The sequence below is a fragment of the Perognathus longimembris genome, chromosome 3 (assembly GCF_023159225.1).
Source record: "Perognathus longimembris pacificus isolate PPM17 chromosome 3, ASM2315922v1, whole genome shotgun sequence".
Taxonomy (NCBI): domain Eukaryota; kingdom Metazoa; phylum Chordata; class Mammalia; order Rodentia; family Heteromyidae; genus Perognathus; species Perognathus longimembris.
The window spans coordinates 55,389,247-55,533,425 of NC_063163.1; the positions used below are offsets into that span (position 1 = coordinate 55,389,247).

Consider the following 144,179-nt stretch of genomic DNA (forward strand, 5'->3'; position numbering starts at 1 on the left):
TGGGAAGAAGTAGGATTGTTGAGGTGTGCGCTTGAAAGGGATGTTGGGACTCTGGCCTCTTCCTGTCTCTGATTTCTTGCCTCCATAAGGTGAACAAGCATCTATCATGACACATTCTCACCAGGATGTCCTGTGTCCAAAGGAATGAGGCCAAGCAACCATGAACCAATAATTTCCATAAACGTGTCTTCTTTTTAAGTTGATGGTGACAAGTATTTTGTCATGGTATTGGAAAGTTGACTGATACAGGAGAAATGTTTCCTGTGTAAGAGTGTAGTTTTAGGATCATTGTGGTTCAAATTCAAGATCAAACTCCTGCATCTCTTTCCCAAGTGAACTCAGGACTATCTGACTTATGTACATTCATCTGTATAATAATGGATAGATTCTTTCAGAACTATCAGTTGCTTGTGTCCATGAAGACTCACGCATAATCTCAATAGCAAGAGTTCCTGGCCTTAGTTGAATATAAGAACAACTTCGTAAACTCTAAAGTAAAAATACTGAAAATACTGATACTAAGTTCCTCCTGTCACCAGAATTATGTGAAGTCAGAATTGCTCATGTGGGGCCTAGATGACTGTATGTTTTGATCTCCTCAAGTGGCTCCATTGTCTTCAGGCTGACAATCCCTACTTTAAGGTCATACTGAGAAGAAAGAGGACCTTTCCCTTTACTGCCAAACTACAGGAGCTTTAGAGATGGTAGCCACAGGGGAAGTTTTCTTTAGTGTTTGTGTGGTACTGGGGTTTGAACTCAAAGCCTTGAACTTGATCAGCTTAATTGACTGGCTGGAACTCTACCACTTGAGCTATACTTCCAGTCTTGCTTTTTGCTGGATATTTTGGAGTGACTTTTCTGCTCAGACTGGTTTCAAACTGCAGTCTTCTGGATCTCAACCTCCTGAGTAGCTAGGATGACAGGTGGACCATCAGCACTCAGCCACAAGGTTGGTTTACTGAATGGGGGCAATGAAAGAGTGAAAAAAATTAAAAGATTCCAGAAAAAAATGCTGTGATTATGTTGCTAGAAAAGAGTGTTAATAATAGCCAACATCTGGATTACCAGCTCAGGTATAAAGCACTTTCACACTCACCACCTGTATTGTCCTTATAAACTCCCTGGGAGGCAGCTAGTAATGCTATCATTAGGTACATCTCTTCATAAAGGAAGTTCTGGACAGCTTAAAGATAAGTCCAAGTCCATGGATTTGTAGCTAGCAGCTTTGGGATTAGAGCCCAGGTTTCTACTTGTTATCTTGCTGCTGTTTATTTTTTCTATTGCTAAATTAGAATTTCAAACAGGCATCAGTGACTCACACTTGTAATCCTAGCTACTCAGGAGGTGAGACCTGATAATCATAATTCAAAGTTAGCCTGCACAGGAAACTTCATGCAACTCTTATCTCCAATTAAACAGCAAAAGCATGATGAAGTAGAGCTGTGGCTTAAGTGTAGAGCAGCAGCCTTAAACAAAAAAGCTAGAGGGCAGTGCTCTGGTCCTGAGTTGGCACACCCAAAATAATAAAATAAAGTAACAGAACTCTGGTTCTAGTGACTTACTGGCTGTGTGACCCAGGCACAATTGTTTAACTTTTCTGGACTTCAATTTCCTCATCTACAAAATGGGGTAGTTACTTGTACCTGCCTCACAGGACTTTGGGGAGAATGAAGTGAGATCAAGCACATTATGGACTACAAAACTCAGCACACACACACACACACACACACACACACACACACACACACACACACCACTGCTGCTAATATTAACTAGAGTAAGAAAGCAGTAGTTTGAGAGAGGTCAGGCTATTTATAATGTTGCTGTTCTGCTCTTGGGATTTTAAATGAAGCTTTTGGTGTGAGCTGTTACTTTACAGTATCTTCTTTTTAATATGGCCTGTTCGGGATATGGTCTACTCTTATTTCACCAGACAGAGTTGCAGAAATGACCTCAGTTGACTTGGCTACCTGGGGCCAAAGAGGTTCTACGGTTGAGACACTGAGTCCATTTTGGCTTCACTCTCCCTTCTCTGAGGCCTTCCAGAATTTTCTGGCTCCTAATGGCATCTGAAGCAACTGGAGGACATGTCCTTAACTCCCCTCAAAGTCCACAATGCACACCAGGGTGCTGGTGGCTCACCCATGTAGTCCTAGCTACACCTGATCTGAAGACTAAGGTTTAAAGCCAGCCTGAACTGCAAAGCCCATGAAGCTCTTATCTCCAATTAACCACCCAAAAGCTGGAAGTGGAGCTGTGGCTAGAGTTGTTGGGTACTAGCCTTGAACAAAAAAAGCTTAGGGACAGTACACAGCCTTGAGTTCAAGCCATAAGTCTTTCTTTCTCTCTCTCTCTCTCTCTCTCTCTCTCTCTCTCTCTCTCTCACACACACACACACACACACACACACACACACACACACTCTCACTCTACAACAAGCCATGCTACCTCATTTTGCCCCCCACCCAGGCTATTTTGGAGGGCCTGGCTTAATCACGTGGTGTACTTGCTTGGCCATCACTTCAACAGCAGTTCCTGTATTCCACATTGGGCTTCACTGTCTGAGTGTCGACCTGGGTTAGCAGAGCAATGTCTGAGGCATGTCTGAGGTTTCTCTCATAAGAGAGAAAAATTAGAAAAACAGACAAGGGATGAAAGAAATGGGTGCTTTCAATCCACTGTCTGTGAGACATCTGATCCTGCTGAGTTGTAGACATAGAAATACTGTAATGCTTTCTTATAAATGCAGGCTATTTTATTTGTCACAGTCAAGTTTCCCTTCCTTTTTCTTAATCCTTTCCAGCACAATGCTCTACATGGAATAGATTTTCAATAAGTTTAGACAGAATCATCTTTGTTTGTGCCATCCATGGCACAAAGTATCTGTTTATTTTAAAAAGTATCACAGACACTTATTTTTGTGCCAGTCCTAGGGCTTGAACTCAGGGCCCAGATGCTGTCCCTTAGCTTTTTTGCTAGCACTCTACCATTTGAGTCACTTCTGGCTTTTTGCTCGTGAAAGTTAAATGGTCTTCCCTGCTTTGGCTGCCTTTTAAATGTAATCCCCAGATCTCAGCCTCCTGAGTAGCTGGGATTACAGGTGTGAGCCAGTGGTGCCTGGCACATTTATTGTTTTGACTTTCTGTCAGACACTACACTAAGGCTGGAAGTATGAAGCTGTGAAGATGTGGTCCCCATCATTAAGGGACATATTGCGGAGTGGGAAACAGAAAATAAAGTACAAATAATATAATGGTGGTGGTGGGGACATGGAATCCCACAGGACACAAGAAAGAGAAGGGGGCTCAGGAAATAGCAGTATGTGAACTGATTGCTGCAGGGCAAAAAGGACCTGTGTGGCGGGGGGGACGGTACAGTTGAGGGAAAGCATGTCTAGGCAGAAGGAGATGTGTTATTGGCATGCATGACAGGTTAGAGCATAGGAAACAAAAGCAAGCAGGACCAAGTTCCTAAATATTCTGCACTGGGTCTAGGTTGTATCCTTCCACCTCCATGGATTAAGAATAAATGAATTGAATGCAAATGTTCATGGGTCAAATGTAAATTAAATGGAAGAGAGAATATTAGAGCTCATGATACTGTTCAGGTCAATGTTGTTTTGTAGAATTTGTTAGTATTTTAAATGTTCAGGGACATTTTACCTTTGGGTTCCTCCCCTAAGGGGATCCTCCTTTAGTCTGACTGTTAGTATGTGAATGCCTGGAGTCCTATATAGCTTATCAGTGTTCCTGTACTAGAGTTTGAAGTCCTGGCCTGGGCCTATCCTGTAGCTTTTTTGCTCAAGGCTAGTGCTCTACCACTTGAGCCATGCCTCCACTTTGGATTTTTGCTTGTTAATTGGAGATAAAAGTCTCATGGACTTTTCTGCTCAGGCTGGCTTTGAGCCATCATTTTCAGATATCAGTCTCCTGAGTAGCCAGGATTACAGGTATGAGCCACTACCAGCATCTGGCTACTTTGTTTCATCTTAACTTTGTGAGACTCAAAACCAGTAGAAAGCAAACCCAGAAGTTACCCATGGAGGAGTGATTTATAGATGCCAAGAACTGTATCATATATGTATACAAATCATGAAGAATAACTAAAGTGCCCTGGAGAAACAAGCAGTAGGGAAGCAAGAGGAATTTCCCTCTCAAAGCTATCACTGTATGTTCTTTATAGCTAAAGTAGAGAAGGACACAAGACAAGGACACAAAAGATATCAGAGGTGTAGTGTTTTCTTATAAATGCAGGCTATTTTATTTGTCACTGTCAAGTTTCCCTTCTTCTTTCTTAATTCTTGATACAGATTTCAGAGTGAAGATGTCTTCTATATGGGAGAAAGGTACCTTGAGGTACTGTTCTTTTTTTCTCATTGGGATTTGAAATGTGTTTGTGACTGCGGTTGCTTGGCACAATGCTACCTTGTATGTATAGAAAACTCGATCACATATCAACTTTATGATAACAATAAAGTAAATTAAAAAAAAAAGAAATCCTAGCTGCTCAGGAGGCTAAGACCTGAGGATGATGATTCAAAGCCAGCCTGGGCAGGAAAGTCCGTGAGACTCTAATCTCCAATTAACCACCAGAATACCAGAAGTGGTGCTGTGGCTCAGGTGGTAGAGCGCTAGCCTTAAGCTAAAGAGTTCAGGGATGATAGCATGCAGGCCCAGAGTTCACACCCCAGGCTGGCTTTGAACCACTATCTCTGCTCTCAGCATCCTGAGTAGCTAGGATTACAGGTGTGACCCACTGTGCTAGTTCCTAGCTACCATATTTTAAAAAGATTAGCTTCTCAGGCTGGGAATGTGGTTTAGCAGTAGAGTGCTTGCCTAGCATGCATGAAGCCCTAGGTTCAATTCCTCATACCACATGAACAGAAGAAGCCACAAGTGGTTCTGTGGCTCAAGAGATAGAGTGCTAGCCTTGAGCAAAAAGAAACCATGGACAGTGCTCAGGTCCTGAGTCCAAGCCCCAGGATTGGCAAAAAATAAAAAATTTAAATTTAAATTAAAAAAAAATTAGCTTCTCAGTCATCATCTGGTTTCCCACACCCCCCTACTTACTTTGTCTGGAACCAGAATTTGAACTTGCTATATGACACTTTATACTTGTTGGCATGTACCCTACCAATGGAGTCATGCCTCAACCACCCTCAATTATCATCTAGAAAGAAAATATTCTTGAGCAACATTATGAAAAACAGCTCTGATAAAGCAACCACTAAGCCAGGGGGCTGGTGCCTCACACCTATAATCATAATTAATCAGGAGGCTGAGATCTGAGGATCAAGGTTCAAAGCCAGCCCAGGCAGGAAAGTCTGTGAGACTCTTATCTCCAACTAACCACCAAAAAGCTGGAAGTTGACTCAAATGGTAGAGCAATAGCTTTGAGCGCAAAAGCTGAGGCACAGTAACCAGGCTCTGAGGTCAAACCCCAGGGTTGGCACACATTCACACACAAAAAGAAGCAGTCACTACTGCATATCTTTTTTTTTTTTTTTTTTTTTTGGCCAGTCCTGGGTCTTGGACTCAGGGCCTGAGCACTGTCCCTGGCTTCTTCCCGCTCAAGGCTAGCACTCTGCCGCTTGAGCCACAGCGCCGCTTCTGGCCGTTTTCTGTATATGTGGTGCTGGGGAATCGAACCTAGGGCCTCGTGTTTCCGAGGCAGGCACTCTTGCCACTAGGCCATATCCCCAGCCCCACTACTGCATATCTTAAAGCATATACAAAATACTTTACATTCAACAGTATGATTTTTCCTTTTCTGTTTTTTTCCTGTTTATATATTTTAAATTTAGCATATAGAATAGAAATGCAAACTCATAAATAGCAAGAGGTTTGGGACTTATTTTGTGTACTTAAGAAATATTTTGAATTCCTCAACTGGAAAGCAGATGTACGGAGGGGATATTGTTTCATAAATCAGGTAATGAGTACATTTCTTTTTGGACAATGCCACCCCTTTCTTCACTGTCTCCCAATTTTTCCCTTCACTTCCCACCCACAAATTGTATATAGTTCTTTTCAACATAGAGTCTAGCCTTAGGAATATATGATCCAGTGAATCTAGCTGCTAATGGAAGAAGAAAACATAAGGTCATGAACAGAGTAGAGCAAAAATTCTCTTTTCTTTTCTTATGTCTATATTGGGGCTTGAACTCAGGGCCTTGTACTCTCACTTGGCTTTCTCACTCAAGGCTGACACTCAAGGCTGACCACTTGACCCCCACCCCCACCTCTGACTTTTTTGCTGGTTAATTGGAGATAGGAGTTTCATGGACTTTTCTTTCTGGGCTGGTTTTAAATTGCAATCCTAGCTACTCCAGGCATGAGCCACCAGTATCAGAAAATTATTATTATTATTATTATTATTATTATTATTATTTTGCCAGTCCTGGGGCTTAGCCTCAGAGCCTGAGCACTGTCCCTGGCTTCTTTTTGCTCAAGGCTAGCACTCTGCCACTTGAGCCACAGAACCACTTCCCACTTTTTCTATATATATGATGCTGAGGAATTGAACCCAGAGCTTCATGTTTATGAGGTGAGCACTTTACCATAGTCCCAGCCTCAGAAAATTATTTTCTGACGGGATAAGGCAGAAATACAGGAATAAGGTAAAAGCTTCTTCATTTCTTTCTCTTGTCTCTTATCTCCTTATACTACTTGCCAGAAATGACAGTGAGTCACAACTATACTACCACCATGAAAATTTACCCTTTTACCTTGTGGGCCACCCCTCCATAAATTTATTCCACTTCGCAGGAGGTCTTTGGTACCCCTTCCAGCTCCTTTCATCATAAACTTTTGGTTTTTAAGTCTTTTTTTTTTTTTGGCCAGTCCTGGGGCTTGGACTCAGGGCCTGAGCACTGTCCCTGGCTTCTTTTTGCTCAAGGGTAGCACTCTGCCACTTGAGCCACAGCTCCACTTCTGGCCATTTTCTGTATATGTGGTGCTGGGGAATTGAACCCAGGGCCTCATGTATACAAGGCAAGCACTCTTGCCACTAGGCCATATCCCCAGCCCTCATCATAAACTTTTGGTTTCCTCATATTTGCTGATAAGGAGTAAAGTTGTATAGCAGGGCAGGTCAAAAATACATTTCTCCATGTCTGAGGGAGTTCGGATTTCACAGGAAGCCTGTGGTTCAGACCAAACTCTGGTGGACAAATGCAGGCTCTTTGGCAGTAGTCTAGGCTGGGCACACAAAAAATGGCACCTGCCATCATACAATTGGGTTTCTGCAATTCATGAGCCTGAAATTCAGAGTGATTTTACCTGTTATCACAGGCCTCTAGGTACTTACTCTTTAAGAAGTCCCTAGCCTTACTCCTCTCATGTAATGCCCATTTGGTTTATGCAACAGGAAATAGTTTACTTCAAAATGCTTATTAGAAAAAAAGAAACCAGAGTACTTTCACAGAGAGAATTTAGTGTAGGGAATTAATTGTACAGATGTTGGAGGATGAAAAATGTATGAAGTGACATGTATATAATAACGGCAAGAGACAGTGATGACCTCTAGGGTTGGAAATCCAACAGAGTAAAGCAAGTTCGAAGGATTAGAACCCAGAAGCATAGAGGAGGGATTCCCCAGAACTGGAACGCAGATGAGTAAGAAGGAGTACTGCCTGACTGAACTGATAAGACTGGATGGGGCCAAGCACAAGCGAGAGGAAAGCTGATGCAGCTGGTTCTAGGAGCACAGTGCACAGCTAGAGTTGGAAAAGCTGCTTCTGGGCTGGGGTGAGGCTGACAAGCATATTAGGCCCAACAGCGGGAACTAGTTTCTCTCCTTCAGCCTGTACTCCTTTTCTTATTACCCCCACTAGCCAGATGACAGGGGGGGAAATGCAGTTCACCAAGTTTCAGCCTCACCAACACAAAGTAGAGGAGAGAGAGAGTAGGGTAGGGTTGAGGCTGAAAGATAACACCTCAATAACTGCCATACTTTACCCTAACTGTCAATGTATAGCCTGAATTTTTATTGTGTTATTTTTTATTTTAAGTTACCTGGCACTACCTTACTCACCACATTTGGAAAAGCTGGGAGAGTGCTATCACGCTGATTTCAGGACCTGCAAGGGGTGGCCATGAGTCAGTGAGGAAAATTCTATTCCAGTAGCTCTTCAAGGGTAGTGGACTGAGAACTGGAGTTCAACGTGCTCAGTTCCTCCTGACTCCTTTTAAAGCAACAGTGACCTGAAGGAATAGCCTTGCAAGGGATGTTTCTACTGAATTCACACATGGCCCACATTCCCACAGGCTTCAGGAACACTTAAATTAAGAAGTTGCAAATACTCAGTCTACACTAGTGTTCCTTTATTTCTGATTAGGTTTCCCACAGTTTTGGTTACTCTTGGTCAGAAAGGATTTGAAAGTATTAAATGGAAAATTCCAGAAACAATAAATTTTAAATTACTGATTACAATAATTTCACCTTATTTTTAGTTATTGTTTATCACTTACTGTGCTGGGTTTTTTTTGTTTGTTTTGGTGCTGATCCTAAAGCTTGAACTCAGGCCCTAGGTGCTGTCCCTGAGCCTTGTCCCTTGAGGTTAGCACTCTAACACTTAAGCCACAGCTCCACTTTCAGCTTTTTTTTGGGTGCTTAATTGGAGATAGTAGTGTCACTGATTTTCCTGCTGGAGCTGGCTCTAAATCACGATGCTCACATCTCAGCCTCTGAGTAGTTAGGTTACAGGCACAAGCCGCTGGTGCCTGGCTACTATGCCTAATAGATCAATCAAACTGTATTGTAAGTATAGATAGGGAAAATAGCATGTAATATTTAGTACTGCCCTGAGTGCCTTTAATGTATCTCCCACAAATAAGAGGGGATTAATTTAATAGTTTTTGTTATAGGCAATTTTTAGAATAACCACAAATGCACATTAGAAGTAAATGGGAAAAGATAAAAAGATAAGAAATATAAAAATATAAAAAGATAAAAAGATAAATTAGCAGTAGATGAGTTGCCACAAGGATTAGTAATCCAGAAAGTGCAGGAATTACTGGGAGGGTAGAGCAGAGTGATTATGATTATTAGCAGGAATGACTAGGAAAGATTCCATGTAAAGACCTGGAATAATTTTTGCAACATAGGTAGAATTTAGATGGGGTGAAGGAATGGCATCACAGATGAAGACCACAACAGAAGCAATAGAACCAGGTAATGATGCACAAGGATCACTTTGGTGCAGTACTAGAACTTGGGGAGAAAAACCAAGCAGAGAAGTCTTACCATCAACCAGAGTTTTGAAAGGTGAAGAGGTACAAACTCAGAAATGGAGATGTTGAGCTGCAACACTGGAACATATCCTCACATTTAAGGAGTTGGTAGCAGTGCTGAATAATACTGTAAAAATGGGTGGAAAATGGAAGAGACAAGGTCATGGATCAGCAGTGTCAAATGCTTATAGAAGCCAAGAATACAGGAGGAGCTGGGAAAATGTCTTAGGTTAGACCAGACACTAGTCTCTTTAACAAGAATGGTGTCTCAACCACATGGCTGTGGGAATTGATGCTGATACTTTCAGCTCTGTATTTTTGGGTTTCCATAATGTGTTTATCACTTCAATGGGTCCAAAGTATCTGGTGAAAATAATAAACCAATGTTTCCTATTGGTCTTTTCTCCTTGCCAGCTGTCCCACTGCAAGGCGTTTTAAGGCTCTGCTTCAGTGACTCACCGTCTCTCTTCACGTGACTGCCTACCCCCAGCTCACTCAGAGCAGCTGTCTGTTGTCACCCATTCTCAAGTGACTTCTCTGGGATCCTGTCACCAAAAAAACAAAACAAAACAAAACAAAACCCAAGGAAAGTTAGGCCCTTGGATCTTGCCTTTGGAGACCTCTTCATGGCTACAGACTGTACTATGACCCTGGCCAGCTGCTTTGCAGAGATAAGGGAAACCCGATGAGGGATGGATGGATCAGATGATCCTCATCCCTACTACAAAAACATGTGTTCAGCTGGTACCATTATCAGTATCAGCTTTGCTAAGAGTAAAGGGAGATCTATTTATAGGCTAATTATACATGCAGAGTGGTGACCAGAGTGACAGGTGACAAGTCCAGGTGTTGCTTCTTTAAGGATGTCATTATGATTTCATGTTCAGATTTTGTTCTGCATTTAATGACATACATGCTATCATTTCTTCTGTACAATATAATCTAAGCTTATATAGACCTTGGTTGCCTTTCTCTTCCTAAATAACAATTCCAGCTATTACTATCTTCTTCCCCCACTTATTCTAAGTAGAATAAACCACCACCATCCTTGAAATAAAATTATTTCATAATTTTGGTGGGGGGATGGTTTTGGTTGGTACTGGGGATTGAACTCAGTGTTAGGAAAATGGAGAACAGAAAAGGAATAGGCCAGACTCAATTGTCAACAGGTAAGGACTGTTTATTGCCAGTGAGGGGCACAGACCTTTCTGCAGGTTTGGTGGTTGTGTGTGTTGGGGGTGGGGGGGTTGGGCCAGGCTTATATGAAAGCTGAGCAAGGAAGCAGAGGTTAATGAAAAAGCCATTAGGTTTGGAGAGTAGGGGGCCCACATGGAATGCTTGCAGCCCTGTCTGCATGTCAAGCACATCCGCGCTTCCCTGGGGTTTTACCTGTAGGCAACTGGGATAATAGGGTAGGGGTCAATCCTTCACTCAGGGCCTTCCACTTGCCTAGCAAGCACTTGAACAATGCCCCAGTCCTTTTGCTTTTAGTTTGCTTCTCAGATAGGGTCTTGTGCTTTTGTCTGGTTTGGGCTTGGACTGTGAGCCTCCCACCTTTACTTCCCAAGTAGCTCGGACCATAGGCAGGAACCATCATGCCTAACTTGTACAGAACATCTTGATATTTATTGAATAACTACTCTGTGAACTGAATAAAATATAGTCAGCTCATCTTATTTGCAAAGTTGTGCTTATTATTTAATTGTGATTTTTTAAAAGATTTAAAAAAAGCCAGGAGCTGGTGGCTCACTCCTGTAATCCTTGCTATTCAGGAGACTGAGATATGAGGACCCTGGTAAAAGCCAGCTTGGGCAGTAAAGTCTGTGAAACTCTTACCTACAATTAACTAGCAAAAGGCCAGAAATGGACCGTGGCTCCAAGTTTTAGCGGACTAGCCCTGAGTACAAAAGCTCAGGGACAGTGCTCAGGCTCTGAGTTCAAGCCTTAGAACATGCACCAAAAACAAAGATTTTAAAAAACATAAAATTTCACAACCAAAAATCTTAAATTCCTGCCTAGTCCCATTAGGTAGCTCAGTGACAAGGAGAAGTTCTCTGTCAGTCCCATGTTATAGTTACCTGAGCTTAAATTGTATGACAGGTTGTCGTTCTCTGCCCTTCATTTTATGAAAATCTGCCTCTTTGGAAAACCAATTTTGCTCCACATCATTATAAAAGATAATATGCTGAATTTAAGTGATCAAGTGAAAAGTTGTTCGAAAGGCTGGCATATTTTTAGTGGAAGTTGGTAGTTTATGGGAAAACTGAATGAAAACATCCATCTTGCTGTAGAATATGAAGATATATAATTTGGTAAAAATGACTTTCATAGCTGACATCAGAATTCTTCTTGGGATGTTTTCTTTGCGTAGGGAAATACTTGGGCAAAAATGTTTTAAAAATGGTAGATAATCCTAAAGGCATAAATTAGGAAATAGAAATAACTATAAATACTGCCTAAAAAGTGAAAAGAGGCTGAGCACTGGTGGCTTATGCCTATAATCCCAGCAACTCGGGAGGTTGAGATGGATAGTGGGAGGTGATGGCTTATGGTAAAGGGCTGGAATAAAAATGCTATCAGGGAATGGAAGGGAATGGAGGAGGTAATTCTAGAGACTTATTTTCACATAAAACCTCTCTCAGCTACTTCAGATCTTTAGATGAGTGTGTTATATAAACATCCAAAGAAAAGGAGTTGCTTTTCACATGAAATGCCAGCAGCAGAGATGTGAGTTGCAGATAAAATGTGTTCAACGAAACCAAGAACTCAGAGCCAGAAGTGACTCTGAAACTGAATGTCCCCCAGGACTGTGCTGTCTTAGAGAGGACTTGGGGCTTTTCCCTAAGAGGTGGATAAGAGACAAGAGCTAATGTCAACAAAATCTGTGACAGGGTGACCCTAAGCAACAACACAGTGGCTTGCTATTTTGAACCATGTATTATTAGAAAATGACAAGGTCAGTAATTTACTTTCTACCCCTGTCCTTTTTTTTTTTCCTATTAAATCTCTACATGTCACTTCCTTTACTCTGGAGATTAGGCCTAAGAATATCTCAATGGATACTATTAGAACTTAAATTACAACTAATATACCAAGTTCCTTTTGAGGTAAATCTACATACAATGCAATGTACAAATCTTCTTTTATTAGCATACAATACAATGAATTTCATTTTGACATACAGTGTACAATGTATCTGGACCAAACTCACCTTCTTGATCACTGTCCCATACTACAATTCTTGTTCTATTTTGTTTATACGAAAAAACGACTTCTACCATATTCATCTTCCTTCCTCCTCCCCCTCCTTCCTCTTCTTTTTGCCTATCCTGGGGCTTGAATTCAGGGCCTGGACACTGTCCCTTAGTTTTTTTTCACTCAAAGCTGGCACACTTGAGCCACAGTTCCAATTCTGGCTTTTTGGTGGTTAATTGGAGATGAGTCTCATGGACTTTCCTGCCATGGCTGGCTTTCAACAGTGATCCTCAGATCTCAACTTCCTGAGTAGGATTACTGGTGTGATTCTGCAGCCTGTGGCTCACTTCTTTTTTTTTTTTTTGGCCAGTCGTGGGCCTTGGACTCGGGACCTGAGCACTGTCCCTGGCTTCTTCCCGCTCAAGGCTAGCACTCTGCCATTTGAGCCACAGCGCCGCTTCTGGCCGTTTTCTGCATATGTGGTGCTGGGGAATCGAACCTAGGGCCTAGTGTATCCGAGGCAGGCACTCTTGCCACTAGGCTATATCCCCAGCCCCTGTGGCTCACTTCTTTAGCACTCCCCATTCTGGCTGGTACCCACTCTCCCAACAAAGCCTGTTTCACTTTCTTTTCTTTCTTTTTGGTACAGTTTTGGTACAAAACCAAAGGTTTTGTCGGGGTATCACCTCTTTTTTAGGTAAATTTACATACAGTGCTATGTTCAAATCCTAATGATACTAGTCCATAGGTTTTGAACTCAGTAGACACTTTTGTAACCTAGACCCTTTCCGAGAGAGGGATTTTTACATCACTACATAACATTCCCTCCTCCGACAGTGCTCTCCCAACAAGGCCAGCCAGATAGTGTTCTTCGGACCGGGGTCAGGACCGATCAACGAGTTAAAAATTGGATAGCTATTGTTGTTTTTTACCCTTCTCCTGCTTCATCAGTATCGGGCCGTTTGTTTCTCAGAGGGTATCTTCATTTTGCAGATTAAAACGTTAAGGATTAGGCCAGGGAAAGAAGGTAAGCAGGTTTACAAGTCCACATTCATTAGTGAACCCCAGTTTACAGTACAGGGACGAGCGAGGGGTGGCCACAGATGACTGCTCAAGAAATGACAGCTCCGGACTCAATCCAGACCCCTGCCACTTGCACGTTCTAAAACCTGAATAATCCCGAAGGCCTGTGCGTGCACTCCATCTTCTGGAAGGATTCGTTTCTCTCCCACTCTCCCAGCGGGGGAGTAGAGGGAAGAGAGAGGCCGCGCATTGCATCCGCTGTGGAAACGCCAGGGCCTGCACAGACGCCACGCATCCCACCCCCGGCAGGGCCAGCGAGGGCGGGGAGCTGCATCGCCCCAAGCTAGGTGCTCCTTCTCCAGTGCACTGGGACGGGGCGCCTAGGCACGCCCGCAGCAGCACCCAGGCGACCTCGCCCCAGCGACGCCACCGTACCCTTCCGCGCCCGCACGAGCCTCGGACTCGCCCGTCCTCCCCACTCCAGCGGGCCGCTCAGGCTCTGTCCAGAGCTGACTCAGAGCGCCGCGCGCGCGTGCCCAGTTGTCGTGACAACCGTACGCCGCGGCGGCCGCCGCCGCCTTTTCACGCACGTCGCGAACTAACGGACTCTGCGGCGGCAGCGGCGGCGGTTTAAGCGCCGTCCCCCACCCCCACCCCACCTGGAGATCACGTCGCCGAAGGTCCAGCGACCAGTGAGACACCTTAGGTAATGGAGCTGAGGGACTCGCGCGAACTGGAGGTCAGGGAAGTGGGGGTTGTTCAAATTGACAACTCCGCCCATTCCCCCCCTGCCGGGAACGTAAAGGCCCAGCGCAGCGGAGTTCCGGGGGAGGGGCAGGGATGCTGAGTGAGGCTGGGGAACGGGAGAGCGGGCTCTGGGTCGCGCGGCATCTTGGGAATTGTAGTTCGGCGGCTCGCGGCGCTCGCGGCCTTGGCGGGGTGACTCCGCATCGGGGAACTACAAAGCCCAAGAGCTGAGCGGTCGGAGCCTGATAAACTTTGAGCGGACCGAAAGACTGCGAATGTCTCCTCTGCCTTTGTCTGGAGGGGGCTCCTGGGTGGTCGTGAAACTGGGTTGTGTACGCTGGGAGAGGGACGCGGAGGTGAGACACTGCCTCCGCCACGCGGACCGGCCTTCCGAACTGCTGCGCTCCCGGCCCCACCCCTGCCGGCCACCGCCCTGCGCGGGTCTGGTCGGGGAGGAGCCGCCGCCCAGCTGTGGGACCTGGGCCTTCCCAGGGTGCCGCCTCTCGGTGCAGAACCGTATGTATGGGCACACTTTTGATGCGAGACCCAGAAACCGTGATTGAACCGGCCTTTCTGCTTTCCCCGATAGGTTCACTTCTAGGTATTTAAACAGTGTTAAAGTAGCTCAGAGGTATTGACAGATTAAACCCATCCCTTAATAATTACTCATAGGGCTGTAAAGGCTAAGTGTTGAAGTGTATCAAAGATACTGTTGTTATTTGGTGCTATGTGGATATATAATATTACATATTACCGTTTTGCATTTTTGCATTTTATCTATTGAGATTCAACTTTCCAGTCTGACCACTGTCTACACACATTCTGATTCTATTTGGAAGACTAACAGCTTTAAATGGCTATTCACTTTTAAAGTACAGACTCTCTCTGTATGTGTATATATACATATATATGCAGAGCATAGTATTACTTATATTCTTTGCTTAGTCTAGTGTTTTTCGCAATTTAAAAATGCTATTCTCGATTTTTTTCTTCAAAAAAGAAATGACTTGAAGTTATGTTGACTCAAGGATTGGTGATAAAAACACGAACAAGGCGTCATTTACAGATTTTCAATAACGAGTCTAAAATTTGGTATTTTTATGGAATAAGTTGGGATGTTGTTTGTAGTATTGTGAGTTTTGGTATATGTATATTTTTAAATATGAACACAAAAAGACCAAGAGCGCTGTAAAATAATTTTTCTACCACTTAAAATGACGCTGACCTCTGTATATTTTAAAGTAAAGTTTTATTGTTTGTTTAGTGCTGGTACTGGGGCTTGAGGTCAGAGCCTGGGTGCTGTCCCTTAGCTTTTTCACTTGAGCCTAATGCTGTACTGCTTGAGACACAGCTCCTCTCCTCTCCTCTCCTCTCCTCTCCTCTCCTCTTCTCTCTCTCTTCTCTCTCTCTCTCTTCTCTCTCTCTTCTCTCTTCTCTCTCTCTTCTCTTCTCTTCTCTTCTCTTCTCTTCTCTTCTCTCTCTCTCTTCCTCCCCTTCCCCCCCCCCCCTTGCTCACTCTATTCTTTTTTTGCTGGTTAATTGGAGGTAAGAGTCTCATGGACCTTACTGCCTGGGCTGGCTTCAAACCAGGATCCTCACATCTCTGCCTTGTGAGAATCTAGGGTTACTGGGGTGAGCCACCAACACCCTGCTAAGGTACAGATTTGCATGAGGAGACACTGTACATTTAGTAAGACTGTTTTGGAAAAAAGAATACACTGAAAGTAGTGTAGCAATTTCAAGTATTTTATTTTTTCACTTAGTCTGTACTTCTGGCAAGCTATTATGTCATGTAGTGGTCTTATCCTATGGTGAGAAGGTAGTCGTCCTACATGTGACCACAATAGTGTGATGTGTGTAAGGACTAGCTATGTGTGATCCTGCTAGTGGACCAATAATACTTTTAGTGGAAGTGGATAACCATATGACATTACTTAGTCTCTGAGGATGGTACAGAGTGTTTTGAATGAAAGCCTTTATTTAGTTCTCCCAGTGAAAATGAGAAGAGTTCTGAGATCTTGCCAAATGTCATATTGTGAAGCCAAGTGCTGGTGTCTCACACCTGTAATTCTAGTAGCTACTCAAGAGGTTGAGATCTGAGGATCGTGGTTCCAGATTATTCTAGGTAGGAAAGTCTGTGAGACTTTTCTTAAATTAGCCACCAAAAAGCTGGAAGTAGAGCTGTGGCTCAAGTGGCAGAGTGCTAGCCATGAGCAGAAAGGCTCAGAGACAGTGTCCAGACCCTGAGTTCAAGCCCCAGTCTCTGTCTGTGGTCAGGGGACATCTTTGGAATGGTAACTTTTGACTTGTGTTAAGAAAGTTGAATAAACTTACATTGAAGAATGGATGAGGAATGTTATGGGCAAGTAGCACAAGCAAAGAGTAGATGTAGGAACGAGTGTTTTGCATTTGGGTAATCTTTTAGGTAGTTTTGAATGATAGAACTTAGGATAATTTGCAATGTAGAAAGAGATTAGAATTTAGAATAATTGAATTTAGAAGTTTTCTTTTTTTTCTTGGCTAAGATTTGAACTCAGGGCCTCACATTTATTTGGCTTGCTTGCTAGGCTAGTGTTCTACCACTTGAGTCCTGAGCCATGCCTCAGCTCTACTTTTTTGCTAGTTATTTTGAAGAGTATGGAGTATTTTTCTGTCCAGGCTGACTTTGAACCTTGGTCCAGATCTCAGCCTCAGGTTCATTCAAGTTAAAGCTGATGGTCTAAGCTGTCATCTTGGGACAATGTAGCAGAGATACTTTTTTTTTTTTTTAACCATATGCTATATTTTAAAGATATCATGAGATTTAGAGCATAAACAGAAATTCTTGTCATGATAATTTCTGAGAAACATTTACGGTTTTAACACCATACAACTAGATTTGTTTTTATTTCCATAGCTAAAGTACTTGAGGCATGATATCAAGTAAGGAAATAAATGAAAAAAAAAAAAACCACTAATCTTGCCAGAACCTGCTCTTACTTGTGAGCTGTGATTAAGTTATGTTTTTGTTCCCATTATTTATAGCAAGTTCTTCAGAGTATTGTTCCATGTAAAGAGATGAAAGATATGTGATTTTTCAGTTTCCTATTTTGATAAGTACTCATAAAATAGATTCATTTATTGCTATTAAAACATACACCAGGTGCCAGCAGCTTATATCTTTAGACTAGCTACTCAGGAGGCCGAGACACAGAAGATCATGAGACTCCAGCAAAAACCAGGGCTGAAAGTGTAGCATACGTGGTAGAACACAGCTGATGACCTTGAGGCCCCAAATCCTTGTGCCACAAAATAACCCAAACCAGACATTCACATGCATTGAGATGTTGTTAACTATTTTCTTAATTGGTTATATTTATAATATACATTGTATAAACTAAATTGGACTTGGGCATTGGGAGAAACATTTTAAATATGTGAAACAGACCTACTGGTAGATCTCAGTATAGAATAAAAGGCTGAAAATAAGCTGGGCACTGGTGGCTCACACCTGTAATCCTAGCTACTCAAGAGTGGGAGATCTGAAGATCACGGTTCAGAGCTAGCCAGGTCTGTGAGACTCTTATTTCTAGTTAACCATTAGAAAACTGGAAATGGTGGTGTGGCCCAGAGTGGTAGAGCACTAGCTTTGACAGTGCCCAGGCCCTGAGATGAAGCCCCTCAAATAAATGATTTGTTATTTTGTTTCTACTGTTTCAGGTAGTATTGTTCAGTTCACATTGCTACAGTTGATGTTGCTTCATTGTTTTAAATCAAAAGTTAAAAATTCAAAGAAATGAGAAATATGGAAATGTCAGAATGAAACAGTTTAAAGTAGAACCTTTTTCTTAGCCTCATGTATTGGAAGTATAACTGAACTAGATGGACATCACTCATATGAAGTCAGTTTGGAAAAACATTTTTCTTCTTTTTTTTTTTTAAAGAAATATCTAGGAAATTCTGTTATGTTTATATTCTTTATTTTCCAGTGTTGAGCACTAAATCTAGGGCCTTTTGCATATTAACCAGATATTTTGCCATTGACATATTTCCAACCCTTTTTTTTTGTGCCAGTCCTGAGGCTTGAACTCAGGGCCTGGTCACTGTCCCTGAGCTTTTGTGCTCAAAGACCAACACTCTACCACTTGGGCCACAGTTCCACTTCCCTGAAAAAAAAAAAAAATGATAGAAACCCAATTGTACTTGGATTCTAGTTTTTTCTTTTGTATGTTTCCTAATGGTATATTTAGGCTTAGCATCAGATAATTCCAGGATGTTGGGAGAAAACACTTGTATTTTTGTGTATATTGTGTTGTGTTGTGGGGGGGTAGTGGATTTAAAGACAGGTAGGACCAGGTATTGGTGGTTTTCACTATAATTCCATCTACTGAAGAGTTTACTGCAAGGATTGAGGTTTGACACCAGTCCAGGCAGACAAATCTGAGAAATTCTCACCTCCATTTGACCTGCAAAAAGCCAGAAGTGGAGACATGGCTCAAGTGGTAGAGTGCCAGCTATGAATGAAACAGCTGAGAGAGTGAGGCTGTGGGAAGACAGGGAGGTAGGCAAGAAGGAGGTAGCTGGGGGGACAGGTTGGAACCAGAGTTAGAGAAGAGTGAAACATGATTATCAGGAGCCAGATGGAGGCAGCACCTTTCCTTCTTCTTGGTCTGACCATAAATGTGAGCTAAGCTCTGCTTACTTGGAGCATAGAACTTCCCTGGAAGATATACAACTCAGGTCATTCTATATAGGGCAATATTCTTAGATCATGTCAGCAGCAAATATTACAAGAAGACGCTAAATTCATTTATTGAATACATGATAAACTCAAAGTAAGAGAACTATTATTAAGTATTAGAAATTAATATAAGATTTCATATCTACTTTAGATTTAATCTGACCTTTTAAAAGTCCCACAGAACCTTCTAATTTATATTAAAGGAGGTTTAAAAATAGTGTAAATTTTAAGGCTATGGTTAAAATAGATTATAGCTTCTAGGAACTTAAAATGAAAATTAAGTGAGTTAATTTTTGTTTATGAAGAAACATTAGCTATTTCACTTCTCTATATTGACACTGAATATGTATCAGGAGTGATGCTAATGTTATCTGTATATAATTTATATATAAGTATATACTTAAACTTTCAAAAACCTTGCAATATTATTTTCTTTCTTCCATAGACAGAATTCAGGATTAGTGAAATTATATCATTTATGTGAGGTCACAATTAAAAAATTGTGGTCTCCTGGTTTTTTTTTTTGCGTATTTATATTGCCTTTATAAAGCATAAACTCCAATAGTATGGTTTAGTGAATAATTCTAGGTTGAAAACCCCTTCTCCTTCACCAGATTAACCACATTCACTTGATGTTGCTTTCCAGTGTTTCTTTTAGTTGTCAACATACTTATTTTTCTTTTGTAAATAATCATTTTTCTTGGTTACTTTAAAAATTATTTGAAAGTGAGAAGTATGACCTTTTGTAAGTTTTGGAGTGTCCCAGCCATGATATTCTTAAATATTGTCTCTTTCTTACTTTTTTCTTCTGGATTACTAATGGACTTTATTGGGGTTTGAACTAAGGCTTCACTTGAGCCATACATAGCCCTCATAGTAGATTCGGGCCTACTGTATTTATTTCTTAATCTTCCTTACTTATCCTTGTGTTTTATGTTGCATACTGGGCAATTTCTATAGCTCTCTTTTATGGTTTATTCATTCTCTTTTCATTTATGTCTAGCATTCTGCCAGTCCATTGCATTTTATTTCAGAATATATTTTAACATCAGAAGTTACTTTAGATGGCTTTAAGTGCACTTACTCATTTTAAATTCCTTGTCTATATAGTTTTGCATGTACTTTAGATGTAATCTAATCAATTTTAAGTGCTTTAGATAATGTCATAATTCTGATGTGTGTTGTTTCATGTGACTGTCTCATGGTGGATTATTTTCATTGTATCTTGCAATTTTAGATGTTACCTCAGTAAAAAATACTGTGTCTTGTACTTTTGTGTATATTCCTGCAAAGTGTCTCATAGGGAAATGAGTACATAAGCAAATTTTATCTACATCCCTTTTCAACAATAAAAAGGCAACAAATTATCAATACACAGAAAAACATTAGATGAAAAAAGCCAAACACCAGAATATGCAGAAAACTATAGTGATAAGTGAGGGTTGGGGATGAACTGAGAAATGTCAAGAGGGAGTTGACAGGATGATGGAAATGTTCTTTCCCTCCCTTGTGGTGGTAGTTATGTGTTTTATACATTGCTTAAAACTCATCAACTTGTATATTAAAAGTTAATTTATGAATTCATTGTATGAATCCTCAACAAAGGATATTCAAAAGGTAGAATAACAATTACTGTAAGGAGAAGTATTTACTGAGAGGGGACATGGGGGACTCATTAAGGAGCTGGTATGTTCTCTGCTTTGATGTGGCTATTACTGGACAGTTGTGTCAGGCAATTTTTCGATTACTGTGACAAAGTAACTGAGATAACGTAAAGAATGGAAAGATTTATTTTGGCTCACAGTCTTGAAATAATCCGTCCATGAGTGATTAGCTCATTGCTTTGGGCTTTTGGCAGCATAGTATATTATGGCAAGTGAGGAATCCTGTTCACTCACTTCTAGGAATGGAGAGAGCAAGAGACTGGTATCCCACAGATCCCTTCAAGGGCATGCCCCAGTGACCGACGGTCTCCCGCTAGGCCCCACTTCTTAAACATTCTCCACCTCCTATTAGTGCCAAGCGGAGGCATTACGCTTTACACATGGGTCTTTGGGGGATATGCAAAATCTTAATTAAATGTATTTACACAATGTAAAATTTAGCTAAGCTGTATGTACACTTAAGACTTGTGTACTTTATGTAAATTATATACCTCAATAAAATAAAAAGGGAGTGAGGCACTGGTGGCTCATGCCTGCAATCCTAGCAATTCAGGATATCCGAGGATAGTTAAGTTCAAAGCCATGCTGGCCAGGAAAGTCCATGAGACATTTATTTCCAATTAACCACCAAAAAAGCCAGAAGTGGAGCTGTGGCTAAAGTGGTAGAGTACTAACTTTGAACAAAACCCCCCCCAAAATCTCAGAAACAGTGCCCAGACCCTGAGTTCTGCACACACAAATAAGGGAAAAAAAATCCAGAGAAGGAGTATAATATCAACTTGAGAAAATTTCCAAACAAACGGAGCAAAACAAACAACAACAACAAAAATCCAAAAGCCAAATAGAAAAAAAAGAAAGAAATTTATCAGCGATGTATTTCAGAAAATTTCCTAAAATTTACAAGACATTAATTTGTACTTTCTTTTGTGTGTTCTGGTCCTGGGTGTAATTAGCTTCCACCCCCCTACCCTCCCCCCAAGGCTAGTGCTCTCCCACTTGAGCCACAGCTCCAATTCTAGCTTTTTAGTGGTTAACTGAGGGTAAAAGTCTCGTGGACTTTCCTGCCTGGGCTGACTTTGAAATATGATCCTCAGATCTCAGCCTCCTGAGTAGGTAGGATTACAGGAGTGAACTACTGGTCCTGGTTTTAGAATTTCCTTTTATTGGAAACGGTTGTCCTTTATTGAATTGTTTTGGCAACTTTATTGAAAACCAATTGGCTGTATATGTGTAGGTGTATTTGTGGACTCTAAAGATGTTCCATTGGTTTATATGTGTATATGTCATTCCCACACTGTCTTAATTACTGTAACTTTATAGTAAAATTTGAAATTAGATCGTGAAAGTCCTCCTGCTTTGCTCTTCTTTCTCAAAACTAATCTACTGTGTGCTTTTTATGTTTCTATATACATTTTAGGATCAACTTGTCAGCTTTTTACAAAACAGGTTTCTAGGATTTTGGTAGAATTACATTGAGCCTGAGGCTCCCTTTGAGAATCGATATCTTACTCAATTCAGTGTTTCAATTCACAAAAATACACACATGTGTATCTATTAACTTTGAGTAGCTTTTTCTTAGTATTTGGTATTTTCAGGTTACAGATTGTGTACATATTTTTAAAATTTATTTCTGAGTGTGTAATCCTTTTGAATGGTTTTAGTGTTGGGAATTTAATTCCCAGTTGTTATAGTAGGTACAAATACAGTTGATTTGTATAATTCTTTTGAATGATTTTAGTGTTGTGAATTTAATTCCCAGTTGTTAGTAGGTACAAGTATAGTTGATTTTTGTGTATTAACCTTGTATCCTGTGGCCTTCAGAGTTCACTTATTAGTATGAGATATGTAGATTCCCTGGGATTTTGTCCTTAACCATCATGTTATCTGTGAGTAAAAGTATTTCTACTTCCTTTCCAATCTGTATGCTCTTTATTTTTTGTGTTGTCTCACTGATTAGTGTCTTGAGTTCCAATACTGACTCAAATGGGTGGGACCACATGTCATGGCTTTGCTCTTGGTCTTGGGAGAATAGCGTTCACTCTTTCACAATACATACAATGCTAGGTTAGTCCATTCATGTTCCCCCCCCCCCCCCCACTCACACACTTTTTTGTGTGTGTATTAGCTTTTCCTGTGGCTTTAACTTAGGGCACTGTTCCTGAGCTTTTTTGCTCAAGACTGACACTCTACTACTTGAGCCCCAGCTCCACTTCCAGCTTTGTGGTGATTAATTGGGGATAGGTGTCTCAGTGCCCAGGCTGCCTTTGAATGGGTAATCCTTAGATCTCAGTCTCCTGAGTAGCTAGGATTAGAGGCCTGACCAGCACCGGCTTGCTAAGCATTCTTTTTTTTTTTGGCCAGTCCTGGGCCTTGGACTCAGGGCCTGAGCACTGTCCCTGGCTTCTTCCTGCTCAAGGCTAGCACTCTGCCACCTGAGCCACAGCGCCCCTTCTTGCCGTTTTCCATATATGTGGTGCTGGGGAATCAAACTGAGAGCTTCATGTGTAGGAGGCAAGCACACTTGCCACTAGGCCATATTCCCAGCCCGCTAAGCATTCTCTCTTTTTTTTTTTTTGGCCAGTCCTGGGCCTTGGACTCAGGGCCTGAGCACTGTCCCTGGCCTCTTCTTGCTCAAGGCTAGCACTCTGCCACATGAGCCACAGCGCCCCCTCTGGCCATTTTCCATATATGTGGTGCTGGGGAATCGAACTGAGAGCTTCATGTGTAGGAGGCAAGCACTCTTGCCACTAGCCCATACTCCCAGCCCCCCCCCCCCCCCCCCCGCTAAGCATTCTTAACCTAACTTGTGTTGAACTTTTAAAATCCTTTTTCTGTATTTGTTGAGATGTTTGCATGATATACATTTTCTTAATATAATGCTTGATTTAAAATATAAACAATCTTGAATGTTTTATTTTATTAGCATCAATTTGTTGTGCAAAGGGGTTTCATTTTAGCACGTCCATTTATATACATACAATACATCTTGATCTGAATCCATCATTATTCTTCTCCTTCACCATCTTGAATTTTTTCCATAAACCTGGGCCTTAATGGATTATCCTTTTTATGTATTGCTGACTCATCTAAAATGTAAAGGGTTTATAATGTCTTTGGTTTTGACTCTTGTTTTCTGAGACACTTTCCTAAGAATCTATTTTATGTCTTTCAAACACTAAGTTCTTGGTAGAATTCACTAACCAAGCCATTTGGGCCTGAAATATTTTGGGAATATATGTGTATGTGAGTTTTAAATTACAAATGCAATTTCATTGATATAGGGCTTATCAGATTCTCATTTCTTTCCCAGCAAGTCTGATGTGTTATGACCATTGTAGAACTTGTCCAATTCATTAAGCTGTCTTATGTTTTGTGATGTTTCTAAGATTGGTAGTGCTATAGCCCTACTTAATTTCTAAATTTGATAATATTTTTTTCCTCCCTTTTCCTGGCCAAACTTACTAGAAGTTTACTCATCTTACTGAACTGCCTCAAGAATCTTACTTTTGGAGACATTGAAAAATTTTGTGTTTTTCTGTTATTTCATTGGTATTTTAAAAATTATATTTTTCCTTTCATCAGTGACTGCAACTCAGGGGCCAAATTCAGCATGCTCTTCTTGAATGATTCATGAACTAGGAATGATTGGTACAGTGTTAAAATGATTCAGGACATGAAAAGGCTATTTGTGATATATGATAATTAAAGGAAATTGACCATTCAGTGTTGATAAGTGAAGTTGTATTGGAATACTTGTATATTGCCGGTGCCTGCTTTATGCTGGCATAGTAGAGTTAAGTAGCAATGTCCAAGACTACATGGCCTCCTCATGGCTTTGTACTGTTGCATCATAGAATGAGCAGTGTCTCAAATGCTGTACTTTACACTGTAAATGTTACTTTATTTTCAAGGTAGTACTTGTCATGTCAAAACAGAAAAGATGATAAGATACATTTAGAATACTATACTCTTGAAGTCCACTTAGGTATGGGTTATTAAATTAGATAAGAAGCCCTTAAATTGTGTGCAAAAGAAATTCAGAGGCAGGCACTAATAGCGCATGTCTATAATGGTAGCTGTTTAGGAAGCTGAGATCTGAGGATCACAATTTGAAGCCAGCCTTGAAAAGAAAGTCTTTGAGACTCTTATCTCTAATTAAGCACCAAAGTGCTGGAAGAGGAGCTGTAGTTCAAATGGTAGAGAATTAGCCTTGAGCCCAAAAGCCCAGGGACTGTGCTCAAGCCTGAGCACTGTCAACATACATTGACATTACAACTAGGCACTGCATCACGGGATTCCTAAATCATAAGAAAAAAAGTAATGGTTAGAAAAATTAGAAAACCTAAAAAGAAATAAAGTCTACTAGAATTTTTCCCCCAACAAAATTTACAAAAAGAAAACGACCTAGCTCCTAGTATTAATTTCTGAGTGGGTCATTTGTTAGGCAAGCCAAGAAGTAATTTACTTCTGGTGTGAGTTAACTAAATTATAGATTGTAGCAGGCACAGAACTATGTCTGGAGAAAATAAACTTGTTTAGAACTATTAGCCTGTTGGCATGAACAGTTGCTGGAAAAATTGAGAACATTATTAATCAATTAAGAAAGAAAGTAATTTTGAATGGGTTTCCTTGGCTCTTGATGAGTTGGCAGACATTAGAAGTACTACTCAGTTGTTTATTTAAAAAGTCAATGCTGGTTTTGAAGTTATTGAAGAATTAGTCTGAATGACTAGTGTGTCTGGAACAGCTACAGACAATATTTTCCAGAAAACACTAATGGAGGAGAATGGTGGAAGAGGGGACATTGAACAGGATGCATTGTACTCATAAGCTGACTTATGGAATTGAAATCTCTGTGTAAAACTGCATCATCAACATCATCATTCTCATCATCATAATAAAGCCACTAATTCCATACCACCTTGAATGAGTATAATCTGCTAAGATTGGTCAGAACTGATTGTTATAAAATTTTGTGAATGGAAATAAGCTTAGCTGGACATGGTAGCATGCTGTGGAAATGTAGGTTACTGAAAGTCTGTGGTTTCGTTGTATTCTTAGAATATTTGTAGAATATTTGAATCTCTTTAGTGATAGAAGCTACTGGTGTTCAGAACTTGCTCTATGGAACCAGCCATTATCAATTCCTCAATGTATGTGTGTGTGTGTGTGTGTGTGTGTATGTGTTTGCTGGTAGTGGGGCTCAAACTCAGGACCTCACACTCTTGCTTAGCTTTTTTGCTCAAAGCTGGTGTATTACTCCCCAAGCCATACCTCCACTTCTGGCTTATTGCTGGTTAGTTGGAGATGAATCGCTCAGATTTGTGTGCCCAGGTGGCATTGAACTGTGATCCTCAGCCTCCTGAGCAGCTAGGATTATAGCTATGAAGTACTTCTACCCAGTCAGTTCCTTGAATTTTTGTCAGAAATTGAAACTGAGTATCCTCACTTGCTTTAAGCACACCGAAATGTGATGGTTTAGTAGTAGGATGGTTTAGTAGTAGGAAGGCTTTACTGCAGACTTTTGAGTTTAGATTAAAATTTTTCTGAACAAGAGGAATTGCTTGTTGCTATTATTGAATATTGAATAGATCTAGACATTAATTTTGCGGCAGATTTACTGTTTATTAATGATTCAGCCTAAAATAGCAACACCAACCAGTGCCTATATCAAAACTGATACTTTAGTGGTTATTAGGTATTTTAATAATTTTTAATTTTCCTATAGCCAACTGTTTCACACTTCCTATCAAACCATTTAATATAGCTTTTTATATACTCGAAAGGTAAGACAGGTGAGCTCTCCATTCCTGCTCAGTTGCCATCCATGTGTTTTCTGAGCTCAGTGTAGTTTCAGCAACATTTTTCGTGCTTGTATACAAATGCAAAGATAATTTCTATGTTACAAAATCCTACATTTAGCTGTGCAGTTGAAGTACTTCCATCCAACCTTTGATTGGATGTAATTAATTCACAAAATAATAGCATGGTAAAGAGAACACTAAGAGAAAAATGAATGTTCTAAATGTCTTCCCAACAATGAATATGCTGAAAGAAATGCTTGTGATTTCATATCTGTTTGTGGCAGTATTTCACTGGTACTTTTTTGAAAAAAGACATTTCTCAGATGAAATTGTTATGGGGTTCGAGGGAGGAGATAAACTATATTCCACATCCCTCCAAGAGTCCACCGCTCAGAGACAGTGTCAAGCAAAAAAATGCATTTATTGGGGAAGCAAAAAGCGAACTGACCGGCCAGGGATGCAACATAGACATGGGAGCTGAAACTATGCCAGTGAAAAGCAAGCTGACTGGCTTGGGACACAGTGCAGACTCTGGAGCTGCCACCGTGACCCCGAGCAGTCCTCAAATTGGAGTTTATAAAGGTAAAAGCATAGCATAGCTGTATGGGGTTGACACGGGGTAGAGCACCCAACAAACAAGTTAAGCAAGTGTGGCACAGATGTAGGAAGTTGATGCAGGGAGTAGATAGAGCAAGCAACAAGTTAAGTAAGCCAATTACAGAAGCAGAATTTTTTGGACCTAATTACTCCCCCCAACATTTCCTACCATGTTTCCCTAATCAACATGGCATCAGCTGTATTCCCTACAATGAAATTTATAAAGCTTGTATTATAGATCAGCACTAATAACATATGGATATTTGTGATTAATTTTGATAATGGAAACTCTTAATACAATATTAGCTTGAAAATATTTTTTTTTTGTGTGTCTGTTCTGGGGCTTGAACTCAGGGCCTGGGCATGGTCCCTGAGCTTGTTTTGCTCAAGGCTAGTACTCTCCCAGTTGAGCCACAGTGCCACTACTAGTGTATGCAGAAGTGAACTTTATCTTGTGGGGAGGAGGTCTCAGACTTTCTTGCCCTATCTGGCTTCCAACCATGATTCTTATATCTCTCCTTCCTGAATAGCTAGGATTATGAGTGTGAGTCTCTTGTGTCTGGCTTTGAAAAAGAGTTTATTCTCATTAGGATATGTGTTGTATGGAAGGTGATTACTACTATAATAAAAATTTCTTTTTTCTTTTTCTTTATTTTTTGCCAGCCCCAGGCCTTGGACTCAGGGCCTGAGCACTGTCCCTGGCTTCTTTTTGCTTAAGGCTAGCCCTCTGCCACTTGAGCCACAGCGCCACTTCTGGCCGTTTTCTATATATGTGGTGCTGGGGAATTGAACCCAGGGCTTCCATGTATACGAGGAAAGCACTCTTGCCACTAGGCCGTATTCCCAGCCAATATAATAAAAATTGCATCAATAAAAATTATTTTTTTTCCTAACTCTGTAAGTACTTTCATGATATCCTCTATTTTCCTTATTAATCATCAAAAGTTTTACATATTTATTGTCTGGCATTTTGCAGAAAAAGTTCATTGATCTGTTAGTACATAAGAATATTTTTATTCTGCATGGTTGTGTGCTTGGGCTTCTTAGCAAAATTGAGGCTAATTTTTCCTACAGTGACTTTAGAAGAATATAACTTATGGCACAGCTTTATTTCTACTGAATTTGTTCATTTTAGCTTAGTCACCATAACAAAACCTTGTGTGTTAGCAGAGAAGAAAAACAAGTTAGAGCAAGGAGGACTTAATTTGGCCCACACTTTTAAGAGGTTTCAGTCTAGGATGGGGTGCTTCCATGATTTGGGCCTGTAGTCATGTGGTCCAAACAAATTCATGGCAGAGCAGAGCTATTCATCTTACAGCAGCCAGGAAACAGAAGGCTGGGATAACTGCCCTCGTGGATTTTCTCCCTTTTCTCCACTGCTTCCATTTTAGGTGTCCACCCTGTGGGATGGTGCCCCCCACATGCAGGACAGGGCTTTCTGCCTTAGTTCGTCCTATTTGGAAACCCCCTCAGAGACACATCTAGCAGTATGCTTTACTAACCTCCTAGGTACGTCTCACTCTAGTCAGGTTGATGGTATTAATCATCACACCTTATTATTTTGTGTTGATGTTCTCTACTTGAAAAAAAAGATTTTTATAATTGTCTTGTATCCTGTGGCTAGATCTATTGAAATACTGAAATTTCTTATTGTATAAAAGTAGTATACTTTCAAGGAACTTGTCCTTGAAATAAGGAGCAAATATATGCTAATACACAAAAGGAAGCAACATTATTTTTGAGAATGTGCTTGAATCAATTGAAATGCTTAGAACTAGTTATGGTTAATTTTGAGGAAACCTTTTTGAGCCCCCTAAAGCTGTATGTATGTGTATGTGTAGGTGTATGTACATACACTCAGAGTTAGGAAGAATCACACTATTAAACCAAATTGAATTCCTTCAGGAAGGTATAGAGAAATATTTTTATTTTTTCCACTAAGTGTACTTATTACTGTACTGGGAAATAAGAAAAGGGTAGTTTGGATTCTTTCCTAGGAGATCATCATCTGTTTCTCTGGACTTCTTATGCTTCCTAGTCTTGGGAGGACAGTACCTTTGTATAGCAGTCTTAGATAATGTTGGAATATTTTTGGGAAATTGTAGTAAAGTCAGAATTACTGGGCTGGGGGACTTTGGTGGAAACCAGAGGTTCATAGAATATAGTTTTTAGCATCTTATAGAAAAGAAAAATTGATGATGGTTATTGGTACAACCCCAAAGCTGTAGAGGACAGGATTGTAGAAGATGTAAGTTGGGAGGTAGAGAAAGGTTTACATAGTTTAATTCAAAGTTTTTTGCATAGACTTCAGTTGTAGGTCAATTCAATACATGTAGACACCACATAGATTGCCATTGACTGCTCTTCAGTATGTGTCCTTAAATTTGATTTTCCACTGACAACAGAAATGTTCATGTTTATATGATATTCATATACTTATGTCAGTGTTGTCAAGAGTAAATTAAATGAAGCAAAGCAGAGTCATCAAACTATACCTTAATATGGCTTGTGGTAATTATAAATGAGCAAGAACATTTGTGTCTAATCCATGTAGCTATAATGAAATTGGTAGTCCAGTGCTGTTTTACCTCTCTCTGTGTTATCTTCTTGTATATTTTTGACTTTACTTGTATTTCCAAAATTGCAAATTTTCCTTATTAATCAACATTATTGTAAGGTCTACCCCCAGGAGGGCTCTATGCAGGTATCCACCACCTGTTTAAGTCTGCACTTAGTACCTGCATTACCCAGGTAACTGGCACACCTGGAAGCAGTTACTTCCCTCTTCTCTGAGCTCGCATCCAATCCACCTGGCCATGCCGCCTGCCTTTCCTATATACTACAGCTCAACATGAGTCCCCATTCTCTTTCCTTTTCTCTCTTACTCTCTCTTGCTCTTTTCTCTCTTTTTTTCCCTCTTCCTTCTCCTCTATCTCCCCACATGTGGGCTGGCAGTTTGCTTTCCCCCCAATAAACTCCTTTCTGCCTGAACCATGTGGTGGGTTTCCTTTCCAGCAAACCTTACAATATAAGATGGTTTTTGATAACCTTGAAAAGTAGAAGGTAACTATTTTGACATTAAAAGTAGTTTTGAACAGATATTTTAAAGAATGATAGTGTTTTAAAGTTACTGCCAAAACTTTTTAGAAGTCAATTGTATTTTATTGTGTAGGTCTCTGAAAGAAGATGAATTTGGCTGAGATTTGTGACAATGCAAAGAAGGGAAGAGAATATGCACTTCTTGGAAATTATGATTCATCAATGGTCTATTACCAGGGGGTGATACAGCAGATTCAGAGACATTGCCAGTCAGTCAGAGACCCTGCTATCAAAGGCAAATGGCATCAGGTAAGATCATATTAAAGTATTCAGTGAATGAGTACCACAACAGTCTTTTATGCTTGAGAGATTAGAGTTGGAATATACTGACCATATTTCAAATATAGCTCTGAATAATACCCTGATATGTAACCTGGCTAGTATTTTATATTATTTTGATCATATGTTTCATGAGGTATATCTTAAATAATTTTAATTCTGATTGGATCTATTTTTATTTAAAAGTTTTATGATCAGTTATCTAGTTATATTTGACAATGGAGTTTTGAAATGTCTTTCTACTTGTCCTTTCATTTTTTTCATGTGATTTTTTTTTTTTCCAGTCCTGGGCCTTGGACTCAGGGCCTGAGCACTGTCCCTGGCTTCTTTTTGCTCAAGGCTAGCACTCTGCCACTTGAGCCACAGTGCCACTTCTGGCCGATTTCTATATATGTGTTGCTTGGGAATCAAACCCAGGGCTTCATGTATATGAGGCAAGCACTCTTGCCACTAGGCCATATTCCCAGCCTCTTTTCATGTAATTTTTACCCATTTCATAAAACTTTTCCTTGAAAGTCTCCTTCCAAATACAAATGAGTCAGTAATCTAATGAAAGCATTAATACATTTTGTCTTTTGAATGTACAACTTGATTATGTAATGTTACAGTTAATAAAAATTTGAATTATATTTTCCCCAGTTAAAACTTAAAATCCTTTAAAATTAAAAGTACAAAGTAAAAAATTTCTTTGAAGTTTCCATTTTATGTGCTAATGCCTCTCAAGCATTTCTCCTAATTTTTCCACTACTAAGTTTCAAGGGTAAATTTGGCTCCTTTTCCAACTTAAACATTACCAAATTATGTTGGCTTAGAATACCATATTGTCTCTAAGGCTGAAACTTTTAGTTTCCCTATTCTTTGTAATACTCACAGGTAGGGTAGTTTGTGTATATTCAGTAGTAAGCATTTATATTTCTATTGCATTTCTTTCATTTGGGTTCTGAAATTTTATATAATTGAAAATAGTAGCAGTTGAATTTACCTTGATTTTTCTTTGGTTTTGTAGATTTTCATGTTTTCTTTTCAATAGACTGTTCAAGTTAAATACAAGGGAAATTTTCTTCTGTTCTGCTTTAAAATGAAATATGCTTCCTAGTTAAAAAATAGACTTTTTAATATATCTGTTATACTTTTGAAATTTGTGTGAGATTAGACCTTGAAACATAGCAATTTCTACATGGTAGGCTTAGTTAAGTTTTTATCCTACAAATCTTGATTCAAAGTAAACCTTACACAGGACTTGAAAAAACTTAAGGTTCCTCAAATCAGATTTTAGATGGAGAAGAATTTAAATGAAAAAAGAGTTTAATACACAGTATTGTAGTGCCTCAGGTTTAGACATTCATGATAAGTACTTCATGTTTAGGCATTGCTGGTGACAATTTTGGGGTAAGTTTTTTGAATCTGTAAGTTTCTTAAAAGGGTTTAGCATAATATTAGGTTTCCAGGAGTGGTTAACTTTCTGCTGACGGAGTTGCTTGTTTTAAGTTGTATTATTGATCATCATATTCTTTGATGTGATAGAAATAGAATTACATTTTGAAAGCCATATCATGATTTCCCTAATGAAAAAGCAAACAAGTATGTCTTTTGTAAAAACCACTTTATGCCCTTCTGTGTATGTTAGTTTCTTTTGTATTTTTGAGTATGTTTTAATTACTTGGAATGACATTAATACAAGCAATTTATTATTTTCATTTCATGTAAGCATTAACTGTTTCTAGCATAAAAGCTATTTGTTTTAAGGTCCGGCAGGAATTACTGGAAGAATATGAACAAGTCAAAAGTATCGTCAGCACTTTAGAAAGTTTTAAAATGGACAAGCCACCAGATTTCCCCGTGTCATGTCAAGATGAATCATTTAGAGATCCTGTGGTCTGGCCACCTCCTGTTCCTGCAGAACACAGGTAAAGAAGACTTTTTTCCCTAGTAAGGAACTTCTAGATAATTTATATTCATAGTGAGGCTTTATTTGAACAAAGTATTAAAAAAATTTTGGAGGGAGTCCACATTTAATACATGTTAATAATTTTCACACCCTATAGGTTTACAGAGTTTGTATTTGATAAAATACAAGCAGAAGTAAATCATCCTTCATATGTTTTGCTTTTAGAATGTTTTACTATAATAGTAATTATAATAATAATACATCTACAATTTTATCAGTTACGAGAGATTGCAGCCAGGCACCAGTGGATCATACCTGTAATCCTAGCTATTCAGGAGGCTGAGATCTGAGGATTGTGCTTTGAAGCCAGCCTGGGCAAAAAAGTCTACATGAGACTCTTATGTCCAACTAACCACCCAGAAATTGGTAGTGGCTCAAAGTGGTAGAGCACTAGCTTTGAGCAAAAGAGCTTAGGGGAGTGCCCAAGCCTTGAGTTCAAGCCACATGACTGACAAAAAAAGGGGGAAAAAACAGACTGCATCAAAACAGGGATAATTGGTAGCTTTGTTTGAAAAGACTAACAGCTTGAAATGAAAAGGTAGAGAAATTGGAGTCCTCTCATTAGGCCCATCGCCAATCCCCAGAGTCTTAGTGAAGAAGGGACTTTATCCATATGTTTAAGTGACATACTTTTTTTTGGTTGGTCATGGGACTTGAACTCTGGGCCTGGGTGTTGTCCCTGAGCTCTTCAGCTCAAGACTAGCTAGTGCTCTATCACTTGAGCCACAGCTCCACTTCCTATCCATATGTTTAAATGACTTGTTCCTTAAAGGTCAGATTTCTAAGTGTGGTGCTATAGGCCTTTCCTCCCACTCGTTTTGTCTGATATCCTTTGCATGCATTATCTGCTTTATATCTGTCTTCTCTTTCTCATTTTTTGTTGTCTTGTTTATGAAGTCTGTTCTATAAGCAGTAACTACTCTACTCTGTATAACAACTCATTTTTTCTTTTATGAGAGCTTTGCCCAACTGACACTTCTGCAGCATTTTTTACTTTGCTGAGAGTGAAAGTTTATTCAGAGCAGTTGTAATGCTGATTTGGTCTCTTCATTAGATTAGGAATTTTGCAAGGGCAAGGTCAAAGGCTTTATTTACTTAAAGCATGCAACAAGCTTTTGTTGCCAACATAGATTTTGGCATATAGCATGAATTCAACATTGAATGAATAACCCCATCAGTTTTACAAGTGGGGAAAATGAGGCCTGAGAGATCATGACTTGTAAGTTTTCTCATTTTACAAGATCTGAAATTAGGTTTTTCTGGTTTTATGTGTGCTTTGTTTATTGGTTTATATTGTTATTCTAAAGGTGATATATAGAGGGGCTATACTACATTAAGTCATTTAATAAATACATTTCTTTTTGGACAATGTCACCCTTTCCCTCATGCTTTCCTAGTTTCTGTATACTTTATTATGAAGTGGTATTGTGCCCAGAGTGTTGCACCATAGAAAATAAGTTTTCTTTGGTCATAGTTGTGATCATTTCCTTAACTAACTGATTTCTTGAAGTTTTCTAAGAACAGTTAAAAGACAGTGAGAAGTGGTTAATTTATTCTTTGAGAATTTTTCCCTCTAAGTTAGGAATACTTTTGTGATTCTCTCAAAAGGTTGAGATTCTTTTTAAAGGACAATGTAGTTTTTCTTCTGCTGTAACCACCTCCAGGTGTTTGGATTAAGGTAACCCTGATCCCTCAAAAGATCTCAGTCACTGAGTTGTTACCATGGCAGTTCCAAAGTAAATATTGAATAAAGAACATAAGGACATTGTGGTCTATTGGAGCTTGAAAATTTTTGTATATGCATATAATAGAATATCTTATTCTTCCTGAAACTCATTAATTCTGAAATGCATTTGTAGTTTAAAGCTAAAAACTATTATTAAGTTTAAACTATAGGAATACATGTTCTGAATTGTTATAATACACTGATTCATTTCAGCAAGCGGGATCCACAGATAACAACTCTTAATGTTCAAACTGAATAAAAAACTATGGATAACATTTTCTCATTGGTGAATAACAATCTAGAAATTTCTCCTCATTAGAACATTAGCCCAGTTGCTTCCTTTTATTTATACTTCTTTACCTGCCCATATGTATGTTTGACTTAGTTTTGTATTTATTTTAATCCTTTTCTTGCAGTGGAAGTGAAAGATGAATGTGCCAGCATATATTTTTCCAAATCTTCCTCCATTAATTTTCCTTATGTATAGACTGTGTGTGTGTGTGTGTGTTTGTGTTTCCTTTATGGATCAGAAAAATTCAATGAAAACAAAGACTATAAACACTTAGTAAAAACATACTGTTACCTGGAAAAATCTTATTTCCATATTGTTAGTTACTTTTGCATCATTGTGACAAACACCTGAGAAAAACAACTTAAGCAAAGATTTAAGACAAAGATAGAAAAGTTTCTGTCCATGGTTTCTTGGTCCCATTCCCTTGGGCTTTTCCTCTCAGCCATCTTGTTGCTGGGAGCATGGAGTAGAGGGGAGCTCTTTACCTCATGGTAAACAGGAAGCAGGGAAGGAGGTGGAGGGAAAGAGAAAAAGAGAGACAGACACAGACTTAGAAAAATATCTAACAACTCTTTAAGAGGTTCTGCTAGAGAAGCAATTAGGTTTCAAACAATAGCATGGGATTTGTAGTTTTTAAATTTATGAACAAAATCTGTGTGTGTGTGTGTGTGTGTGTGTGTGTGTGTGTGTGTGAACTCAGGGCCTGAGCACTGTCCCTGAGCTTCTTTTGCTCAAGGCTAGCACTCTACCACTTGAGCCACAGTGCCACGTCTGGCTTTTTCTGTTTATGTGGTACTGAGAAATCGAACCCAGGGCTTCATGCATGCTAGGCAAGCACTCTACTACTAAACCACATTCCCAGCCCTAAACAAAATCTTTATGAAAGCAAAACAACACATCTTTAATCAGTTTATCATGTTTTAGGGAACATATGTGTAATGGAACAAACCTTACACAGGCTGTGCTCAGAACATGTGTGGTGAGGGTTAATTAACTATTACATTTCTAAGGTTAGGGTCAATATGGGAGGGAAAAATTACCTAATATTTTTCTCATTTTACAAATTTTGTTTCTTCTTCAAGTCACTTAAAGAAATGTAATGAATTTTTCCCTCTGTATATACCACTCTGTATAAAGGGAAGGACATTGGCTTTTTAGTTCATGAGATCTAAGTTTAAAATGCACTTCTTATGCCTACTTGTTCTATGACCTTAAGTATTTAAAATTCTCAAAATGTTGATTTCACGGTCTGTAAAATACAAATTTCTAATCTATGGAATTAAGATAATCTAATGCCTAATAGGGCAGATAATGTAGGTTAGGTCTCTAGTGATGACAAACAAAATTAACACAAATACAACCCTACAAGATTACTTCTTTCCCCGGGAAGGAGGGAGAAAAATGAGGGAGGAGGTAACAAGTTTGATAACAAATGTACTCACTGCCTTATGTATGAAACTGTAACCCCTCTGTACATCACTTTGACAATAAATTAATTAAATAAAAAAAGATTACTTCTTTTATAAAATTTCTCAAGTAATTTTTCTCCCTGCAAATTCTACATAAGTCTTTAGGGTTTTTTAATTTTAATTTTTTAATTATCTGTAAGTAGTTGTGCAAAGAACCTTTAGTTTTCTGAAAAATTTTCAATCACTCTAGCAGAAAGGCTATCACTTTATAATTCATTGTCCAAGTCTCAATAAGTTGGTCATTTTTAGGGAAAGGATGATAGCTAATAATTATTGGTTAGCTTCTGTTTATTTTACAAGCTTAGTCCTGTTTAAACCTCCAGTGATTTCCAGTGATGAAGTGAGTACCATTACTGTATCCCCATGTTATCATTGCTAGATTGTTATTGTAAATTTGATATACAGATGAGGAAATTGAGCTTGATACCGTGGCTCATGCCTGTAAGTACTAGCTATTCAAGAGGTTGGGATCTGGGGATCTGTTGGAAGCCAGCCAGGGCAGGAAAAGCCTGTGAGATTCTTATCTCCAATTAACCACAAAATGCTGGAAGTGGAGCTGTTATTCAAGTGGTAGAGCACTAGCCTTAAGCAAAAGAGCTCAGGGACACCACTCAGGCCCAGAATTCAAACCCCATTACTGGCACCAAGAAAATAAAAATGAAATTGAAGCTTATCAAGTTTGTTATTTTTCAAAAGTCATCTGAACAGGAAGTGGCACATCCACAATTTGAACCTAAATCTTCAATAGTTTTAACTGTATTCACTCTACTCAGTTATTTTGACATAAATTCTTAGTTGTTTCTGTAGCTGTATTTTGACATATCTCCTAATATATATTATCTAGTTGTTAAATTCTTACTCTAGTGGTAGGGGAAAATAATGAAATTGAAAATGCTTAATAAATAGATTGATAATTAATTGATAATTATCTGTTGGTGATTGATAATTGATAAAATAGATCAATACTTTAAAATTTTCCCTTTGGGGACACTATACTAGACTTATTATTTAAGTCACTAGAAGTATATAATTGACCTTTTTCTATGCAAAGCAATTTCAGGGGTACACTTGGTATATTTGTCATTCATTATTAATTTGGTAGCTCTGTTTGTTGTTCTGTCCTCTTTACTTCATGGACTTCATAGTAGAAAACATCCACTTGTCCCTACTGCTGTTTGCCAAGGTAATGGGTTTACTGTGGTTTCCATGAGTGGTTTCCTTACATTGTTTGAAGCTATACTTTGTATCATGGATCTGCTGAGTTTAATCATACTAATATTTTAAATCACCAGCAGCTGCTTGGATAAATCAAAACAGTCTTTTAAAACAAATTAGATTCATTGCCTTGAATGTGAGGAAATTGAGCAGTAATAGTGGGATCATTATGGGAAGTAGTGGCATTATTAAAATTAAACTACAAAGAGATAAAGCCTTCAGATAAGTTTTAGTGTCTTAAGTTAATAGGTTTTCTGTATTAATGAAATGATTTTTATAATGTTTTACAAGTAGATTTAGTATTATATGCTCTTTAATGAGACCTGAAGGTCTAAAACTAAGATGTTTTGTATTTGATGTGCTATATATTAAATAAATAGTTATTTATTCTGCTTAAAAATAGATCTCCCCCTGGCAAGTTTGAGGTCTAGTTGATAAAAAATTTATACTCTTTAAGTTGTACAACTTAATGATGTCATACTGCTAGCTATTGTAAAAAAAACCACAAACTAATTAACATACCCATTACTCAGATACTTTGCCAGTTTTCTTTTGTGGTGAAAATACTTAAGATCTACCAGCTTAGTAAATTTCAAATACACAACATTTTCAGCAGTAGTCACCTTGCTTTCTTTAGAACTTTTCACTTCTTGTACAACTGAAACTTCATACAGATTCTAATACCAGTCCATGCTTTGGTTTGAACATGTCTTCCACCAACGCTCATGTGTTGGGAACTTAATCCCAGTGTAACAGTGTGGAGCATTGGGAATGGAACCTTTAAGATGCAATTGGGGGGCTGGGGATATAGCCTAGTGGCAAGAGTGCCTGCCTCGGATACACGAGGCCCTAGGTTCGATTCCCCAGCACCACATATACAGAAAACGGCCAGAAGCGGCGCTGTGGCTCAAGTGGCAGAGTGCTAGCCTTGAGCGGGAAGAAGCCAGGGACAGTGCTCAGGCCCAGGACTGGCCAAAAAAAAAAAAAAAAAAAAGATGCAATTAGGTCATGAGAGATAGGTGAATGTTACTATTGTGGGAGTCAGTCTGTTATGTGAAAGCCAGTTGTTCAGTCATGCCCATTTATCCTTCTGCTTTTTGTCATGAGACATGCAGCGAAAAGGACCTTGTCAAATAATGGTCTCTGCAGTCAGATTTTGTAGCCTCTAGACATGTAAGAAATAAATCTTATTCATTATGAACTTCTCAGGTCTCCGGTGAATGTCTCAGGTAATCTGTTACAGTAGTATCAAGTGGAGTAAGAAATTTCATTTCCCTTTCACTTCGTTCCCTGGTAACCATCACTCCTATCTGTTTCTGAGTTTGACTATTTTAGATTGCACATAGATGTAAGATCACACAGAATTTGTCTTAATGCAGTTTGATTTCACTTAACATAGTTTTTTAGGTTCATCCATGTTATAGTAAATGGCTTGATTTCCTTCTTTTTTTAATATTAACATTCTTCTGCATATATACACACACCATATTTTAAAAATCTATATATTTTTAAATGAATGTTTAGGTTTCCCCACTGTTGTGAATGGTGCTGAAATGATATGAGAGTGCAAATGTCTCTTCAGCATACTGATTTTATTTTCTTTGGAAATACAGGTGGGATTACTGGATCATATGATAGTTCTATTTTTGATTTTTTGAGGACTTCCATAGTTGTCTCCATAATGACTACACCAATTTGCATTCCCATATCATGGACTTTAAAAATCATACCTTTTGGAAGAGGAGGAATGAGAATAGAGTATACAAGTCTAAAATTAATTATTTGGCTTATTTTAGTTAGACTAGAATGTTAATAGACCTGATGTTATTTCATCAAGACCTAGGGAAAGGGGTAGATGTTTCTGTGTACATACAAATGGGAAGATTTTATTATTATTATTATTATTTTTTTACTAACTAGTGCTGTTGTGCAAAATTTTAGCAGAGACTTGTCTTAATTTGATAGTGAAGTTTAAGTAACTGGTAGAATTTTAAAACACAGTTTTTAAACAAATCAAGGCCTAATAAGTCCAGTACTGACAAGAGAATAAATTACCATATGAATATTTCCCCTAGGCTCTAACTCAGTTATTTTCCTAGTATTAGGTTGGGAAACAAGGTTTTATATCAGTTCCACAGTGATTAAGTAGTCTTCCAAATTCACCTCTCTCAGTGCATTTTTACTGTGTAAAGTGTACATAATGGCATTATTGTGTATAATTGTTTTGAACAAAAGTCTTAGGGAAAAGGTGCTGTATCTGACCTGTCCAACATGTATTTGGTACATAATCACCAGATGCTTTGGTCTTGTAGGTGGTATAGTGGTGTTAAAACCCACCAACCTGGGCCTGAAGAAACTAACAAGCCAGATGTAGTGCTATATGCCTGTAATCCGAACAGTTGGGAGGCCAAGGCAAGGGATTGTGAGGTCTAGGCTAGCGGGGGCTACATAGTGAGATCCTGTCTCAGATAAACTAAAGGAAACCAGTTAGAGAAAATAATCTAAACATCCTAGAAAGCCTAGTCCTAGGACTAGAACTGAGGACCTGGTTGCTGTCCTTGAGATTTTTTTTTTTGGCCAGTCCTGGGCCTTAGACTCAGGGCCTGAGCACTGTCCCTGGCTTCCTTTTTGCTCAAGGCTAGCACTCTGCCACCTGAGCCACAGTTTTCTGTATATGTGGCCGCTTTCTGTATATGTGGTGCTGGGGAATCGAACCCAGGGCCTCAGGTATACGAGGCAAGCTCTCTCGCCACTAGGCCATATCCCCAGCCCTGTCCTTGAGATTTTTTGCTCAAGGCTCGCGTTCTACCAGTTAAGCTACAGCTCCACTTCCAGCTTTTTGGTAGTTAAATAAGGTAAGAATCTCTTGGGTTTTCCTGCCAAGGTTTTCTTTGAATCAAGATCTTCAGATCTCTACCTCCTGAGTAGCTAGGATTACAGGTGTGAACAACTGATGCCCGGCCAACAAATTTACTTTAAACATCCTGTTATTTTACCAAATGCTGTATGCAGATGACAAAGAATTGCAAGAAATTTAGCAGCTGGAGCACACTGGTGGCTTTATTGAAGGTTTATTTGTTTTATTTTTTGAGATAGGGTCTTGCTATGACAATGTTATTTCATTACTTCATAGCCCTGCCTGTTCTCCAATTCACAATCCTCTTGCCTCAGCCTCCTGAGTGCTGGAATTACAGGTGGGTGCCATTGAGTTCAGAGTTGGTAAAATGATAATGATGGAGTGGGTTCAGATAGTGGAAAGAAAGGAACTGAAGACACCAAACCAAGTCTTTCAGTGGGTCTTGCTGAGGAGGGGAGCAGAGAAATCAAAAGGTGGCTGGGAACAAGTAAGAGTCCAGGTTTGTTGAGGGAAGAAGAATGGCTGGATGCCTGTGTGCTGCTGGGATTGGTGTCCTTAAGTAGTTGGGAGGGGAAGGGCAGCGTACTCACCACAGGATTCAGCAGGAAGTTGGGATGCAGAGTGGTGGGCCTATGTGGTGCTCACAGCTTGTGCAGATGCTTTGTGATCATTTGACAAACAAGATCATCTTGAAAGTGAGAACAGAGGAGGCAGTTGTGTTGCAGAGTCTGAAGAGTCCCAAGGGTGGGAGGCTAGTCTAGCTAGTCCTTTTATTTTATTGTGCCTTTATGTAAGTTTTCTCTAGGGAACAGCTTATGGGGCTCAGTGTCATTCATTTAGTTTCCATTTTGAAATTGTAGGTATTTAATCACAATAAGTGCCTAAAAACTTGGTGTTTCTATCTTTTTTATGTTACAGAAAATGCAACTGAAAGATAGAAATTGTAATTCATTAAAGATTTAAACTAAGGAGTGGGAACAAGATAGTGGTAAGTCAGCTTTTAGTTTGAACACAATATTTCTCACTTGTGCTAGAAAACTCTCTGCCTGTTCTCTTGCCCCAGTCTGTTCTGTCTTTCGCTTCTTTGACAAACTCCATATATCATAGAATGCAGCTACCTTCCATGATAGCCATTTCCTGTCCCGTGACTGTGAGATAGCCTGCGTCTCTAGTCATCGCAGCATCGAGGCTGAGTTCTTGAAGCTGTTGAGTGCCTTCCTGACTTAATAACTGCCTTTACTTAAGACTTAACTCTTCTTCCCTTTGTGATAGTTAATGTTCACCATCTTCCTTGGAACTCTCTTCTCCCTTTCCCAGCTTATTCTATTCTGCTTTTCTTCTTTCCTCCTACTGGCCTCTTTTTCTTCTTTTGCGGGTCTCTAGTCTTCAGCTCTCTGCTCCTTCTGTGTCCTGGTATTCATTGTATGTTGATATCACGGATGCTGAGACAAGCAGGAGGGAGATCCTGCTCTGCAGGAACAAGCTAAGCTGCTTGTTTCCTTTGTGCAGAGATAGGTGATTGGACAGTTGTAGTTTTCTATTCATAAGGACGAGCTAGTCTCTCTTATTTTCTTCCTCTGTAAATTGGATCAACATAATAATTACCTTGTGGAGTTATTGAGAGAATTAAGTGATGTAATGCAGGAAAAGTGTAAAGAACAGCCTGCCACAATGGAAGTGCTCAGGAAAGGTTTGCACTGTTCATTACCCACTGCTACCCTATTTGGCATTCAGATGGTTATAAAGCTCAGATTCTTACCTTGACTACCCTATTTAAAGTATTTACACTTTCACCTGTCACCACTCTACCCTGTAGGCTGCTTTATTTTTCTTCATAGCACTTGTTGAAACCAAATATAATGTTTAGTGCTTATCATCCTTTTTAGACCCTAAGATCTGTAAAGTGAGAGTATATGATTTTTCCCACTGTTGTACCTCAGCACCACGAACAATGTCTGGCCCAGTGCAGGGATTCAGTGACGTCAGTTAAATGTACATTTATCTGTGCATTTGCCAGTTTTGCTTACTATTCCTTATAATCACTGTTGGTATACTCAGTTTTATCTTTGTCCAAATGTGTTCAATTGATCTTTTAGCAAAGTTCTCTATTAGTTGTAAACTATCAGTTTAAAAAAAACTACTGTGACCTTTAAGTAATCGTTTAATATAGGCTAGCAGTTATTTATTTTCTATGCTTTAACAATGATAGTCATATTATGGTGCCTTGGTGCCTTTAGCTTATAATATCAATATAATTTTTTTGCTTGTACATTTTTTCTCTCTCTCTCTGTCTCATTCTCTATTTTGGCAATACTGGGGTTTCAACTTGGACCTTGGACTCAATTTGCTTACTTTGCTTTCTTGGCTGATATTCTACTATTTGAACCATGACTCTAGCCTGGCTTTCTGCTAGTTATTTTGGAGAAAGCATCTCATGGACTTTTTCTGTCCAGGCTATCTTTGAACTGCAATCCTCTAATATCACCCTTTTGAGTAGCTAGGATGATAGGTATGAGCCACAGACATCTGGCATTCCTTATTCTTTCCCTCCCTCCATTGTTCTTAGGTGTTTTGTTTTTTTAATTCGTGTTTTGGTTTTGGGCATTAAAACAGTTTCACTATGAGTTATCCAAGTACTGATTTATTTTTATAGTACTTAAGACTTGTGCTTCTTTTGTTTAAACGTTGTTGTTGGTGGTGGTAGTGGTAGTGGTGGTGGTGTATGTGTGTGTGCTGATCCTGGGGCTTGAATTTATGGCCAGAGTGCTGTAACTGAGCTTTTTATGCTCAAGACTAGTGCTCTACTACTTGAGCACTTTTGTTGTTTAATTGGAGATGAAGCTCATGGGCTTTCCTGCTCAGGCTGGCTTCAGAACAGTATTCCTCAGATCTCAGCCTCCTACTAGTGGTTAGATTACAGGCATAAGCCCCTGGCACCCAGCCACGGGATTTCTGTTTTGGGGGGGGGGGGTTTGTAACATAAAAATTTGTGCTAGCTAGGCATGGTAGCACATATATGTGATCCCAGCACTCAGGAGGCTGAGGCAGGGGAATTGTGACTTTGAGGCCAGTGGAAAAAAAGAAAGAGAGAGGGAGGGAGGGAAGAAGGCAGGGAGGGAGGGAGGGAGAGAAGAAAAGAAAGAAGGAAGAGAAAGAAAAGAAAAAAAACAAAGCTAAATACTTTATTGAAAAATTTAGGAGAAATTTAATATTATCTTATTATTTGTAAATTTACTACAATGTTTATAAACATGCATACATAAATTATTTTTTATTAAGTAGTTGTACAAAGGGGTTGCAGTTCCATTAAATTATTCTATATTGAGTAAGAAAGTAGAAAAACAAAGAAGGGAGTACAGTATTTTAAATCTATGATATGGAAAAAAATTCTGGTAGCATTTTTTTTTTTTGGCCAGTCGTGGGCCTTGGACTCAGGGCCTGAGCACTGTCCCTGGCTTCTTCCCGCTCAAGGCTAGCACTCTGCCACTTGAGCCACAGCGCCGCTTCTGGCCGTTTTCTGTATATGTGGTGCTGGGGAATCGAACCTAGGGCCTCGTGTATCCGAGGCAGGCACTCTTGCCACTAGGCTATATCCCCAGCCCCATCTGGTAGCATTTTTAAAGTAGATTTGGAAATGGGCTTATTCACATTATTTAAAATTCTGAGAGACTGCTAAATACTTCTTGTCTTTTTCATGAAAAAATTGTAGCCAAATCCAAAATATTTAATTTTTGTGTTTTTAACTTAGTTAAGTTTAATATCCTAATAATGAAAGTCATCCCTTAAAGGCTATTTTCTGCACAAAATTCACCCTTGAGAAAGATACAGAAAACTCATATCAGTAGTTCCTGAAGTGCTCAATTTATTTTTATAGGTGATAAAGTTTGCTTAATGAGGGAAGAGCTAACCTACTATGTAATTTGACATTATATCCCTTTATGTTAATATGTCCCTTTACATTTTTATATTGGTACCTTGCGCTTAATAAGAGTTAGGATATTTGTTGAAAGAATTAGTAAGAAACATTTAGAACAGTCTCTTGGTTATATTTGTTTATAATATTCAAAGAGCTAAACTGAAAATTTCTAAAGTGCTCTTTATAACTTACACTAAAGACTGAATTCAGTGAAGTTGCTTGAGATCTGAAGCCCGCATCACTGCCTTTCAGTGGGAATGGTGGGTCTGGCCAGAAAATGCCCTCAGTTAGTTGAGTTTTCATGCTTTGGGGGAAATATTGACATTCTTTCCTTACCTTAGACCATATGGAAAATTAATTTGAAATAGATCAGTACCTAAATTTTGGGAAGTAGTAAAGCCATAAGAAAATATGAAAAGAAATAATCACGTTACATATTGACTATGTATGTTCATGTCATTAAATAGTACCTTCTTAGACTTGGAATCATACTGTGTCTATACTTTGAGCCTGTTTTTTCATCCACAACTATGGACTTGAGATTTAACTCTTATTGCAGATTACTGTAATTCATATTAAGTTGTTTATTGTATTCCATTATATGAATATGTAATTATTTACATATCTGTTCCAGAGAATGGGTATTTGGATTGTTTTCAGGTAGTTGTTGTAAGTAATATTGATAATGATACTTACATGCAATACTGATATTTTAACATAGTTTGGAAAGAAGAAATACTCGGATTTCAGAGGAAATAAAGCTTATTGTGCATGTTTTAGACTAAGGCAAATTTCTTCTATTCCCACAGGGAACCTCAAATAGGAAGATTAAGCACAGTGTAGACACTTTTTTTTTTAAATTAACTTTCAGGCCAAGTCTCCCACTTTTCCTTTACTTCTTTTTTTTTTTTGACAGTCCTGGGGCTTGACCTCAGGACCTGGGTGCTGTCCCTGAGCTCGTTTTTTGGCTCAAGGCTAGCATTTTACCACTTGAGCTACAGTGCCACTTCTGACTTTTTCTATTTATGTGCTACTGAAGCACTCTACCACTAAACCACATTCCCAGCCCGGTGTAGACATTCTTTATTCGTGTGTGTGTGTGTGTGTGTGTGTGTGTGTGTGTGTGTGTGTGTGTGTGTGTGTTGTCCCTGATCTTTTTTGCTCAAGGCTACCACTTTAGCCACAACTCCACTTGCAACTTTTTTGGTGCTTAATTGGAGATGAGAGTCTCAGAGACTTTCCTGATGAGGCTGGCTTCATTCCATCCTTGATCCTCAGATCTCAGTTTCCTGAGTAGCTAGGATTACAGAATTACAGGTGTGAGCCTGGAGCCTCACTTTTTTTGTGTGTGTATGTGGGTGTTCACATGCAGGCATGTGTGTGTGTGCATGCAAGCGCTTGTGTATGGAAGCTTACCTTACTGAGGCTTGAACTCAGGATCTTGTGTTTTTGCTTAGATTTTTCCCTCAGGCTGTTATTTTACTACATCTCTACTTCCAGCTTTTTTGCTGGTGAATTGGAGATAAGAGTCTTTTGGATTTATCTTCCTGGGTTGGCTTCAAACCTTGATCCTCAGATCTCAGCCTCCTGAGTAGCCAGGATTACAGGTGTGACCACCAGTGGTCAGCGCTGACATCCTTGTAGTTATCCGAAGATCTCATCACTTGTTCTCTTTATTTGAAATCCTCTAAGCTCAAATAGTGTCAGTTTGACCATTAGGGATAAGTGATACTGTGAAACTCACTAAAATCTTTTTAAAGACAGGCTAGTTTTTTTTTAAAGAGAGTTTTATTGTTTACACAGCCTGGAAGCTGTCACTTAGTCCTTCAAGTGAAGCTTGACATTGTGCAGTGATGCGCTAATGGACAAAGAAGTACAGACAGAATCAAGGATGTCCTTTGAAAAGTTGGCAGGGTGTGTAACAAATGTAATATCAGACTGCAATGAGATGGAACTGAAGACTACTTATAAAGCACAGGCACACTTCCTGTGAGACATAGGACTTGCTACAAATGGCACATCTGGCTTGTTGACCAGTCCCATTCAGATCTTTTATGAGCCCATCAGAATACTGAGTGGTAGGACACGGTCACCAGCAAGCATTTGGAAGGCAGCGTATGTACCAGCTTGGAAATAATTCTGCAACACACTTTACTGAGCTGGACATGTGTACAAATGGACTACAGCAGGGCTCCTAAGTGACTGTTGAATAGCAAGCTGAGGCAGAGAAATTACAAGCTGAGAAAGCAAAAAGACCATCTTAGGATTCTCAGCAATTCACCCCCAGGCATCAAGGCGAATGAGTGAGCTCAGCTGCTGCAGAGCAGCCTGGCATGCAGCTGCATGTGCTGGCCTTGCTGTTTGTGAGCAGTGGCATGAGGCTGGTTGGCTGGAGTGTAGAAAGCTGGGCCACAGTGACAGGCTATTAAATAGCAGGCACAGCTGCTAATGAAAGGGCAAACTTGAAGATGTATCCTGGGTGGAAGAGATTGTGGATCTTTTATTGTTTTTAACTATACCAGTGAATCCAACTTAGAAAAGAGATTTATGGGGCTGAGAATGTGGCTTAGCAGTAGAGTGCTTGCCTAGCATTCATGAACCGTTGGGTGATTCCCCAGCACCACATATACAGAAAAAGCCAGAAGTGGCGCTGTGGCTCAAGTGGTAAAGTGTTAGCCTTGAGTAAAAGAAGACAGGGACAGTTCTCAGGCCCTGAGTTCAAGCCCCAGGCCTGGCAAAAAAGAAAAAAAAAAAGATTTATGCATACAAAATAGGAATAAATAGGAGTAAAGTTGCATTCCACTATTTCCCATTCTTAATGAAAACTGAGAAAACGGAATCATTGGCTGCACTGATATACTAAAAGACTTAAGTTTCCCTACCCCCTAACTGAGGATTTAACCTTGAATTCCTTAAAAATGCTAGGCAAGCACTTTACCTCAGAGCTATATCCCCAACGCTGAAATACCAGAAGTACAGCAATTTATCATTATTAGTTTTTATTCTTTACCAGTCTCTTCACGTTTTTATTTGGACAGAGTATCCAAAAGACTAAGAATGCCCTACAATCAATATTGTAATATTGACCTTATAGCCATTATGCTATGAGCTGTTATTCTCTAGTTTCTTTCCAATGGATTTCTCTTTCATAATTGCTTATTTATCTTTGTCTCTTCCAGGGGCCAACATAGTAAGGGCTATATACTACCTAATGGTTGTTCAATAGATGTTTGACTGGTCTGAATTGCAAGGCTTAAGAGGGCAGTGTATGGGAATGTAATAGATAAGGTACAGTTTTCACCAGCCATTCTTATCCTTAGTTGTTTCATGTTTCAGGTAGTAGTCTAATACCAGCAATCTGAATAGACTGAATTGTACTTGTAGCATGTTGACACTTTACCTTTTTGTCCTGAGCTTGCAACCTTCATGGTTTTCCATCCAGTTTCCTGTCTTTTTTGCTTCAATTCATTGAATTATGTACTCTGTCACCTTTTATAATACCAAGAATGAAATTCTCAAACAAAAAAAAAGAATGAAATTCTGATGAGTTCTGTGAATCAAAAATTATGCGTCTGGAAAGAAACAGTAGGTAGAGGATAGAGATGAAAGCTTTATATATACACGGACCTAAAGTGCTACAAACACAAGACAGCCATGACAGCCAAGAATGAAGAGAAGAGACCATTCAGGGAGGAGTGAAGATTAGTCAAAAGTGACACCTAGAGAGACAATTAATTGCTCAGTGGAAAAACTTCACTGTTTGAAGGAGATGTTTCATATTAAATGAAACCAAATATGCCACCTGCTATGCATTTTCTTTTATACATCTGTCAACATTTCTAATCACGTTCAGAGGCCTGTATAATTTTAATGATCTGTGATTTTTGGCACCCTAAAAGCATGAATAATATATTTGCACATAATGTACTTTGTTTGTAAGAAGATTTCATTGTTAAGCCTTATTATTTGTAATTTGCTGAATGAAATGTTGAATTTTCCAGTATAAGCAGAAAAAATCTTGGTGGTAAAAAAATAAATTAGAAAACTATGCTAATAGCTGTACTTTTATTTCCTCTCCTTTAAAAGTGGCTTTTAATACTTAAAAAAATAAAAGAACTTACCTGTTCTTAATTTAGGACAGAATTGAAGATTTTCCATTACATTATTAACAGTAGTAGGTGAAGGTAGTCTGTGTTGCCCTCTATTGGCGATTAATGGTTAGTTTTAGCAAAATGATTGGGGCCATATGTATCACTTCTATGTATTTCATAATTGTACCCACCAGTATACTTTAGAGAAAAAATATAAAAACCAGTCTAATAGTTGTGGTCAGGAATTAGCAAAGGCAAACATAGAGATTTTGCACTTCATGAATTAATCTTATTGCCTAAGGTAGAATCAAAATATGTTTGTCTTTGATTAATTTTTATTTTATTTTTGTTTTTTCAGAGCTCCACCTCAAATCAGGCGCCCTAATCGAGAAGTCAGACCTCTGAGGAAAGAACTGGGAGGAGTAGGGGCCCGGGGGCCTGTAGGCCGAGCACATCCTATATCCAAGAGTGAGAAGCCTACGAGTAGAGACAAGGATTATAGACCCAGGGGGAGAGATGACAAGGCAAGACTATCTCTTTGTCATTTGCTCACATGAAGCTTGTGACTTTGGTGGATATTCTGGTTTTTGTCTTTTAATTTTCAGAGCACCCCAGCTTTGATGTGGAAGAATTAAAACGTAAATGTTTTTCAAAACTTTAGTGGTCTTGGGCTGGGAATGTGGCCTACTGGTAAAGTGCTCACCTCGTATACATGAAGCCATGGGTTCGATTCCTCAGCACCATATATATGGAAAAAAGCCAGAAGTGGCGCTGTTGCTCAAGTGGTAGAGTGCTAGCCTTGAGCAAAAAAAAAAAAAAAAAAAAGCCAGGGAGAGTGCTCAGGCCCTGAGTTCAAGCCCCAGGACTGGCCAAAAAACCAAACCAAAACAAAACAACAACAAAAACCCTTCAGTGGTCTTTATATTTGAAGGCCATAATACAATGCCCATAACCCAGAGGTAGAATGTGTGTGTATGTGTGTGTGTGTGTGTATGTGTGTGTGTATGTACATATATGTGTATATAATATATGTGTGTATACTCATACAAGTGTAAATGCACTTAGTAAAATGGGATCCTTTTGTAGCAGCATTTGAAATACTGTTGGAGTTTGAAAGCTTTTCCAAAATATTTTAACAAATATTCTAAATTAAAATGAACAATAAATGAATCATAACTGTAGGAGAGAGTCTTAAACAAAGCAAATTGGGCATGGGTGATTCATGCCTATAATCCTAGCCATTTGGTGGGTAGAGACATTTGAGGGGCTTGTGTGTTTAAGGTAAGCCTAGGGAAAGTTTTGAGACCCTATCTCAGAAGCAAAATAAAAACCAAGAGGCTGGCAAGCCATCTGTCTAATATTCTTGAGACCCTAGGTTTTATACCAAGTAACACATATGGGGGTGGAGGGGGAGAGAACATTCAGAGAGTAAGATGGATAGCATTTACTATTGCAATTTTTTTTTCCAGTCCTGGGGCTCAGGTCCTGAGTACTGTCCCTGGCCTCTTTGCTCAAGGCTAGCACTCTACCACTTGTGCCACAGTGCCACTTCTGGCCTTTTCTATATATGTGGTGCTGAGGAATCGAACTCAGGGCTTCATGTATATGAGGCAAGCACTCTTGCCACTAGGCCATATTCCCAGCCCTATTGCTAAAATTTTTTAAGAGCTTTGATTTATATGAAATTATATAGAACAAAATTTTTTCTTTAATGAGAACATTTCCTTTAGTTAATTTTCATTGCGCACATTTACCTACATGGAAAATTAGTTGGCAAATATACTTAGTATTAGGTGGAAATTTTGTACTGTCCATAAAAGTGACTGTAGAGCTGTAGGGTTTTTTTTTTCTTTTTAGTTTCTTTATGCTGTACTGGGGATTGAATTCAAGGTCTTGAATTTGCTTTACTGTGTAAGACATACCTTCAGTCCCAAATAGTGGGAAATGATCTTATAAAGAGCTAGCCAGGATGACAGAAATTTTTAGTGACAGAATTTCTCATGCATTATGATGTCATAAATGAATGATGATGTAATGAATTGCCACAAAGATTTCACTAACTAGAAATTCGGATCTGCCCTCAGATTCATGACATGACATATATAATGAACATATAAGTGATAGCAAGTAGTTACCCTTAAAAGTTATATATGGTATTTGATTTTCAGTATGTAAAACTTTGATCTGTAGATAAGGACTCTAGGTGGACCAATTTCTGGGCCTTATGAATGTGGAAGCCATAATAGAATAAAACTTGTACTTTATTATAATTTCTATTATGAGAAAGAGTCTAAGATATATTTAATCTCAATGCTTTTATGGGACATCAAAAATGATTTTTTAATGTTTAAAATTTATTGGAGCTTATATACTACAAAATAATAAGCAATCCATCTCAAATCCTTTTGGAGATTAGTAAGAGGTACTAATGAAAGTCTTGGTTTTTGTAGCTGGTAAATTGAGTTGGTCCCTCATTAGAATTCTCATAGGAGAATACTTGAACATCTGGATTTTAAGTATCATATTTGTTTCTTTCGCCAGTTTTTTACAGCTCATTATTTTTTTATTTTCTTGCATTTGGAGAATTACAGTAGGGACCAAGATCTAATCCTTACTCTGCCATTAAGTTTGAGGTAAACTTTTAGAGCAGGCTGAGTTTTTATCAGTCTTTAATCTCATAGAACACAGAGAAGCATCATAGCCATGATTTGTTATATGCTTCCTTGGTAGGCACCATTCCGAGTGATTATATGAGAATTTATGAAAAATCATTCCTACTCTCCTTTGTAACAGATGAAGAAACTGTCGTATAGAGAGCTAAAGTAACTTGCCACTCCACATAATAAGGAATGGACCCTGAGGAAACAGAAATTGTAGTCACCTATCTTTTTCCTTTACTTCAAGATTTTTGATATTGTGTTGTATCCCTACCAAGCTACACTGAAAATCTGAGTTGGATTTGAAAAAAGAACTTCCTAACAATTAAATACCGATATTTAATTGTGACTCTCAGTGTAAGAACAAAACAATCAAGGAGCATTTGTTAAATGTCAGGTACATCTTTCTGTAGACTATAAATGGTTTTTTATTCATAATGTTTCCAAATAATTTTCTAAGCCTTAGTTATTCTTCCATTGACAAGTACTTAGAATGTCATTAGAAAATAAGCCTCATTCTTTTCTTTTTTAAAAGACCTCTCCAGTTGTTTGGAGATAAAAGAGATTTTCAGAGTCATTGTGGAAAGAAAAGAGCCTCAATTAAAATGAATAAATTCATAGAAACTTCAATAGAATTTGAAAGGTGTACTCGGCTCAGTTCTGACTATCACCACTATTTAAATATTTATCAGAAAACTAGAGACTTCAAACTGAAGAGACTGATAGGTTTTGGACAGCTTAGGTAAACTGATATGATAATACCCATTTCCATGGAAGCTGGATTTAAAAGTGAATATTGAAATACTCTTTAGAGATATTGTTCTTTTTATCCCCCTTAATCAGATTTCTTTCTTGTAGCCAGCTTACAAACAACAATAACAACAAAACAAAGTAGAACAGACCAGACAAATCAGTCTGTTGTCCATAGTAAAGACAGTATTTTCTTGAGAAAATAGTTAAATGCATAAACATGTAGTTACAAAAGCATATATTCATGTAGACTCTTCATGATCTTAAAATAGCCTTCTTTATGTGATGGCATTTTTAAAGCTGCCTCTATATTCCAACCACTTACCTTTATAACTGTAAAAAAAAAAATAAGGGCCCTAGCATATTTATTTGGCATTTTAGTTTAGTGTTAGGAACTATATGATGGAACAACCAGTACTAGCATTTATTGCAAATGTTGCTCTTCTTCGGGTGCTCTTGTTTATTTGAGATTCTTTACAAAACTACTTTTGATGCTTTCTGTGTATATTGGTTTTCTTGCTACACTTCTGTGATCTCAGCATTATGTTTCCTGTTTTATGGAGAAAGATGTTGAGGCACCAAAGTCCTAGTAAGTAGGCAGTGTAACTAGGAACTGAACCTGTTCAACTGCTGTGCTGGAGCTTTTAATCATTTAGCCACAACTAGGCTTCCTATCTTGCTTTCATGTATCATGAATACTTCTTTCTTTTAAGGGTAGCTGTTCATTTTCTAGGAAATTACAACTTTTTTCCTCTTTTTAAACTGCGGACAGGGTTCAGGCTAGGTCCAAGCTTATAATGCTATTTTAAAAATAAATAGCAATCAGTTTGCATACTGATTTGTTGTTGAGGCCTTCTTCCTTTCCTCTTTTCCCTGACACTGCCACCAAGATGTACAGGTTCATTTGCAAGGCCAGTTTATACCTTGTTTATTTAATATATCTTTACTAAGTGTATACTCTGTGAATAAAATATGTGTGCCTATAATACCAACATCTAGGGGGCTGAGGAGGAAGATTGTGATTTGAAATTTTCTTGGGATAAGTTGTGAGGGAGGCTTACGAGGAAGATTGTGAATTTGAAATTAGCCTGGGTAAGTAGTGAGACAACTTGTCTCAAAAAAAAAAGAAAAAAGGAAAAGAGCTTCTGGCTTCAAGTTGGTTATCTTTCATTGCTGCACGGGAATGAGAACAAATAAAGCTCTGTTTTTCAGTCTTACTTGAATGGACCTGATGTGTTAGTATGTTTGGGCTGCCATAACAGAAGACTCAGTAATTTATTTATTTTTTTACTGTATGTAATTTTTATTGAGTTTTTTAAATTTTAGTCTTGTTTTTTTTTCTTTCATCTCTGAATTTTCTGTACCTTGTGTCTTATATAAAAGGGAATCACATGTCCCCGTGTTATCACTGTATCTCATCTGAGTACGCTGGATACTGTATATGCTGGTATTAGAACTAAGGAAGTGAAAGGGATTATCAAAATTGAGAGACAAAAGATAAATAGACAAACCACTACAAAAGCAATACTTGCAAAACTGTTTTGGTGTAAACCAACTGAACAACTCATGGGGGGAGAAGACTCAGTAATTTATAAGCAATAGAAAGTTGCTCAAGTGGTGGCCTTGAGCAAAAAGAAGTTCAGGGACAGCATTGGCAAAACAAAAAACAAAACATTTCTTCTGCCACCTAATATTTTACTTTTGGTCGACTTTCAGTCTATCCTTTCTGAGTAAAAAATGCACTTGCTATTTCTGTGCACAAAACTGATTCTCAAGTATTGTCAAGACTGAATTTTTATATGTTAGTGTTTACTGACAGCACTGCTGTTATCATGATTAAAGTGTATATATGCTTTTAAGCAGAATCCAGATTAAAATTGAGTAAATTATAGTCACTGTATTTAAGCTATTAAGCTTGAAGGACTTTGTTTCACTGAATTATATGGAACAAATGTCCATTTATGAATATTTTCCTTGTCATGTATAGGCTTAGCGATATGCTATATAGAGAGATGTTGCAAACTAGATTGGAGTATTCTCTGTAATTTAAAATTTTGTTGACAAAGAGTTCCACAAATTGTACTGTTTGATGATGATTATCTTCTGATATATATTTAATAATGACTTTTCTGGAAAAATGTGTACTTACCCACAAGGTTTGTCAATCTGACCCACATAAAAGATACATATAGCTCCTAATATGTAAATAATGAAATATCCACTACTCTTTATTGTAAAGTTTTAGTGATAGCAGAATTTCTCAGGAAGGCAGGGAAGTCTGAGTTAAATTTTCTGCCCTGGTATTTACTAGTGAACTTGTGTATTACTTAGTCTTTGTCAGCCTTAGGTTTTTTGGGTTTTTTTTTTTTTTGGTCCTGGTCCTAGGGCTTGAACTCAGGGCTTGGGCACTGTCTCTGACTCTCTTTGTCCTCAAGGGTAGCACTCTATCATTTGAACTGTAGCACCACTTCCAGCTTTTTCTGAGTAGTTTATTGGAGATAAGGGTCCCAGGGACTTTTCTCCTGGACTGACTTGGAACTGTGATCCTCACATCTCAACCTCCTAAGTATAGGATTACAGGTGTGAGCCGCCAGCTCACCTTTTAAATAAAAAGATAGATATCTACTTTGTAAGGCTGTTATATGGAAAAAATAATGTATATGAGATTTTCTGTCACATGGAAAATTCTCAGTAAGCTAATTTTCTTTCAACTTGTATTTTGATTATTCTCTAATAGTGCAAGAAATCCTCAGCATCCACCAATCAGAAGTGGGCTTTCTTCTCCTAGTCTCTTGGGATCCAGCAGGTCATTTTAATCTTAGCTGCAATCCCCTTGCTCTGTTGCAACAATGTAGATTTGAAGATGTTTTACAATAAATTTGACAAGCTCATCTATTTCCAATTAATCAGAAATACTATTGTAAATTGTAAGAAAATCTTTTTAAAGTGATTATGTGGCTGTAGCTCAGTGGAAGAGCACTTGCTAGTATGTACCAGGCCCAGAGTTCAATCCCCAGCAACACAAGTGTGTGTGGGCGCATGTACATACCCAGAGAGAGTGGGCCAGAGACAAGAGAGACAGAAAGACAGAGAGATGAAAGAGAATTATAACAGTTTGAAAATCTGATGATGTTAAATAAAATTATTTTGTTATTGACCAGAACTCTTTTTCATGCATATCCCTAGGGAAGGAAAAATATGCAAGATGGTGCAAGTGATGGAGAAATTCCAAAATATGATGGTGCTGGATATGATAAGGATCTTGTGGAAGCCCTGGAAAGAGACATTGTGTCCAGGAATCCTAGCATTCACTGGTTCGTCTTTGGAGTTCTTGAGTTGAAGTAGTGGAGAAATTAGGTCATAGCTTGGCTTGATGGGAGTCTTCACTTGTTATCTGTTAATCTCCTGATTATGCCTTCATCTATAATGTGAATATATAGAATTGATACAAAAGTTCTGGTAACTAACAAGGACATTTTACATGTTAATTTGATTTTAACATAACTGACACGGATTTGTTGAGTAGTATGTCCTAATTAATAATTGCAATATACTTTCACTAATAATTTCATGTAGTATTATAATTTATAAGATTAACTCTATAAGTTAAAAATTAAATTATTACTTTTGATCATAAATTAAAGGTGGTTCTAAACGAATGTTCCAAAACTTGGTTGTTCTTACAAAGGGATGACATAGCAGATCTGGAAGAGGCTAAGAAGTTGCTAAGGGAAGCTGTTGTTCTTCCAATGTGGATGCCTGACTTCTTTAAAGGGATCCGAAGGCCGTGGAAGGTGAGAACTTGTTAAAATCATTTTTGTATAAGATTACTGCCTGCATGCTAATGAAAGGCAACATTGCTGTAGATTTCTGTGCTCTACACAGTTTGCAAAGGTCAGAGAATGTTTTATGTATACCCCAAATACCTGGATTTGGATTTGTACTTGAGGTGTTCTACATTTGTATGGCAGGAAAAATGGCCTCAATGTGTTTAAAGTCACTTCTCTCAGGTACTGCGGATAAATGTTGTCCTAAATAGCCTATGTTTTATAATCTCTTAGAAAACTTAAAGTTGTGTTTCCTACACATAGTTTCTTTTTTGGGGGGGTGGGGTACTGGTATGTGGGGTTCTCACTTGATGTTTTCACACAAGGCTAGCACACTATCACTTGAGCAGATTACAGGAAAAAATGTAAAAAATAATTTATAATGAAGTCTTATTCCTGGTATGATATTTTTCTGCATTAATAAAACAAAGTTACAGAATTGTTACGCACTTTTAAAAATTATGTTGGATAGCCAGGTGCAGTGGGTCATGTCTGTATTCCTAGTTACTCTGGGGGCTGATATTGGTATAATCACAGTTTCAGGCTAGTCCAGGCAAAAAGTTGTTGAGACACACGCCTCTCCCCATCTCAATAGAAAAAGCTAGGTGTGATGATGCATACCTACCTCTCATCTCAGTTATAATAGGAAACATAAATAGGAAGACTGTAGATCAGGCCAGCTAAGGCAAAAAGAGACTTTAGTTAAAAATAACTAGACGACCCTATGTTAAAAATATCTAGAGCAAAAACAGCAGGAAATATGGCTTGATTGGTAGAGTACCTAGCCAGCAAGCTCAAAGCCCTGAGTTCTATTCTGTACTGCCAAAAAAAAATAGTTTGAAAATTTTTAGGGATTTTTGAGATAGGTACTAAAATGGGTCAAATTGATTTAAGAGGATGTGATCTGGGTACCAATTATTCATGCCTATAATCCTAGCTACTTTTAAGAATTATAGTTAAAGGAAGCTGGGCAAAGAATTGGCAAACCTCCATCTCAATAGAAAACTATTGGGATGGTGGTACATGCCTGTCATCATAGCTACTTGGGCAGCTGAGATTGGGAATATCAAGATTCCAGGTTTGCCTGGGCAAAAGTTTGAGACCTGATCTTAATAGAAAAGCTCTGGGTATGGTGGTATATGCCTGTTTCCTAGAGGTGTGGGAAAATCAAGACTCTGTATCAAAAAAACAAAGCAAAAAGGACTCAAGGCATGGCTCAAATAGGATAATATCTGCCTAGCAAGTGTGAAGCCCTGAGTTCAATCTCCAGTATTACATAAATAGAGGAAATAAGGAAGCCACAAAAATGTGTCACATTTATAAAATTTGCCTTAAAATTGAAATTCTAAGATTTCCAAACAAAACTGGACCTTTGAGTTCATCTTTGATCGCTGTATTTTGATAGGTTATGAAAGTGAGATTCAGGATAGATTGTTACAGTCAAAATTGTTCTAGAAAGCGTAAAATTTGGCAATTTCTGTTTATGTGTTGTTTTCCACATGGTATGATGACATGCTTCTCTTTATCCATCACATAATTTTTTTAGTCCTGATATATAACAGAAACTTTGTTGACCTACTTGGAAAATGTATAGGATTCCAAGTCCCCAGACTGTGAGACTTCGTAGATGGAGAGTTAGGCAGCCACAGATGGCTTTCAGCCAAGGACAATAGAGCCACATACATAGGTGGTGCAGCTTTGTGTGCTCTGGGCTCAGCAAGGGCAGACGTGATATCTGATATTGTCAGGGAAGCTTCCTGCCTGGGGATGTGGATTTGATGTGAGATTTGCAGGATTGCAAGGATTTCACTGTGTTGAAGACATTTCAAGTGGTGTAGGAACTTAGGAGGGATGAGACTTAAGCAGTGGAATGTAGGTGACAAACTATAAATGTACTGGAAATAGATGGATTGGAGTCTTGTAAGGAAAGCACACTGAGTACAGACATGTCTTGTTTTATTGCGCTTCACAGTTATTGCTTTAAAAAATAGAATTTTTTGGGCAACTCTGCATTAACAAAGTCTGTTGGCACTCTTTTTCTAACAGGCTAGATGATTTTTTTTAAGCACTAAGGTATATACATTGTTTTTTAAATGTAATACTGTTGTCCACTTAATGAAGTACAGTATAGGATAAACAAATTTTGTATATGTACTGGAAAATCAGAACTCTTATGTGACTCACTATATTGAGATAGTCATTTTATTTCTACTTGTCTGGACCTAAACTCACATGCAGGGCATCTCTGTGTTTGTAAAGGGCACAGACTCCTGCAACCACACCATCTTAGTGCAGTTCTAACTCTTTCCTTCTACTAGCTTTGTGGCTTTGAGCAAGTTACTAAATTTCTCTATACCACATTTTCCTTACAAAAAATGTAAATCGTAATAGCCATTGCATCCAAATAGTGTAAAGATGAAATGAATTATGAGTTTATGAGGCCTTAGAACAGCATCTGATAATGGCTAGAACTATGAAAATATATGTACCTGAATTATTGTTAAATTGAGTGATTTAGCATTCAGCCTATTGTAGCACTTTTTAAACTGTACTGTAATTTATATGTGTCTTCTAGATTAAAAGTTTCTTGAGGATTTATGTGTGAGTCCTCACTAATGTAACTCTGTGTCATCAGGGCCATACATTTAGTAGGCATTCAAGTAAGTCTACATTGGCTAAGTATACATTTATTGAGAATTTACTGTGTGTCAAGTGGTAGACTAAGTGCAGATGAGGATACATAAATAACCACAAGATGCCTGCTCATTGTCTTTGTGGAAACATGCATGTATTATAATGGAGGCAAAGTACTGAGTACAGTATTTACTAAGCTCAATGTGACTAGTGCTATGATATAGTAATGAATGAGGTGCTATGGCAGCAGAGAAGAGTATAACTAAATCTACTGTGGAAGATACTATCAGAGATGGTTTCCCAGATCAGGTGGCTCTGAGCTTCCAGGATGGCTAAAAGTCAGAGTAGGCGAGGGAAAGGCTTTGAGGCAGAATGGGTATCATATCCAAACACACGAAAAGTGTACAAAGACATAGTCTATATGAACTACATAGAGAGAATCATATGGGCTCAGTGTGGCTGGAAGTACAGTGTTTATTGTGGGGCATAGTAGTAACAAAAGACATGCTGGAGTGAGAAGTAGGACCCACCTTTCATGAAGAGCCCTTTATGCCATGCTAAAGATGTCTGATTCATTAAAGAGCACAAGGAGAATGCCTTCAATATGAAGAAACTGCCTGGCACTGGTGGCTCACACCTGTAATCCTAGCTACTCACTAATCTGTGATCTGAGGATATCAATTCAAAGCCAGTCTGGGCAGAATGGTCCATGAAACTTTTATCTCAAATTAACCGCCATAAAGCCGGAAGTGGCACTGCTAGCTTTGAGTGAGCTTTGAGTGAACAAAGCTCAGGGACACTGTCCCCACACCCCTGAGTTCAAGCCTCAAGACAGGCCAAAAAAAAAAAAAAAAAAAAAAAAGGAAAGAAAAAGAAATGTAGAAACATCCGAACACCAGAGAGCCAGAGAGTGGATTAGAGATGGACATTGGTGGCTATAAATAAGGAATATGATTCAGAGGCTGTCACAGACAATGAGGGCCTAAACAGAAATTAGTTATTTGACTAGAGAAAAGTGGGTGGATTTGTGAGGGGTGTTTAGAAGGTATAAGTGACTGTTTTATAGGGACAAGAGAGGGACATATTCCAGGTTTAACTGAAGGAATGAATGTTCAATTGTTTCTGTCACTACCTGCCCAGACTTGGACCAAACTTTGCAGATTGAGAGCAGTTTTTTGCACTGCTGCCCTCATTTGAAACATCTACCACGAACTCGGAAGTCACCAGATCACCCTCACTTCTGAACCATTGGCTACAAATTCAGGGCTTCTTTACCTCCTCTCAACTCTGATAATCCTCTACAGTGGCTCCAAGGACTCAAAAGCATACACTTTTATTGCCAAAGGATTCAGGTCAGACCCAATCAAAATGAGAGGCACATAGGGAAAGGAAAAACTGGAAGCATGCCAGATATGGCATTTCTTTAGTCTTCTCTCTGTGGGGGTCAAGGTGCTTTACTTTCCTGACTTGATGTGTGACAAACTCTTTTGAATAGCTGGCCATCTCCAGAGTTTTGATTTTTTTTGAAATATAATTTTATTGCTATTATTAAGATGATATACAGAAGGGTTACCATTACATAAGTCAGATGAGTATATTTCATTTTTGGAAAGTGTTTTGTCTAGATTTTTTTAATTGGGGTTTGATTATAGGCATAATCAATTGAATCATTGCCTGTGGATCTCAAAGAGTTTCCAGTTCCTTTTACTTCCTGGAGGTTGAGCTGCTATCCCAGCACTCAAGAGGTCTAATTCTTTAATCACTTGGTTAGTGTTTCTGCCTAAGTTAACCTCACTCTGACTCATGTTGCTAGCATGAACTATATGGATATTCAGCTTGAGTAACTCCATGAGCATAAAATTACAGAGCCCACCATGAATCATAAGGACTCTCTTGTCACTCAGTAAATTCCCACATCTTCCCCAACCACTGGGGAAGAAGGTTTGCCAATTTTTTTTTTATTATGCATTTATAAAGACAGCAGTGAACTGATCTTGGAAATTGAAAACAACAACAACAAAAATTCCTGGCAGGTTTGAATAGAAACAAAATGTGTTGAAGTAAATAAATACTCAGCAGATAATTGGAAATAGAGACCTGTAGCTTGCGATAGAGTTTAAATTAAAATTGTGACATAGAAGTGGTTGTTGATGATATGAATATGGTTGAATTTTTTTCAAGGGGTTTTATCAAGCAAAATGAGCAAAGACTTAGAATTGCTTTAGGAGAATAAAGGGCAGTGGAGGAGATCTGAGAGCACTGAAAATAAGAAAAGTCTCAAGAAGAGACCAGTCATGGCACCCACTGAAGGGAGTAGGGTGTGGGGAGGAAGGGGATAACATACAATATAGAGAAGGCCAGGAGATGAGATGGAAGCTGGACTGCTGCTATTAGGTGATTGTAGTGAAGTGTAAAGGCAAAGGGAAGATTATAGCCTGAGAAAGCTGAAGCATGCGCACAGACCTCTTCTTTAAAAAGGCTGACTGAGGGCTGGGATATAGCCTAGTGGCAAGAGTGCCTGCCTCGGATACACGAGGCCCTAGGTTCGATTCCCCAGCACCACATATACAGAAAACGGCCAGAAGCGGCGCTGTGGCTCAAGTGGCAGAGTGCTAGCCTTGAGCGGGAAGAAGCCAGGGACAGTGCTCAGGCCCTGAGTCCAAGGCCCAGGACTGGCCAAAAAAAAAAAAATAAAAAAAAAAATAAAATAAAAAGGCTGACTGAGAGGAGGAAAAACTGGATACTAGCCAGAGCTTGTGTAGGGTATGATGAAGGATTTTTTTAAGGGGACAGATTTAAGTGCGTATGTATGTATACACATATACATATATGTAGTGTATATATATACATATATATATGCACACACACTTGTACATATATAGGGTTCTGGGGCTTGAACTCACCTGGGCTGTGTCGGGGCTTTTTAGCTCTTGAGCCACAGCTCCACTTCTGGCTTTCTTGATAGTTAATTGGAGATAAAAGTCTCACAGGGGAGTTCTATATTTAGCCTTCTGAGGAATCTCCATACTGCTTGCCAGAGTGGCTGAACCAGTTTACATTCCCACCAACAATGAAGTAGGGTTCCCTTTTGGCCACATCCCCTCCAACAATTGTTATTATTAGTTTTCTTGATATATGACATTCTTACTGGGGTGAGATGGAATCTCAATGTTGTTTTGATTTGCATTTCCTTTATGGCCAGTGATGTAGAGCATTTTTTCATATGTCTATTGGCCATTCTCATTTCCTCATCAGAGAAGTTTCTTTGTAAGTCTTTAGCCCACTTGATGAGGGGGCTATTGGTTCTTTGCGGTTTTGTTTTGGAAGAAGGTAACTTTTTTAGTTCTGCATATATTTTAGAGATGAGGCCTTTGTCTGTTGAATGTCCAGTAAAGATCTTCTCCCAGTCTGTGGGCTTTCTGTTTATCTTGAGAGCTATGTCCTTTGCCGTGCAGAAGCTCTGGAGTTTGATGCAGTCCCATTTGTCCAACCTTTCTTTGATTTGTAGCCTTTCAGGGTCTCCCCTATGACCCAGCAGCCCCACTGTTGGGTATCTATCCAAAAACCCACAAACAAAATCACAGTAATGCCACCAGCACAACAGTGTTCATCGCAGCACAATTTGTCATAGCGAGAATCTGGAACCAACCCAGATGCCCCTCCATAGATGAATGGATCAGGAAAATGTGGTACATATACACAATGGAATTTTATGCCTCTATCAGAAAGAATGACATTGTTCCATTTGTAAGGAAATGGAAGGACTTGGAAAAAGTTATACTAAGTGAAGTGAGCCAGACCCAAAGAAACATGGACTCTATGGCCTCCCTTATTGGGAATAATTAGTACAGGTTTAGGCAAGCCATAGCAGAGCATCACAAGGCCCAATAGCTATACCCTTAGGAACACATAAGATGATGCTAAGTGAAATGAACTCCATGTTATGGAAACAATTGTTATATCACAGTTGTAACTACTTTCAACGTCCTATGTGTATGTGTAGTTTCTATTATTGATGATGTTCTTGTATCACCTTCCTATGGTTGTACCTACACTATCTCTGTAATCTTATCTGAGTATATTGGAAACTGTGTTCACTGGTATTGGAAGTAGGAAATTCAAAGGGAATACCAAATTTGAGAGACACAGGGTAAAAAAAGAGAAATAACTACAAAAGCAATACTTGCAAAACTGTTTGGTGTAAGTGAACTGAACACCTGGGGGGGGGGAGGGAAAGGGGGGAGGGAGGGGGGCATGAGGGACAAGGCAACAAACAGTACAAGAAATGTATCCAATGCCCAACGTATGATACTGTAACCTCTCTGTACATCAGTTTGATAATAAAAATTTGAGAAAAAAAAAAGTCTCACAGGCTTTTCTGTGCAGGCTGGCTTCAAATCATAATCCTCCTGAATAGTTAGTATTACAGCCATGAGCCACTAGCACCCAGCTTTAAGTGTATTTCTTTCCCTTTCTCTTCTTCTTCCCATTCTTCCCTTCCCTTCTCTTTTCTGTTTTTGTCATGCTATGGCTTTCCCATGCTACATAAGCCCCCTACCACTGAGCTTCACCCTCAGCCTCTAAGTGGGTTTCTGTACTGTGGAGAAAGAGCCAGTAGACAGGTAAATACAGGAAAGAGGAGATAGTTGGAGGAGTAATGTTAGGAGGAGGTGAGATTCAGAAATGCTGTACAATGTCTATGAATTGTTTCTACAGAATTGGCTTGTAAATGAACTCCTGTTGGAGGCACCCACATTACTGGTGCTACAGGTATGGAGAGGGCACTGAAAAGGAATGTTAAAAAGAGAAATATCAAACTGGGCATGGGGGTGCACATCTGGAATCCAAGCACTGAACTTTGCTGTAGCTGTGCCTCATATCAGTGCCATTAGTATCTGTTTTCTATTTGCAAAATTTTAATCTCACAGTTAAAAGGCTCCCTTCAAAGGAAAAACATATTTCTATATCACTAATGTTTCGACTGCTGGAGGCCTTTGTTTTGTTCTATGGATCAAAATTCAATAGCATTTGAATGGTTTCTGAAGTTTGAATTTATGAGACTTCAATGTACACACAGAATTTAAAATAAAATTGATTCTGTCTAGGGTGTGTATTGCTTTTCACTACCCATTAAAGAATTAGAAGACAGGAAATATGTTTAAAGCAGATCCACAAGTTCATTTGATGAAAGTGCAAGGAAAGCACAGAAGGTAGGGAGATTCTTCAAAGACCAGAGGATTCCAAGGAGGAGTCTAGTGGAGCCCTCTTGGAGGGCTCCTCCTGTATCACCTCTCAGGGCTTTGCTCGGGCTGTTTGAGGATTTGTGCTTGTGCTGCCCTCACTTTTTTCATTAGTTGAACTGGCACCCAGGGCATTGTGGGAAAAAGCATTTGAGCAGGAACTCACAACATTGTGGCACAGGAGCCTGAGGCACTAGGGGAACCCATGTGATATATTGGTACACATGATATGTGATGGCACATATATTACCTGCCACGTGTTATGTCCACCACTTTTTATCCTTATCTAACAGTTTCACTTTCTTTCCCTTAAAACCTCCAGAAGTTTATCAAACCAAATTAGCAGCTATGTTAAAATTCCTCATAAAGAATCACTAATGTGTGTGTATATGTGTCTGTGTGTGTGTAGAGGCATTAGCTATGTATCTGAACTTCCATTTAAAATATTGGAAGAAATGTTATTTAGAAATGTATTAATTTTCAAGACTTAAAGGACTGGTTTCGCTGAGTAACTTTTATTTCTCACTGATGTGGGGTATTTTGCTTTCAAAGTTAAGAAATAATTTAATTGTTAGTCCATACTTAGTGCTCTTTCATCACTTACTACTGTTTCATGCATACTGTCTAGCACATCAAACTGATACAATTGTTAATTAGATTATGTTTGAATCAGCACTGGATTTGATTGTTGTATTAACTTATAAAGGGATCTTCATTGTCAATTGAAAACCATATGAATTATGGAAGGTAAGATTTGTCTCTTAACAGATATAAAAAAAATCTGTGGTGGTTGGTTCCTATGTAATAGAAAGTCATCTTTTGGGGCTGGGAATGTGGCTTAGCGGCAGAGTGCTTGCCTAGCACGCTTGAGGCCCTGGGTTCAATTCCTCAGTACCACATAATTTTTTAAAAAGTCATCTTTTACTTGCATAATGTTTAAACAGAGTAGTCACTTTTAAACACTGTGTAAGACTATACATAAATATCTTTACTAGGTTCATGAAAGGTTCTTAATGTATCAGAAGGTTCTTGGTCGTCTAAGCCTTTTATTAGCTTGTCTCTGACTACTGATCTGAAACTTTTGGTGATATTATTTTTTTCTCTATAAAAATGATTTCTTGTCACATGTACCATCATCTAACAGTGACAAATGGTGTAATTGTATATATCAGTTTTACTTGATGTATTCAATGTATTTGATACATCAATTGTATTTTGATGTGGAAATATTTGTTATTCAACATAAACAGTTGATATTTTATGACAAAGCATTTGAATCTAATAAACCAATTTTGAAATTTCAGGGTGTGTTGATGGTTGGACCCCCAGGCACTGGTAAGACTATGCTAGCTAAAGCTGTTGCCACCGAATGTGGCACAACATTCTTCAACGTCTCTTCCTCCACACTGACATCCAAATACCGAGGTGAATCAGAAAAGCTAGTTCGTCTGCTGTTTGAGATGGTGAGTGATGATGTATTCAGATCTCCAGGCACTGTTTGTGTTGGCACATGATGCCCCATGAGCTAGGTCTGATCACCTAGGAGTCTTTTTTTTTTTTTAATTTTTTTTTTTTTTTTTTTTTTTTGGCCAGTCCTGGGCCTTGGACTCAGGGCCTGAGCACTGTCCCTGGCTTCTTCCCGCTCAAGGCTAGCACTCTGCCACCTGAGCCACAGCGCCGCTTCTGGCCGTTTTCTGTATATGTGGTGCTGGGGAATCGAACCTAGGGCCTCGTGTATCCGAGGCAGGCACTCTTGCCACTAGGCTATATCCCCAGCCCCACCTAGGAGTCTTTTTAAAAGAGCAGCAGAGTAGCCATATTTTCACAGTTCTAGACACGCTTATAACACTTGGGTTGTTGGGCTTTGTGGTATAGTTGGTAAGTCTTCAGTGTTTCTTCCTCTCTGAAGTGGATTAAGGCCCATTTGACATTCTACCCAGCTGTAGTAGAAGAAACTAGTCGTGTGTGGGTTCATCAGTATTTCTGGATGTCTGGTGTATTGATGGAGCTGAAGAAAGTTCTTGTATATGTTTTAAAAATCAGCTAGAAACTGATCTGTCATTAAAGTTTCTTTTCAGCAGGAGTTCACAGTAATGCATGTTTGAGTACAGATGACTACTTAGCTTTAAAAGAATTTTTATTATGGAAGTTTCTAAGCAGAAACAGCAGAACAGCACAATGAATTTCTGCTACCCTGTTTCATCAACCATATAATTCTTTTTTTTTTTTTTTTTTTTGGCCAGTCCTGGGCCTTGGACTCAGGGCCTGAGCACTGTCCCTGGCTTCTTCCCGCTCAAGGCTAGCACTCTGCCACTTGAGCCACAGCGCCGCTTCTGGCCGTTTTCTGTATATGTGGTGCTGGGGAATCGAACCTAGGGCCTCGTGTATCCGAGGCAGGCACTCTTGCCACTAGGCTATATATATCCCCAGCCCAACCATATAATTCTTAAAAAAAATTTTTTTGTAGGTTTTGGGGCTTGAACTCAGGGGCTAGGCACTGTCCCTGAGTTCTTTTGCTCAAGGCTAACCCTCTACCACTTTGAGCCACAGCTCCACTTCTGGTTTTTAATAATTGGAGATGAGTCTCACAAGGACTTTTCTTCTCTGGTGGGCTTTGAATCGTGATCCTCAGATCTCAGCCTCCTGAGTAGCTAGGATTACAGGCCTGAGCCACCAGTGCCCAGTTAACCATACAATTTTTATTGTTAGAAGTTTTTTTTTTTTCTGATGTGATTAGTTGGATTAGCTATCTCAGTAATCAATTGGAGACATTAGAAATTTTAACTTTCTTTTGTTATTTTAAAAGGAGAAAATGCTAGTGTAAAAATATTCAGATTCTCTTATGTGCTATTGAATGGTTTCTTGGAAATATTTTCACAAAGGCTAGGTTTTATGCTCCTACCACGATCTTCATTGATGAAATAGACTCTATCTGTAGTCGAAGAGGAACCTCTGATGAACATGAGGCCAGTCGCAGAGTGAAGTCTGAGCTCCTCATTCAGATGGACGGTAATTGACATTTAGCTACTATCTCAGAACTTTCCTTTTTTGAGTGGTCTAGACTCATATTTTTTAAATTCTCAATGAGTAGACAAGAAGGAAGCTAGAGTTTATTTTTAATCCTTATTCATCCATTTATTTTTTTCATGCATTCAAAAGCATTATTGTATACTTCTAGTGAATCAGGTAGGTTGCAGAGGAAAGGGCTCCTTTGGTCTTAAAGTTGTGTACCATTAGAACACAGGCTCTCCAGGTATAATCTAGAATGCTGGCTAGGAGCCTTGAGACTATTTAAAAAGGGTTGACAGAGGGCTGGAGGTGTGGCTCAGTGGTAGAGTGCCTTCCTAGTAAGTGTGAGATGCTGAATCCAAGCACCAGTGCCATAAAAAAAAGTCTAAAACAATTTTCTACAACTTGTGAAACTTGGGAATATCATAAAAGATGGAAAGCAGGAACAGAGGGGAGAATCTAGCAGATCTCTAGCCAGACATCAGAATGTTTGCTGGTTTCTTCCTGTTCATTTCTGGTTTGGGGCCAGTTGTGGGGCTTGATCTCAGGGCCTAGGTGTTGTCCCTGAGTTTTTGTGCTCAAGGCTAGTGCTCTACTATTTGAGCCACAACTCCATTTCCGGTTTTTAGTTGGTTAATTGGAGATAAAGAGCTTCACAGGCTTTTCTACTCTGTTATTGATTTGATTGTAAAACCAAATCCATTATTTCATTAGTGTTTGATAATTTGGTTCATTCTTCAATTCTTTCTTTTGTTATTTTTCAATAAGTTAAAAAATTTGAAGGACAAAATTCAGGTTACTATATTAAGTAAATATGACTGCTCAGCTGTTCTAATTTCTCAAGAGAAAATGATTGGGGTTATTATAATAATAAATAGTATAATGTTATAAATAAGTAACATTCATAATAAATAATTAAAATACTTTCTAGGCAAAGAAGAATTAAAACAGAATCTAGCTCTGATGTCTTTCTTTTTCAGAGGTAATATGCATTTATTTTTCTACAGAAGAATTGGCTTATCTTATTCGGTTCGAACCTTGCACTGGATTATGTAAATTCTTTGGCTTCCTTGTTTTATGGTTCTGTTAGTATGTCTGATTTGGCCACCATAGAGAAGTCAAAAAGACTGCAGTGTTTCCCTCATTGGTCTCCCACAAGGCACTGTGGCTAATGTTTAGAGATGTTAGTTTGCAAAAAGAATTCTAGGCCACAATAAAAACATGGACTACATTTTCCTCACTCTCTGTGTCTAGGGGTTGGAGGAGCCTTAGAAAATGATGATCCTTCTAAAATGGTTATGGTATTGGCTGCCACTAATTTCCCATGGGACATTGATGAAGCTCTGAGAAGGAGATTAGAAAAAAGAATATATATTCCTCTCCCAACAGGTATTGTGTCTTCCTTCTGTATTTTGAGCTTTCTATCACTTCCTGTTACTTTTTCTATTTATCTGAATCTTTATTCCAGTCATTCTGCTTGAAGAAGTTTGTAGTATTTTCAAGGCAATTTACAATAATCAGAAATAGCCACAGTACTCTGTTGAAATCCCTTACAGGTCAAAGAAATTCTTGTACTCTGAGCAGTATTTGTATTAATAGATTTGGCAGCACTTAAGGTTTTACTTTTAAGTGTGAGAGACCTTTATTAAACTTTATTTAAGTGATTAAAAATAAAGTTTCAAAATATGCCACTTTGGAAAGTGTAATTTCATCTCGTTGAATGTGGAATTTTTTTTTTTTTTGCCAGTCCTGGGCCTTGGACTCAGGGCCTGAGCACTGTCCCTGGCTTCTTTTTGCTCAAGGCTAGCACTCTGCCACTTGAGCCACAGCGCCACTTCTGGCCATTTTCTATATATGTGGTGCTGGGGTATCGAACCCAGGGCTTCATATATGGGAGGAAAGCACTCTTGCCACTAGGCCATATTCCCAGCCCCTGAATGTGGAAATTTTAAGTGACTTTTTCCTTTTCATTTTGATGTAAAGTTTATATATGGTGAGCTGTATATAACTTAATTATACAGTTCAATGAGTTTTGGTAAGTATGTCCTCTAGTTTAATCAATACCCTATTCAAGATGTAGAATACTTCTATTATCCTTGGAAGTTTCTATATGTCCAACTAATTAACTCAGACCTTCATTAGACATTCACCTTACCTGATTTTTTTTATCATCATTGATTGGTTGAACTTCTTACAAATGAAGTCAAATAGCACACAACCTTTCACTCTGGCTACTTTCAGTCTCTTTTTGAGATTGATTCATAAGATTCTGTGTGTCGTTTATTCTTGACTTGGTTATATATATATATATAGATCACAATTTATATCACATATATATGTGTATATATATACACATCACAATTTATTCTGTTGAACAATTGAGTTGTTTCTAGTTTTGGGCTATGATGAAAAATACAAACCTTTTTATACAAATTTTTCTATGGGTGAATGCTTTTTTTGTGTGTGTGTGTGCCAGTCCTGGAGCTTGGACTCAGGGCCTGAGCACTGTCCCTGGCTTCTTCCCGCTCAAGGCTAGCACTCTGCCACTTGAGCCACAGCGCCACTTCTGGCCATTTTCTGTATATGTGGTGCTGGAGAATTGAACCCAGGGCCTCATGTATATGAGGCAAGCACTCTTGCCACTAAGCCATATCCCCAGCCCGGGTGAATGCTTTTGATTATTTAATTTATTTATTTTGGTGCTGCTACTAGCCTTGAACTTGAGGCCAATATGTTATCCCTTGGCTTTTAGCTTAAGGCTAGCACTCTTAATTGAGCTATAGCTCCAATTCCATCTTCTGCTGATTAATTGAAGATAAGAGTTCCACAGACTTTTCTGCCTGGGCTGACAGGTTTGAGCCAAGCAGGTTTCTTATTCTTTGGGGAAATATAAAAATAGAATAGAGCAGAATAGATCATAAGGTAGGTACATGTTTAGTTTTTATAAGACTCATCCTAAGTATTTTCCAGAGTTTTGCCATTTTATACCATCACCATTAATAAACAAGAAATGCAGAATTGCCACATCACCACATCCTGCCAAAGTTAGCATTCATTTATTCTAGTGCAAGTACAGTGCTGCCTCCTTATGCCTTCAATTTGTTCTTCTCTGATTACTTAGGAAGTTGAGCACTTTTCATGTGCTTTAATGGTCTTGTTATATCTTTTATTACTTTGTTGTTTCATTAATTATGTAAGTTTATTATTGAATAAATGCCTTATGAATATTTTCTTCCTGTTTGTAGTTTGCTTTTCAGTATTCTTTATGTTTTTTTGACAGTACAGATGTTTAAATGTGATAAAGTACTCTTGTCAAGTTTTTCTTTTATGAATAATGCGTTTTGTATGTTAAATCTGTGCTTATTCCAAAGCTGTGTGCCTCTTCCCTCAGTGACTGAAGTTGGGTAAGACAGAAGTCAGTCCTCTGGGCAGTTCCCAAGATAGCCAGAATGTTAGACCTATATTCCACCCTGGATACTATCTCACAGCCAAGCAGAGCTTTGTGGGCTTTGTATCTGTTGTGTTGTAAGCTATTGCTACTGCCATAATAGCTACTGAGTTTTGTGTGCTTTGCAGTACTTGGGGATTGAACTGAGAGTCCTGTACATGCTAAGCCAAGGCTCTACCACTTGAGCCACACCCTCATTCCTTTTGTTTGTTTTCCCCTCTTGGAACTCAGAGCTTTGTGCTTGCAAGCAGTCCACTTGGGCCACAATCCCAGCCTTTTTGCTTGTGCTATTTTCTTTTTAATAGGGCCTTGCTTTTTGCACAGACCACCCTGTGAGCCACCATCTTCCTCGTTGCTTTCTGCATAGCTGCTGTGACAGTCATATGTCACTACATCCAGCTTTTTATTCACTGAGATGGAATCTGGCAAACTTGCCTGGACCAATTCAAGTACTATCTTCCCAATCTCTACCTCCAGGGTAGCTATGATTATAGGCGGAATACACTCTGGCTCTATTTTGATTTTGAGATAAAGTCTTGCTAATTTTGCTTAGATTGGCCTCAGAGTCATCATCCTCTTACACACACACACACACACACACACACGCACGCACGCACGCGCACACACACACACACACACAGAGCTCCCAGTAGTTGAGATTATAGGCAGGTACTTGTAATACCCAGATATAAGTTCTGTGTTTTTGTTTTTGTTTTTTCTCAGAGGCCCTCAGACCTCTAAAGTTGACACGAAGGTGGTCATCAGGGCTCCCAAGTTTGGGGAGATTGAATGGAGTCTTTTGGGAAGTACCCTAGAAAGTGTGTTTCCTTCTTTCTTGTGTCATCAGGCAGAAGACCTGATGATTAAAATGAAATGACTTTTCTTACTCATGTCAGTGCAGTCCCAGACTTTTAGCTTGCTAGGGTTGCTGTGATACCTTGACTGGTTTCTGGGATTCTCATAAAGACTTCCTAAGCTATATGTTGTTGAGTTACAGCCTTCTCATTAGGAGGAACTTTCTATTCCGCTGTCTTATGATGTCACTTTGGCCTTTATTGTTTGTTGATGTAATAACAGCTGTCATTCATGTCATTGTTCCCTGGTATTGTAATATGTGTTATCCCTTTTGGCTACTTCTTGTTTTGAAATCAGCTTTGTTGAGGAATAATGTATATACAATAGATTATCAATTTAAAGTTGATGAGTTTGACATTTTTGTTCTATCACACCACAATCAATGTGCAGGGCCCATTTTTTATCCTGCAAAGACTTCTGTTCCCCCTTGTACTCCATTTTCTCCTTCCTCTCTTACCTCAGGCAATCATTGATCTGATTTAAACATTTTTGTCACTATATGTCATTTTGAATTTCATGTAAGTAGCATCTATGATAGTATAATTTAGGGATTCATTTCTTTCACTCAGCATAATGATTTTGAATTTCATCCATGTTGTTTGTTCTTTTTTTTTTCCTTTGTTATATTGGGGTTTGAATTCAGGGCCTTATCTCAGACAACACTTGGAGCCTTTTTTTCCCCTCTAACACTTAAGTCAACTGTTTGTATTGGCTACTTTTAAGTCTTGATTTATAAGTCTTGATTTATAGGTTACATTTATCTGCTTACTAATGTATTACTGATCTTTAGTGTATCCTCTACACTAGTGTATCCTCTAAACTGTAGAGAATCGGGGCTATATTATTTTCCTTGAATTTTAATTAAGGAGAAAAAAATGTAGTTAAGAAAATGTTGGTGGCAGTGGAGCTCTAATATCCCTAATGTCCTCTTTTGCAGGTCATAGACACCTTGTTGTCCTAATGAGATCAAGACTCTTTAGTGTCTTCATTTAGTTGTATTTTGATTTTAGTCTAACCATCTAAACTATTAAGACAGAGTCTTGCTATTACAGTCTTTTAGATTCAAAATAGTATATAGTATGGGTCCTTTCATTTTTAATTCTTTTTATGTTCATGCCTGTGCCTCTGTTTATCAGAATTCCATGTACTTTTCTACTTACCTTTTTTTTTTTCCATTCTGGAATACATAGACATCTTTCTACTTTCATGTCATTCTTTATGGTTCTTGTATCCCGTGGATTGCATATTCTCTCTCTCTCTCTCTCTCTCTCTCTCTCTCTCTCTCTCTCTCTCTCTCCCCCCTCTCTTCTCTCTCTTTCTCCTCTCTCTCTTCTCTCTCTTTCCTCTCTCTCTCTCTCTCTTTCTTTGGAAGTTGTATTAGCTTTTCAGAGCCTGCTTTAGTGTGTACGTATGACATGCAGTCTTTCGTGCTGGCTCTTCTGTTAATGTGGAGTCACTTCACTTCCCTGCACACTGGTGCTTTCCTGGATGATTCTCTCTAGAAGGATTTTAGACTTTTTCTTGGCCCTTCCTAGCCTGTTTGTGGATTGACTGATGGGTGGGTAGTAAACACTTCATTGACTGTTGTCTGTGGTCCAGGCTTCACATGCATGTACTCCTTTCGCCATAATGATACTCTGATGATGTAGGTTCGAGTTTTGCCTTTATTTTACAGGTGAAGAAGGTTGGCAGTTAAGAGTTTAGGCATGCTGCCCAGGACAGCAGGAGAGGCCTCTGAGCAGACAGTCTGACTGGTGTGTTTGCTGTTCTCCTGCAATGAGCTGCATGCTGTGCCCAAAGGGAGTTGTGATTATAACAAGTGGGCTGTGGTGTTTCACATCTTGGTTGATTTTAGAATGTGTGTTAGCCTCAATATGTAGCATTAGAAATACTTTATGTTCTTTTCACAACAATACTAAATGTGGTTAATACATTTTTATAGAGCACTTGCAACTTTCTAGCAAATCATTGACATGGCTGCCATTACAAGCTAGTTCCCTTGGAAATTTTGTGAACTTAAAATGTGAAATTAAAAATGTGTTGTTTGAGAAGTAAAATTGTCTTGTTGAGACAAAACGTGTTGTTTATGACTCTCAATAACTTACATGCATTGAGTCATGATAGATAAATGGATGGATGTATGGTTTGGCAGATTGATAGATGTTAGTTGATTCCAGATAGATAGGTATAGGTAGACAGGTAGATAGGTAGGTAGCTAGCTAGGTAGAGATAGATAGGTAGATATCTAAGTTTACAGATAAAGGTATTATTAAGTGGTAAAAGAATGGAGAAGAGAGCATCTCCTTTTTGGGGACTTGAGGGCTATATATACAGGGAAAAAAGGAAATGAATATTATGCCCATTTATCCTAGAATAAACAGAAATCTTGCTACATCCCCTCTTTTTCACTCTTTTTTAGTCCTTTTTTTACTCCTTTTATAGTTTGATGTTTCTGGTCATGGCAGCTGGGAGAATAGATACTAGACAAGTGAAGGTCAAGTTAACCTTGTATCATAGCTCTGAACAAAACATTTCTCAAAGAATCCACATGTCTACATGCAAAGCTGAGTAGCACATGGCCCAAAGGGGTTAAGGCAGCAGAGGATATAGACACAATATGAAGACAGAGATGCTAAGCCTTCTCATGGTTATCCAGTCACCCATCAGACATCTGCAGGACAAATGAAGAGTTAATATTTTCAACAAATTTGCCCTTCAAGTCTTTGAAGAATAATGTAGGCCACTGTTACTATAATCCATCTAGCAGAGTGTTACCTATAGCAAAGTTAGTGGGGAAGTAATGATACATTGCCAGTTGTAGACCACAATTAGTGATCTTAAAAGTTACCCAAGAACAAGCTAGGCAAAGTGTTTACTTAGAGTTTACTTGGTAACAAAGATGTCTATTGAGTTGCTATCATTTTGAGTCTTCTGTTTGCTTGCTAGATGGCTACCTTCCTCTTGTGTCTCCTGTGGTATCTTCTAAGTGTATCTGCCTCCTAAGATCTTCTTGAAAGGACCATAGACATGTAGGATTAGGGCCTGCCTCCTCCTTTAAAGGCCCTGTCTCCAATTACAATCACATTTTTTTTTTTTTTTTGGCCAGTCGTGGGCCTTGGACTCAGGGCCTGAGCACTGTCCCTGGCTTCTTCCCGCTCAAGGCTAGCACTCTGCCACTTGAGCCATAGCGCCGCTTCTGGCCGTTTTCTGTATATGTGGTGCTGGGGAATTGAACCTAGGGCCTCGTGTATCCGAGGCAGGCACTCTTGCCACTAGGCTATATCCCCAGCCCTACAATCACATTTTGAGACAGTGGGAGTTAGGATGTAACATAAGAAATTTAGGGGAAACATCCATTTGTGATTGTACCTCAAGGTCTTCATCATGGTATTTGCTGGATGTTTTGATTATTTCCCACTGTGGGCCATTATGAACTTTGATAATATGAACATCATGTATATGTGTAATGATAAAAAAAAAAATCCTGGTTTCTTTAGACAAGGGTGTAGTGTTCCATTTTAGGAGTAATTGCTAGGTCACTTTGTGTTTTAAAAAATTATTATACACTAATACATCAATATGTTTTCCAAAGTCATTGTTCCAGAGTATACTCTTTCCAGCAGTATCTGAGAGTGTCTAATATTTCATGTTTTTCTAATATCTGCATGGTGCCAAATTTTGTAACTTATACCAATAAACTGGTATGTACCATTATCTTATTGTGGTTTAAGTTGTATTTCATTTATTAGTAAAGAATTGGAGCTTGTAATGGTGGTTCAAGCCTGTAATCCTTTGTACTTGGAAGATAGAGATAAGAGATCACTGTCTGGCACCAACTGAGACCAAAAATTTATAAGATTCCATCTCACCAATGGTGGGTGTGATAGTATATGCCTGTCCATCTCAACTAGGGAGGATGCTCTGTGTCTAGGCACAATGGAACACACCTGTTATCCCAGCTACACAGAAAAGGACAACTTGGATCATAATAGTCCAGGCCAATCCAGATATAAAGTGAGGCCCTATTTTTAAAAATAACTGATAGAGGCTGGGAATATGGCCTAGTGGCAGTGGCAAGGGTGCTTGCCTTGTATACGTGAAGCCCAGGGTTCAATTCCCTAGCACCACATATCCAGAAAATGGCCAGAAGTGGTGCTGTGGCTCAAGTGGCAGAGTGCTAAAGAAGCCAGGGACAGTACTCAGGCCTTGAGTCCAAGCCCCAGGACTGGCCAAAAATAAATGAATGAATGAATGAATGAATGAATGATATAAACTGTGAGAGAGCCAAGGAAGGGGTGACATTGTCCAAAAGGAAATGTACTCTTTACCCGACTTACGCAACTGTAACCTTTCTGGATATCACCTGTGTAATAACACTAAAATCTTTTAAATGGAAAAAAATGATGTAGAAAGGACTAGCTCTGTGTTTCATGTGATAAAGTGGTTACTGAGCAAGCACAAAGCCCCAAGTTCAAAGAATCTGAAAAAATTTCTCTTTGTGTATTAACTATTTGATTTGTGGTATCAGTTTATCTTTTTTCCTATGCTTCTCTTGGATAGTTTAACATTTTCTTGTTGGTTTGAAAGAGTTTTTGCTTATCTATATTACAAATATCTTCCTATACTTTGTAGTTGGCCTGTTTTCAGTATATTTACTTTTTCTGGATAGGTGATTCTATTTAGTAGACACAGGTACCTTTATATGAGTTCCTAATTTAAATGTACTGGGTGACTTTTGTGTGCAATATGAGGTAGAACTAGTTTGTTCTTTTCCCCTGTGGATAGTCAGTTGTTCTAGCATCACTATTTGAAAAGGCATTCCTTTCCTCTGCTTCCTGACCACCAGTGATAATCAAGTGTGTGTAATTTACACTTCCATCTGCTTCTATTCAGTTCCATTGATCTGTTTATCCTTCTCTGTGGAGTGAAACATTGCTAGGAATCCAGTTGCTTTGTAATAAGTCTAATAAACTGATAAGAGTGGTTCCTTGTTCCTTGTTATTGCTCTTCCAGAGTGTTCTGGTTCTTTCTGTTTCCATAAACATTTTGGTTCTGCTCATAAGGTTCTACAACAGACCTCTTGGGATCTTTCTTGGGATCCCTTGGCTTTATAAGGTCAATTGGAGAAGAATTGTCATTGTCATGAAAGACAAAACAAAAGCAACAGGGAGCTATTTTAGATGAAAGCAGCTAAATGAGACACCACAACCAAAGGCAATATGTGATAGTTTGTAAAGGTTAGGAAGGCAAGTGGGGAAAATTTTCTATGATAGTATATGTATGTATAACATTGTTCTTAGGAAGAAGAATTTAAGGTAAAGTATATTTATATGACAACTAGTACTCAAGTCAAAAAATAGGGAAGGGAAGAGAAGCAGGCTGGGAGAGTGATAATGGTAAAATACTAACCACATATGAATCAGTTAATGATTTTTTGTATGGATTTAAAATTTAGCACTAAGTTTAAGAAGATGTTATGTCTCAGGGAATTGTAGAGAACCAAATAAATCAGTTATGTGCTGTCTTAGAGTGCTGCATTAATGAGACCTGCCATTAAAAGCAATAGTGAAGTATCAAAGGATTGGTTAGTTTAAAAAAAGACTGTAGTGGTCTAGCATAATCATCTTAGCTACTAGGAGGCTAGGATTGGAAAAACGGCAGTTCTAGGCAAGCCTATTCAGAGCCATTGGGAAACATAAATAGGAGTGTAATGTTCTAGGATGACTTGAGTAAAAGTAAGACACTATCTCAAAAATAACTAGAAAAAAAGAGGATCTGGAGTTCAGAACCCTAAAAAAGAAATTTTTAGAGATTTTGGATATATAGCTCAGTAGTAAAGCACCTTCTATTATTTCCTGCACTGCAAAAGCAAAAAAATCAAAACATACTGGATGAGTGAATGCCTTTGGACTAGCTCTTCAAGTGGAAATTTTATTCTACACTTTATGTTTATTACTTGTTTGTTTAGTTATATATTTGGTACTGGGGTTTAAACTCAGGGTCTTGTGCTTGCTAGGCAGGCTGTGTACATTCCACCACACCCTGTCCTTTTTTGCCCTTTAGTTACTTTTCAAGTAGGCTGTCCTGTTTTTTCCTAGGGCTGGTCTCAGACCACCATCTGCCTACCTATGGCCTCTCACGTAGCTGAGACCACAGTCATAAAACACTATGTCTAGTTTGTTCATTGAGATTGGGGCTCACTCTTTGCCAAACTGGACTCAAATGGTGATCTTGCTCTCTGCCTCTGGAGTAGCTGGGAATGTAGGTGTGAGCCATCATGCCTGGCTTCAGTTTTGTTAGTTTGTGTGCTTACATGTATGTTTTTAAGATACAGTGGTGTTGCGTAGGCTACCCTCAAACTTGTGATATTCCTGCCCTTCTAAGTTCAGTACTGATATTATATTATATATGCTACCACAATTTACTTTTAAAACATTTATTAATGAGCGTTTTGTGCCAGTTCTTGATTTCTAGGGATATTTTAAAGCAACTCTTGAGAGTTCTTCTGGCATAGCCCATAGGAGCTCCACTAAATTCAGTCTAGTTCTGTAAAACCAGGGTGTGTGTGTGTGTGTGTGTGTGTGTGTGTGTGTGTGTGTGTGTGTGTGTGTGTGTGTGTGTATACATATGTATATGCTGTGGTGGCTTGAACTCAGGCCTTATGCTTGCTAGGCAGGTGCTCTGCAACTGAGCTACATCCAGCCTAGGAGCACATTTCTGGTGCTTGAATACATGAATGTTTGTATCTCCCTCAGTATATGAGGATGATTGCAAAGGTGCATGTGGACTTCAATGATTCTATGAATTCTTCCATTAGTAAACTCCAGTTATTGACTCTTCTTTTCATGATTTTCCTCTTCCTATATATTAATACATAATTTCTCAGCAAAACCAATTTGTAGAGTAACAGACCTAACCTTAACAAAACCTCTTCTAATAGCAAAAGGAAGAGCTGAACTTCTGAAGATAAATCTTCGTGAGGTCGAGTTGGATCCTGATATTCAACTAGAAGATATAGCAGAGAAGATTGAAGGCTATTCTGGGGCAGACATAACTAATGTGTGCAGGTAATTTTTAGTGACCTGTGATCTTGACATTGTAGATTTTGCAAATAAGGCAGAGTAGTTAGCCCTTAAACCTGAAAGCAGCTACTCATTTCTTTGAAATATTTTCCCCCTTACATTTTTTACAAACATTATTTGAGATAAGATCCTGCTGTGTCATCTAGGCTGGCCTGAACCTCATAGTTCTTCTGCCTCAGTCTCCCAAGTATAACCATCATAGGTGGCTCTGCATCTGCCCTCACATACATGTTTATTCTCTTATTTCTAAAAAACAGTTGTGTTTGACTTGATGATAATAACCAAATAATCTGTGATTAATTTAACTTCAGATTTGTGCCTTGGTATAACAGTATAACAGTATAAAGACTATCATTTAGTTTTACTTGGTCTTATTTAACCACATGCACATGAAGATAATTGGTCAGTTTAATCTAGGAAAGAAACACATACAGACACTTTTTTAAAATTCCCGTTGCAATTTAGTGACATTGGAAGTTTTAGACAATTCACATAATTCAATAAAGAGGATTGTTTTTCTTTTTTCTTTTCCTAACTATACTTGAATTGACCCCAGAAGTCTTTCTTGAAAGCCCCTACCATGCTTTACCCATTTCTTCTGCAGGTGTTTTTGTTATATGTGCATCTAAGTTTAGTGACATTCAGTATGCTCACTGTATTACTGTAGTAAAACATCTGCAAATTTAAAGTTTTGATTGGTTTCTTACTAGTTTTTATGGGAACATGAATCTTCTATTTCTTTAAAGCCTTCATACTTATTTACAGTTGGCGAACTAGCACTGTAAATTAGGTCAGGAGCTTGGGTTTATACCTTTAGTTGTCACAAATAGTTCCTGTAGGAAGTTCCATGTCTGTTATTATATGTGGATATATTCCTGTTACAGAGAAAGGAGTTCCTGGGTTTGCTCTCTTAAATGAGGCTATAGACAACCTGGTATTAGTAATTTATTCATTTCCAAGTATGCATTTCAGTATTTCAAAACGATTTCAGTTTCCAAACTACTTGGGTTTTTTGAGGTACAGGTGTAGAAGATTCAATTGTATCCAAGTTCAACTTAGACTTTTATAGTTCATTAATATTTTAAGTCCCCCTTTTAACCTTTGCTGAAACCTCAGGATGTTCTCTAAAGTAGAAAATTCTTTTTAAATAATCTTTTGAACGTTTTCTTATAACTTTGTGACACCAAAAGTGTTGGAAATACTTGTCACAATTGCTGTTGACTGCTTCTGGTATGTTCCTAGGGATGCTTCTTTAATGGCAATGAGGCGGCGAATCAATGGCTTAAGTCCAGAGGAAATCCGGGCACTTTCTAAGGAGGAGCTCCAGATGCCTGTTACCAAAGGGGACTTCGAATTGGCTCTAAAGAAAATTGCTAAGTCTGTCTCTGCGGCAGACTTGGAGAAGTATGAAAAATGGATGGTTGAATTTGGATCTGCTTGAGTTTTTGTCAGCTCTTCCATTTCTGGTATTTTTGCTCATAAAGTATGGAGAAATTCCTGAAATTTTTTAAAAAACAGGTTTGCAATTTTCATTGGAGAGGTTTTCACTTAGAGGCCAAAGAAAAAAAAAGAAAAAAATACAACTACAAAGATAGATACTAAACACAGTTGAGAAATAAGAAGAGCTTAAGTAGAAAGCCTGATCACCTCTCTTCCCTGGCTTTGTGCTGATACTTTGTATACTCATGTGCTAATATTTTACACCCAAAGCAGTGTATCAGGGAGGCCAAGGAATATAGCAACTCCCATTCCAGGAACTTGTTTACAGAAGATTTCTAATGATCTGTTTTTTCTCACTTGCATTGGTTTATTTTTGTTTTGTTTTTCAGACGTGCTCTGTGAATATGAGGGATGTAACACACACACACACACACACACACACACACACACACACACACACTGGCAGCAATATTGAGTTTGTATCAAATTCATGAATTGTCAATAGGAGAAGGATAGGAAATAGTGACTTTTCTAATTAAACCTGTAGTACACACCTCTGACCTACTGTTAGAGTCTAACATGTTGGCTTCATTTGTCACTCTTCCCTCCCTCCATTAGGTATTAGGTACTGCTACACTGAGAAATACCCATGTTCTGTGGTTTGTTCAGTACTTCACAGGTTGTCTCTTAGTCTCTAGTGTATTTTTCTGGTGCTGCTTATATTTTCACACTGGAAAGGTGGGAAGAATATTATTATTATATTAGAGGCACTTCATTCTAGACTTCTAATGTTTTTACTTTTCTTTCGGTATGTTCAAACACACACAGCTATTATTATCTTTTCTCAGCTTCAACACTATTTGATTTTGTTAAATTTGACTTTAGTATTTAGGAGAAATACTTTGACATTCTAAACAGAATCCCATGTCTATGGCTAAGGCAAAACAAACAAAATCTTTATCATTTTCCAGGCAGCTTGTTTCGCAAAGCAGCATCATATATAATGAATGATGTTTGCTTGAAAAATTTAAAATCTTCCTTGTAAGTTAAAAACTTGTACCCACAGCAGGATTAAGATAGAAATGTGACATACTCATTCAGCTCAGCAGGAATTTCATCATGAAAAGGATCAAGTAAAGGTAAATGGCTATTACAGCAGAGTACTCTGTTGATGGTGCTTTGTAGCTTATAGCATTTATCCTTTTTTGGGTTATTAGTAAACTGCTTTAGTGATCAAGCTTTTGAAAATCTGTATTTGGTGATCTTGTGAATTCTCCATTTGGGATAGCACCCAGTGATTTAAAACTCAGATGTGGGTGCAGGTGTGCACATGTGTACATGCGTGCATGCATACATATATTTATTTAACAGACGCTAAAAATCTCTTAGTATCTTAAGACATTTAATTTTTTTCCCTGCAAGAATTAGAAATACTTTCTTCCAGGTAAATTATTAGCTTATTTAAATATATATACTTATATATGTAATATGTAATATATATTGAACTCTCGTATTTATCTGATGAATATAAATTGTCCTCTTAACTCTGAGATATAGGTTATAAAACGTGAAGTCATAAGACATCGCAATTTTATTGTAATTTTGTTAATTCATCTAAAAGTTGAAATGAGTATTGGTTTCTTCTTCTTATCTATTTATTTAGTCTGATATGGAGTCTCACTATGTTGCCAGACCAGTCTTAAATTCCTGGGCTTAAGTGATATTTCTGCCTCAGTCTCCTTAGTAGCTAGGGCTATAGATTTATGCCATCATGCCTAACAGCTTCATTAATGGACTTTTCTAAATGAAGAAATAAGTCTGATAGGCTGAGGCAGGAGGATCATGAATTTAAGGCCAACCTGAGCAAAATAGTGAGATCCTGTCCCATAAATAATAAAGAAATAAACCACTGAAATTATCTTGCAAGCTATTAATATCCAGTAGTATACATATGTATTTTTCTTCTAAGATATTAGGAACAGTCATTAAAATATTATTGTGATTGTTAAACCACATATGGGTCTGTGTACCATTTTCATTGGTAAATAGACATTTTCTGGCTTTTTCTTTCTTTTTTTTTTTTTTTTTTTTTTTTGCCAGTCCAGGGCCTTGGACTCAGGGCCTGAGCACTATCCCTGGCCTCTTTTTGCTCAAGGCTAGCACTCTGCCACTTGAGCCACAGCACCACTTCTGGCTGTTTTCTGTATATGTGGTACTGGGGAATTGAACCTAGGGCTTCATGTATAGGAGGCAAGTACTCTTGCCAATAGGCCATATTCCCAGCCCTGTTTTCTGGATTTTATTTTATTTATTTTTGCACACACTGGACTTTTTCATGAATTCTTCATGGCTGACATTGTAATTATGATTTTTTTTATTACAAGTTAAGCAGTACTTGAGACTTATATTCCTGATGTGTTTTTATTTCCTTTCTCATTTTCCTCTATCTGTGGATGGTAAAGACTTTCTTTGCATCTTAAACCTTTTAAAGCATCTTGAAGAGATCCCTTTAGGTTCTAGCCAACCTTCAATGCTTCCTCTGCAAACATGAGTATTTGAGTGTCTAGCACAGTAACAAACCAGCTCTTTATAGGAGGCTGTAACCTCTTAGTTATCTAAGTAGAGAACATAGTGGCATCATGACCTTTATCTTCCCTCAGTAGCAGCACAGCCATTGAGTAATGACTAAATGTACATGACGGATAAAATGTACAGGCTTTGACACCTGTCCCCCCACATACTAAGACATTTTGGAAGGGGATCATATGCTATGGGATAGAGTATCATTTCATTTCCTAGGATTGTAGTTCTACTGATGTGGTATTTGGCCCTACCTATCTCAAAAGTCGGGGGGAGGCACTGAAATCGTTATTCAAAAAGTAAATAGACAGATCTCTGGAAAATCTAGTATGAATAACCATATAGATATAGATTTAGCAGAGAAAATCTGTATGTGCAGGTCTAATTTATAGTATCATTGTCACTCTTTCACTTTGTTATCTGTAGCCTTAACTCTTTTAAACATGAAAAGATTATTTGTTTTAACTTGAAGTTTACATAGTCTACATTCACTTGATTTTCTTCTTTGGGAGTAAGTTTCTGTATTTGCTGCTGAATCTGTAAATGTAACAGTAACCAGTTGACATTGTTACTGAGGTCTCACTCCACTCTCCTTGAATTAAAGAGATAGCTCCTGTTGTGTAAGTAGCCTTGACACCTTCAGTATTGTTAGTTAGAAGTCTTTCTTTAATGGTAAATGTCCTTTTCCTTTCATCTTACTGAGAATAGATCACTTTAGAATATAGCATGTGTTATGTTTATACTTTCCAAGAAAAAGTCACTTATATGAGGAAAAATCATGATTAAAAATCTTTGTTTTGTTTTTTAACTGTTTTGATTGCATATTTTGTACATACCACTTAGTTTGTGATGCACATAATATTTATGTGAATCTAAGAATCTGTCATAACAGTAAAACATAGGAAAATATTGGAGGACATGTTAGTAGGATAAAGATATTGAAACTTCAAATAGTTTAATTTTATCACTAATTTTGCAGGAAGCTAAAAGCTGTTGTAATTAAGTTTACTTATTTATACCTGAAAATTAGACTTTTCATACTAACTTATTTATTTTTGGACATTTGTTTTTAATACTGTTTTTAATGTGGTAACTGTGAGTGTTTAAAAAATTAAATCTGTACCATAATAGATGTTTTTACACATTCACTTCATTAATAATAATCCTTATTTTTTATTACATTTTCTTTGGAGGGAGCTCTGGACAATACTAGTTTTGATGGTGTTTCTAAACTTCAGGTGAATTGTTAATAAAACCAGGGACAATTTTAAAGTAATATTATAAAATTCTATTTCTTTTATTTTTCTCATTTCTTGAGGAAATAAAATTGGTGCAGTTGGTCCCACAAATAGGGAATTCGTATTGAGAAGATTCCCACTTTCATTATTTAAAACCATGAAATGTACTTTTGCTTTTCACTCCTGGAAGTGACTAAATATTGCCCTTTGGAAAACCCAAGCCCTTGATCATGTTAATCCTTAGTCTACCTCACTTACTCATGCTTAGTTTTAGGCAGGAAGGAACTGGATAAAATTCAGCTTGTCATTTTAGCAGATTTCTTTCTTCTTTCCTTCTGTTCTTCCTCCTCCTGGTTCAGTTCTTTTTTTTAAACTTAAGCTTAAATGCTTTAAAAAAGATACTTGCCCTTCTTCCTCTGGCAAAGCTACATATTCTGGATGAAGCCTGTGTGAAGTGTCCAAGACCCTTTCCCCCTCTGTGATCTCCAGCTTCATTATTTAGCTGTGACTCATTCTAAGCTGTACATTGCAGCACAGCACACAGCCTACTGTTTTCTCGTACCTATGTAAATACAAACTGCTTTTATAACATTGTTTATTCTTTCAAAACCTAAGTACTTGAGGAAAATGCAAACAAGTAGGTAGATGTCTGTTCATATGGTGACAACCAAGAGGTCTTTTTGGTGGACATTACTGTGGGCACAGGGTCCAGTGAGAATCATGTTGTGATGGTTTATGAGTGTGTCATTAAGAGTTTTGGTCCAGTGTTTATTTCCAAGTATTTAAATGTAATGTAAAGGGCTGGGAATATGGCCTACTGGCAAGAGTGCTTGCCTCATATACATGAAGCCATGGGTTCGATTCCTTAGCACCACATACATAGAAAAGGCCAGAAGTGGCGCTGTGGCTTAAGTGGTAGAATGCTAGCCTTGAGCCTGAGTCCAAGCCCCAGGACTGGCAAAAACAACAACAAAAAACAAAACAAAACAAAAAACCAAAACACACCAACAACAGAAAACAATAAATGTAAAGAAAAAGGCATTTCTAATTGTATTTTTAAAATAACTTTTCCCTCATAGTTGCTGCTGCTATTTCACTAGTCCTGAGCTTAGTGGGGTTTGTGTACAGATTGTAATTTGGTCATAATTTTCTAGAAGATTGGTTATCAGGGTTTTCATTTTTAACATATTGTCACTGGTTGCCTCTTGCCAACAAATATCTCATGCGTAAGGAATAACTTTTCCTAGATTTTTTTCATAAAATCACATATTGTAAACATGATATTTTGTGTTTGCTGTACATTGTACTACTAACTTCAAAAGAGGTAAGATGTGTGGTGTTTCAAGTGTTTTAATAAATATTTTCACTTGTGTAGCACTATGGCAAAACAGATGAATATAGTGAACTTTCCAGATGACTGAGTAGTTTTTTACCTTCTCCCCAAAGAGCCTTTTTAAAATGAATAACCTTCATTATTAGAGCAGTTTTAGGTTTATAGAAAACTTGAACAGAAACTACAAAGCTCCCATACAGTCTCTCACCAGCACCCTGTTTGTCCTTTTGTTAATACCTTAGTGTGCCACATTTGTTACAGATAAGAAACCAGTATGATCCATTATTATTACCAAAGTCCATAGTTTACATTAGGCTTTACTCCATGTTGTACAGTGTTACAGGTTTTGATGAAAGTATGATGCCATATACCTAGCATTATAGAATAATACAGAGTAATTTCACTGCTTCAGAAATCCCTATGTTCCACCTGTATGTCCTCCAACCCCCTCACCCCACACCCACACTCTCTGCCCTTTTTCCTCCCACAGTTTTGTATTTTCCAGAATGTCATACCATTGGACTCTCAGAAGTGGTGGCATTTCCAGATTGGTGTCAGTATACATGAAACAAATATGTATTTAAGATTCCTCCATGTCTCTCCATGGCTTGATAGCTTATTTCTTTTTTCAGCACTGAGTTTTCTTAATATTTATCTACTCATCTACTGAAGGATGTTATAGTTGCTTTAGGGTTTTAACAATTATAAATAAAGCTGCTGTAAACACTCATGCACAGGGTTTTGTGTGTCCATCAGTTCTCAACTGTAAATACCCTCTAAGTGTAACTCCTAGAGCACATGGTAAGTGTAGTTTTACTTTTATAAGAAGCTGTCTTCCAGAGTGGCTGTAGTATTATGCATGTCAGCAGCCATGGATGAGAATTCCCACGTACCCAGTCCTCACTGGCATTTGTTCTTGCCCACACTTTTGATTTTGCCATTCTAACAGATGTATACCTGTGTCTTGTTTTCATTTGTACTCCCCTAATGACAAGTGATGTTGAGCATCTTTTCACATTTGTATCAGTTATTCTTTGTGATTGAATTCATACTAAAATGCACCACACTTGTGCCCTAAGTTCATAAACTAAAGAATTTAAATGTCTCCCTTTCCCTGTCATTCAGTTAAGACCACTGAACACTTGATTAGTCCTGAAGATTTGGTGGGTCCTTCTTTAGCATTTCTACTGGTCTGCTTCAGGCCAGTCCTCTCCCTTCCTCTTTCAGATTGCTGGGCCTCAGTAAAATGGTTACGAAGTTGATGCAAATTATGGGGAGTGCATACGCCCTGGGGATGAGGAGGAGTGAGGTTTTGTCCTAGCCATTTCTAGAGAGCATCTATGGTCTTTGAACTTTTCCTTTGGTTCCCAGAAGTGTTCTAGGTAACTCAAGTGTGAACTCAGTGTCTACATATAATTACGTTGCCATGCAGTGGGTAACATTTTCAGCCAGAAAGCACTTGAAACAGTTCTGTGGCTGCTCTTTTTTCTTCCATTGAAGCATATGAAGGAAAAGAAGCTAGGTGAAGCGTCTCAAGCCTATATAATCCTAGCTACTTGGGAGGTAGAGATGGTGGGGAGGGCATTGTAGTCAAAGCCAGTTTGGATTTTTTTTAAAAGCTCACAGGATTCCGTTTCAATCAATGTCTGGGCATTATGGTACTCCTATCATCCCAGCACCATAGAAAAGCACAAATAGGATTATAGTCCATGTAAGTCTTGGCATAAGACAAGACCCTATATTGAAAACTAACACAAAAAGGGCTGGTGGTGTGGCTTGATAGTCCCTGCTAGCGAGTGTAAGACCCTGAGTTCAATCTGTATTGTTGCCAAAAAGAAAAAGGAAAGGAAGTGAAACAAAAACAGGAGATACTTGTGGTTAGAACCTTCCTGCTCTCTTACCAGTCTTTCCTGCTTTCTCCAGTGTACATAGCTGGTGATGCCTGAGGATGTGACATGGTTCTTGGTCACAGAGTGTAGCTCAATGTTGGGAGGTATGCCCAGAGAAACCAAGACGTCAGACAGAAACTGAGGGAAGAAGGAAGCTTTGCATGGGGCCTTTCTGTTTCATGCTAATGGAAAGGCTAAGTAAGATTCAGTGTGCCCAAGTCCCACTTGCCTGCTTCCTTCCCTCTCTCCTGACTAGATAGCACAATACACTGCACCTGGCCAGGCCAAGTCAGGGATTCCCCAGCATCCTAGATTCACTCAGGTGGGAAAGGGATGGAAAGAGGAGCCAGCTACAGTAATGGCTACTTTATTCTTCTTATAGCCAGGTATGGTTGATGGCTAACACTTCTCTTAATTTTACCTTTCCTAATTGTATTTTTAAGACTTCCAGGCAAGTTTTCCCATGTACCTTCAAGAGCTCAAATCAAGAGCAAGTGACAGCTTTCAGATGAAGAGCTGAAGCCAAATATACTTGAAAATATTTGCCTAAGATAATATTCCAACCTAAGAAACAACCTTTATCTATTTCTTATCCTGAAGAATGCTGCCAATAAAGCTTAAAAACAGTCATCATTTGTCATAGGCCTTTAAAAACTAGCATGGTATAGGTTATGCATCCTAAACCCAGCATTCTGCAGAGTAGATATGTCTAAGATTGTTATTTTTTAAACTTCTATTTGCATATTCATAAGTGAGAAATCTTGGGGATTAAGACCAAAGTCCACAAGGATCAAAAAAGGAGAAAGAAACCATTTCTATTTCCTATACATTTTTATTTCACACACCTTGTATACATAACCTGAAAGTAATCTTACACAGTATTTTTAGTGCACTTGCATTTGACTGACCTATCATGAGGTCAGTTGTGGAGGTTCCCATTTGTGACATTTTGTTAGCACTACAAAATTTTGGAGCATTTGGGGTTTGGGGATTAGGGATGCCCAATCTGAACCAATAAACTATGTGCCCAAGTTGATAAGAAATACAAGATATTGGCATCAAAGAATTGGAATTAACACTTAACAATAGTGTAGGCAGTATACTTTTATTGATCATTAAATTTGTACATCAGCTTGAAGATGTATTTATTCTGATTCTTTTTCTGCAGAAGAGGAAACCAGCTTGTAGTGGGACTTTACTTAGGTACATGGCTCATAAGAGTGGAAGGAAGGTTGAGCCCAGAGCAGTTCCAGAGCCCATGTGTCTACCATTTTCAAGTTTGCTCTCCATGAAGTTAAACACAAAGTTTTTAATTCTTTGAAATCAGAAGTTGCGTTCACCTCTCTTCTGAGGCCCTTAGCCACACTGATCTTCCTTTACCTTCCGTGCCTTTAAAGGTTCCTGGGAAGACCACTATGGTAACTGTGTCCTGTTGGCTTTTACATTAGTTCTGACAGAAAAAAAATTAGGTGTCCTGTGCCATGAGATTTAAATGGGAGCTGTTCCTTCCATTTGACCTAGGAGAGTGCGTATCTATCTCTGTATTTCAGGGAAACAAAGCTTTTAGGAAATGAACTACTTGTCCTAAGAGTTTTCATGAATTATATTTAGGTAGCATTCCATATATGCACTAGTTAATGCAACATGGAGCTCAACAGTTACTTCTGCAATTCCCAATGCTGTGCCACTGCCTGGATGCCAACCCCAAGATCCTCTGCTGGATGTATGCTTGTCATCAGTTCCAAGGCTCTAATGGAAGCAGCACCCCAGAGTTGACTTTAGTTCTCAAGGCCCCAAATGTCCTTCAATTAGCACATATTAAATCATTTTTAAACAAATAACTAATCCCAAGATGACTACTGTATTCCATAATATAAATCTTAAACCATAGTATTAGTACTTACTATGAAATTAGGGATGGATAAATTGTGTGTCATTTGGGGATTGTCCAATACCTCAAGCTATTTTTCAAACATTTTGAAATATATTTTGCAACACTTCTCAACCATACTCTGCAAACACATTTCCTCTAATTTTTAAACCCTTGTGTATTTTAGGGAAATTTGATCCATATGTTTCTGATTCATTGGCACTAAACTCATCAAAGTTGTTTTTTAAGAGCAATTTGGTTTCCAAGAAGTCCTAGGAACACTTCTTATGAATTCTGTTAGCCTTGTAAAAGTCTTTTCCCCCAGTCAAAACATTTTCTCCCCAAGATAAATAAACATAGGTGAAATGTTTTTAGTTCAGTTTACAATACAGAGCCCATATTTCAAAATCTATGCTAACCCTGAGTTTAGGATAATAAATTCTCAACTTTTACTGTGAGAACTTGTTCACTTGTTCCTATTCACAGCAGGTATCAGCAAAGGGCTTGCAATACTGTGCCCTTTGAAAACAGTGAGCATGACACCAAACTTCTCAAAGTCAGAGGTGAGTGGATCAAATGCATCAAACTAAACTAGTCCTTCTGTTATGCTGAATTTATGTATGTTTTCTCCTCTCCTTTCTCTCTCTCTTTCTCTCTCTCTCTCTCTCTCTCTCACACACACACACACACACACACACACACACTTTCATCCTGAAGAATGCTTTTGTTTCCACCTGTATAGGTAAGTATCCCTTATCTGAAATGCTTTGGTTCAGAAGTGTTTCAGACTTTAGAGTTCTTTGTACTTAAGAATCTTTCTTTGTCTAGACTTTACCAATTAAACATCCTTAGTCTGAAAATCCAAACTCCAGGATGCTTCAAAAATCTGTCACTTTTAGAGCACTGTGTCAATGCTGAAGATGTTTCAGGTTTCAAATTTTCAGATTGTGCATGCTTAATGTATGCTTAGGAACTTTAACAAGAAATTATTATATTGTAGAGTGAATGAATAATTGCGAGGTTAGTATTGTCATCTATTTTTAGAAATGTTAGTGGGGATTTAGTTCACCGGGTTTTCCTTGCCTATCAGAGGTTTCTGAGAACAGCCTTTTGTTTAGCTCTAATTGAACAGGTTAGTTGTATAAATCATTTTCAAAAAAGTGAGTTTATTTTAGTGAAGATGACAGGAAACATGCTCATTACTAATTGGACAGAATGTCAGAAGCCACAGATTTGCAGAAACCAACAAAAGCAAGAAGTTTGCTCAAAGCAGCTAGAATCTACACTCGAATATGTAGGAGAAACATACCTTTTTTTTTTTTTTAAACCAGTTCTCAGGGAATTGTGTGAAATAACATTTGCTTACCATAAGTACTAACCTTTGGTTCCTACTTCTAATACAAATGACTTAAATTTTCTCTCCGTTTTTAACTTAAAAACATTGTTGTGTACTTTTCAAATACAGTATATATTTCTTCTACATTTCCTTTATTTGTGCCATTAATGGACTCAATATTTTAGGAAAAGCTTGATAATAAATTTCTTTAAAATGTACTTTCTTCAAGCCAGAATTGCAAAATGTCCTGCATTAGCACTTTGACCTTTTACTTATATTTTCCTATGTGATAATGTTTTATTTTATAAAAGAAATGTAAAACTTTAGACATTTTAAAATTAAGTATAAAATTGTAAGAAATTATAAAATGTAATGCTTTAAAAAGGAATGTTTGTAGAAATCAAATCAATGACTACTCTTAATGCTTTTGTCCCCCACCCTTGGTCTAGGAATCAGTCATAGCACTTGACACCCTTTCATCCTGTCCATGGAGCAAGATATGTTAGTCCTTATCACTAACGGAGGACATAGCTCCTCCTTTATTGACAATGATACACCAGGAATACAACATGAGCTTCAGCCAGGAATGTTGGTGCCCACTTAAAATTCTAGCACTCAGGAAGAGGAGTGAGGAGGATCAAATTCAAGGCTAGCATGGGCTATGTAGTGAGTTCTAGACAAGATTGAGTAGCAAGTCCCTATCTCAAAAAACTTAAGTGTGGGAATGTGGCTCAGTGGCGGTGTGTCAGCTTAGCATAAAGTTTCTGGATTCCATACTTGTGCCTACAACAACAACGAAAATTCTAATTGAGTGGCTCAAGTGGAAGAGTGCCTGCCTAGGAAGTGAGAGGCCCTGAGTTCAAAATCCCATAATCCCCCCCCAAGAAAAGTAATGAGCACTGTAGTTGTTAGTTTGCTACAGCTGCTTATAGTTTACAAAGTATAATTGATGGTATTTGTATATATTTTTATGAAAAACGTATTTTTATGAAGATATGCACAAAATACAGAAATTTTAAAGACTAAATATTTTTAGCAAAAATTCCTCCAAATATTGTGAATAATGTTTGTTGTGAGAGCTATGAGTTTAAATGGTTCTTTTTCTTTCCTTTGGGCCTTAGAGTAACAATTTAGGGACAGTGATTTAGTTTATTTCAGTGCTTAGCTTCAATGCTTATTATAGCTGAAGGTTACTTAACAAAGTGTATAGATCCAAGTAGAAGGAAATTGTTGACTGCAATTATAAGTTACAAGTTTCATTTTTAAAACAATCATTTCTTTGGGACTGGGAATATGGCCTAGTGGTAAAGTGCTCCCCTCGTATACATGAAGCCCTGGGTTCGATTCCTCAGCACCACATATATAGAAAAAGCCCAAAGTGGTGCTGTGGCTCAAGAGGTAAGCTAGCCTTGAGCAAAAAGAAGCCAGGGACAGTGATCAGGCCCTGAGTCCACGCCCCAGGACTGGCAACAAAACAAAATAAACCAAAAAAAAAATCATTTCTTTGTGTTTGGAGCATTCAGAATCCTGTTTACTGGCCGCTTTGAAATATTTAATAAATTGTTGTTAATTATACTATAGAACATTACACATTATTATCATATCTAGCTCCATGTTTGCACCCCGTAACCACTGGCTCTCCATCCCTTTCTCTTCTATTCCTTCCCAGGCTCTGGTAAGCACTATTTTATTTTCTTTTTCTATGAGATCAACTTTTTAATGAGCTTCATTTTTAATCATGCCCACTAATTATGCAGAAGTTTTGTTTAACTTTGTCTTTTAAATTTGATTTTCCTTGATGTCAGTGTTTTCAAATTCATTTGAAGATTGCCCTTTATATTAACAGTTCAAAGTCCACTGAAATTCTTCCTTTGGAAGATTTTTAAACAAATGAGAAAATTGTTTTAAGTTGCACATATTAGAGTTTTTAATAAGAAACTCAGTGTTTTGGGCAACAAAGTCATGCAACAATGGAAACATTTCCCAATATCAATTTTCTCCATGTAACAGATTTCATTCAACAAGTAGCTATTTCTTCATACATATTTTAAAAGAGTGAAGTTGTGATTAATTGAGAGTAAACATTTCATTTTACATAGACAAGTATATGAATATGTGAATATATACACACAGCAAGTGTTTAGTAAAGGTTAATCATTTCTACCCTTATAATGTGTAAGGCTCTGATGGGATATTTTCAAATCGGTTTCATTTTGTAAAACTGCTGCACCTGATGCAGGACACCAGTTTTATTGCCAGCCAGCACCTTATGATTTCAAATCCTCTCTTCTGGACTGGGAGCACTGGGTACAGCCATGGCTCTGGATGAGCAGTGGGGATGCCTCGGTGGCCCAGGCCTGGTTTCCTGGGCACCCAGGGACCCCTCCTTCACCATGCTGTTCCTGATGTGTTACTAGGAGAGTGTCTTCACCCGAGCTTCCCTGCCAGATTCCTAAGGTGAAGCCTTGGGCATGTGCTCCCTTGTCTGCCTTTACCCTCACATGTCCAGGAATTCCATCGCCTTTCTCTCACTGATCATTTCCCCACTTCGTTTTCTCGCTCTAGACATAACAGTCTTTGGGCAACTTAGGACAAATGTGATTCCTGGTGAACTTTTATTTCTCCCAACTCTTTTTGACTTCTAGATATGATATGGATATGCCCTTATCAACATTTCTTCCTCTTCACCTTTTCTCCTCCTCTTCCTCCCTCTCTTCCTCTTCCTCCTCTTCCCATTTCCTCCCCCTACCCCCTCCTCCGCCTCCCCCACTTTCTCCTCGTTTTCTTGTTCCATTTTAGAAACAAGTAAGTATCAGTGATCCTGTGCTAATATATGTGTTTTTGTGTCTCATGCAAAGAATGTCCCCTGGAGAGAGGCCAATGGGAGGGACATTGAGACAATGGCCAGCTCCCTAAGCAACACAGCTGGCTGGCCACTCTATGATAATGGGCAGGAATAGTTTCCATTGCATGGGCCCAGAATCATTTAAGAGGCTGGGTAGTGGTGGCCCACAACTATAATCTTAGCTACTCAGGAGGCTGAGGTCTGAGGGTCATGGTTTGAAGCCAGCCCAGGCAGGAAAAGTCCATGAGACTCTTATCTCCAATTAACCATAAAAAAAACTAGAAGTAGAGCTGTGGCTTAAATGGTAGAGCACTAGTAGCTTTGAGTAAAAGAATTCAGGGATAGTAGCTAGGCCCTGAATTCAAGCCCCAATGCCAATACACACACACACACACACACACACACACACACACACACACACACACACACACTGCAAACAATCATTTAAAGGAAGACCAAGAGTGGAGTAGAGATCCTCAATTACCCAGGCAAGTGGTTAAGTTGTGGTAGTCAGATTGAAAGTAATTGCTGAGGAAGGAGATATGAATTCTGAGAGGAAAGGAATCCTCATGTATTTGGCTATGACTGGGGGAAGAAGACTGGGGATCGCAAACATTTCTTTTGCCTGGACTGTGCCTCCTTTGGCCAAAGCATACTTCTTGCATTTTGGCTAGATACCTATTTCTATCTATTGGGCCATGAGATACCTTATGATGTTGAGGGAACTTGGGCTCTGGAATCAGAAATGCGGATACTAGCCCCAGCTCTTCCACTTCCAAGTGGTGAGACTTAGCCACTCTGCCCTGTGTTGTCTCACCTTAAGATAGATGGAGGTGGTAATGACAATAGGACTTTTCTAGTAGTCCTGTTGGAGGTTCAGTGAGGTACTGAGCTGAAGTGCTTATCAGCTTCTGGTGCCAGCAGAAGCCCTTGATAAGTCGGCTGCAGTGCTGTACTAGCACTGGCAGAGCCAGCTTCCCCAGGGCCACTTGTTAGACATTAAGGAATGTTTCCAGCCTTCCAGCTGCTGATTAGCCACAGGGAGAATAAATCCTCCAGCCCTCTGCAGAGCTAGCTCTAGCATGTCACTCATTTCTGGAAAGCTTGCCTGCCTCTTGGCACTACCTCAGAAACAAAGAGATACAGTGACAAACACTACTAACCTGGGCAAGCCTGGTTGATTGTGAGTGAGCCATTTCTGTCTCAAGAAGTGAATGACTTCTAAAATTAGGATCCACTCTCTTCTCTGGCCATGACTATATTGTGGAACTTGCAGTGTTACAGAAATGATAGGACATTAAGAAGTAAACCAAAAATGTGTAGTGCCTTATCATTGCTTAACAAATGCAGCCGTAGCTACGTCCAGTCTCTACTGTCAGCTCTCAGCAGTGTGATCTCAAGGGAGATCCATCTGCCCTGCTTTCAATAGAAACACAAATCAAGCACAATTCCTCAATAAGCACACTCTTTGGGGGAATTTAAAAACTACACATTGGCTTTCTAGTTCACATGGAGTCTATCTTTCAGAGAGAATCCTTACAGCTCTCTGTGTGCCTTGCTTAATACTACAGCAAAGCCAGGAGCTGATGGCTCACACTTGCAATCCTAGTGACTCAGGAGGCTGAGATAGTGAGGATGGTGGTTTGAAGCCAGCCAGGGAGGAAAGTCCATAAGACTCTAAGCAGCCAGGCACCAGTGGCTCAAGCTTGTAATGCTAGCTATCAAGGATTATCTCCAGTAAACTCAAAAAGCTGGAAGTGGCACTGTGGCTCAAGTGGCAGAGTGCTAGCCTTGAGAAAAAAAATCTCAGGGAAAACCAGCTGCTGTTGGCTCACATCTGTAATCCTAACTACTCAGGAGGCTGAGATCTGAGGATCACAGTTTGAAGCCAGTCTGGCCAGGAAAATCCAGAGCTCAGGGACAGTGTCTCCGCCCGGAGTTCAAGCCCTACAACAGATGAAAAAAGGCAGGGAGGGAGGGGAGGGAGGGAGGGAGGGAGGGAGGGAGGGAGGGAGGGAGAGGGAAAAAGAAAAAAAGAAAAGCTCAGCAACAGTGCCCAGCCCCTGAGTATAAGCCCCAGTACCAGCACACACACAAAAAGACCATTTTCTTTTCACAAGAATCATTTTCTTTTCACAGGAGAGGAAAGCATTGCCTGATGTCCAAGAGGCTCTGGTTCCACAGAAAGGATTTTCCTCCTGCAAGATCTCCTGTAAGGATTCTGTGTGATCCATAGCTCTAGATGATTAAGCTTGGACTTATTTTTCCATCTATCCTAATTGGAGTCATATATAAGTATGTTGATCTACTATTTAGACATACACAAGATCAGTTCAACTTATTGGCTGCATAGATTTGAGCCCACAGGCCTTGCCCTTGGGGAACTCTGGTGAGGTAGAGAAGCAAGCCTAGAGTGCTCAATGCAGTAAGAATAGTTGGTATGTGGCTGAGCACCAGTCTGGAAGAGAGGGATCAGGAAGGCTTCCCAGAGGAGGTGAGGGCTACCATGTTCTGAAGCATGCAGAGTTTACTAGGTGGCAAGGAAGGGAGGACCATCCAGGTAGAAGTTACTACTCTTCTTGTCGTACACTGGGGCTTCATTGGCCTCACTGTTGTGTGGTAAAATATACCTTAAATAAGGTATAAAACCAGTCATGAGAAAATAGAGAGGCCACATCTTGAGAGGGTCAAATACTTGGAGTCTTTATTGGGATGCTAGTGGACTGCAAGTGGGCCATTATAAAATCCTGCAGCTCCAACAGAGCTTGCACCAAGCTTTTTTTTTTTTTTTTTTTTTGGCCAGTCCTGGGCCTTGGACTCAGGGCCTGAGCACTGTCCCTGGCTTCTTCCCGCTCAAGGCTAGCACTCTGCCACTTGAGCCACAGCGCCGCTTCTGGCCGTTTTCTGTATATGTGGTGCTGGGGAATCGAACCTAGGGCCTCGTGTATCCGAGGCAGGCACTCTTGCCACTAGGCTATATCCCCAGCCCTGCACCAAGCTTTTAAAGACAGGTCACATGTTGGGGTAGAGACTGAACCTCAGCAAAACATTATTCATAAGCACAGCACAAAGAGTAGAGCTCTCCTGGGGCGAAATAACAGAATATCTACATATTCCTTAAAGCTGGGCCCTCCTGGCTCTACTCATTGAGCCAGGCATCTGCAATACATAGGATGGCTTGTCTCACCTCTAGGCCTTGGAGCTGGGTGGACAGCCCCCCATCTCCTAGCTAGGCTCCAGGATGTCTGAAAACAGCCCCCAATACCTGGCCAGGTGCCAGGATGGCTGTGACTCAGTTTCCACACTACATTACTAGAAGGAATTTGAACCCAGCTGATATTTCACTAGATGCTATTCCACACGATTGCTGGGAGCCTTCTTATCATGGCCTATTCCCTAGGTATTTCAGGCTCGATGCTCAAATACCAAAGGTTTGTATGAGTCTGGATCACACAGAGGACTGCCTTCCCACAGTGTGACCTTGCACAAAGCAGTCCAGAGGAACACTGGCCTGTAGAAGACACTGCAGGGTGTTTGCCAAGCCTGGGTTTCCTATCAGCTTCTAAGCACCGAGCCCAGAGCAGAATTCAATGTCTAGTCTGAGAATGTATCCCTCTTTCCATTGCCTTGTAGCTTAAAGGAACCTTCTGTGATGACTGGTGGCCAGTTTCTCATAAACAACTGGCTACTTATCAAGCAGGAAAGTGGCTGCCTGCTCACTGCAGTCCCCACAGCCTTGCGGTCACTGTCATGGTCACCATGCTGCTCTTAGTGGGCTGGTTCCTCCATGCTAGGGATGATGGCACTACTCTCCATCTCAGCTTCCTTTCAACTTCCATTTCTCCAGGCACCCCTATGATCTGTATTCCCATATTGGAGTTGGCTGTAGGGAACTGGAGTTTGTTTTCCCACTTGTGAGCCTAACCTCCTTTGAAAATCAAAAGACACTTCCTAATTTGCAGTTGTATATTAAATTCACACATTTCAGATTGAAATTCGCACACTATTTTGCATTACTCACACTTAATAGTAATTTCTTTTGGCTATTGCCCTCAGGCTATATAAGAATGAAAAAAAATAGAATTGAGCTCTTTATTTTGACTTTGTTCACAGATTGTAAACCTAATTAGTTCTCTTGGATTTTTTTTTCTCTCAAAGTAACATGCATTGCTCTTGGAACAAACACTGGTCCATGAGAGCAAGTTTGCCTATAACTATGTCAATTCCCTTAGAAAATTCATATGTTGCTTTTTCTCCTCTCTGCCCTAATTTTCTTCATCAAGTTGATGTGTGCCCCTAGGAGATATGGCCTTCCCCCCATGAAATGGTGAGGCAAGTTATGTCCACATTAGGCAATGCTGTGAGATCTGTTCTATTCTAGAACTGGAAGGCACCTTACAGATCACTGACGCCACTCTTAGCAAGACTAAGCAAGAGTCCATTTGTTGTATGAAAAACGTTTAAGTAGAGAGTTTTCATTTAGAGGACCTGCTGCAACAACAACAACAAAAAAATGTAAGCATGGGGATGAGCTCTCTGAGCTGGGTAACCACCAGATTTGTCCACAGCCACCTGCCAGCTCCAGGGATAAAATTAGGTCTGTAGGCCCAGCAGTTAGGGAGGCCAGGGTTCTCTTCACAAGACTGGACTCTACTTGGAGATACGGTGGACTGAGGGCCTGGCATGGTGGCTGCATCATGGTGTCCTCAAGTGCCTGTAGGATACAGTTGGTGCCATGTGTTTGAATAGTTTCTCTGATGAAATCCATAAGAATTCCAAGGCCTTTGCTGCCAGGAGCTTCCATCCTAAGACACATGTTAATCAAGCTCTACTTGTCCTTTTTTTTTTTTTTTCTTTTTTTTTTTTCTGATCGTAGGGCTTGAACTCAGGGCCTAGGCTGGACTGAGCCTCTCTGGGCTCAAGGCTAGCTAGCACTTACCACTTGATCCACAGCACCACTTCTGGATTTTTCTGAGTAGTTTATTGGAGACAAGATTCTCACAGATTTTCCTGCCTGGTCTGGCTTTAAACTATGATCCTCAGCCTCTTGAGTAGCTAGGATTACAGGTGTAAGCCACTGGTATCCGGCTTTTATCTGTCCTTTTTTAAAGTATTGATCCTATATGCTAGGTAGAAGGTGGTAACTCAGATTTCTTAAGGTAAGACTGTGGTAATGAAATAACCCTAGATACCAGTGGCTTGCACCAACAGAGGTGTGTTTCTTGTTCCTCTGTACATGTGTCACCTGATACTGTGCTGTGGTCCTGCTCTATACATCATGTCATTAAGATCATAATGCCTTCTGAAGCATATTCCTTGCAGCCTAGGAGAAAGTACAAGTGGGCTCAGAAATAAAAAGGATCCAAAATCTGTTTTTAGATATGCACTTGTATCACTCTGTGCATGTCCCATTGTCCAAAACAAGCCATAGGTCTATAGCCATTGTCATTAGAATGTGGCAACATTACCTTCTGAGGCATCACCTGATGGATGGAGAGGCACTGTCCTTCAGGAAGAGAGGCTGAGTCATTCAGAAAAATAATGCACCCCCACCATGGGACATCTCTATCACCCCCACAAGATCCGACACCTCACTCAGCTCTCTGGTGAAAGGGGTTACTCACTGTGATTTTTCTGTTTGCAAAAAGCATGTTACTCTTTTTTCCTTTGAAATTTTTAGGATTGGAAGTCAGCTCTAGGTCCGGGACATGTGGAGACCTTACCTAGCACTCTTGCATTTTCTAATAGGGGAGCTGAGGTCATGCAGCAAGATTCACTGAATACTTTCCTCACCACATCGACTTGGGAAAATGTTAGGCAAGAATTGCTCCTTTGCTCACTGTGGAGAAAATGCTTTGTTCTTGGAACCACATCCCTCTGGGAGGCAAAGACATAAAACAGAACCTGAGCAGTCAGTTTGGGAATTAAAACTAGCTTAGTTTTCTCTCCATTTTCTCCCCCTTAGCCACATTTGTGTTAGAGGGAACTTGCTTAAATTTATTATTCAGCATCAACATAACACCAGGAGTTGTTTCATTCTTTAATAAGTCATGGTTCCTGCTAAGGCAAATTGCATCTGTATTTTACAAATAGTCTGCACTATATGCCAGTTTGATTTAAAATACAACTGGTAGGTAGTATTTGGTATGCTTTCCTTTCCCTTGTGTGTAGGGAAACACTAGGGATGGTAAACTTAGTGAGAGCTACTCAGAGGGTGTTCTGTGGGTTGCTAATGTTTTTATTGGTACTCAGCTGATTAAAAAAAATAAAGGCAGCCAGCACTGCCTGGATGAAATGTGGATAACCTTTGTAGTCTGTTGCTGACTTGCCCAGCACCATACATATGCTCTTCACAGATTTCTAATTTTGAGATCAATGACTAGTGAGATAAAGGTGACTAGTGACATAGAAGGTAACAGAAGAGTTCCTAAGTGAAGAACAGAGACAGAGAGGGAACAAATAGAGGCAAAGTAGGAGCTAGCATTGCTTTGGGAAGTACAAAACACACTTCCCAGCTGTGTGTAGTGGCTTACATCTATAATCTCAGCTACTACTCAGTATTATGCTTCAAGGCAAAAGAGAGTAACTCAGACTCCGAGTATGATGGTGGCCTTTTGTCCCAGCTACTAAGGAAATGTAGATGAGAGGCTGGTAGTCCAGCCTGCAGGGATAAAACAGAAGACCCTGTCTCAAACATAACCAAAGCAAAAAGGGGTTGGGCATGTGACTGAAGTGGCAGAGCTCCTGTGTAGAAAGCATGAGGGCCTGAGTTCAAACCTCAGTATGACAAAAAAAATAGTACCTTCCAAACAATGTAAAAAAGTACTTGTTGCTTGAGAAACTTCCTGATGTAGAGGAAATTGAATGAGCTGATTCCCACATATGAGGTACGCTCACGAGGAAGTGCCTGTAACTGAATGAATCTTAACTATCCACTTCATATGCTAATTTCTGTTTCATTTGTGACCAACCTAATTTAATATGCATTTGCATTGGTCAGCATATTAGACAACAGAGTCCCCCACGTGGAGGATTTCTTGCAGCAGTAGCAGTGTGATTGAAGTTCTGTGGCACTTAGGCGTACAGGTTAGAAAGCGTACCTCCCCTAGAGCTCTACCACTGAGTCACAGTGCTACTGCCAGTTTTCCAGTGGCTAGTTGGAGATAAGAGTCTCATGAACTTTCCTGCCTGGGCTGGTCAAACTGTGATCCTCAGATCTAAGCCTTGCATTGCTAGGATTACAGATATGAACTCAACAGCACATGGCTTAGAACTTATTTTTACCCAATTCATACCCTATGGTCGTCTGTCTAAAGAAGTTATTCTAATGACATTGACTGCCTCATCGTTCCTGTGTAATCACCACAGAACTCATGGTTGACCATGCCATTCATATTTGTTTATCTCCCCATCAGCCTGTTTCATTCTAAGTTTAATATTCTGTTTATGTGTGGTTCTGATTCAGTGCCTGTCTAGCAAAATTTCACCTGTGGTTTGATAATTTACACCATGCAACAAAGCCCGCACATAAACAATGGGTCTGAATTTACCATCACAGACAGAGCTGGGTAATTGGACAGAGTTACTTTACAGTTTGTATTTTAAAATAATTAGAATCTTCTTTACTTTCTACCAAGATGGTGTGTGTGTGTGTGTGTGTGTGTGTGTGTGTGTGTGTCTGTCTGTCTGTCTGTCTGTCTGTCTGTCTGTGTTGGTAGAAGTAAGGTCATTGCCCAAGGTATTGAGTGATAGCCTTTCCGGTGATGTCCAGTAGGTACAGTAGAGAGCTGGTGCCTGGGTGGTGGTTATGTGAGCTCTTGATTGGTTAAATGAGTGACTTAGAGAATATTAATTACTGGACCTATTCTGGACTTGAAAGAAGTATTAAAAATTTTTTGGCAGTACTGGTTTTGAACTCAGGACCTCATACTAGCTAGGTAAATGCTCTACACTTGAGCCATGCCTGATCCTCTAAGGAAGTCTTTGATACCATGTTATGGAGCCTTGTACTTGAACCCTGTTCTTCCAGGGTTTTAATCAAAAGATGAAGATTTGGGGCTGGGGATATGGCCTAGTGGCAAGAGTGCTTGCCTCGTATACATGAGGCCCTGGGTTCAATTCCCCAGCACCACATATACAGAAAATGGCCAGAAGTGGTGCTGTGTCTCAAGTGGCAGAGTGCTAGCCTTGAGCAAAAAGAAGCCAGGGACAGTGCTCAGGCCCTGAGTCCAAGCCCCAGGACTGGCAAAAAAAAAAAAAACCAATAAAAAAAACAGATGAAGATTTCCATATAATCTGGTTCTGAGAAGGATAGTGATTTTTAAAACAACATAGGATGGATGAACAGCTGAAATGGGCAAACTGAAAGGTCAAGAAATGAGGGCACTGGTAGCTTACACCTATAATCCTAGCTACTCAGGAGGCTGGGACCTGAGGATTACAGTTCAAAAGCCAGCCTGGGTAGATATATTTATCTAATAGGCCATTTGGGCAAAAAGCCCAAAGTATAGGTATGGGCAAAAAGCCCAAAGTAGAGGTATAGCTCAAGTGGTATAGTGCCAGCTTAGAACAAAAAAGGCAAATGAGATGCCCTAAGTTTGAACCCCAGTACCAGCACATAAAAACAAACAAACAAAAAAAACGGAGGTAGGAGACATGTCAACGTCGTGCTGCACTAGATAGGGAAAGCCGGCATTACAGTCATTGTATGATGAAGGCTTGCTCCAACATGTCTTCTAAGAGAAGCCCACTTTCCAAAAAGTTGGTCATGAGGGTTCCAGAGATCTCGAGGCAGGTCAGTAGGACTGGGGTGTCCTGAGGGCTCTAACTACCTCAAAAGTAAGTGGGAGGAACCCAGAAGCCCCAACAGTGACTCAGCCATCCACCATTCCCACCATTCACACCACTTTGTACCCAGCACTCACCCCAGAACATTGCAATTAGGTTATCCATGCCTGTGTCTTGGCTCCTGATCTGTGAAATTCTCTGATGCAGCAACCGTGCTTTACCACTTTCCAAGTTCCTAGTGCTATAGTGCCTGCCCCAAGAGTCCCTGCAGGTGGTGGTTTTGTTCCTGTTTCTATTAACTGCTGAATCTACAGGACTAAGAACAATGTTTGGCTTGAGTAGATCTCAATACATATTTGTTGACAGAATGAATGACATGTAGACATGCTCAATAAATCTTAGCTATTCACTCTCAATGTAGTGTGGCATGTCCTCTTAATAAGTTGTAACTTGGCTATGCTAAAGGCTATTGGAACTTCTCACCCTTTTCAATTCTTTGGTGTCTTAGTCCTGTGTGTGTGTGTTCTCATGTCTGGTTATAGTGGGTTTTGACAGAAAATCCCAAATAAGATAAAACAAGAAGTTTGGTCATCCTTCATAAAGATGTACTCTAGACAACAATTCACCAATCAGTCAGACGGATCTGGGTTCAGATCCTGACTTGGACAGAGATTTATGACTTTGGGAAGAATCTCATTTTCTGGAAGCTTTGGCTTTCTTATAAATGTGAACAAAACACTCCAGAGAGTAGCTACAGGAGGTATAACACAAAGTATAGTCTTAATAAATGTCACTATTATTATTAATATTATTCCTCCAAGGCATTATTTCAAATAGAAGCCACAGTACAGAGGGCAAAAATCTCTCTAGGAAGAAGCAAGGAAAAAAAAAAAAAGAAATTGGAAATTGCTGAAGGCTTACCTTCAAGGCTTAATTCTTTTGTATGTCAAAGCACCTGCTTCTATTAGGAAGTAAGCTTCCAAAGGGGGGGAGTAAAGGAGGGGGGGGGGCTCAGAGGCCCTGCACTACCTAGGGAGCTCTAGTCTCCATGGCAACAACACATTAGATTCTGATGCAGGCACACCTGGCATTCTCAGGTTGCTCCACCATATGGCACCTCATATATTTCATCAAGGGAAGAAAAGATCTGTGCCTTGACCTCCTCACTATTGTGCACAAACTCGCAGTACCATGCACGCATGCGTCCCCACCCACCTACTCCACAGCCACCCAAGCTATGGAAGGCACTGTCGCAGAGATTGGAAACACACTTCTAGAAGCCATTCAATCAAACAAAGGGCCAGGGCAGTTATTCTCGCTTCAAAGTGATACCGGAAGAAGGGTACCTGACAAGTACATTTGCCTTGTGCGTTTCTGATGAAACTGACATAAAATGGGGTGGTTCCTAGTCCACTAGCGTGCCAATAAAACAGCCCTATTCATCATCTGCCAAAGCAGACTCACGCCCTTGACCATGACTCGTGACACCATTTGTACAAGTGGCCTCCATATAAATGGCCTCTAAGTACTTTGAACTAGTTTAAAAGGAAGAAAAAGGTGTGGTGGGGGGGCGGCGCTGGAGAATTAAAAAACAATGCTGACAGCCTGTAGTTGCCATGTGACACCATGGAAGAACTATAGATGCTTAGAGATTTCCTGCTTGACTTCAGAAACAGATGTTCGGTAACTTTGTGTTAAAAGAGATGTCAGAAATTGGGAACAAAAGCTACAGTTTCTTGCAACATATCAAAGTCTTTCTTTTCAGCAAGCATCTTATTGATTGTGTCTCTTCACGCCATATTTCCCAGAAAGCCCATCTGAATTACCCATGCATGCCCCTCTAGCCTAGTTGAATGCAATAGTGCCTTGTGTGATTCTGTAAGAAAGGCCTTTGAAGACTGCCTTTAAAAACCACAGTTAGGAAATGTGGGAACTGAGGATCCAGAAGCGTTGGCTTACTTATGGTGTTGAGGGTATGTGTGTGTGTGTGTGTGTGTGTGTGTGTATGTGTGCACGCGCACACGTGCATGCATGCTTGCATGCATAGGTGTATGTGTTTAGTTTATTACTACTGAGTAATAAATAATACTAATAATAACAACAACCACTAAATGTAACATGGGAAAATGAGCTGTGCCCTATGAAGTTTGTACTTGATGTTTTGAAACTGGTTCAGTATGCAAAGTTCCTGGATCATTACTTAAACTTAATTCGTGGAAAAGACATTATGCTGAGAGCAATAAAAACGTTTCCTTCCATGTCATGGCAACCTTTTGGCAAGTTCACTGGGTCCTCCTCTTGTCTCCTTCTCCACCTTACTTGGTCAGGAGGTAACTTGGAAATGACCTTGTAACCACACAGGGAGCTCCAGCTGCTCAGAGCATCTCTGACCTCTCCTAAACATGTCAAGCATAATTGGACTTTGGATTCCAATCAAGATGAAGTAGCCTAGTTTTTCCTGGCTCCTCCCTATTACTACCAAGAGACACAGGGTGCCATACCAGATATGCAAAGAGGACTCTGAAGGAAAGGACAGGCATGACCTTTCTAGACCTTCAGGACTGCGGCATAACACACTGGTGGTTCTTCAGGTTTCCTTATGGCTTTCTGTATATTCCAGCCTGGACTGCAGTCAGAACTGTGAGCCAAAGTCTCCAACAAAAGCCTGCTCCCTGTTGCTAAAAACACTCAGAGTAGCCTAGCTACCAAAAGTCCTTTTGGCAATACTCAGCCCTCTCTAGTGAAGAACAATGGAAAAAATGCACCCCTATATTTTCAGTACAGCTGGACAGAGAATGGATCTACCACGCTTCCTCAGAATGACAAAGAACTCATCTCTTACCTGTGGAGTGATAGACTCCGCGGTGTTCTCATTCTCCCACCGAGTACATTGTGGGGGCTGAGTGAGCAGTTGATTTGCATCCTCTTCTGTACAGATCCAGGGAGAGCTCTGATTCCCCAGTCTGAGTCTCCGACTAGCCAAGCTGTCACACAGCATCAAAGGGGCAGATGGAGGTCGCTGTGGGCTCTCTGGCACTCCAGTTCCTCTTCCCCTTCTCTGTTGTCAGCAAGGCCCAACAGAGCTGCACTACTGTCCCCACCCTGGAGCAGGAGGCTGTGTGAGCCAGCTCTCCTCATTCCTGCTCCTGGGTGTCAGCGAGGGACAACCTGAGCTCAGGCTCACTGTGCAGGCAAGGAAATGTAGGAGTTGATACCATGGTTTGGCTGGGAAGGTATTCATGGGGCTGAGTCATAAATCTGTAGATGCAACAGGCCAAGGAAAACCCAAATGGTCTGAACTCACAGTGTGCAACTCACACCCAGATGCACCATCATTAAACTCTTAAAAGCTCAAGACCAGAACTAGTGTTATGGCTCAAGTAGTAGAGCACCAGCTAAGAGTACAAGGCCCTGAACTCAAGCTCGGTACTAAAACAATTGGAAAAAGAGGGTTTTATTTTGTTTTTTTTGGAAGGTGAGCAAAAAGACTCATTACTGACAGGGAAACTCAAATCTTAATGACAATGGATTTTCTATCTGAAACTATGCAAGCTAGAAGGATCTAGCAAACATTTTTCCTGTATCAAAACACCACAAACTCCATATCAAATGGGAATACCTTTTAAGAAAGAAGGGGGGAAATATTATCAAAGAAAAGCTAAAGTTTTCTAACAAACTCATCTTTTAAGAATGGCTAAAGGAAGTTCTTTTGGTTTATAGATATACTATGTAAGCATTGATTTTTAAAAAGGCAGGAGAGGCTACATTAATATCTGGTAATGAGACTTAAGAGCAAAGAAAGTTGCTAGAGACATTTCATAATGTCGAAGGCGAGAGGTAAACCAGGAAGATGAAAAGAAATAGCTGCTCTGGTTTTGAAGGCCAATTTCCATCCTCTTTCTCCTGTACGAGTCTTTGAGGACAAGGATCACACTTGTTGATTTTGATTTTCCCTCTATCTCTCCATGGAGGCACTTAAGAAGTGATTTTAAGCCAGGTGCTGGTGGCTCATGCCTGTCCTCCTAGCTACTCAGGAGGCTGAGATCTTAGGATCATGGTTCAAAGCCAGCTCAGGCAGGAAAGTCCATGAGACTCTTCTCTCCAATCAACCACCAGAAAACCAGGAGTGGAGCTGTGGCTCAACATGGCAGAGTGCTAGCTTTGAGCAAAAGTGCTCAGGGTCAGTGTCTAGGCCCTGAATTCAAGTTCCAATGTCTGACGCTCCCTCCCCCCCCCAAAAAAACACACAGTGGTTTAAAGTAAGTACAGAGGGAGTAGATTGCAGCTGCAGTCTGGCTCACAGACACATAGTGTACCCCAATTCTCTGCAACCACCTCAGAAAAAAGGAGGGAGGGAGGGAAGGAGAGAAGAATGGAGGGTACTGTTGGCTTTTTATGGCACCATAGTAGGCTAATAACTGAGGTGCCTTAAGATGCAGAGCAGGAAGTGAACTTGCTTGACCTGAAGTATGGTGAGGATTGGCTTTTCCAACATGATTATCTTCACGATTTGGTTGATGTCTCCCTGTGGGCCCTCAGAATATGGAATCTGCTGTCCAGGTGTCCACAATCATCTTTATAAGTCCTCCGAAGAAATGGAGGGTTTCTCATGCAAATAACTTCCCAGCTCTCCCAAGAGCCATATGCAAATTAGACCCCACAGTGACCCTTTGCAAGAAACCATATCCATAAATAACCCCAACTTTAAGACACCCTGAGGTCAGCCAGTGAACCATTTAATTAAGTAATGTATTGAAAGGTATGGTGAGGTCCCTGTCATCACGGGGACATAAATCTAAGGGGCTGGCTAGGGCTATATACAAAAGCTTTTCCATTTGTATGAGTGTGCTACTTGGTGGGGGAAAGGAACGATTTAACATGGCTAAGGATCTTTCTGTGTTCTTGTTTTTATAATGTTATTGCATGGCACCCAAAATTTTTAGGCTGTGGCATGGAGTTTGTGACACAGGTGAGCTCAGCACGAGCTGTGCCATGGCATGACCCAGCAGGTGACACCAGAGTAAATGGACTGTGGCTATAGATAACAGGTTTTAGGAGAAATTATTGAATCTTGGTTCCAAACCATCAGAATGCAGATCTCTTTGCCTCCCCTCCCCTCTCACCCTTCCCCCAGCCCCCGGCCAAACATATCCTGACACGGCAGTCCATCCTGGTTTATCTTTCTATGCTGCCATCATGACTCTGGTGCCCAGACTTCAAACTTCTGAATTTCTTTTACCCTGACATCCCCTAGCTCCAGTCTCCCCATCAGGGCCAGCTTCATCCCACAACCATAGGCAGCTGCACCGGCTGCACACCAGGAAACCCCTGCTGGGCTCACCCGTGCTGGTGCAAATGACACCTCACCTTCCCATCCCTCATGCACGTGGCTCTGTCTCTCAGCTTATGCATTTGTTCAACTGCTCAACATCAGGACTCATCTTGGTTTTCCCTTGTTGTTGTGTATGTTGGACATTCTCTCAGGTCCCTTTGCCCTGGGTCCCCAGCTGTCTTTTGTCATCACCCTCCCTTGTGAGAGCATTATTTGGCTGGAGCTCCCACTAGATGCCCCAGCTTCTCCTGCTTTCCTTCCCTGCACTCACCCTCACCTGTGAACAGGCAGCCTGTTATTCCCAATGAACAGTTCCCCAATTCCAGATGATAGAGGTCTTTCTGTCCCGAATACCTCGCGGAGGGTCTCAAGCCCAGGGTGGTGAAAGGCTCTGGGAGCCTGATGAATGCCCAGTTCCAAGCCCACTTCACCTCCCACTGTGCTTCAGTTTCCTGATTGGTGAAATTGCCAGATAGAAGCCACTGGAAATGTGGTCCTTTTAAAAGCTTACCACATGCTGGCAAAACTGGCTCAACACATGCAACAAACTAAAACTAGATCCTTATATATCACCCTGCACCAAAATCAATTCCAAATGGATTAAAGACCTTGAAATCAAAACAGACACTCTGAAAACACTAAAGGAAGGAGTAGGAGAAACACTTGGGCTCCTTGGCACAGGACAGAACTTCCTTAACAAAGACCCTGAAAGGCTACAAATCAAAAAAAGGTTGGACAAATGGGACTGCATCAAACTGCAGAGCTTCTGCACGGCAAAGGACATAGCTCTCAAGATAAACAGAAAGCCCACAGACTGGGGGAAGATCTTTACCGGCCATTCAACAGACAAAGGCCTCATCTCTAAAATATATGCAGAACTAAAAAAATTACCTTCTTCCAAAACAAAACCGCAAAGAACCAATAGCCCCCTCATCAAGTGGGCTAAAGACTTACAAAGAAACTTCTCTGATGAGGAAATGAGAATGGCCAATAGGCATATGAAAAAATGCTCTACATCACTGGCCATAAAGGAAATGCAAATCAAAACAACATTGAGATTCCATCTCACCCCAGCAAGAATGTCATATATCAAGAAAACTAATAATAACAATTGTTGGAGGGGATGTGGCCAAAAGGGAACCCTACTTCATTGTTGCTGGGAATGTAAACTGGTTCAGCCACTCTGGCAAGCAGTATGGAGATTCCTCAGAAGGCTCAATATAGGACTCCCCTATGACCCAGCAGCCCCACTGTTGGGTATCTATCCAAAAGCCCACAAACAAAATCACAGTAATGCCACCAGCACAACAATGTTCATCGCAGCACAATTTGTCATAGCGAGAATCTGGAACCAACCCAGATGCCCCTCCATAGATGAATGGATCAGGAAAATGTGGTACATATACACAATGGAATTTTATGCCTCTATCAGAAAGAATGACATTGTTCCATTTGTAAGGAAATGGAAGGACTTGGAAAAAGTTATACTAAGTGAAGTGAGCCAGACCCAAAGAAACATGGACTCTATGGCCTCCCTTATTGGGAATAATTAGTACAGGTTTAGGCAAGCCATAGCAGAGCATCACAAGGCCCAATAGCTATACCCTTAGGAACACATAAGATGATGCTAAGTGAAATGAACTCCATGTTATGGAAACAATTGTTATATCACAGTTGTAACTACTTTCAACGTCCTATGTGTATGTGTAGTTTCTATTATTGATGATGTTCTTGTATCACCTTCCTATGGTTGTACCTACACTATCTCTGTAATCTTATCTGAGTATATTGGAAACCGTGTTTACTGGTATTGGAAGTAGGAAATTCAAAGGGAATACCAAATTTGAGAGACACAGGGTAAAAAAGGAGAAATAACTACAAAAGCAATACTTGCAAAACTGTTTGGTGTAAGTGAACTGAACACCCTCGGGGGGAGGGAAAGGGGGGAGGGAGGGGGGCATGAGGGACAAGGTAACAAACAGTACAAGAAATGTATCCAATGCCTAACGTATGAAACTGTAACCTCTCTGTACATCAGTTTGATAATAAAAATTTGAAAATAAATAAATAAAAGCTTACCACAGCTTTGTCATAAAACACCAGACTACTACATACAACACCACCACCAACAAAAAGAAGCCCTTTATGATGAAACCAAGCTATAACAGGTTTTGAGATGGTTACATAAATGACAAAGAAAAGGGTTGTTTCCAAAGACAAAGAGTCCTCTAAGCTTCACTTGCTCTATGTTGACCTAAATAAAAGTCACAAATTTTGGAGGAAATACAAATGAGCAATACATTATTAGTCTCTCATTAGCTTGCTGGAGATAATGCTTCTGATGTGTTGGTTGTGATAGCAATTGCCTAGGTAACTCCAGGAACTTGAAGGTGTGTGTGTGTGTGTGTGTGTGTGTGTGTGTGTGTGTGTGTGTGTGTGTCCCAGTCCTGGGGCTTGAACTCAAGGACTTGGCACTGTCCCTGAGCTCAGGGCTGGCACTCTACTATTTGTGCCACAGTTCACTTAGGACTTTTGGTGGTGGTTAATTGGAGATAAGAATCTCATGGACTTTCTTGCCTGGGTTGGCTTTGAACCACCATCCTCAAATTTCAGCCCCCTTTGGATTCAATTCTCAGCTTTGCATGTAGATACATTGGTCATTAAAACAAGTGCTTTATCCATGTTCTTCTACCCAGCCATCATCTGGAGCTCAAGTAGCTATCATCCCTCAGCCCTATCTTAAGTCTCAGATCAAACCATGAGGCCAAGATATTTATGTAAGGCAATAAATAATTCAGCAGTTCCTGGGTCATGTCACTACTCATTAGCCTGCAAACATTAGGCCAGAATGCTGACACTCATGAAGGAAAACATCTTTTGAAGCAGTCCATGACCCAAAGGACAATTACCAAACTTTAACCAACCTAGGAAAATTAATAAACTCCTTTGTTAACTGAGTAGCTTGATTAACTCTTTGATCTGCTTGTGAGCTGAAGACCCAAAAATGAAGCCTTGCCTGTTTCTACAGTTTCCATGTTGTAAGATCTTGTTGTCTCATATTAGTGTCTACCTTAGAGGACTTGGGAAGATAAGATGAATCTGCCTATGGAAAACATTTAGGACAGGGATGATCCCATGGTAAGTGCTGGGTGTTTATTATTGTGCTACGTTAGTCTTCAAGAGGTAAACCAACTTTAAGGGTTCATTTCTGTAATTTTAGGAATGAGACTATGGTGTCCTTATTTTGGCATCTCATGGCCAGCTCAAACAAGAAGACTAAGATAAAACTAGGGTTGATAGATGTCTAATTTTTGGAGAACAATCTCTTCCCTGAAATCACCAAACTTATTAAAATTTGGTTCAGAAAATGATGAGTCTTAAAGAACAACATTTATTCATTCATTCATTCATTCCCATCTTGGGGCTTGAACTTAGGACCTAGATGTTGTCCTTGAGCTTTAGCATTCTACCACTTGAGCAACAGCTCCACTTCTGGCTTTTAGTTGGAATTAATTGGAGTTAAGTGTCTCATGGACTTTTCTGCCCAGGCTGGCTTTGGACTGTGATCCTCAGATCCCAGCTTCATGAGTAGCTAGGATTGCAGGCATGAGACACCAGCACCCAGCAAGAACAACTTTTAGTGGAAGACATTTCTTCAAGCAGTCAACACCATGTTCCCTAATTTGTCGTCTCCTTTGGAGCTGGAGATCTCAGCTCAGAAGCTAAGAGCTGTGGGCTGCTACTGTCACTACCTGGAGTTGAGCTCTCAGGTCTTTCTGGCCACAGGTGGTCACTTTGCCCTGCAAAGGATGTTGGTGTTCCATCCAGGGAAGACCTTCATTAGTTTAGCAATATTCTTGCACTTAGTTTCTTTTCTCTAGCTAAAGAAGGAAGAAGGAAGTGCCTCAAAGGCCAGTGTTGTCTTTGAGAACCTCCAAATGCTGATGAAGCCTGAAAGCCTCAGCAGGTAGCCATGTCACCTGAAGAGCCAGCCTGGCTAGCTGCCATCACCACTCCCTCATAGACTGGCCTTTGATAGTCCTGGCTCAGCAGAACCACACAGCCCTCCTCCCTAACCCTGCTATGTCCCATGCCCTGTCAGCACTGCATCTGGGCTGTTGGCTTAGACTTTGGCCAGAACTGTCTCCTGTGATCATAGAAGGAGCCACTCTTTGTTCCACTTGTCCTCCAATTCCTGGGCTTAAGAATGGCAGGAAATAGAGGGTCAAAGGAGCCCTTAGAACGATGATGCCTAAGCCAGGGGTGGCTCACACATTTAATAGTAGCTACTGAGGAGGCCAACATCTGAGGTTTGTGGTTCAAAGCCAGCCCTGGCAAGAAAGTCTGTGAGACACTTGTCTCCAATTAACCACCAAAAAAAAGGAAAAAAAGCAGAAGTGGGAGTATGGTTCTAGTGATGGAACACTAGTAGCCTTCAGTGAAAAAGCTAAGAGACATGACTTAGGCCCTGAGTTCAGGCCTTAGTACTGATACAAAGCAGGAAGGAAGGAAGGGAAGGAGGGAGAGAAGGAGGGAGGGAGGGAGGGAGGGCCTAAACCCAGTTTCAACACTGAGGAGGAGCTTGCCAGTGAACTATGTTCATGTATATGTTTATGTGTCTATGTGTGCATGTATGTGTTTATGTATCTACATGTGCATGTATGTGTTTATGTGTCTACGTGTGCATGTATGTGTTTATGTGTCTATGTGTGCATGTATGTATGTATCTTTGTTCCTGTGTACATGATTGCATGTGGAGAAACAGCTGGAGCAAAGAAGCAGTGGCATATATTTGCATGTAGAGGAAAGGGGTCAGTGAGAGCTGAGTAAGCAGTTGTACTAGTCTCCCAGTTGACCCTGGGAAACTCTTCAACTGCAAAGTAAGTGCAGTTCTGCTGAAACTCACTCCTTCTGCTGGATTCTACAGCCAGGCTTTAAAAGCTGAAGATCAAGAAGCCTTCTCTACAGGGTCCTGGCTATAGTCTTTCTGGGGCCAGAAAGACACTGGTCATCATTGTTAGAAGGCAGCCTATGCACCAGAAAGGACACTGAAGGGCGAGAGATGAGGCAGAGCTCTGGACTGAGGCTGGATGACAGGATCGGTGGTGACATCATGGCCCCTATGGTAGGCTGAACTTGACCCATTATTATCTTCCCTTGTGGTAGGATTTCCAGATAACTATCCTGGACAGGTTGTTCAGAGGCATATAATTGCCTGTTGTAATCAATTAACTACTTGAACATTCGTAGTTAATTAAATTAATTAAGTACTTGTTTAATGGTATCCATGCCAGGGATGCATCCACATTGAATGTAAATAAGTATAAAACCTGTTTTCTGCTGTAAAGTGAATGACTGTAGAGATGTATCCCTGAACAAGCACCACCAGTGCCATCTGATATAAAACTGGAATCACAACTAAGACCACACAAAAAGGAAGTCACTCACTTGATAGGCAAGGGGTTGGGGTTGAGAAGGTATCATGGTTCATCTTCACTGTCAATTTGACTGGATTAAGAAATGCCTAAGGAATTAGCAAAGCACACCTCTGGGGGTATCTGTGATGGTGTTTCCGGAGACAATTAGAACATGAGGGCTCTAACCTAATAATAGATTCATGTTTTGATGCATTATTGGGAGGTGGTAAAAAGTAGGAGGCAGGGCCTAGTTGAAAAAGTAGGTTACTGGGGATGTTCTTGGAAGGTATACCTTGCCCTGACCCCTTTCTGTATTTGCTTTCTCTGCTTCCTGTGAATTCTGCACTCCTTCTCCTGGTTCCTGTTGTGCCTAAACACCAGGGCCCAAGAAACCATGGCCTGAACTCTCTCAAGCTATGAGCCAAACGAAATAATTCTTTCCTTAAGTTGTTTAGGTCAAGTATTTGATCACCAGGACAATGAAGTAACTAATATAAAAGGAGCTATTTTTTTTTTTTTTTTTTTTTTTTGGCCAGTCCTGGGCCCTGGACCCAGGGCCTGAGCACTGTCCCTGGCTTCTTCCCGCTCAAGGCTAGCACTCCGCCGCTTGAGCCACAGCGCCGCTTCTGGCCGTTTTCTGTATATGTGGTGCTGGGGAATCGAACCTAGGGCCTCGTGTATCCGAGGCAGGCACTCTTGCCACTAGGCTATATCCCCAGCCCAAAAGGAGCTATTTAATGTTGCGGAGATATTACTAAGTCTTGGAAGTTGCATAGGAGTTTAACTGGTGGATGGAAGGGAAATAACCATCGAGTCAGTTGCAATGGCATTTTCAAAGGCATGGCATGAAAAAACCATGGCATATCTAGGGAATGTCTAGTAGGGCACATTAATTTACAGTGGTCAGACCATACTGACCTTCTGATCCAGAGCAGGTGGACCAGTGGGTCATGTCAATTACTCTCAGTAAGTAGTAGAGGGTTCTGGAGGCCTATCACAGATCTTCAGTCAGTGCTCTTGGCTATCTTGAGATAGAATTTTTTGTGTTGTACAGAATAATGCAAGGTGATAAAGTTATGAAAATAGTTTGAGACCAGTATGTGAAGACCCTTAGCTGGGCACTATGATGCCTGTCATCCTAGCTACTCAGGAGGCTGAGGTCTAAGGATCACGGCTTGAAGTGAGCCCAAGGCAGGAAAGTCTGTGAGAGTCTTTGCTCCAATTAACCAGCAGATATCTGGGAGTGAAGCTGTGGCTAAGTTTTGCAATATTGCAGTCTTAACACCTGTGAGCCACTGACCTTCAGTCCCTCCAGGACCTATCTTGGGGTATAGAACATGCTTCTTGATAATTTATAAAAGAATCACATCAGAAAAGGAACATTGGGCTCCAGAGAGGGCAGGCTTCTACTCCACATGGAGTATGATACAATGCAGTGACGTTATGGTCTTATCCTTTGAATGTCAATTTATTCCCATTATACAACATTTGCTGACCTCTTCAGTCATGCATTGAATGGTGCAGTAACTGACTTTTTAGTGACTTGGTCTTTCTCTGCCTGTGCTAGTGTAGTTCTCAAGGAGCAACTAGATCTGCCATCTAGTTATAATGAGAAAGAACAGCACACCTCCTATTGGACATCTCCTTTGCCAAATGCCTAATTACTAGCCTACTTACAAAGCCCTGGAGCTTCCTTCCAATCCAAGCACCAGCATATATGCCGAGCTCCTTATCATCCTACTCTGTACAGCTGCTGATGAATAAACTCAGGGGTGAGGACAAAATGTTTCTAGGAAGCACTGAAGGGTCTGCTAGCCTTCCCTCCTAAGTGGTTCTTAGAGGTGATCTTTCTCAATACTCAAGTCCAAGAGTAGCATGCTATGAAAAGCAATACTTGAATTCACAAAGTAATTTTGAAAAAAAACCAAAACTTGTTTTTTGATAAAAACTGAAAAAAAAAGGTGAAGCAGTACCATTTCTTCTGGCCAGTGGAGAGAAAAGATATGTGGTGTTTAGCTCTTTTCTTAGGTAGCATCTAATATCTACCTTTATGTTCATCAAAAATGGCTGAGATCTGGGCTGGGGATATAGCCTAGTGGCAAGAGTGCCTGCCTCGGATACACGAGGCCCTAGGTTCGATTCCCCAGCACCACATATACCGAAAAATGGCCAGAAGTGGCGCTGTGGCTCAAGTGGCAGAGTGCTAGCCTTGAGCGGGAAGAAGCCAGGGACAGTGCTCAGGCCCTGAGTCCAAGGCCCAGGACTGGCCAAAAAAAAAAAAAAAAAAAAAAAAAAAAAAAAAAGGCTGAGATCTGAGGGTCATAGCTCAAAGCCAGCCATGGCAGAAAAGTCCACAAAACTCTTATTCCTAATGAGGCAGAAATGAACCTTATTCCTAATGAACCAGAAAACTACAGCCAGAAATACAGTTGTGGCTCAAGTGGTAAAATGCCAACTTGGAGTTAAAAAGCTAAGAGATAGGCCCCAAGTCTAAGCCTCAAGACAAGCATACACACACACACACACACACACACACACACACACACACACACACACACATTCACCCACCTAGTCATTTAATAATAATAGTAAAAATTTTAAATCATCATATCAAATCAAATCCATCAATCTTTTGTGGCTGTGATGATTAGTAACATGCCTATTGCCTTAGTTAATATATAAGCTTTCTGAACAGTGATAGATGTATGAGGCACGCATGAGTGTGCACACACCGATGAGTGCGTGGATCTGTATATATGCACATGTAAGATAACTTCCAAGAATCTTGTTATCATCTCCAGGTATTTGTATTACAAATGCTTTCCTAGTCCCCCCCACCCCCCAACTCCTATTATGGCTACGGGAGCCCAGATTCTACCTCCGAGCAGAGTCTCATTTTTTCTGACCTTTGTACCACAGAGTTGATATTTCCAACAGTTCATGTTTTTAGGTGGTCTTAATAAGTTACGAACAATTATAAACATGTGGGTTTCTTATTAGGTTAAAAGTTGTTTGTCTTTAATCTGTTTTTGGTAACCCTCGTGTTTAACCATCTTAAAATTTAATTGTCTTTTTCAACCCAAATAAGCAATTTCCCCCTGTAGATCCAAGAGCTTTCAAGCTTTGAAGATAAAAGAATAGACTGTTCCAGTGTGCTCAGAACTTTCCATGACATGTTGCTGAGACAGGAAGTGAATTTGCAATCCTTGATGTGTCCCAAAGGGTTTGTTCTAGAGAGAATTATCTGATCGTGGAAGTGGCCGGCCTGCTTGACCTTTGCAGGACACCCAGCTACCCCACAGTTCCAGAGTCAGGAGCAGACACAGGATGGGCTGTGTTGGCCACTTGACCCCTTGGGATGGTCAAATGAAGATGCCCCGGACAGAGCTGTTCCTGAAGCCACACTTAACCCTCCCCTGGTGACCTCGCAAAGGGAAAGGGCAGCATCTGGTTGAACAATGAGGAACTCAGATTTGTCAATGAAAACTTTAAAAAAGAAATTAAAATCTTCAAGTAGAAAAACTGAATTAAAATACAAAATTTAATATAGAAATGTTTTATCTTCTCAAAGAGATCTGAAGTGCAGAGATCCACACATTTGTCATGCTCAATGGAGTCTAAGGGAGGTTAAAACAGAGCATTAAATATCATTTATTAAAGAATTACATTTCACAATATTGAGTAAAGGAAAAAGGCATTTGCAGACAGAGTGCTGTTCCTCCTTCCTAGTTTATTTTCATGCTCAAACTATGTCATTAGTTATAGGAGGGGAAAAGACACACTTAAAAACAACATTTTAAAGACATAATCAGATTGCTCTTGCTTGGGACACTCTTAATGGGTTTATTCCAAAGTTAGGTCAGAAAGCCACCATAAGATTATTCAGTTCAGTGGATTTGAACACTCCAGGGCTGTCAGGAAGGAACCTTTACAAACTTTTCAAAACTTTAGTTTTGAAGCTGAGAATATGGCCTAGTGGTAAAGTGCTCATCTCGTATACATGAAGCCCTGGGTTTGATTCCTCAGCACCACATATATGGAAAAAGCCAGAAGTGGCGCTGTGGCTCAAGTGGCAGAGTGCTAGCCTTGAGCAAAAAGAAGCCAGGGATAGTGCTCAGGGCCCGAGTTCAAGCCCCAGGACTGGCAAAAAACAAAACCAAACGAGAAACTTTTCAAAATTTTATCCAACTATAGGGATGTATTTAAACCACATGAGTGAATTATTTATTATTATTGTTGTTGTTTTATTTTTTTCCAGTCTTGGGGATTGAACTCTGGACCTGCGCACTATCCCTGAGCTCCTTTTGCTCAAGGCTAGTGCTCTACCGCTTGAGCTACAGCACTACTTCTAGCCTTTTCTGTGATTAATTGGAAATAAGAGACTCACAGACTTTCCTGCCTGGACAAGCTTCAAAGTTCAATCCTCAGATCTCAGCCTCCTGAGTAGCTAGGCTTATAGGCATGGGCCACAGCGCCCAGCTTTGAATTTTTGAGAGTTCTTGGTGGCAAGCAAAAAGTTGTCAGTGCAACTTTAAAATGGTCATTTGCATCTTGCCTGTCAACTTTTCATCCAATGGTCCCATGAAAAAATATCTGTAGCCTGTCAGAGAAAAATGGCCACAGGTAAGGAAATGGGGTTTTTAGATCCTAGGCCCAAAGTCCAGGAGTCTCAAGTTAGGTCTGCCCATTTGCTCCCATATACCAAATAAAGAAACCTGGTGAAGGGCAGAGAAAGATTTAGTACATGGAAGCGATGGGCAAACAGCACTACTGTACAATTTCAGCCATATTTAGAGGTACCAACATTGGCTTTAGGGTAAATAGGGATAATTAAAGGCAGAAAAGGAGAAAGATATGGCCAGTTAACACAGTCTTAGCTACTCGGGAGGCTGAGATCTGAGGATTGTGGTTCAAAGCCACCCCAAGGAAGGAAAGTCCATGAGACTCTTATCTCCAATTAACCACCAGAAAAAACCTAGAAGTGATGCTGTGGCTTAAAGTGATGGTAGAGCACTAGCCTTGAGCAGAAGAGCTCAGAGACAGCACCCAGGCCCTGAGTTCAGGCACCACAATCACCACCACCAATAACAAAAAAAGCAGTCTCAAGGTGTAGGTAAGGGCTACCTGACCACGAATGGTCTTTATCTTTGGAAGAATTCTAGAGAAGTTACACCTTTACTAGTGGAATGGATCAGGAACAAGGTGATCTCCTGAGTTTGGGCTGGTTTTTTGTTTGTTTGTTTTTAGATGATAAGAAGACGTTGCCTGATTGAGGGACATTTTACCTTCCTTTCAAGATGCTTTTCAGTGAGTTTTCTCTTTCCTCCTGGAACCCAAGGTGATTGCAAAAAGACCTCAGCTGAGAATACATAGTTTAGATCAAAGGGCACAGATTATAACATTGGGCGACTTTTAGTTAATTCACAGACCCCAGCCAAAGAATCTTTTAAATTACCTCTTACAGTAACACAGACATCCTGTTGTCTTCAAATGGCAACCCGTTGAAGCACTCACCAAGGAAATGGCTGTGACAACTCCCTCTAGTGACTTCTTGGATGGCTAAAGGGCTTTCCACTTCAGTGAGCATTTACAAAGTACACATGAGCCAAAGGGCTGTTTTAAGCAGCTGCAGGTGGGGGGGGGGGGGGAGGGATAGAAGAAGAGTGGAGGACCCATTCTATTCCTGAAGTGCTTATAAGTGACTTCTGTAGCACACAATGTTAGTCCTTATGTGTATTTTAAAGGCACATCAAGTGTTCTTATGTACAGCTGCCTAATGGTAAGGTCACTGGCCTCCTGTCCCATTGTCTCTGCCACATTTTGGTTGCAGGAATATAAGGATATGGTTTGAATATAGTTGGGGTATGGCTCCAAGGATCCATGTGTTAAAATTTAATTCCCACTGTGAGTTTCTAAAAAGGTCTTTTTTTTTTTTTTTTTTTTTTTGTCTGTCATGGGGCTTGAACTCAGGAGCCAGGGCACTGTGCCTGAGCGCTTTTTGCTCAAGGCTAGTGCTCTACCATTTTGAGCCACAGCTCCACTTCTGAGTTTCTAAAAAGGATAGAAATGTTATTCACCTGTGGTGTCTGGACATGTGGCCTTTGAGAGATGAATGAACTCATCTAGTTCATCAGAATAGACCCAAATAACTGAAATCTTGGTGGCTTTATAAGAAGAAGGAGAGCCCACCAGGCATCAGGGGCTCACACATGTAATCCTAGCTACTCAGGAGACTGAGATCTGAGGACTGAAGTTCAAATCTAGTCCAGCCAGGAAAATCCGTGGGTCACCTTGGGATTCTATCAGCAAAAAGTCCATTACCAGATGTGACCCTGTGGCTTTGGACCAGAACCATGAGCCCAAATAAATACCTATAACTTACACAGTCTGCAGTATTGGGTGATTAACAGCACAAAATAGACTAAGATTGGAAACTGGTATCTGCAAATGGAGTTTTGCTTATAACATGAAAATGTGAAAGCAACAATGGAACATTGTCCAATAGTGGACAGAAGTAGAAAGAGTTTGGAGGAATAGTCTATAAAAATGTCTAGAATGCTCTAAGCAGAGATTTCTGGATGGCTCTGTGAGGATCACAGAATACAGAAAAGAGAAGTTCTAGGATGCCTCCGAGCCTGGAGGTGAAGTGAGGATCACAAATGTTGGTGAAAATGAGGAGTGAAGGAAGGGCCAACACAGTCATAACTTTGCAAAGAACCTGGCCAAACGGTGTTCATATCCTAATTCTTCATCAATGATGAAACTTCAAACTGATAAACTGAGCTATCTGGTAGAAGAAACATCTAAACAATAAAGCATTTAGGTTGCCACTTGGTTATTCTTATGGGCAGTTAGATTGGGGAGCAATGCAACGCCTGACTTAAGGGTGGGGTGTATAAAAGGGAAGCAATGGGAGGATTTGAAAACTTCCCAGCTTGTCCACAGGAGGCGTGAAAGGAAAGCACTGATGGCCATGGACCATATTCTGAAGAGATCAGAGCAGTTTAAGAGCTCAGTGCTATGCATCAGGATGATGAGGAAGGGGTCTCCTGGGCATCTCTGAAATTCATGAGGAAGCTGTGCACTGGTGGCTCACGCCTGTAATTCTAGGTTACTCAGGAGACTGAGATCTGAGGATCAAAGTTCAAAGACAGCCAGGGCAGACAATTCTGAGAGACTATTGTCTCTAATTAACCAGTGAAAAAGCCAAAAGTGGAGGTATAGCTCAAATGGTAGAGTGTCAGCCTTGAGCAAAACAGTTAAATGAGAGCACCAGGCCCTGAGTTCAAGCCTCAGTACATTCTGTCTGTCAGTCTATTTGTCTGTCTCTGTCTCTGTCTCTGTCTCTCTCTCTGTCTCTGTCTCTCTCTCTCTCTCTCACACACACACACACACACACACACACACACACACACACACACACACACACACACACACACACACACACACACACACCAAGAAACCCACGAGGCCACCCCTGTCTGGACTTGCTCAGAGAAACAATATAAAACATGAAGAGGTCCAGGCCCTTGCTAATGCCTTGTGCTCAGTGGCACATGCCAGAAGGAGTTCTTGGCTGCCTGGTGGTATGGACTTTGCAAATATGCAAATGTGCAGAATTTGGGAGTTGTCAAGGCATGGTGACAGGAATTTCTGAGGAAAGTTTAAGAAGCTAAGCAGAAGTTAGTGGAAGGGTGAGAGCCCCTTTAGAGAGTCCCTGGTGGTGCAGGGATCAGTGGAGCTGCAAGGAAGACCCTAGAAAGGTGGCCATGTGCAATACCCACCAGGAAAAGCTACAGCCTGAATGCAAAAACAGTCCAGGAGAGGAGTCACATGCCCACTAGCCAGCCAATGCCTTGGGTCTGGCCTGATGAAGGTTCTGGGAGTCCTTCCAAAGTCAAATGATGAGGACAATGCATCTTGATCCCTGGCACCCCTTCCATCATTCTCCCTGTCTTTCTCCATCCTATTCCTACCCTGAAGCTATGTACTTCACTTGTTACATAATGTACATTGATTATGATGATAGTATTTTCTGACCCTTCCTCCCTCCTTTAGTGTGCCTTCCTTCTGATTGCTCCCTTGATCCCAACATGTTTCTATGTTTCTGCTTTCTGTATATTTAGTTTGTTAAATGGTTTGTAAAGCACTGGAGCTTTAAGATTTAGTGTCTGTGTTGCTGGGCTCCCATCTTGCTTGGGCTAATTACTGCTTTCTACTCTGCTACTTGTTGCTTTTGAAATGGGAAATGCTTTCCCATCCTGTCTTGACATTGTATATGGAAGACGGAAGAAGATAACTTCCTTTGAGTCTGCAGGTTCACTGTGAAAAGATGCTGGCCTGCAGTCTCTTGGGAGACTTTGGACTTTTGAATTAACTCTGGAAAATGTTAAGACTTTGGAACAAATAGGGGTGGAATGACTCCCTCTCTTCTTTCTTTCCCTTTCTCTCTCTCTGGACACACACACACACACACACACACACACACACACACACACAGAGTCAGTTGTGGGGCTTGAACTCAGGGCATGGGCATTACTCTTAAGCTTTTCTGCTCAAGGCTAATGCTCTACCACTTTGAGTTACAGCTCCACTCTGGTTTTCTGGTGGTTCATTGGAGATAAAAACCTCATGGACTTTCCTGTCCTAGCTGGCTTCAAATCACAATCTTCAAATCTCAACCTTTTGAGTAGTTAGGATTACAGGCATGATCCACCAGCACCCAGCTTGAATGACTATATTTTGCCTTAGGACAAGGATAGAAACCACACAGCTTGGGGTGGAATGCTATGTTGTAGGTGTAGTTTGAGTGTGTACCCCAAAGGTGCCATCCCTATTAGGAGGTGTGTCCAAGAGCCATCTCTGGCTATTTGGAGTGATAGGATGAAGTAAGATCAATATGGTCTGAGCCATACCAAGACTGGATCCTGGTGTCTTTGTAAGAAGAAAGAGACCAGCACACCAGCATGTAGTCACCCTGTCTCTTTCCATCTGATGTCTTATGTCCCCTCAGGACTCTGTCAGTAAGAAGGCCTTCATCAGATGCAGCCCCTTACCCTTGAACAAGATCATTAGCTAAGGTAAACCTCTTTTGCTAGGCACCAGTGGCTCATGCTTATAATCCTGGCTACTCGGGAGGCTGTGATCTGAGGATCAAGGTTTGAAGCCAGCCTAGGCAGAAAAGTCCCCTAGACCCTTATCTTTAATTAAATAACGTAAAGCCAAAAGTGGAGCTGTGGCTCAAGTGGTAGAGCACTAGCTGAGAGCAAAAAAGCTAAGGGAGAAGACCATGGCCCAAGTTTAAGTTCCAGTATTGGCTCTCTCTCTCTTTCTCTATTTCTATCTCTCTCTCTCTCTCTCCTTTATAACTTACCCAGCTATAAAAATGAACTAAGACACTGCATGTTACCCAATTTCACTCTCTCCTGCTCAGCACCCTTCCTGGTGCCTGTTATTTGGACTGCTGGCGCCCTCCCTCTATTTCCCATTCTCCCTGTCTCACTGCCTTGCCAATCTAAGTGCAATACCATTTGGCCTTCACTGTACTTAAATACTTAATAGCTCCCAATTGACTACAGAATAAAAAAGAAAAAGAAACATATTGGCCCAACATTTAAACTTTCCCAGATGGCCTCATCTGTCTCTCCCACCCTCTAAGTTGGTATTCCTTATCATGAGATCTTACCCCGAGACTTTTCCAGTTTCTCCTGAAGGCAGCCTCTCCTTCCTTTCCATGATCTCATGGCCTCCTTGGCAGTGAAGGCCAGGCCTTACTTCCTTGTCCTGATTCAGGCTTCCAGGAAGTGATGTCACCTCCATCTCTCCCTTCCCAACCTGCCCTGTTTCTGGTCAGAGGACACTGCAGCTCCTTAGGAACAAGGGCCTTGTCCAGCATCTCCTAGAAGCTTCAGCACCCATCCATGGCCATTGTGCTGTTGGCAGGACATGTGGCTGACAGGTGAAAAAGAACTCAGTGGCTACCATGATGGACACAGATGGAAATGGGCTGGCTCTGGCTCTCTCACTGTGTGAGCAGGTCTGGCATGTTGAGAAAGATGCATTCACACTAGTATTGTCTATAAAGGCAGAGTCTTTGGGACTGGAGTAAAATCCTTATGATTAGCTTTGGAAATAATGGTGATTTGGGAAGGTTTTACCTTATTCTGAGGTTATTTATTGAGCAACTGAGGATAATAATAAAACTGGGTATTTAGATCCCGGATCCAAAGACCAGGAGTTAAAAGTTAGGTCCAGATATTTACTCCTATGTGCTAAAAGAAAGAAAGACAGACAAATGAAAGAAAGAAACAAAGAAACAAAAAAGGAAGGAAGGAAAAAGAAAGGAAGGAAGGAAGGACAGAAGGAAGGAAGGAAGGAAGATGGTGAAGGGCAGAGGAGCCATACTCCATGGCAGCAATGGGATGACAGCCTTTCAGTATTCCATCAGCTGTCTTCAGAGGCACAGACATTGGCTTCAGGGATAATTAGATAGGGCTAATTGAGGGCAGGTGAGAAAGATATGTGTAAACAGTCTCAAGTCATATGCATGGTCTGGCTGACCTAGTCTCTGCATCTGGAGGAGTTGTCGAGAATATTTTTTATTACTTGATCGTTAGGACAAGTTGCCTGGTGCTGACCTCTGACCTCTGACCTCTGAGTCTCTACCTGTTTTCTTTTCTTTTTTTTATTATAAAACTGATGTACAGAGAGGTTACAGTTTCATACGTTAGGCATTGGATACATTTCTTGTACTGTTTGTTACCTTGTCTCTCATACCCCCCCCTCCCCCCCCCTTCCCCCCCCCCTGAGGTGTTCAGTTCGCTAACACCATACAGTTTCGCAAGTATTGCTTTTGTTGTTGTTTCTCTTAATTTACCCTTTGTCTCTCAATTTTGGTATTCCCTCTCAATTTCCTAATTCTAATACCAGTATACACGGTTTCCAATATACTCAGATAAGATTACAGAGATAGTGTAGGTACAATACAAGAAGGTGATACAAGAACATCATCAACAGTATAAACTACAGATACACATGGGATGTTGAAAGTAGTTACAACTGTGATATAACAATCATTTCCATAAAATGGAGTTCATTTCACTTAGCATCATCTTATGTGATCATAAGGGTATAGCTATTGGGCTCTTGTGATCCTCTGCTGTGACTTGCCTAATCCTGTGCTAATTATTCCCAATAAGGGAGACCATAGAGTCCATGTTTCTTTGGGTCTGGCTCACTTCACTTAGTATAATTTTTTCCAAGTCCTTCCATTTCCTTACAAATGGTCTGCCTGTTTTCTTTAAGATGATAAGAAGACATTGCCTGTTTGAAGAACCTTCTGCACAAGATGCATGTTGATTCTTCTCTTTCCTCCTGCAGCCCTAGGTGATTGCAAAGTGACTGCAGCAGAGCTTCGCTCAGATCAAAGGACATAGATTCAAAGTTGGGGTAACTTTTAGTTAATTCACTGGTAAACACATATTGTAAGTTTCCCTTTATAAATAGAGACCCCCCTCAAGGCATTGGAATCACAATTCTGTCTCCTAGTACTGGAAAGGGAGGCAGACAAATCTATGGGCTCCTTTCTACCCTTAAAGTTGAAGTATTCCTGGCACATAAGCCTGTGCTGTTATGGCGGCCTTTGGGAAAGACATCAAGTATGGCAGAGGTCTAGGACATTTTTCATAAGGAGAGAGATGCTTGTCTAAAGTAAAACTGGAGAGATGAATATGAGTTAGTCAAAGAGAAGGGGAAATGGAGAAGCCATAAGAGACAGGAGAGAGCCAGCAGAAAGTCCAGGGTGGGAGGAGGGAACACCAGGTAAATAATTTCCTCTCTATCCTAAGATAGAGTGTGAGAGTGTGTGCCAATCCTGCTACTTGAACTCAAGACCTATGCACTGTCCTGACTTTTGCTCAAGGCTAGCACACTACCACTTAAACCATAGCTCCACTTTAGCATACACACAAACACACACACACTCATTCACAGAGTATTTTTACAGCTACACATTTTTGCTGGTTAATTGGAGATAAGAATCTCACAGAGTTTTCTGCCCGGGCTGGCTTTGAACAGTGATCTTCAGATCTCTCAGCCTCCTGAGTGGCTAGGATTACAGATGTGAGCCACCGGTGCCTGGTTCCTAAGGTTATTTTGAAATAGCTTCTGAGAGTGGAAGGGCTTCTTTATTTTTTGGAAGAATCTCTGAAGGATTTAAAAAACCTGCCAAAATAATTCTTCAGCTGAGCCAGATAGTCACAATTTTTAAAAAATTAATATTAACACATCTTTGTTATATTTTCTTCAGTCAGTTTCAACAGTTCATGTGTTCTACAATTTTGTCCTTTTCATCTAATGTAGCTGTTTGTTTATAGATGTCCATTTAATTCTTTTTCTTCTTGTGAGGCTACTAACTTTTTATACATGATTTTGGTAATTTGAGTCTCTCTTTTAATGGGTCCAAGATATGTTCCATAATTTTGTTGATCTTCTGGTTTGATTTGTTGAATTTTCTTGATTTTCCTATTCTCTTTATGACATTTTTTCCATTAACTCTTATTTTCTTCACTCTGCTTAGTTTTGGGTTTGTTTGTTTTCTCTCTCTTTTTTCTGATTTCTTAATTGGGTAAACGATCTGAGATCTCTCTCCAAAATAAGTGTGCTGGATGCTAATGGCTCACACTTGTAATCTTAACTACTCACAAGGCTGAGATCTGAGAATCATGGATTGAAGCCAGCCTGAACAGAAAAGTCAGGAGGATTTTTATCTCCAATTAACTACCCAAAAAAGCCAGAAGTGAACCTGTTGCTCTGGTAGTAGAGCACTAGCCTAGAGCAGAAAGCGCAAGGCTCCCAGGCTCTAAGTTCAAGCCCTAGTACCGGCACACACACACACACACACACACACAATGTTTTCACAGCTACAAATTTTTCTATAATCATAGCTTTAGCTGCATTCTTGAGTTTGGGGAAGTTGTGATTTTGTTTCTGTCTCAAAGTATTAGAGACTGGAAATAGTCACACATGATTATAGAAGGCCAAGAAGCATTCTGTCAGTCTGTACAAACTAGAGAGCTAGGGAAGCCAGTGGTGTGATTCAGTTGGAGCCTAATAGCTGGAAAAGCAGGAGAGTTGATAGTGTAGTTCTCAGTCTCAAGTCTCAGGATCTAGGAACCTGTAATGTGAGTCCTGAGTCTAAAAGTCCAAGAATCTCCAGTTTTGATTTCCCAGCCATGGAGGAGGAAGTGAATTCCCTCTTTAGTGTTTTTGTTATAACTATATTTTAATAGATTGGATGATGTCCAACTGCACTAGTGAAGGTAGATCTGTTCAGTCCACTGACTCAAGTACTCATCTCTTTCAGAAACATCCTCATGGATACAATTAGAAATAATGCTTTACCAACAAACTGGGTCTCCCTAAACCTAGTCAATATGTACAACAGCCATCATGATCACTTCTCTTACTGCTTGTGCAAGGGCCCTGTGAATGAACAACTTCCCAGCTTTGTGTCTATAACCTTTCATCTGAGCTATTTCCAGCTGCAGTCCCTTTGCAATTACCTTGTTTCCAGGAGCAAAGTGAAAATTCAGAAAACCTTGTGTGGAAGGCAAGCTTCCCCTCAAACAGGCAGTGCCTTCTTCTTATCATCTTAAAGAATATGACCAAAGCTGGGAATATGGCCTAGTGGCAAGAGTGCTTGCCTCATATACATGAAGCCCTGGGTTCGATTCCCCAGCACCACATATATAGAAAATGGCCAGAAGTGGCCCTGTGGCTCAAGTGGCAGAGTGCTATCCTTGAGCAAAAAAGAAGCCAGGGACAGTGCTCAGGCCCTGAGTCCAAGATCCAGGACTGGCCCAGCCCCTCCCGCCCCCCCCCCCCCAAAAAAAAAGAATATGACCAAAACTTCAGGAGACCACCTTGTTCCTGTTCTGTTCCAATAATAAAGTAATAATGACTTTTCTGGGACTCTACCAGGGACAAAGACTGAACTAATGGTCAATAAGGCCACATCTGTGACTTGGGACTGTTTTACCTCTGCATACCTTTCTCCCCCACTGCTCCAATTCTCACTGTGTAACCTGAAACCAATGTCTGTATCCATGAAGATGTTCTGAAGCACCGCCTTCCCATGGCTGCTAGGGAATAAATCTCTTTTCTCTGCTCTTTACTATGTCTCTTTATTTGGCATATGGGGGTGAGTGGCCAGAATTAACTTGGGACTCCTGGACATTGGGTCTGAGGGTCTGAAAACTTGATTTCACATCTAAGAGTCTCTCTTTGTTTCTTAACAGTTTGATTATGATGTGTGGGGGTTCCTGTTCTCCAGACTGAGTCATCTTATTGACTTTGTCTTCAGGCTCACTGCTTCTTTCTTCTGCTTGCTCAGATCTGTGAGCCCTGCAGTGACAATTTCTTCTTAGCAGTTCTCTTCAACTCCAGAATTTCTACTTGATTCTTTCTCCAAACAATTTCTGCCTTTAAAAAAAATTGACCGGCTGGCTTGTGTGGTGCATAAAGCTCAAGATGAGGTCAGAGCAGTAGTGGGACCCAAACCATGATGCTCACCACGTCAATCCCTGAGAGGAGTGTGACTTGGAGGGTAAATAATTGATGTGATGAGAACAGAGACAAATCTAAGATGTGGGAGGACAGGTAGGAAGCTTTGTAGTAACCCAGAAATGAACAGGCAGTGACTCCTATCAAGGTGGTGGTGATGGTGGACAAAGTATCCACTGATCAGCTTCTGTGGTTCTGAAGGTCAAAGTCACAGAGTTTACTGATAGCCAGAAAGCATGGATTGAGGAAGGAGAATGGTCAAGGATAGCATCAAGATTTGGGGCCTGAGCACCTAGAAGGTACAGTCACCCTTGCTGGGATAGGGAAGAGTGAGAGGAGGGGCCAAGCCTGGGAACATGTAGTATAAATTCATTATCCTCAGAGAGCTTTTAGTGGGCAGACTTATAGATAAGTCTGCTGTGTGAGGGAGGTCCAGGGGAGTGGATAGTTATTTAGAACCATAGGCTTGGATGAACGAGAGTAGGGTAAAGGAAAGGGCCAAGGAATGATTATTGTCAGCTCCATGTTGAAGGAACAGAGGTAGAAACTCCTCTTTATCTCCTTCCCCTTGTCTCTAATGGTGTCTGCCATGATAGAGATCTCACTCCATCAGCAATATTGATGCTAATGACCTTGAATAATAAATAGTAATAAGTTAAAACAAACAGCAGGGGGTGCTACTGAATACCCATGCTATGCTGGCTCTGGGCTTTGCTGATTCCCGTGCCATCTCACTAAAGAGAGAGCAGCAGGGAATTGGGACATTAATTTTTAAAGATCTCTATTAACAAAATGAATGTTTGCAATTCACATAGCTAACCTTCAGTTTTTGATTAAATGAATTCACGTAGATTAGCTCTTGCCCAGGAATGTTGTTTAAAGGAGCTTTCACTGTGTGCTCAGTTAACTAAGGTGAGAAGAACAGGAAGCAGGAGAAGAACTGGGAACTGAACTCATTTAAGGATTCCTGACCCAGGACTAAAGACAATTCAGCATTCAGCCAGACTGACAATGGTGAAGTCTGCGAGAGAGACTTCCTATTGTTCATCATTCCCCATCATTCTCCACTGGTGTCAGTAAATCCTCCTATCAGCTAGGGAAGTCAGCTCCTGTCATGTTAGCACTTCCGGCCTAAAGGACAGCCTGCTCTCCCATGGCGGCAGGGGGCAGGGGTGGGGTGGGGTGGGGGAGACCTATCTTTTCAATCACTTGCCACTTACAGTTGGCTCAACCCAAGTGAGCTTTCTTCTGTAGCATCTTCTTGCTACAATCTGTGGTTACAGATTTTAAAGACTTAATAGATAGATGTGTTTTCTATGCCCAAGGAAGGAAAAGAAGATTTCCACTTGGCATTGTTTTCCTCTATCATGTTGTTGTTGTTGTAGAAATGGAGCAGAAAATTGCTGCTGCTCCTTTATTGCCCAACTGTCCATGCCACTTCCAGTCCTTAGGGGAAAACATTTCTTTTTGCAAATTTTATTCAGACATTTGGATTATTATTTGCTGAAATCTTCCCTCTTATTCTTTCCTCTGACCAACCCACAGTTTTGTGATGGAAAAATTAGTCACTATTCTCCTATCAAAAAAAAAAAAAATCAACTGGCCATTGTCTCCTTTCATTATAAAACAGAGCCTACTTTGTCACAGGATATAAATGAAATGCGCATACAACTTTGAATCTCCTTACTATTCCTGAGTACTGTTACCTGTGTACTAAAAATGCTTACAGATATTACCTCTTCCAGTCTTTCAAAAAAGCAGAGTAAGGAGGATGTCTTCAATTCCAGTTTATTGATAAGGCAAGCGAGGCCAAAGTACCTGAGTATCTTTTTTGTTGTTGTTGTTGGTCATGGAGCTTGAACTCAGGGCCTAGGTGCTGTTCCTGAGCTCTTTTGCTCAAGGCTACTGCTTTGAGCAACCACAGTGCCACTTCCAGTTTTCTGGTGGTTAATTGGAGATAAGAGTCTCATGGACTTTCCTGCCAGGGCTGGTTTTGAACCACAGATCTCAGCCTCCTAAGTAGTTAGGATTACAGGCATGAGCCACAAGCTCCTGGCAACTTGAATATCTTGACTAAGTCCTTGCACAGACCCAGCCCAAGAGAGCTCCATTGCTCTTCAAGAAATTAATGTTATCTCTTATTTTTCCAACTTGTGCATTTAGTAGAGCAATCACAAGCTGAACCAAGTTCATCATGCTTTTTTCTTTTGCCAAGATGTTTTTTTTTTATTAATTGGACATAAATTTTTTTACAAGGTGTTGTGCAAAGAGAGTGCAGTTACATAGTAGAGCAGTGTGTACATTTCTTGTGATATCTTACGACCTGTTTTTCTATCCCTTGTCTAGGTCAGGTTGACATATATGCAATATACAATGTATCAAGAACATATACAGTATTCACAGACTTGGTCTCTACTGTCTCTCTATCTCCCTTTGTTAACAGCCATATATCAGGGAGATCATGCCCCTTTGTTTTCCATGTTCTAGGCTTGTCTCACTCAACATTATTTGTTCAAGTTCTGATGCCAAGATGTTTTAATAGTGTGCCAATGATGAAAGAACACTATGTAGATATGCATGTGATTGATTACACTAAGAGAATCAGATTTGTGTAGGATGGCAAGGCTTAGAGCTCCTTTGGATTGCTTACTATTTAAGTTTCTTTTTGTGTCAGTCCTGAGGCTTGAACTTGTGGCCTAGGTGCTGTCCATGAGCTTCCATGCTCAAGTCTAGTTCTTTACTATGTGAACCTCAGTTCCACTTCCAGCTTTTTGGTGGTTAATCAGAGATAATCAGTATCTAGATAATAATAATAATCAGATAATCAGTCTTATAGATCTTCCTGCCCTGGCTGGCTTCCAACCGCAACCCTCAGATCTCATCCTTCTGAGAAGCAAGGATTAGAGGTGTGAGCCGCCAGTGCCCAGATTCCATGGTTTACTTAAACACACACACACACACACACACACACACACACACACACACACACACACACCACTGATTTATCTTTATTCTTTATTTGTTTGGAGGTACTGGGATTTGAACTCAGGGTCTTGCATTCCCAATTGGTTTTTCTTGCTCATGGCTTACATTCTACCACATGAGCCATGTCTCCCATCCAGCATTTTGCTGGTTAATTGAAGATGGAGTCTCCTAAAGTTTTCTGCCTGGACTAGCTTTTAACTATGATTAACCAGATCTTGGCTAGAATTATTGGCATGAGTCGCCAACCAGTACCCAACAGGGATAAATTTTAACATGAATTTAAACTTCGTTACTGCAACAGTTTGGACCTAAAATACCTCTGATAGGCCCATATGGAAAGATACATGCTTGGAAATTTAACAAAAGCCCTTTATACTGTTAATAAATACTGATTTTTTAAAACATGAGGTTTAAAAAATGATGGTCAAGTGTAGGCTGAGAACCACTTGTACATACTGATTTTTCTCTTTATGTATTTTCTTAATTCTCTTTATGTATGCACTACAGTCAAATTTAATGAGTAAATCAGGTCCAATAAGAGAGTAACAACAGTAATTGATGGTTATTATAATGATCTGCTGTAATAAAGTTGTGGGACTGTACTTTCTCTGGGAAGAGTCTGGATGACGATGACTGTTTTCAGAGCTCAGTTGATTGCAGACAGTGAAGCTGTGGACAAGGAGAATGGCTGTAGATAGTCCAAACGCATGCCAGGTGGGCACCTATGGGTGACCAGAGCGCCACTGCAAGTTCAGTGGTAGGACTCCTGGAGGGCGATGTTCCCACAGTAGGAAGTGATGCCAGCGATTACCATGGCCCCCTGGTGCCCAGTGCCCTTATTGCATTAACTCCTCACAGGAAAGAGGAAGCCCCATTATGATTCCTATGTCCCGGATAAGGAAGTGAAATTCACATTGTTAGTGAAAGAACCAGGATTTGAACTCAGGTCTAGCTCTAAAACTCATATTCTTTGGACTCAGGAGGATTCTGGCCTGTAGACAGATGAGGCAGAGCACAGGTCACCAGCGGTGGCACAACCCTGGTTTACTAATCCTAGATGGACCAGGAACAGAAACGTTTCTTTGTGGTTCTTCATATATAGCTATGTATTGTGTTTTACAGTGTGACCGGCTTGTGGTTAACTTCACCTTCCTGTACCAGCAGGTGCTGGGTTAATTTTAATCCAGCAGAGGGCGATATAAAGCCCAGCAAGGGCTGGGAATATGGCCTAGTGGTAAAGTGCTGGCCTGGTATACATGAAGCCCTGGGTTTGATTCCTCAGCACCACATATATAGAAAAAGCCAGAAGTAGCGCTGTGGCTCAAGAGGTAGAGTGCTAGCCTTGAGCACAAAAAAGCCAGGGACAGTACTCAGGCCCTGAGTCCACACCCCAGGACTGGTAACAAAAACAAAACAAATAAAGCCCAGCGATTTGCTAGGGCTCTCCTCTTACATTGTAGCCCCTACCTTATGCAACGACAGCTATTACCCAGAGATCTGAGCAATGCGGGCCCCATGGCTGGTGCTCATTCCTTACTGATAAGGGCAGACACATGGACTTGCTGCCTCATTGTAGCCTCATCCTTTGTAAGGACAGCTAGGCCTGTTCTAGAGAGAGAGAGAGAGGGGAGGGGGAGGGAGAGAGGAAGGGAAAGGAGGAAAATGAATAGGAGGAAGAGGGAGAAAGAGCAGGAGAGAAGCAAGGGCAAGGAAAAACAAATCTGTGTGTGTGCTGTGACCTTTTCCCAGCACAGAAGTTAGAGGTCACTAGTTAATTCGCATGGTAAGTTTGTTTTCTCTTACCACATTGAAGAAACTAGGTTCAGGAAGTCATTCACGGAGCCCTTGCCAGAAAGGCGAACGTGCACGAGGGGCCTTTAAGCACAGGCTTGGCAAGTGTTTCTTCTTTGAGCAGAGACGAAAGTTCTCTCCTTGAAACGGCCCTGCAGCCTCAGCTTGACCTCACTGTTTTCCGGGGAGCAGGCAGGGTCGCTGTACTGTGCTGTCGGGGTGACCTGGCCACACTGGTGGCTTCTCCGGTGGCCTTTTCACAGGCTGTGAAGCTCTTTGGTCCTCTGCCTTCCTCATTTCACAGAGAAAGAAACCAGCAGCGGCAAGGTGACATGAGCCGTCACAGTCACACCGTGAGCCAGGAGACAAGCACTGGGTTCTAGAGCTGAGGCAGGGCCTGACATGCCTCTTGTGGCTTGGCTGCCTTGGGCTTCTCATCAGGGAAACATCAGCCACCATATTTCCTTCACATCCCCAGCGGAGGAGTGTGTGAGAAAAGCCTCCACCATTCAGGAGAACAGAGCAGAGCAGTGCTTTTTAAATTGGGGGCGGGGGGGGGGGGGGGAGAGCCCAGGTGCTGGTGGCTGCTCATCTGGTGGCTCATGCCTGTAAACCTAGCTACTCAGTGTCGGGATTTTTAGCCCCCCGTGCTCCCCCGACCCGCTGGAGAGACAGGGAAGGCATGCCCAGACCAGACTTGCCAAGAAAGGAAAGGGTCGGCAGAAAGCCTGCACCCAGCCCTCCCTCACCAGAGGACAAGCAGATGGCCTGGGAGACAAGTTGGCCCAAGATCTCATTTATTGGGGAAGTACGTGCCACTAATATAAGGCACAGGAGCCAATCAGGTCTAAGATCGGCTGGAAGGGGAGGCATGAGCTGTCCATCAAGGGCGGAAGAGCCGGGGCGTCACAGCCCACAGAACCGCCTCCGGGTTATAACCAAAGACACTTGTAGCAGCTGTGCGTTGTTGTTAGGCGCTGCCATCTTAGCCACACATGGCCCCAAGGCTGAGAAACAGGCGGGGCCAGCTAGTTGACTTCCAGGTGTGCCCCACACTCGGGAGGATTAGATCTGAGGATCATGGTTTGAAGCCATCCTAGGCAGGAAAGTCTGTGAGACTCTCATCTCCCACTAGGTACCAACACACCAGAAGTGGAGCTGTGTGTGGCTCAAGTGGCTGAATGTTAGCCTTGAGCAAAAATAGCTCAGGGTTAGCACCCAAACTCTGAGTGAGTTCAAGCTCCAGGGTCAACACCAAAAAATAAATAAATGAAATGAAATTTTAAAAAAGAGAAAGAAAATGCATCTTCAAGAGTCAGTGGCATGTTGGGAGCTGACATCAAAATGCCAAAAGTGAAGGTGTGGCTGAAGTGATAGAGCACCACATTTGAGGGGAAAAGCTAAGGAAAACCATGGAGCCTGGAGTTCAAATCCCAGTACTGGCATGCAAAAGAAAAAAAAAGAAAGGAAAGGCTAAACATAAAAAAGAGGGAGAAGGAAACTGTGTGGGTTGGTGGCAGCATGCTGACCAGGGTCAGAAAAGTTTCTGGCCTGGTTTTACTGGGAAGCATTTGTGTGACCTTAGGAAAGTCTCCCTATGACCATGTGCTTCATTTTAATAGGTTTACAATGAAGGAGTCCAACGGACCTTTCATGGCTTTCCAACCTATTTGATGGTGATAAATTTTCCCCAGAAACCTGGTAGAGTAGGCTGGCTTACACCTGTCATCCTAGCTACTCAGGAGGCTGAGATCTGAGAATTGAGGTTCAAAACCAGCCTAGACAGACAAATCCAAGAGACTCCTATGCCCAATTACCCACCAAAAAGCTGAAGGTGGAGCTGTGGCTCAAGTGGTAGAATGCCAGTCATGACTGAAAAAGCTAAAGGACAGAGTCCTGGCCCTGAATTCAAGTCTTTGTATTCACACACACACACACACACACACACACACACACACACACACACACAGATATAGAGTGGGAATTGCACTTCTTGAAGGGGGTGAAGACAAGGATGTAATTCACTCACTCATTACGCATTCCCAAACTCCAGCTTCCCCAGGGGTCTTTGGGGTCCACCCAGTGTGAGATTCTCCTCTCCTCTCCAGCACACAGCCGGCCATATTTACTACCAGGAGAGATGGTTATTTTACTTTGTATTCAAACTACATTTGTTGGGAGAAAAAGCTACTGATCCAACCAAAATGTGTTTTAAATTCAGCTGTAGAGGAAATCTCTGAGGTGCCCTCCTTGGCCTTGCTACATTGACGACAGCCATGTCCATAGACTCTCTTTCATGACCCACTTTTCTATCCGGAGAAATGTGTGCCTGGGCTAGCCTAGAAAACAGAAGTTTGGGCTTTCCTCAGCAACCCAGTGAGACCTTGTTGAAGTCAATGGAACACAATTCCCAGATCTGAATGCATGTGTCCTCCTCTAAGTTCACAGGTAGAAATCCTAAACACCACAGTGGCAGTGATAGTATTTGGAGGTGGGGCCTTTGGAAGGTCGTAGGTTATTGGAGCAGAGCCACCAACAGTGGGATTATTTCCTTATGAGACAGGGCCCTAGGAAAGGTGCAGTTTATAATGCAGACACAGCCAAGCCTGGGAACCACACCCCACATAGCCAATCCCCAAAGTGGCACAACGTTAGCATTGAAAAAAAAATCACAAAGATATAAATCCTTAAGGGGTGGATCCCAAATTCCTGAGGAATGTGGCATTCTTCTAAGAAGCACTAGAAAGGCCTAAAGAAGATGCAGCCAGCCGGTGAGGTTGGGAGAGATGGAGGAGATATGGTAACAATGATCAAGATGCATTGTACTCATGAATAGTTATGTTGAATTGAAACCCCTTTGTGCAACTACTTAAAGATAATGAAAACAGAACCACTGGGGAAACAAGTTTAAAAAGAAGAAGATGCAGACCCCAATGCCAAGGTCAGGTCAGTGACCAGGCCAGCAACGTTTTTATAAACTCTATGGAGACTAAGTCCAGGTCCCAAAGGGCATCGGCCCCAAGCTCAATAGACTTCCTTGAATTTCTCACCCTTACTTGGGCTATGTAAATGTGTCTCCCTTGCTAAGGATCTCCTGGCCAGAGCAAAAGTCAGGGTCAAACCAAGGTGAAAGCTTAGGCTTTTCTGCAGCTCCAGCTTCAGTTCTAGCTCCAGTTCAGGCTCCCAGAGTGCCCAGATGCCCCATGAAGCCTTCAGAGGAGAGGCGTCTTCTTGCTAAGATGAGGATGACTCCCAGCTGCTGTCTGCTTGGGGTTGCTGTCTTCCTGTGCTGTTGGCACAAATAAATCTGAGCCAGGATCTGTTAGAGCAAGACAGATATATATCTATATAGATATAATGTATCCTAGATATACATGTAGATATAGATATCTGTGTAGATACATATCTACATATCTACATTATCTATATATGTATATGAACATAGATATATAGATATATAGCAAGAGAGAGAGAGAGAGAGAGAGAGAGAGAGAGAGAGAGTGCTCAGAGGGCTAGCCAGAAGTGTGGGGATACACAGGAGTCACTACCTATGAGGAACTGGTCCTGGCCTGACCCTGAGTTGGTTGGAGTCCTGTTCTTGGGCTTTCCTGCTTTCAGAACTGTGAGAAAGAAATATTAGTTGTTTATAAGCCACTTGATTTATGATAGTTTTGCTGCAGCTACCAAAGTGAACTATGATATTAATATAGAAAGACAACAGAATAATTTTTAAAATATATCCAAATGAACTTGGGTACTAGTGGCTCATACCTAGAATTCTGGTGGATAGGGGAGTCCTTGAGATTTATCTCCAATTAACCACCAAAAAGCCAGAAGTGGAGATGTGGCTCAAGTGGTAGAGTGCTTAACTTGAGTGCAAAGAAGAGCTGTGCCCCTGAGTTCAAGCCCAGTACTAGCATGCCTATTCGCACGCACGTGTATGTATGCATATGTGCGCGCATGCGCGCACACACATACATCTTTATTTATCTGTCTGTCTGTCTGTCTAGTGAGGGCTAAAATCAAATACTATCACTTCCCAGATTGTAGACTATGGTGGATTGGCCAGACCAACCCTCCTTATTTCAAAAAAAAAAAAACACCTGGGTTCAATTTTGTTTCTTTGTGATGGTATTCTATGTAGCCCAGGCCATCCTGTAACTCTTGATCCTCCTGTCTTAGCACCCCCAAATTCTGGGATTACAAGTGTATACCACCATATCAGGTTCAGGAGAGAACATTTTAAGACTCTCGATGATATCAGAAAGCATCCAAGGTAGCTAGGATTTGAGCCAAAACCAAGGGAAGAAGAGAATTAGAGAGACACTGGCATGTTTGTGTCTGGGCTGTCAAATTGCCAGCTGACCTGCTGGGAAGCTGGCAGGACTCCGAGGAGTCACAGAACTGGGAAGAGCCAACATTCAAGTTCAAGGTCTGCCAAGGAGGTGGGGACATGACAAACCTTCCAGGCTCTTGAGAGCTCATTTGCTCCTTGAGGCATAAGGGTGACCCCAAAATACCTTGTCATCAGAGACAGTGAGAGCAGCTTTGCACATCAGTGCATCCAGGATGGATGGAGGTAACCACAGAGCTGGGTGTGACTCAGCGGTGAACACTAGCCTAGCATTCGGGAGGCCCTATTTTCCAACCTCTGCACAGAAACCAACCAACTCACCATCAAACAAACCCAGCCCAGAAAGTCTTCCTTGGACTCAGTACCTTCCCAAAGCAGAAGTAAATCTCTTGCAAGCAGTACTTAACATCACCCAGGATTTCAGATGATCTCAATCATCATCTAAGTATTTAAACCAGACTGACAGATAGGGGGTACCATCCAGGTTGGGAGGTGGCCCTGGTTTTGTCTGAGGGTTTCAGTAGCCGAGTGTGTGTCTCCCTAGGGTCATCCCTTGCAAGCAGGCTCTTATGCCGGTGTAAATGTGGTGGCGACAGTACCAGTATCATACATGTAAGGCCCACACAGGTCCTCATTTCCTCCACAAGCAGCCCAAGGTGCACATTATTGTTTTCTTTTTCCTTTGTGCCAGTCCTGGCACTCAGACTCAGGGCTTCACATGCTCACTTAGGCTTTTCACTCCAGACTGGCGCTCTACCACTTGAGCCACAGCTCTACTTCTAGCCTTTTTTTTTTTTTTGCTGGTTAATTGAAGATAAGAGTCTCTTGAACTTTTCTGCCTAGGCTGGCTCTGAACCTGGATCCTCAGATTTCAGCATTCTCAGTAGCTAGGATCACAGGCATGAGCCAGGAGTGCCTGGATGTTTTCTACAGTTTGCAAATGAGAAAAGAAGATGAGGATCTGACCTGCATCTCTTGGATTGAGCACCCTGCGCCAGTCCCATTCCTGAAGGCTGTGTGATGGGTGTGGGCCCGAAGTATATACCCAACTTGTGAATTAGCAGCCATACTCAGTTTAAGGCTTACGGAAGGAACTTCTCACTGACCAGGCCTCACATAGGGACAGACAGTTTGCATTTAAGCAGCATGTGGCCCAGGGCATCTGCAGGGACAATGCATCACACCCTATGGTTGAGATCTGAGTGACAGCACCCCAAAGTGAGACTTCATTTTTCAGCCTCCTGAGAGGCCTGGTTGAGGAAGAGGGCCTGAAGAGGGCACTCCTCCTCACCACTACCACCACCACCACCACCACTACTCCTGGGCCCATGGAGGGAGGGACCTTGTCCTAATTCAAGGTCTCTGTGATCAAGTCAAATTCTCAGGCTGAATCCTACAGCTTAAGAAAGTCATTCAGTCAAGTGGATTGTTATTCCAGATCATTTTTTCCCCCTCTGGGAGTGAGCCCAGGGACGTGACACTGTGGGGTGAGTATCGCTGAGACTGAGTAGAGGGCAAGTTTGTTCCTGATCAACTACTTCAGCAGGTCCTTTTACTGTCATCTACATTGTACATTCACCTGCACTGCAATAGAAGAGTTTATTGATCAGCATTTGTGATCATGTTTAAAAAATTACTATTTTTGTGTGTGTGCCAGTACTGGGACTCAAACTCAGTGCCTTGTTCTCTCACTTGGCCTTGATACTTGAGACTGATGCTCCATCACTTGAGCCACAGCTTTTTTGGTGGATCATTGAAGATAGTCTCACAGACTTTCCTGACTAGGTTGGCTTCGAACATTGATCCTCAGATCTCAGCCTCCTAAGGAAGTAGGATTCCAGGTATGAGCCACTGGTGCCCAGCTGGTTTTCTTTCACTTTTAAAAAAAGGCTTCTACTGCTTAAGACAAAGTTGGAAGATTACCTTCCTAATCTAACAATCCAACAAGAGAGATGAAAACTCACAGATCCAGGAAAAGTATCATGTGTTCTAGACCACCCACAGAGGTGATGGCAGAGTCACCAAGCTGGCGTGCCCAATGTCCTTTTCTGCTGTCCTTCTCTGCATCCTACCAAGTCCCATATAAATACAGCACAGCCATCCCCTCTATCCACAGGGCTTACGCTCCAAGGCCCCGGGTGAACGCCTCAGACTGCAGATAGTGCTGAATCCCAGGCACATGATACTATTTCACGATACACATATGATCATCTAACTTGTAAAATTAGGCACAGTGAGAAGTGAACAATAAAATAGGACATAACTATATACTGTAATAAAAGTAAAGTGAGTTCCTCCTTGATCTCTCTCTCTCTCTCTCTCTCTCTCTCTCTCTCCCTTCTTCCCTCAATGTGTCATACTATACTCTCCTGTATTTTTCTCCAGTTGATTGCGAAAAAGTGAGACCATAGATAAGGGTGGACCACTGTACTGTCATCTGGACAGAGTCTATTGTGTGGATCCTGAACCCAGAGAAGAGAATGGAGTGTCTCTGTGCCAGAGAGCAGTGGATGGAAGTCGCACCCTTTGCTGGTATGGGCTGGCCAGTGGAGGTGCACTTTCACTGTGGAGCAGGAGAAGGGCCCCAGAAGTCCTTGTCAATGCAATAGCCTGGCAGCATGATGCCCACTGATTCTGAGCCTTATTGCCCCTGTCTTTGTGGACAGAAGTGTGAGGTGAAGGGCTAGCAGCCACTTCATCTTGGAAGCTCTTTTCTTGCTCTTCCCATGCCTAGACCCTCCCTCTCTGTGTCTGTGGTCTCTGTTGGAGCCTCTTTCAGTTCTCAATGCATCTTCCAGAGCCCTTCTGAGCCCAGTGGGACTCCAGATGGAATATTATGAGCTTAACCTTGGGGTTAATGAAATCAGTTGGGGTGAAAAAGATGTGGCCATTTTAGAGAGAAGAGACTTCCTGTTTGCCCTCCACAACTGCTCAGATACTGAGCTGATTTGGTCTCAAGGAGAAAGTATCCAAGGTATTATTTATTATTATTATAACTATTATTATTACTATTATTTATGCCAGTACTTGGACTTGTACTAAGGGCCTGGCTGCTGTCCTTGAGCTTTTTTTTTTGCTCCACACTAGTTCTCTACCACTTGAGCCACAGCTCTGCTTCCAGCTTTTTTGGTGGTGATTAACTGGAAATGAGTTTCATGGATGTTATTGCCTGGGCTGGCTTTGGGCTGTGATCCTCGTATCTCAGTCTCCTGAGTTGCTAGGATTATAGGTGTGAGCTACCCACATCTGGCTTATGAATTCCAAATTTTCCCCTCCATTTTCTTTTCAGCAATTTACTTTGCATTGTCTGGTCCTTTAAGTCCTTAAAGATGTGGCTACTTTTCCTCTGCTCAGATATCACGCCTTTCCCAGCCTAGGATCATATCTTATCCTTACTTTCTTCCACCACCACCACCCCTTCCTCCCCGCCCGGTATCCACCACCCAGGCACCATCTTGGACACTTTCCCTTCTCACATCCTCTTTCCATCAGCCACCAACTCATTCATCTTCCTCACTGGCTTCTTCCTCTGCCACTGCCCCAGTACATTTCTGTCTCCAGGGCAGCGCCAAAGGATCTCGTGTGGAACTCAACCCAGCATTGAGCTTCAGTTATTCCATTCTTCACAAAGATACTGAACACCACAGGCAGGCATTGTGCTGCACCAGCACAAACACAGCAAAGGAAACACACCTGGAGATTGTCTCCCTTCTTATCAACTAACCAGGGACACAACAAGCAAGACAGCAAATCGATTCTCTTCCTGTAAGCATACCCAGTGTGATGAAGAAGCTCTAGTCTCCAGCCCAGGACCCTGTGTGTCCCATTAGCAAAGAGCAGTAGGCACAAAGGCCCTGGGTAGGTATGTGCTGACCTGTGGTAGGTAGCCCTAGATGAGTGAATCAGGAAGGATAAAAGGAGTCTAGTGAGAGCTGGGACTGGTCCTGGAGTGGATACGAAATCTGGAACAAGGGTGTGTGGGGCTAGGGGTGTGTGGCCTTGGGGTCAGAATACCTAGATCCAGTTCTGGTATCCACCTCTAACAAGTCTGTGATTTGAAGAAGAGTCTTACTCTGTCCTGACCTCGGTTTCCTTACCTGTAGAATGGTGGCTGTGTGCTAATAGGTGCCTCCTTTACCATGTCACTGTGGCATTCCAGAAGGGAATATGGAAAGCATGTAGGGTCGTGCCAGCTCAGCATGACTCTACTAGTTGAGGGCCACGCCACCTGCACTGTTCCCAAGGCCTGAGTGATTGCATGGCAGTGCCCCATGTGTGCAGGTCAGGAGCCCATCTGGAGGCTGGTGCAACCCCAGGATGACACTGTGGGGACACAGGGAACAAGGCAGGCTGGAGAGCTATTGGGGTCAAGAACAGGCAATGTGCCGGGTGTTGTTGGCTCATGCCTGTAACCTAGTTATTCAGGAGGCTGAGATCTGAGGATTTAGGTTTACAGGCAAGCCAGGCAGGAAAGTCTATGAGATTCTGATCTCTAATCAACCACCGAAAAGCCAGAAGTGAAGTGATGGCGCAAGTGGTAGAGCACTAGCCTTGAGCACAGAAGCTCCAAGACAGTGCCCAGGCCCTGAGTTCAAGCCTCAGTAATGGCACAAAAACAAAAAATGAGAAAAAACAAAGGCTACGGAATGATTTGAGAGTACAGTGGGGCAAAGGGCTTTCAAGTAGCTTGGGAACTTTGGGTATCACAAATTAACTTTCTAGAAGCTTCTGTGACTTACTTCCCCAAGGTTATACAATCTTAGCTGGCAGAGCTGGCATCAGGATCCAGGTATTTCTTTTTCTTTTGTCTTTTTTTCTGTTTATGTGGTGCTGAGGAATTGAACCCAGGACTTCATGCATGCAAGGCAAGCACTCTACCACTAAGCCACATTCCCAGACCCAGGATCCAGTGACCTTGCTTTTGCTGAGCAAGCCAGTCTCTGGGACCACAGATCTTGAGATGCATGGGAGGGAACTCGGGGAACACCTGGAGATCAGTGGTCCATGGGTCTGTAAAGCAGAGAGGGGAGTCAGATCTTGTCCTTTCTGGAAAGCTCTTCCTGGATTAACTGCCTGCTCTCTCCCATGTGTCTCTATCTCTTTGCACAAGGTTACCTGAACAGTCAAGTTGAAGTTCACCTTGTTGTCAAGTGCGGGCCTGCTGGCTGCCTGGTAAATAGCAGCCTCCCTCCTCCCCTTCCCTCCCCCCCCCCGCCCCCGCCGCCACTGTGAGCTGGGGGGTGGGAAGGGGAACAGTGTAGACATCTATAAGGACTCTCTAGGAAGGGGGCTGAGATGCCCCCTCAGGACCCAGCTCCTAACCCACCTTTGCATTTGAAAACATGTGCACATGACCTTCACAGCTCATTGTGATTTCATAGCTGGAGCTCTCTGCAGACTGACCGGGTCCTTCCGCTCCCTCTCATGGTGACGCACGGACCCTCTGTCCCCTTGCTGTAGAATGTGTCCTCTCTCCAGGTTGTCATGACAATTCACACTGAAAAGCTGTATCTGAAGAGGGAGCTGCAAAGAAACAGGGAAAAACACTCACTAAAGCCAGGCCTGATGCATCTGAGGATATCAATGGCATTACTACATCTCACAATGGCCTCTTGTGAAAGATTGCAGTTTCTGTCCTTGGCCAGCTAGTGCTGGGAACTTTGATGTTACACAGCCATGAAGCATTCAATCTGGAACCCATTGCACTATATTAATCACAGCAATGATGATCTTAATAATTAATTATGAGTCTTCAAAGTCAGGCCTTTCCGCTGGTTATAATCCATTAAGGAAAGTGGGGATGTACTTCTCCAGGTGACAGAGAACCATCTCGGCTCTGGGAGGTGGTCAGTGTTGCCTTGGTAACAATGTTATTCTCCACCTCTTTGTCATTTGCTTACTGGATTCACACTGTCTTTTTCCCCACATCTGTTCAGCATTTTTTGTTTTTAAGGTTGGTACTGGGGCTTGAATTCGGGGCTTTTTTGTGCTCCAGGCTGTTTGCTCTACCACATGAACCACACCTCCACTTCCTGATTTGGGGTGATTTTTTGTGGTAAACTGACATAAGTCTCATGGACTTCCCTGTCCTGGCTGGCTTCATACCTCCATCCTCACATCTCAGTCTCCTGAGTAGGTAGGATTACCAGTGAACCACTGGTGCCCAGCCAGCAGCCTCTTCCCCATAATCCTTGCAAACAGCCCAGTGCAGGAGAAGAAAGAAAGGCTAATAGCCCCATTTCACAGATGAGCCACTGAGTGGAACAATCCTCTGGCAATGTGTACTTCAACTCCTCAGGACTCCAGGGTTCCAAGTTGGCAAGCCAAGGTGAAAACCATCCAATCAGTGAAGCTTCTACTTTCTGTCCTTTCTCTCATCACTAAATGAAGAATCATTGCAGCTAATCTGAAAAGTAGAGACAAGCCCAAAATTAAGGTAAAAGCTACCCCAAATCCTAATGGGGTGGTTCCAGGGGTACAATATAGTCATCCACAGGGACTCTGTAGGAAGAGGCCTGAGATGCCTCCTCGGGACCCTGGATAGAATGCTAACACTGTGGAAGGATTTGCTGTCTAAATCTGTTGGTCTTATCCACCAAAGCTTCACAAATGATAAGAACCAGGTTAGGAAGGTTTGGGATGGCCTGGGCACAAAGTGGCCTAACAGCCCTTGCTTGTTAGATAAAGGAGCAGGAATCACATCAGTGGCTGCCTTCCCCCAAAGCACTATGTCATGTGGCAACAGGAGTGGTCTCCTTGGGGTTCTCAGTCTGCCTGGGCTTGGGCTTGTCAGAACTACCTCTTGTAGTTCAACCAAAATTCTTTATGTATATATTTTTGTTTCATTATAGTTGTTATCTAGAGCATACTTGTAATACCTGAGAGCACCAGTATACAGAATACCCTAATAACTGATAACACGGAGAAATTCACTTGAGGATACATTAGTAATGGCTCATGCCTGTAATCAAAGCCACTCAGGTGAGTAAATGCTAGAGGATCAAGCTTTGAGGCCAGCTAGGGTGGCCTCCAAAAATTCTATCTATCTATCTATCTATCTATCTATCTATCTTTCTTTCTTTCTTTCTTTCTTTCTTTCTTTCTTTCTATCTATCTATCTATCTATCTATCTATCTATCTATCTATCTATCTATCTCTACTTATCATCTATCTATCTATATCTATCTACTTACCTATCTACCTATATCTATCTATCTACCTGCCTATCATCTATCTATCTATCTATCTATCTATCTATCTATCTATCTATCTATCTATCTATCTATCTATCTATCTATCTGCCTGCCTGTCTGTCTGTCTGTCTGTCTGTCTGTCTGTCTATCTGAGGGCTAAGGGCATGGCTCAAATGGTAGAGCATCAGTGTAGCAAGCATGAGGCTCTGGTTTCAAACCCCAGTATCATCACAGGAGGAGGAGGAGAGGCATGAGCAGGCATGAGCTGCATTCTGCTTTGCCCCAGGTGTCATTCACCTGTGTCACATGACAGCTCTTAGAAGAAAGCTCCAGGATGGCCTTTAGGCTGTGGCTTAGGTGCCCAGGCCAAAGGGAGAGTACATTCACTACGTTAGGAATTTGAGAAGTGAAGACACTTTCCTAGTTCCTAGGCCAGAACTTGGCATTATTGGGCATTTACAAGTAGTGCCCCCTCCTGGCCCCAACTCTCCATGGATGTGGGCGTGGCTTCTCTGCAGTTCTGGGCACTCAGTCATCTGTCTTAACCAATCTTGTGGCTAGGAGATAGGGAGGCTGGCAGTGATGACCTGAGTGGTCCATAGCTTTATACTTTGCTGGTTATGAGACTGAAAAGGGGTTTTATTGAGCCCTAAGTTTCTCTCCAACATCCTCAAATCAGTTAGAATTAGAATGTGTTCATTTGGAGACTTGCAAATTCAGACTCTAAGGACTTACTGTAAGCACGGTAAGGGCTGAGATTTTTAAAGGATTTATCAATGAAATGCATGATCCCTGAACTGTGTTGGCCTATAAGAGAAGTTTGATTAAAGACTTACAGAAATGACCAGATAGTGGTGGCTCACTCTTGCTTGTAATCCTAGCTACTCAAGAGGCTGAGTTCTGAGGATTTCAGTTTGAAATTAGACTCTTATCTCCAATGAACTACCAAAAAGCCATTTGAGATGTGACTCAAATGATAGAGCACATGCGTTGAGTGGGAAAAGCTAAGGGACAGTGCCCAAGCCCTGAGTTCAAGCCCCAGTATTGGTACCAAAAAACAAAACCTGTGGAAGTGGGACCTGGCATGGTAGCATATGCTAGGGGATAAGTTCACAGAGAAGACCATGTTTCACACAGAACAAAACAAATATCACTAGGAGATTCTTTACTTTAACCAGCTACTTCTTGAGCTCTCTTGTAGAAGGCTCCACTTTGTCACATGTTAAGGCTGAAGAGAATCTACAAATTACCTCAAAGTAGCTGTGTGTGTGTGTGTGTGTGTGTGTGTGTGTGTGTGTGTGTGTGTACTGGGGCTTGAACTCATAGCCTGGGTGTTGTCCCTTAGCTTTTTCACACAAGGCTTGTGCTCTACCACTTGAGTCACAGCTCCACTTCTTGCTCTGTGCTGATTAATTGGAGATAAGAGTCTCACAGGGTTAGCTTTGAACAGGGATCCTCAGATTTTAGCCTCCTGAGTAGCTAGAATGATAGATGTGAGCCACTGGGCCCTGAGAGTGGCTGACTCTTCATCCTGGCTCTGATAGCCTTTTGTGATTTCTGCTCCCTGACTGAGCAAATGAGGCTTTCTGAATCCCTGCCTCCCCCCATCTTCCCCGATTTCTGTGTCACCAGAGCCAAACTTAGCCTCCTACACACAATAGATGATGTTCAATAAATATTAGTTGACTGGTTGAAAGAAGGATTCAATAAGTGCTATGGGATCTGGCCAAGCCCCTCTTGGCTCTCTGCCCATAGAAGGAGTCAACTAGGATGGGCATCTGGGCACAGCTCTTTACTCCAGGGATCAAGCTCTGATAATTCTATATACTTTACATACATCGTGCTTGTCA

General features: G+C 40.6%; 1 protein-coding gene across 5 annotated transcripts; it reads left to right on the forward strand.

Moving 5' to 3' along the window:
- The first annotated feature begins 14,061 nt into the window (after window positions 1-14,061).
- On the forward strand, window positions 14,062-80,871 carry Katnal1 (katanin catalytic subunit A1 like 1). 5 transcript variants are annotated; one of them, XM_048341570.1, is made up of 11 exons: window positions 14,062-14,157; window positions 30,156-30,331; window positions 32,108-32,268; window positions 48,234-48,399; window positions 54,469-54,596; window positions 54,971-55,076; window positions 64,288-64,446; window positions 65,866-65,992; window positions 67,247-67,381; window positions 77,236-77,362; window positions 78,620-80,871. In XM_048341570.1, exons 2-11 carry the CDS (start codon window positions 30,170-30,172, stop codon window positions 78,816-78,818), a joined length of 1,470 nt encoding a protein of 489 aa, XP_048197527.1. In that variant the 5' UTR covers window positions 14,062-14,157; window positions 30,156-30,169; the 3' UTR covers window positions 78,819-80,871. The 5 variants fall into 5 exon arrangements, with proteins under 5 accessions (XP_048197527.1, XP_048197526.1, XP_048197525.1 ...); XM_048341569.1 differs by lacking the exon at window positions 14,062-14,157 and adding an exon at window positions 14,351-14,714; XM_048341568.1 differs by lacking the exon at window positions 14,062-14,157 and adding an exon at window positions 14,351-14,554.
- The last annotated feature ends 63,308 nt before the right edge of the window (window positions 80,872-144,179 follow it).

Excerpts from the sequence above, each read along its gene's own strand:
- Katnal1 (XM_048341570.1), top strand. The coding sequence starts at position 30,170 with ATGAATTTGGCTGAGATTTGTGACAATGCAAAGAAGGGAAGAGAATAT. Across the intron at positions 65,993-67,246 it reads GCTCCTCATTCAGATGGACG|GGGTTGGAGGAGCCTTAGAA; the intron begins GTAATTGACATT and ends CTCTGTGTCTAG. Across the intron at positions 77,363-78,619 it reads GACATAACTAATGTGTGCAG|GGATGCTTCTTTAATGGCAA; the intron begins GTAATTTTTAGT and ends GTATGTTCCTAG.